This window comes from Xenopus laevis, chromosome 2L (assembly GCF_017654675.1).
Source record: "Xenopus laevis strain J_2021 chromosome 2L, Xenopus_laevis_v10.1, whole genome shotgun sequence".
Taxonomy (NCBI): Eukaryota; Metazoa; Chordata; class Amphibia; order Anura; family Pipidae; genus Xenopus; species Xenopus laevis.
In genome coordinates this window covers 167,986,061-168,106,770 of record NC_054373.1, presented here as the reverse complement: position 1 = coordinate 168,106,770, position 120,710 = coordinate 167,986,061, and the positions used below count along the sequence as shown (strand labels likewise).

The 120,710-nt window shown below is 38.6% G+C and overlaps 2 protein-coding genes across 6 annotated transcripts; one reads left to right on the top strand and one right to left on the bottom strand.

Annotated features, from left to right (window-relative positions):
• The first annotated feature begins 9,916 nt into the window (after nucleotides 1-9,916).
• Nucleotides 9,917-32,361, top strand: mphosph8.L (M-phase phosphoprotein 8 L homeolog). Its single transcript, XM_018247742.2, has 14 exons — nucleotides 9,917-10,285; nucleotides 16,545-16,697; nucleotides 17,128-17,967; nucleotides 18,491-18,587; nucleotides 19,184-19,444; nucleotides 19,655-19,783; nucleotides 19,880-19,968; nucleotides 21,092-21,232; nucleotides 22,743-22,829; nucleotides 24,730-24,884; nucleotides 25,984-26,138; nucleotides 26,526-26,653; nucleotides 28,139-28,222; nucleotides 31,403-32,361. Exons 1-14 carry the CDS (start codon nucleotides 10,103-10,105, stop codon nucleotides 31,442-31,444), a joined length of 2,544 nt encoding a protein of 847 aa, XP_018103231.1. The 5' UTR covers nucleotides 9,917-10,102; the 3' UTR covers nucleotides 31,445-32,361.
• An 8,531-nt stretch (nucleotides 32,362-40,892) lies between these two features.
• On the bottom strand, nucleotides 40,893-111,949 carry pspc1.L (paraspeckle component 1 L homeolog). 5 transcript variants are annotated; one of them, XR_005965519.1, is made up of 11 exons: nucleotides 111,431-111,949; nucleotides 107,140-107,441; nucleotides 100,561-100,656; nucleotides 97,462-97,658; nucleotides 95,524-95,608; nucleotides 93,170-93,272; nucleotides 80,578-80,635; nucleotides 74,174-74,343; nucleotides 46,630-46,733; nucleotides 42,555-42,661; nucleotides 40,893-41,075 (listed from the first exon to the last, which is right to left on the bottom strand). XR_005965519.1 is itself a non-coding variant. In XM_041582670.1 (9 exons), the coding sequence occupies exons 1-9, from the start codon at nucleotides 111,797-111,799 to the stop codon at nucleotides 70,491-70,493; spliced, it is 1,569 nt and encodes a 522-aa protein (XP_041438604.1). In that variant the 5' UTR covers nucleotides 111,800-111,949; the 3' UTR covers nucleotides 70,016-70,490. The 5 variants fall into 5 exon arrangements, 3 of the variants coding, with proteins under 3 accessions (XP_041438604.1, XP_041438605.1, XP_041438606.1); XR_005965520.1 differs by lacking the exons at nucleotides 74,174-74,343; nucleotides 80,578-80,635; XM_041582670.1 differs by lacking the exons at nucleotides 40,893-41,075; nucleotides 42,555-42,661; nucleotides 46,630-46,733 and adding an exon at nucleotides 70,016-70,679.
• Nucleotides 111,950-120,710: the final 8,761 nt, after the last annotated feature.

The following is a 120,710-nucleotide window of genomic DNA, read 5'->3' as shown; positions in this document are numbered from 1 at the left end:
TACACATGGGCTTCTGTATCAGACTTCCTGCCTTTAGCTTAAACCTCCTTGCCTCGGGCGTGAGCATGCTCAGTTTGCTCCACTTCCTCCCTCCTCCCCTACCTGCTGTAATCTGAGCCCAGAGCTATACGTGAGCAGGGAGAGACTCAGGCAGGAAGCGATGTCACACAAGCTAATATGGCAGCTGCTATCCTAAACAAACAGAGAGCTTCTAGAGCTTTTGTTTTTTTTTAGGTATGGTAAAACATTCTACAGAATAAATATAGCATTCTAGTTTGCACTATTGCAGCTAATCTATTGGCAATAAAATGCCTTAGTATCTTTCCTTCCTATGAAGATCCAAATTACAGAAAGATTTATTACCTGGAAAACCGCAGGTCCTGAGCTTTCTGGATAACAGGTCCCATAGCTGTACTGATTCTTATGATGGAGCCTGTGATCTGTTTGGGCTCCATTCTTGTGCTGTTCATTTGCGGATAGACTGTCCCTTCTACAGACCAGACAGGAGTGCTCCTCTTTGGATAGTCAGACTTCTCCTCCTGCCCAAACACCTTTACACAGCACATCCCTACACCAGAATAGGGATTATATTATTAGAAGTTTCCTCTGATTCCTGTGACCTGTATGGAAGCACTTGGATTTTGGTTTCATGCTTATGGACAAGTAACTTCAAATATATTTCCCAGTAGGACATGCAGTATCCCTTGTATAATTATAAGGTGCTACATTGTTAAATAATACACATATAGTATACCTGATTGGACTACATTGCATCTGCTTTGCATGTGGCACTTCATCATATACATCTTATCTACATATCTATATCCTGGCTGCAGAGGATAATAAAGCACTTGAAATGACTTGAATTAATTGTACAGGTATGGGATCTATTATCCAGAATGCTTGGGACCCGGGGTTTTCCAGATAACAGATCTTTCTGTAATTTGGATATTCATACCTTAAGTCTACTAGAACATCATTTCAACATTTAGGGGCTGATTTTCAAAGGTCGAGGTGAATTTTGAATGAAAAAAATTTGAATTTCGAGCTATTTTTTGTGTACTTCGACTAGGGAATAGTCCAAATTCGATTTGAATTTAAAAAATATTCAAAAATTAGATTATCGAAATTTATCATGTACTGTCTTTTTAAAAATTGGACCATTCACCATCTAAAACTTGCCGAATCGCTGTTTTAGCCTATGGGGGACCTCCTAGAACCCAATTGGTGTCAAATGGTGGACTTTGAAAAAATCTAAGTTTTTTTTGGGGAAAAACTTTGAATCGAATTTGATCTTACGATTCGAATTTGGCCAAAAACGGCCCTATTCTACCACAAAAAAAAAACGTTGAATTAATTTCGGGTTGGTCTTTTTGAATTCGAATTTCAAAGTTTTTTTAATTCGACCCTTGATAAATATGCCCCTAAATAAACCCAATAGACTGGTTTCGTTTCCAATAAGGATTAATTATATCTTAGTTGGGATCAAGTACAAGCTACTGTTTTATTATTACAGAGAAAAAATAAATCATTCTTTAAAATTGGATTATTTGGATAAAATTGAGTCTATGGGAGATGGGCATCCCATAATTCAGAGCTTTCTCAATAATGGGTTTTCAGAAAAGGGGTCCAATACCTTTATATGAAGTATAGGAAGTATGTGGCACGGAACCACAACAGACCCGCACTCAAAGAAAAGGGAGAGAGTCATAGCAACTGTTGGAGTGCGACCGGTTTTGTTGCATATAAAAAAATAAAGGTTTTATGTTTTAACATAATCGGCTTTTCATTTGATTTTATCATAACAGCATGTTACATAGTTAAATTGGGTTGAAAAAAGACAAAGTCCATCAAGTCCAACCCCTCCAAATGAAAACCCAGCATCCATACACACACCCCTCCCTACTTTCACATAAATTCTACATACCCATATCTATACTCTGTTATTCTGATAATGTTTTCACTGTTTGTTAGAGTCTCATATACTGTCTGTATAGTGTTCTAATAAATGTATTTGTATGTGAGAATGAAGAATGTATAAATATATTGATACTTTCTTTGTTTGTTTAAGGGGTGGTTCACCTTTAAGTTAACTTTTAGGGGCAGATTTATTAAAGGTTGAGGTGAATTTTCGAATGAAAAAAATTCTAATTTCAAGCTATTTTTTGTGTACTTCGACTAGGAAATAGTCCAAGTTTGATTCGATTTTGAAAAAAATCGTACTGTCTCTTTAAAAATTCGACTTCAACCATTCGCCATCTAAAACCTGCTGTTTGAGCCTATGGGGGGACCTCCTAGAACCTATTTGGAGTCAATTGGTGGACTTTGAAAAATCAAAGTCTTTTTTGGGGGAAACTTCGAATAACAATTCGATCGAATGCGCTATTCCTTCAATTCGTATGATTTGAAGTCGGCCAAATATGAACCTATTCCATCGAAAACATACTTATTCGGCCAAGAAAAACTTTGACTTAATTTCGGTTGGTCTTTTTGAAATTCGAGGTTTTTTCAATTCGAAATTTAACCCTTGATAAATACGCCCCTTAGTATGTTATAGAATGGCCAATTCTAAGCAACTTTTCAACTGGTCTTCATTTTTTCTTTATCTTTTTTGAAATATTTGCCTTTTTCTTCTGACTCTTTCCAGCTTTCACTGACCCCATATAAACACTAATTCTGTGTTCACATTTTTTATGATTGCTACTTTTTATTATTCATCTTTCTATTCATCCCCCCCCCATTCATATTCCAGTCTCTTATTCAAATCAATATATGGTTGTTAGGGTCATTTGGAACCTAGCAACCAGACGGCTGAAATCACAAACTGGAGAGCTGCTGAATAAAAAGATTAATTTAAAATCCACAAATACTAAAAAAAAAAAAAGAAAACCGTTTGCAAATTATCTCAGAATATCACTCTCTACATCACACTTAGGGGCACATTTACCTAGGGTCGAATATCGAGGGTTAATTAACCCTCGATATTCGACTGCCGAATTGAAATCCTTTGACTTCGAATATCGTAGTCGAAGGATTTAGCGCAGTTCGTTTGATCGATTCGAAGGATTTTAATCCATCGATCGAAGGATTATCCTTCGATCAGAAAAACCTTGGAAAGCCTATGGGGACCTTCCCCATAGGCTAACATTGGCCTCGGTAGGTTTTAGGTGGCGAACTAGGGGGTTGAAGTTTTTTTTAAAGAGACAGTACTTCGATTATCGAATGGTCGAATATTCGAGCGATTTTTAGTTCGAATAGTTCGATTCGAAGGTCGTAGTCGAAGGTCGAAGTAGCCAATTCGATGGTCGAAGTAGCCAAAAAAAACATTCGAAATTCGAACTATTTTTCCTCTATTTTCCTCTATTCCTTCACTCGAGCTTAGTGAATGGGCCCCTAAAAGTTAAATTTAAAGGTGAACAATCCCTTTAATATCAATGTGAAAAATGATAAATAAATAGTTGTAGAAAAAAAAGAAAGAAAAAAAAGAATAGGAGGTGATAGTATGCAGGTAGGTCAGCAGGGTGGTCTATAGGTACAGAATGGAAGGCACCAGGCTAAGGGCAGATTTTGTTTCAATTATAACTTCACATTAGCGCCTGCAGGGGGAGCTTCCAACCCTTTTCATCCGCTGATAACCTGAGGTTCATTCATTAACCCCTTCCATACCGGAGCCACAGGCCACTCTTGAAATGAGTTGCTTAGGAACACGTGTTTTTTCTTTCATTTGCAGAATTTCTTTGTGCGCCGGGGCTATGATTGTGTGCGTCTCGGTGTGCAAGAGGGGGTGGAAGGGCTAATGGCTGTGGAGGTGTGAGTGTGACTGCCGCCTGCTAGGAGTAATGGCTGCTGAACAATTTTAACATGACGTAAGACAGCGGTAAACAGCAATCAGTTGTTATTTATGTGGGTTTTTTCAGCTCTCGGGCTTGGAATTTCAGCTGCTGTACAGTTGCTAGGGCTTAATTACCATAGCAACCAGGCATCCGTTTGGAAGCAAGAATGCAACATCAATAAGAGAGGGTCTGAAAAGAAAGATAAGCAATTAAAAATCAGAGTGACGACAAAGCGAGACCCTCAATTGATCTGTTTTTTGGTTGCTGGGATCAGTGACCCTGACAACCAGATATCTGCTGTTTCCCAACAGATGAGGCTTTCAAGAAGCCCTGCATGCCGTACATACCCTCGCTGAGCTCTATAGGAATCGATGCCTTGAAGTGAGCAAAAATATGAAAAACCTTATTCCAACCAAATATAGACTAGAAATTGCTAGGACTGTAATTCTGTAGCCATTTGTAACCATGGTGATTGTCCGTCTCCTACTGTGGAATAAAGGCCGGTAGTTCTGCCCTCCTGCCTTCAGCAACTGATTGGGGTCTAGAGGGTTAATGTTCTCAGGGACTAAAGGCAAAAGAGCATAAAGTACAGGGGGCAACTGTTATTCTGTTCAATTTCCCCAATAAATCTCTGTATATATCCCTCGTCCCTATAAGTATTACACGCTTTGTCATTCTGTAAATTAAAACTCACAAGGTGATACTCGTCTTTGTTCTATACGAGCCCTATGGAATGTAAATGTCTTTAGCTTAAAGGAGAAGGAAACCCCCTGGGCGCAAAACCCCTCCCCCCCTCCCCTGTGTTGCCCCCCTCCCTCCTCCCCCCTGGCCTACCTGTCCCCCTGGGCAAATGCCCCTAACTTGTTACTTACCCTTCTGCGCAGGTCCAGTCTACGGAGTTCACAGTCGCCATCTTCTTCCCACGCGATCTTCTTCCTGCTTCCGGGTCTTCTGGCGCATGCGCAGTAGGAAGAGTTACCCGTACGGATCTACTGCGCATGCGCCGAATGTCACTAAGTTTTCTGATTTCACTTCGTGACATTCGGCGCATGAGCAGTAGATCCGTACCGGTAACTCTTCCTACTGCGCATGCGCCAGAAGACGCCGGTCAAAGCAGGAAGAAGACGTGCGTGGGAGAAGATGGCGACTGTGAACTCCGTGGACAGGACCTGCGCAGAAGGGTAAGTAACAAGTTAGGGGCATTTGCCCAGGGGGACAGGTAGGCCAGGGGGGAGGAGGGAGGGGTTTTGCGTCCAGGGGGGAGGAGGGAGCGGTTTTGCGTCCAGGGGGTTTCCTTCTCCTTTAATGGTTTTTGGTAAAAGGGCAACTAAACCTCACCATAAGGACAGGCTGTTTTATAGTGACATTATAACCCCCTTCAATATTAGTGCAGTGAATGGGGCAGGTGCTCACATACGTTTGTCTAATGTTTTAATTAAGAGATCTATTTGGCCTAAATTGGGCAAAGTGTGAGATTTAAAGTACACATTCTTCTTTCTGGTACAAAAAAAATCTAAACAAAATAGGGATGCAATGAAGTAAACCGAATCCTAATTTGCAAATTAAGGGTAGGAAGGGGAAACCATTTTTTTACTTCCTTGTTTTGTGACAAAAAGTCACTCAATTTCCCTCCCCACCTCTAATTTGCATATGCAAATTAGGATTTGGATTTGGTTCGGCCGGGCAGAAGGATTCAGCCAAATCCGCATCCTGCTGAAAAAGGCCAATCCTGTCTGAATCCCGAACCGAATCCTGGATTCTGTGCATCCCTAAAACAAAAAAAGTCCACTGGGCAGCCATATGCTATAATATAAACATTCATTATCATTTCCACAGCTACATGTACCAACACAGCCCACAATTCATTCCCAGAGACTATTATCCCGCTGTTACTATAGGCACCATCTCTCCCTACTATACCTGCTATCCCACAGTCACACTCCCTTCCCAGAGACTATTATCCCACTGTTACTATAGACACCATCTCTCCCTACTATAACTGCTATCCCACAGTCACACTCCCTTCCCAGAGACTATTATCCCACTGTTACTATAGGCACCATCTCTCCCTACTATACCTGCTATCCCACAGTCACACTCCCTTCCCAGAGACTATTATCCCACTGTTACTATAGGCACCATCTCTCCCTACTATACCTGCTATCCCACAGCCACACTCCCTTCCCAGAGACTATTATCCCACTGTTACTATAGGCACCATCTCTCCCTACTATACCTGCTATCCCACAGCCACACTCCCTTCCCAGAGACTATTATCCCACTGTTACTATAGGCACCGTCTCTCCCTACTATACCTGCTATCCCACAGTCACACTCCCTTCCCAGAGACTATTATCCCACTGCTACTATAGACACCATCTCTCCCTACTATACCTGCTATTATCCACTGCTACTATAGGCACCATCTCTCCCTACTATACCTGCTATCCCACAGTCACACTCCCTTCCCAGAGACTATTATCCCACTGTTACTATAGGCACCATCTCTCCCTACTATACCTGCTATCCCACAGTCACACTCCCTTCCCAGAGACTATTATCCACTGTTACTATAGACACCATCTCTCCCTACTATACCTGCTATCCCACAGTCACACTCCCTTCCCAGAGACTATTATCCCACTGTTACTATAGGCACCATCTCTCCCTACTATACCTGCTATCCCACAGCCACACTCCCTTCCCAGAGACTATTATCCCACTGTTACTATAGACACCATCTCTCCCTACTATACCTGCTATCCCACAGTCACACTCCCTTCCCAGAGACTATTATCCCACTGTTACTATAGGCACCATCTCTCCCTACTATACCTGCTATCCCACAGCCACACTCCCTTCCCAGAGACTATTATCCCACTGTTACTATAGGCACCGTCTCTCCCTACTATACCTGCTATCCCACAGTCACACTCCCTTCCCAGAGACTATTATCCCACTGCTACTATAGACACCATCTCTCCCTACTATACCTGCTATCCCACAGTCACTTTCCCTTCCCAGAGACTACTATCCACTGCTACTATAGGCACCATCTCTCCCTACTATACCTGCTATCCCACAGTCACACTCCCTTCCCAGAAACTATTATCCCACAGTTACTATAGACACCATCTCTCCCTACTATACCTGCTATCCCACAGTCACACTCCCTTCCCAGAGACTATTATCCACTGCTACTATAGGCACCATCTCTCCCTACTATACCTGCTATCCCACAGTCACACTCCCTTCCCAGAGACTATTATCCCACTGTTACTATAGGCACCATCTCTCCCTACTATACCTGCTATCCCACAGTCACACTCCCTTCCCAGAGACTATTATCCCACTGTTACTATAGGCACCATCTCTCCCTACTATACCTGCTATCCCACAGTCACACTCCCTTCCCAGAGACTATTATCCCACTGTTACTATAGACACCATCTCTCCCTACTATAACTGCTATCCCACAGTCACACTCCCTTCCCAGAGACTATTATCCCACTGTTACTATAGGCACCATCTCTCCCTACTATATACCTGCTATCCCACAGTCACACTCCCTTCCCAGAGACTATTATCCCACTGTTACTATAGGCACCATCTCTCCCTACTATACCTGCTATCCCACAGTCACACTCCCTTCCCAGAGACTATTATCCACTGTTACTATAGACACCATCTCTCCCTACTATACCTGCTATCCCACAGTCACACTCCCTTCCCAGAGACTATTATCAAACTGTTACTATAGGCACCATCTCTCCCTACTATACCTGCTATCCCACAGCCACACTCCCTTCCCAGAGACTATTATCCCACTGTTACTATAGACACCATCTCTCCCTACTATACCTGCTATCCCACAGTCACACTCCCTTCCCAGAGACTATTATCCCACTGTTACTATAGGCACCATCTCTCCCTACTATACCTGCTATCCCACAGCCACACTCCCTTCCCAGAGACTATTATCCCACTGTTACTATAGGCACCATCTCTCCCTACTATACCTGCTATCCCAAAGCCACACTCCCTTCCCAGAGACTATTATCCCACTGTTACTATAGGCACCGTCTCTCCCTACTATACCTGCTATCCCACAGTCACACTCCCTTCCCAGAGACTATTATCCCACTGCTACTATAGACACCATCTCTCCCTACTATACCTGCTATCCCACAGTAACACTCCCTTCCCAGAGACTATTATCCACTGTTACTATAGACACCATCTCTCCCTACTATACCTGCTATCCCACAGTCACACTCCCTTCCCAGAGACTATTATCCACTGCTACTATAGGCACCATCTCTCCCTACTATACCTGCTATCCCACAGTCACACTCCCTTCCCAGAGACTATTATCCCACTGTTACTATAGGCACCATCTCTCCCTACTATACCTGCTATCCCACAGTCACACTCCCTTCCCAGAGACTATTATCCACTGTTACTATAGACACCATCTCTCCCTACTATACCTGCTATCCCACAGTCACACTCCCTTCCCAGAGACTATTATCCCACTGTTACTATAGGCACCATCTCTCCCTACTATACCTTCTATCCCACAGCCACACTCCCTTCCCAGAGACTATTATCCCACTGTTACTATAGACACCATCTCTCCCTACTATACCTGCTATCCCACAGTCACACTCCCTTCCCAGAGACTATTATCCCACTGTTACTATAGGCACCATCTCTCCCTACTATACCTGCTATCCCACAGTCACACTCCCTTCCCAGAGACTATTATCCCACTGTTACTATAGGCACCATCTCTCCCTACTATACCTGCTATCCCACAGCCACACTCCCTTCCCAGAGACTATTATCCCACTGTTACTATAGGCACCATCTCTCCCTACTATACCTGCTATCCCACAGTCACACTCCCTTCCCAGAGACTATTATCCACTGTTACTATAGACACCATCTCTCCCTACTATACCTGCTATCCCACAGTCCTTTGCCCGAGTAATGGGAGGCTGCAGGTGACTGTGGGACACAGGGTCACTGACCAGTTACCCTACAGTAGTTTCCCAATAATTTTACCCCTATTAAGTTGTTGAATCAGCTGTGTGCTTTAATAATTGGTTTAGAATAACTTGCAATTAGTATTTTTATTGTAAGAAACATTAGGGGTATGTGAGGTCATTTCAGTAGGGACTGTAGTTTCAACCTCAGCTTTAAAGGGGTTGTTCACTTTTAAATGAACTTTAAGTATGAAGTAGAAAGTCATATATTGAGACAATTTGCTATTGGTTCATTAGTGTTTTTTTGTTATTGAGCTTTTTTAATTCAGCAGCTCTCCAGTTAGCCATTTGAGCAATCTGGTTGCTAGGGTTCAAATTACCCTAGCAACCATGCACTGAAATGAATAAGAGACTGGAATATGAATAGGAGAGGTCTGAATAGAAAGATTTTTAAAAAAGTAGCAATAAAAACACACATGTACCCTTACAGAGCATTTGTTTTTAGATGGGGTCAGCGACCCCCATTGGAAAGCTGGAAAGTCAGAAGGCACGTAGTTTAAAAATTAGAAAAATAGTTAAAAAAATGAAGGCCAGTGGAAAAGTTGCTTCGAATATAAAAGTAGAAATATAAAAGGACTAAGTGCCATGTGACACACACTAGGAAGGACGTCCCTGCCTGCCCTGCAGAGCTTACAATCTAAGTTATGGCTCAGTAGTAATGAATAAAATAATGCCTGGGCCACACATCACCCAGAACTTCAACCAGCAAACGTCAATGAATCCGCCTTTCATTAGGGCTTTATTCCCCCAAGCTCAGCGGCATCATTAGACTGGGACTGACAAACAAGTCTGAACTGAAACCCGTGCCCTAGAGAACTGGGGCCACATGTCAATCCTATTAAACCGCCTCCACAAACCCACACAGACCAACCTGCGCATGCGTATGTGGAGACAGGAAGTCACGCATTGCCTCAATTTACCTTTTACAAAAAAAAAAAAAAATACCTACCGCCCAACTAGAAACTAAAGCTCGGGACTTTCGGATTGGCTTTGCGCTTCTTTTCATTAGACATGCCAACCAATCACAGCTAGCCTATTTGGCGTTCATGAACGCCTTACGCTCAGTGACGTTGATTGGTCGAGAGGAAGTGTCCGGCGCTCGGTGTCTGGTCGGTGATTGGTTGAGGCCCCCATGTCCCCTTAGAGACGTATAATGGAGAGGAGTGTGTGAGTGTGGCGCAGAAGGATTTTCCAGTTGTCGTCAGTCCAGTCCGGGGCATCATGGCGGAGGTCGAGGGGAGCAATGCTGTATTATCTGACGCTGCTGGAGCCAAGGAAGAGCCTCCGGTGGTGGCTGGTGTAGTAGCGGGTGCAACGGCTAAGGCTGAACCAATGGAGAGCGAGCAGGAGGACGAGGAGGATGTGTTTGAAGTGGAGTCTATCCTGGACTCTAAGATAGAAGGGGTGAGTTGTTTGTGTCTCTTGTGCTGTACACCCCCCTAAATACATAGTGTATCCTTCCCATATCTCTGACATTTCTCTCCAGCTTTTGGGGTTTGAATCTGGTTGTAGTTGGACAAGAGCTGAGCTGCACATTGTAAGGTCTGTATGTGTCCAGCATCAGGGGAGTAAGTGCAGAGGAAGCACTGGGCCCATCATTTCAATAAATATTAGTAAAACAGATCTGTAGACATGAAACATTTGCTGTGGGGCCCAGTAATATATAGTTATGCCTCTGTCCAGCATTCTCAGCTTGGGCCTCCCTGCCCTCATCTTAAATCCACTGGCTGCTAAATTGCCAGTTGCTGGGGATGCTGGGAGTTGTAGTAAAGTCACAGTGAATGTGACACAGCAAGTAGTGAGGCAGCATCTCTTATGTCTCTCACAGGCCTCTTGGGTTTATGTCGCAGTCCATAGTCTCACAAGCAGCTGAATCTGTTCACATATAAATCAGAAATGATGATTTGTTTACATTGCTTTGCTTCTGGATCAATGTGTGACCTGCAGGAGGGCTGTACAGTCACAGCACAGATACGTGTGGGGGATCAGTGACGATGCTACTGTCTATGTGGGCTTTACTGTGCCCCAGTGCCAGACAGACTGGCAGCATTCTCTAGTCTATTCTAAGTGCCAGTCATTTCTATAGTGCGCTTCATTAGACAGAAAATCAAACAATGAATGTGCTGTACTATTGCTCTCACAGTGACATGAGCCCTGCCCGCTGCAACTCCCAGTCTGTCTCTCATTCATGTGCTTATGCTGTGCAGTCTCAACGACAAAGAAGAGAACAGAGTACCGGAATTATAGCATTATAGCAAAAACACATCTTTTTTTTCCCTTGTATCTGCAGCATTAAAAAGCTAAAGTGGAACGGACACCGTAGCACTTGTTTAGCCCTTCCATTATTGCTCTCAGATAATTTCCCACAGTGAGAGGCTGCTGATATTGCTGCGCTTCTCTCATGTCGGATCAAAACAAAGATGTGGGTTTGATGCAGTGGGTCCACCCTCGGGAGCCATAAAAAAAGCCGGTGTTATTGGAAATCTATTCAGTGTTTGTCACATTGTCCTGCTGCTATTGAAACAGAGGAGTCAGAAATATATATATATATTTAGATTATATATATATATATATATATATATATATATATATATATGCATAGAATGGACCAGCACACCGTTTTCTTCAATCAAACGTGTTTATTCAATACACACTGATGCACAGTGTGTATTGTGTATTGAATAAACACGTTTGATTGAAGAAAACGGTGTGCTGGTCCATTCTATGCATGTATAAAGACTTTGACCGAGCACCCGGCCTGGAGAAAAAAGTGGACAGAGTGCAGGTGTTTGTACTATAATATATATATATATATATATATATATATATATATATATATATATATATATATATATATATATATATATATATATATATATATATATATATATTTTATATTATTTTTATATATATATATATATATCGCTTCTGTTGATTTCAGATTGTTCACCAGAAATAAAGACTTTTTTCTATTGCTTTTAATTTTCTATTTGCAATCGTTTTTCTAATAATGAATCAAAAAGGTACATTTTTTATCTTCTAAAGCAGCTCTGGGAGGGGGGGGGGTCGTCAACCCTGCAAACTGTTCTAAATTGATATATTTAGTTGATACATTGCTTATCTTTGTCCCCTGCTGAGCAGAACTGAGTTTCATTCAAGGCAGCTGTTAGAATTGATACGATAGTTGCTAATATGCCAAAGATGCAGCTGAGAAATGTATCAATTAAGTTGGTTTCTGATAGATCACCAGTAATAAAGACTTTTTCCATTTACTTTCTATTTTCTATGTGTGACTTTTTTTGCTTATATTGAAGTGTAAAGTATTTTTCATCTTCTAAAGCTGCTCTGGGCGGGTCACCGACCCTGTAAACTGTTCTAAATTGATACATTTAGTTGATACATTTCTTATCTCTGACCCTGCTGGGCAGAATCCCTGGATTTCATTAAGGGTTAGGCCACACTGGGTGTTTTGGGGAGATTTGGTCGCCTGGGGACTAATCGCCTCGTCTTTGCGGCGACCAATCTGCCCAAACGCCTTCCCTCACTCTGCACCGGCTAAAATGAAAAAAAAAAAACGCCGGCGCTAATCACATGCACTGCACGGTGATTTGTTTTCCGAAGTCGCCCAAAGTTTCGGTGCCTTCGGAAAACAAACCGCCGCATGTGATTAGCGCCAGGGTTTTTATTTTAGCCGGCGCAGAGTGAGGGAAGGCGTTTTGGGAGATTGGTCACCGCAAAGACAAGACGATAAGTCACCAGGCGCCCAAATCTTACTCTAAAAGCAGCTGTTAGAACTGATACAATAGTTGCTAATACTCCAGAGATGCTGCTGGGAAATGTATCAACTAAATGTTGCAAAATTGTAACCGCGAGTCTGCGCCGGATTACTGAGCTGCCAGACAAACACCAGACACAAACATTCAACTTTAAACTTAAATTTTGAAACAAATGTTAAAAAATAATAAATGTGAAAATTTAAAAAAAAAAAAAAAAGATTTCTGGGGAACAATCTGAAAACAATTGAACTGAAAAAAGTGTTTGGAAGTTGAACAACCCCTAAGTTTTCTCTCATTTTACAATGTTGTTTTGTGGTCCCACCTATATATTATGCTTAATAGATTTTTTTCTGGTCCACTGAAAAAAGTAAAATGGGGGTTCTACTGCATTTGCCAGTTGTATAAGGTGCAGCTGCATCTGGGCCTCTGCTAGTAGATAGGGAAAGCATTAGCAAGACTGTGTGTGGCCTGTATCTATGGGAACTCACTGGACTTGCCTGTTAATCTTGTGTCCTGAGTTAACCTGATTAGTGCAGAACGCGGATGACAGCCACATGTATCTTACTAAGTATCACCTATGTTCCAACACAGTGAGGTCTGTGCAGAGAATTGCACTTTCAGTTATAAGATTGTGTGTATACGTGTGTTTCTGTACATATTCTGCATTGTTGGTGCCCAGCTGAGAAGGGACACGCTCATTTAGAATCAATTGATAACATGCTGGCAGCAGTCAGGGGCTCTGGCTATATGTCTCTGACTATTTTTCTGTTATAGAAATAGATAGTAACTAACCTAGCATAAATCCAAGTTAATAGAGAAACAATACTTTTCTATTAATGAAATGATTTTAGTAATTTTAAGGCATTGGAGGAACGGCACTTTGCCCAGAAAAACTTGAATAGCAAAGAATTCCTTGCTTTATCCCATATTTGTGTTGGCTATATTGTGCTCCCCTCCCTTTAAAGGCAATGGCATACAGGATTACATAGGGGTGCTAATGAGTAATTAATGCAGAAATCAAGTAAGGGACCTGTTATCCAGAATGCTTGGATAAGAGGCCTTGCCATAATTTGGATCTCCATACCTTAAAGGGGTGGTTCACCTTCAGGTTAACTTTTAGTATGTTACAGAATGGCCATTTCTAAGCAACTTTTCAATTGGTCTTCATTATTTATTTTTTAATAGTTTATGAATGATTTGCCTTATTCTCCTGACTTTTCTAGCTTTCAAAAGGGGGGTTTACACATTTATTGTTATTGCTACTTTTTATTACTCCTCTTTCTGTTCCGACCCTCTCCTATTCATATTCCATATTCTCATTCAAATCGATGCATGGTTGCTACGGTAAATAGGGCCCTAGCAACCAGATTGCTGACACTGCAAACTGGATAGCTGCTGAATAAAAAGTGAAATAACTTAAACTACAAATAATAAAAAATGAAAACCAGTTGCAAATTGTCTCGAATATAACTCTACGTCATACTTAGGGGCCGATTCACTAACTTCGAGTGAAGGATTCGAAGTTAAAAAACTTCGAATTTCGAAGTTTTTTTTGGGCTACTTCGACCATCGAATGGGCTATTTCGACCTACGACTTCGAATCTAAGGATTCGAAGTAAAAATCATTTGACCATTCGATAGTCGAAGTACTGTCTCTTTAAAAAATACTTCGACCCCCTAGTTCGCCATTTAAAAGCTACCGAACTCAATGTTAGCCTATGGGGAAGGTCCCCATAGGCTTGGCTAACTTTTTTTGATCGAAGGATATTCCTTCGATCGTTGGATTTAAATCCTTCGAATCGTTCGATTCGAAGGATTTAATAGTTCGATCAAAGGAATAATCCTTCGATCGAACTATCTGCGCTAAATCCTTCGACTTCGATATTCGAAGTCGAAGGATTTCAATTCCTAGTCAAATATCGACGGTTAATTAACCCTCGATATTCGACCCTTAGTGAATCGGCCCCTAAAAGTTAACTCAAAGGTGAACAACCCCTTTAAGTCTACTAAAAATCATTTGAACATTAGATTAAGCCAATAGGATTTTGCCACCGATAAGGGTTAATATCTTATTTGTGATCAAGTACAAACTACTGTAGTTATTATTATTATTATTATTATAATTATTATAATTATTATTATTATTATTATAGTTAAAAAGGAAATCATTTTTAAAAACTTTTTATCCAAATAATCTATGTGAGACATCCTTCCTGTAACTTGGTGCTTTCTGGATAAGGGATATCAAAGTTTTTTTTCTTGCACCTGCTTTTAAAGGAGATATTTTGTGTAAAAAATAACTACGTACCAATGAGTTATTCTAATTTAGACATAGAAGAATTGTGGTTAAAAAAGTAGTGTTTCAGGCTGATTTATTGAATATTTCTGCAAAAACCCCTAATAATCCCTCCCTTCACTTCCTGCTCCTTGATTTCCCAGGCTGTCAGGGGAGCCAGCAGCTCTTGCCTCACTGCATTGTAGGACAGAAACTAATCAGCAGCTAGCAGGACCTGATAGGGAACTGAAGCTTGTGTGACTGCAGGGCTGTGATTGGCTGTCCCCTCCTACTGTGCTTTTGGCAGGGCCCGTTAGGACACGCCCACCCCTCATTTGAAACACAGACAGGGACCAGTGAACATCTATAGAGAGCTTCAATAAAGGGGTTATTTTTAAAGATAATATTAATTTGTAGCACCATGTAAAAGCAATACCATATATTACTCATAATTGCCTACAAAATTAGGGTTTTTTCATTTATCCTATATGTCTCCTTTCACATAATGTAAAGTATAATAATAATAATAAAAAAAGAGGGCCTTTAAAGGGGTTGTTCACCTTTGCGTTAACTTTGATTATGATGTAGAAGAGTGATATTCCGAGACAATTTGCAACTGGTTTTCATTTTTTATGATTTATATTTTTTTAAGTTATTAAGCTTTATGTTCAGCAGCTCTCCAGTTTGCAGTTACAGCAGTGTGGTTGCTAGAGTCTAGATTATCCTAGCAACCATACACTGATTTGAATTAGAGACTGGAATATGAATAGGAAAGGCTTCAATAGAATGATGAGCAATAAAAATTGGCAATAACAAAATATTTGTAGCCTTACAGAGCATTTGTTTTTTTAGATGGGGTCAGTGACCCCCATTTGAAAGCTGGAAAGAGTCAGAAGAAAAAGAAAAAATAAGACCAATTGAAAAGTTGCTTCGAATTGACCATTATAGAACATGCATAGTTAACTTAAATGTGAACCACCCCTTTAGATCAGTATGAAGATACAAGCAATGATGATCTGTCTGACTACTTTGCTGAGCTGGCTGACTACTGTTACTTTGTATCAACAGCCATCTGTTCTTAGACTGCATCCTCCAAACCCCACAATTCCCTGCACATGTGATTTCAATAAGGAACAGAACATCACTATGCAATGCATTGTTGGTTATGTAGTTCCTGCATGCTGTCTGTAAGCTGTGGAGAAGTTGTTACAATTTGTAACATCAGTGTTTAGTCCCTCCTTCCCTGCCAGGATTTCAAATGATGCAGAAAGAGAAGAACTGTTGAACAGCTGGATTTCAGCATAGAAAATGTGATGGGTATGTTAGGGGTTTCTGTGTTATGTGGCCTCTTTATCAAATTTTGGTTGGCAAGCCGGGATTCTCCTGTAATTATACAGTTGGATTTGCATGGTGTTCATGATTTAGACCTGTTACTAAATAACTAATACATATTATTAGCCTGAACAAATAAAAAGGTGCACACTGTTTTTTTCCCCCACAATGCCAGCATAATAACAGCCTGGAAAACTATGTTTTGCTTTACGTTTCTGCCACCCTCATGTCCACCTGGCAGTTCTTCATTAGATTTCTTTTTTTTTTTTTGGTTTTCCAGAGTGAAGTGTTATACCGTGTGAGGTGGAAGGGATATGATTCCGACGGGGACACATGGGAGCCAGAAGCCCATCTTGATGACTGTAAGGAAGTCCTGCTTGAATTCCGTAGGAAACAGGCAGAAAACCAGAAACCTGTCAAGAATGAAATGCCGGTAATTATAAACGGATGAGAAAACCAAGGCTACTAATGCTTCTTGTATCACTCCTGTCCACCTGTCATGGCTGATAGTGAATGAAGAGTGATTTGAGCTCCGCACTATCCAAATTGGTGACAGGCAGACACTGCTTTTTTTTCCAAAACTCATAGAACAATGATTCTACTTTGACCCTGTCCTATAATTTCCTTTTTACTTCAAATTAACTATTTCCTATTTGTTTAATTTATAAACTTCAGCTTTTATTTTATGTACTTATTTACACTAGAGCATGTCTTTCTGCTCCCCCCTTCCCTTAATTCTCAGTTTTTTCCATTTTGGATCCAAACCAGAACATTTCTAAACTTTGCTGTAACAATTGTGTTACTCATTCCCCTAATCCCAGGCTACAGTGATACTCATCCCCCCTAATCTCTTTTTACTCCAGAAATTATCTCCGAGTGATCTTTTTGAGGCAGATTCCGGGGATGAGCAGAGTGTCCAAAAGGCTGATTCCCCTCCAAAAAAGAAGAAAAAATCCAGAGAGGAAGAAGATGAAGACTTGACACCGGAAGAGATGAAAAAGAAAAAATCCAAGTCTGGTAAATGTAAGGAAAAATCAAAGGCAGAGGCAGAGCTGTCTGATGGCTCATCCCCAGACCTGAAACCAAAGAAGAGAGTATCCGAAAGCAAGGAAGATTTAGGTTACAAAAAGCAAAAGAAGGATGATCTCAAAGACTTAAAGAAGACAAAAAAAGATGATGTAAAAGACCCAAAGGTCAAGGGGAAAGATGAATTAAAAGACAAAAAGCAGAAAAAGGACAAAGTGAAGGAATGTGACCCCCCAGCTTATGCCGTTCAGGCTTCTGAAGACCTTTCCGATTCAGTTAGTGTGAGTTCAGTTGTATTAACTGAGGAGAAAAAACAACCTGCAGAAGAGCAAGAGGAAAAAGAACAAGAGCCTATTCAGGATCTGCCAGAAGACACGCCAAGTGAGTTACACATTATGGAAGAGGAGGACGACGACGAGGATGAGGAGATGAAAGTTAAAAAGAAGAAGAAGAAGAAGCACAAAAAACTAAAGACTGAGAGAGGTGAGGAAACCAAGGCCTTGTCTTACGAGCTGCAGATGGATAAAAAGAGCACTCAGAAAAAGCAAAAATCACTTGAAAAGCTTAAAGAGCTTTCTATATTGGAAAGATTTGCACCTCTTCCTGCGCCAGTTCAGAAGGGCTCGCGAGCAAGTGTGGAAGACAAGGGAAGGAAGTCTGTGGACTCAGTACCTGAGGTATGAGACAAAGTACAAGAGAAAATTAATAAAGGGCATTTACAAATAAATGGCAGCGCCTATTTCATGACAAAGGTGCATGTTAAAGGGAAACTATTTTTAGGGTTGCAGATATATGATGAGTACTTCTGTGATTAACACTTACGGGGTCGTGTATGTATATGTGTGTGTATATATATATATATATATATATATATATGTGTGTATATATATATATATATATATATATATATATATATATATATATATATATGTGTGTGTGTATATATATATATATATATATATATATATATATATATATATATATATATGTATATGTAATTCTCTTCTGCATTACTTTATAATTTCTGTTTCATTTTTGGATGTAAAACACGTCATGTGACCCTAGTTCTGCAGCCTACCTGCAAGAGTGGTGAGACTTTATACTGCATAGGCCTAAGCTATTAATGCCTTTTTAATCTTTTATTTGCAGTAACCTATATATTCTTGTGTACACTTGGTAACTGACTGATTTCACTCCTAGGAAAAAGAAGTTAAAAAAACAGACGCAGGAAAAGAGAAAACCAGGAAGAAACAAGACTTAGAAAAAGAGAGCAGAAAAGAACAGAAGGTGGTAAAGGGTGAGTCTGCTTGAATTTGCTTAAGCATACATTTGGTGTATTGAGTTTGATTTCTTCTGATATTAAAAGCTACAGACGAGGGCTGCGTAAAATCACACTCAGGCTGCCAAAAAAAACCTTCATATAACTTTCCATTGAATAGCATTGTAATTGAAAAATGCAAAATTAACAACTTTAGTTCTGTATATGCCAGCTTGTTTCAGATTTTCTCAGACCCCGTCTCCAGTGGTATGGTGGATTAGAGGAAGACTGATATATGCAGAATTTAAAAATGTCAACTGGCAGTTATAGGCCTGTATTTTTAACATCTGTAGTAAGGAATAGTGTGGGTAGAGTCTTTCCCAACTCGCAACTGCACCCTTCCAACCCTAACCTGGCCTGGCCCACTCCAACCCCTTTATTGACCCCGTGGTGACATGACATGAGAGGGGTGGGTCAGGCACAAGTCTACAAATTGACGGCCGGCAGTGTGAGCGACCCCAAGATTTTTTTGCAGTAGCCAGCTTGCGGGTTTCAGGCAGGCCCACACATCACTAGTGGGGAAGTTATTTGGGAAAAGAAAATGTATATTTATTTCTGCATGTCTATATTTCCAGCTGTAAAGGAGTCCAAGAACATATTTGATGCATTCACAGTAACTCCTGAAGACCGAAATGAATGCACAGAGTCGTCTAGAATAAAAGAGGAGATGCCAATTATAGACTATAGACCAGTGGAAGAATGCAAAACTAAGGAGCTAAAACAGGTTTTCAAAGAAAGACAGAACTCTAGAGATGAGAGTGAACCATGGGCATTTGCAGCTTCAGAAAGGGATCAGGAGGTTGCTGACCCACTGTCTCTAATGCATGATAATACTGGTATGTACGAGTCCCAATAATATCATCTAACATACACGGTGTCTACATTTCATGTTTATGAAGTCATAATATTCTACTGATCTCTCTAATATTCATTTTAACAAAACCATTTACACAGTAACCTAGGGCAGTGAATTTGATGACATACATACCCATCCAATTCCCTCAACTAATATAGAGATTGATTCTTATGTATGGTGTTTATTTCAGCACCTTTGGTGAGTAAAGCACAAGTTAGTTTAGCAATGGATCTACAGCTGGAGTGGATGACTCTGGAAGACTTTCAGAAGCACCTTGATGGAACTGATCTGATTCTTCCATCTGAAGCTATATCGAGTAGTGAGTATCCCTCTTCTAGCAGTTTTTCTTTCTTCCTCTGCCCCTCAGATTTTCATTAAGCTCTAAATCTTTTATTTATTTTTTATTTCTCATTAGGTGCACTGAAAGATGCTGTGAAAAACGGAGATTATGTAACCGTAAAATATGCACTTAACTCAAAAGAAGAATATGATTTAGAACAAGAGGTAATTTTCTGGTTATTCATTTTGTTTTTCACGTCGTGACTCCCTCTCTGCTTTCCATTTACTTCATTAGACTCATGCTAACAATGCACCCGTTATTAAATTAAAGGGGAACTATCGTGAAAATATAATCTAAGCTTCAGCATACTGAAATAATAAGTTTTCTAAATATAATCAATAAAAATGATGTACCATTTCTGAAATAATCAAGTTTATGTTCACTATTCCTCTCTCGGCATCTGTTTCTCTTCATTCTGTTTTCATGCAGCAGTTGGGTGTCAGCTATTTTATTAACAGATCCAATATATCTTATGGGGGGGGAGGGGGCTTTTGCCTAGAAGATGTATTAGAGCTCACTCTATTAAAATCACCATACATAATGGCTCTCTACATGCAGGATTTGTGCAAAAGGCAGTTATTTGTTAGATTTTGTTTGTACTTGAATCCGTTATTTGAGTGAGCTCTAATAAATCTGCTAGGAAAAGGAAGCCCCCCTATAAGATATATTGGATCAATTATCTGACACCCAACTGCTGCATGAAGAGAGAATGAAGAGAAACAGATGCAGAGAGAGGAATAGTGAAGATAAACATGATTATTTCAGAAACAATGCCGAATATTTAATTGATTTTATTTAGAAAGTGTCAGTATGATGAAACTCGTATTCAATTTAAATTTTTGCGATAGTTCCCCTTTAAATGTTAATGATTACTTAGCCCTCAGTGCCTCGCCTCCATATTTGCCACATAATTCTTACATACAGTAGAATAGTGATGTGCGGGTCGAGAAAACCTGAACCTGGACCCACACCAGGCTTCCCCACTCTATTTATAGATTTGCCCCGCCGATGACATCACAAGAGGGGCGGGGCAGGCGCGAGCCTATAAAACAGAAAGCCGTCTAAGGTGTCGGGAGGGGAGAGCAGGGAGAGGAGCTCAACTCAAACCCACCTGCAACCCGCAAGATGAGCAGCGAGGCCGACCCGCACATCAATACTGTAGAAGGTGTTTTATTTTACTGTTTGTGGTAAAGAAATAAGTTGAGGTCAGAAATGGAGGGAAGGTTATTGGACAGTATTCTTCATTGTCGAGTGAGTAAGTGAACAGGCAATGTTTCTTTCCCGTAGGATTCTAGTGGGATGACACTCGTGATGTTGGCCGCAGCAGCAGGGCAGGACGATGTTCTTCGGCTACTGATAAAGAAAGGAGCAAAAATTAATTCTAAACAGAAAAATGGGACAACTGCTTTGATTCATGCTGCTGAAAAAGTGAGTGTCTTTCCTTCGCTTTTCCTGTGTTACTTTTGTTATTGTTGTTATTGCTTGTTAAAGGAGTTGTTCACCTTCCAACACTTTCAGTTGTTTTCAGATTGTTCCCCAGACTTTTTCCAATTACTTTCTATTTTTTATTTTCTACAGTTTTTCCAAAATCTGAGTTAAAGTAGGGTAATTCAGGCGCAGACTCTAATCTTACAATTGTGCAACATTTAGTTGATCCATTTCTCAGCAGCATCTCTGGAGTATTAGCAACTATTGTATCAATTCTAACAGCTGCCTGTGATGAAACTCATGGATTCTGTTCAGCAGGGACAAAGATAAGAAATGTATCAATTAAATTTATCAGTTTAGAACAGTTTACAGGGTCGGCGACCCCCTCCTTCCAGAACTGCTTTAGAAGGTAAGAAATTACACTTTACACTTCGATATTAGAAAAACTGTTACACATAGAAAATAGTGTGATCTATCTGATCCCAACTGAACTGAAAAAAGTGTTGGATGGTGAACAACCCCTTTAACAAGGAAGTGAGTGGTTCCGATTGATAATTGTCTTATCCAGGAAATGGAGAAGCACTTCCAAGCATTTTGTTACTCGCCTGCCCAGCTGCCCCATGTGCCATTGCCCTTAAAGTGTTCCCAGGCAGACAATCTGGCAGTTGTTATACACTACTTTTGTTGGTAAAGTCCCTTTCTTTTAAGGAACAGTAACACCAAAAACTGAAAGTGTATCAAAGTAATTAAAATATCATGTACTGTTGCTCTGCACTGGAAAAACTGGTGTGTTTGTTTTAGAAAAAATACTATAGTTTAAAATAAACAAGCTGCTGTGTAGCAATGGGGGCAGCCATTCAAGCTGAAAAAAGGCTCAGATAACAGACAAAACATCATTCTATTGGACTGTGCTATGTAACCTGTGTCTTTTCTCCTTTTTTCCAGCTTGGATGGCTGCCCCCATGGCTACACAGCAGCTTGTTTATATAAATTATAGTAGTCTTTCTAAAGCAAATCCAAGTGTTTTATCAGTGCAGGGCAACACTGCATTACATTTTTATTACTTTAAAAAACTTTCTTTTTTTTCAGTGTTACTGTTCCTTTAACAAGCATAACCAACACTGAGATTAAAGGAACAGTAACAGTAAAAAAATTTGTGACGAATCCACTCTAAACTGCATCAATAACAGCTCTATTGTGCATAAAGTTTATCATATTCAATGCTTTGCCCAAAAACATATTAAATCTCTGCTTCCGGATGTACACTGTAGAATGGCGAAAGGGCAATTCTGCAAAATCCGAGGTGCGGCGCTCCACATCTCTGCCTAGACTACTGTGAAGGTGCAGTGGGGATAACCTATACTTTCTAAGAATTTTTTAAAAATAGATTTTACGTCTATACATATATCTTTTGAATAAAAATTGAATTGTTAAAAAAAAAAAAAATAGATTTTACATTTGCACGTGTGAAAATGTATAACGCTAACTTTTTATTTTTTTATTTTTAAAGAACTATTTAACAACCGTGGCACTTCTTTTGGAAGCTGGTGCTTATGTGAATGTGCAACAGGCATCTGGTGAAACTGCTCTGATGAAGGTAATATTGTTTTCTGTGTGGGTTTTAGGATTCTGTTAATTGCAGATAAAGTGCAACGAATCATGTTTTGCACTTTCTTCTGTTTGATTTTATGGTTCAGTATGTTAAAATATCTGTTATTATACAGCTTACATTTTCTGTAGGATTATATAGCCAAACTGTATTGCTTTATGCTTCTTCCCATCGTGAAGTTTGTTCTATGTGGGCGCTTGTGGGAATATAGAATATAGTTCTGTACCTACAGCCATTATACCATGTGCAAGTTTACTGTACCTGTGACCTCTGTTCATGTTTATCTATGGTTTCCAATGAATCCTCTCCTAGTGTGAATTAAATCTAGTTCAATGGTTTACACTCCTGATTATTTTCCACACATGCCCGAACAATTAAGTATGATGGGTGCCCTGTAATCTATAAATACTGGACTGATCTGACTACATATATATAACTACTCAAGATTTACTACCCGGAGTCCTAACCCCTGAGTTCTACTTGTTGGGTCTGGTACAACTCTTAGGGTCAGGCCACACAAGCAGATTCGGGGAGATTAGTCGCCCCAATGACAAATCTCCTCTTCGGGGCGACAATCTCCCCGAACTGTCTTCCCCCTGCCCTCCGCCGGCTAAAATGAAAATCGCCTGGGGGAAGGCACGTGCGGTGCTTCGTTTTCCCAAGTCGCCTGAAGTTGCTCACGAAGAAACTTCGAGCGACTTGGGAAAATGAAGTGCCTCGTGTGCCTTCCCCCAGGCGATTTTCATTTTAGCCGGCGGAGGGCAGGGGGAAGACAGTTCGGGGAGATTGTCGTCCCGAAAAAGAGGAGATTCATCGCTGGGGCGGCTAATTCTCCCGAATCTGCTCATGTGGCCTGACCCTAATAAGAACTCTACTTTTCTATTGTAAAAAGCTAATCACAATTAAATGGATGAGCTCTGCTCCTCCTACAGTGAATGGATGGATCACCTTAGTAAACAATAGACTTCCAGAGATAAAACTGACATATATGGTTAGACAATGCCCTCAAAAGTATGAAGCAATCTGGGGCCTCTGGCTGGAAATCTGCCCAGAGACTGATCCCAATGTATGAGCCCTAAGACAAGGTCATTAATCACTCGGAGAACTGATAAGGTAAACCCCACTTGTATTTGGTGGCCCTCTCAAGAACCTGGAGTCTTCTTGGACTATTATGAGCCTCAAACGTGTGCCCCCACTACAGTGTAAACTGTATACTCTAAACCAGGGGTCCCCAACCTTTTTTTACCTGTCAGGCACATTCAAAAATAAAAAGAGTTGGGGAGCAACACAAGCATGCAGTTCTTGGGGTGCAAAATAAGGGCTGTGATTGGCTTTTAGGTAGCCTCCTATGTGGACTGACAGCCTACCGGAGATTCTGTTTGGCAGTACATGTAGTTCTTATACAACCAAAACTTGTCTCCAAGCCTGGAATTGAAAAATAAGCCCCTGCTTTGAGGCCACTTTGAGCAATGTCCAAAAAATATGATGGGTGGCCCTTTCATCCGTTTTGCTGATGATCGCTTATTTACAACAATATTGTCAACGGCAAAATGGATACCAACATGTCCTGATACTGTATGAGGGAGGTTGAAGTCTCACAAGTAGATGTCAGCCATATTAAAAAATGGCCCATGTGTACCCATGTGATTAAGTGCTTTGTTGTGCAGTGAATCTGGTACCTACGTGATGCATTGTGTGCACTGTGATGAGTTTATTAATAAAAATGCAAATATGGTGGTGTCTCGGCAAATGCAGTGAAGCCAATTCTCAGGATTAATCTGAACAACCTGATTTTACTGGACACCCAAAGCCATTCCTAAGCTTCGCCCATTATATAAACATTAATATCCATGTGTAACAAAACCATTGTTCTCTCGTGTTTTTCCAGGCATGTAAAAGGGGAAACTCGGATATGGTGCGGCTCTTGCTAGAATATGGCGTCGACTGTAACGTACTGTCCAAGCACCAGGGCAACGCGTTGCAGTTTGCTAAGCAAAGCAATAATGTGATCTTATATGAGATGATAAAAAACCATTTGGAAACGTAAGTATTTATTTTCCTCGGTGTCTCCATCGCTATCTGGTAAATGTCGTCTTGTTACACCGCAAAATAACTAGGCGCTGTATTCTTCTTCTCATTGTAACACTGACTTGAATTGGCTCAGTTCAACTAAACTGCACAACTGCTTGTCTACACAATAATATTAATAGCAGTAAAAGGTGCCTTTGTTTATCATGAGTTCAATTAAAAGCCCTGTAGGAGTATCCATAATTAGTATCCATAATTAGTATCCATAATCAGTATCCATAATCGTAATTTGACTTTTGGGCTGGACATGTCTGTTGTTATAACCAGAAAACCTAAGGTTTGTTCTCTCTTGAGCTAAAAAGGCCAAATACGGAGATAGATACTAACATTTGTTTGGTCTTTGCACTGTGCCGGTTCACAGCTGATCTCCCTGCATAAAAAACGTCTGCTTGACTTTGCACCAGGAATCTAATCATCAACCTTGCAAGGACCAAACATGGAGTAGCTTGTACCATTAGTATCATTACTCTACTGTGTGCCTGGTATCATTAGTATTATTACTCTACTGTGTGCCTGGTATCATTAGTATCATTACTCTACTGTGTGCCTGGTATCATTACTATACTGTGTGTCTGGTATCATTAGTATCATTACTATACTGTGTGTCTGGTATCATTAGTATCATTACTATACTGTGTGTCTGGTATCATTAGTATCATTACTATACTGTGTGTCTGGTATCATTAGTATCATTACTATACTGTGTGTCTGGTATCATTAGTATCATTACTATACTGTGTGTCTGGTATCATTAGTATCATTACTATACTGTGTGTCTGGTATCATTAGTATCATTACTATACTGTGTGTCTGGTATCATTAGTATCATTACTATACTGTGTGTCTGGTATCATTAGTATCATTACTATACTGTGTGTCTGGTATCATTAGTATCATTACTATACTGTGTGTCTGGTATCATTAGTATCATTACTATACTGTGTGTCTGGTATCATTAGTATCATTACTATACTGTGTGCCTGCATTACTAATGTATGTTTGTCTGTGCTTCTAGGTGGCACAATTATCACTAATCTAATTAATGTCCCATTAGCCTTTCCAGAGTAGTAGAAGATGCAATTAAGGATTACTTTGACACTCGCCTTTCTCTGCTGGAACCAATCTTCCCGCTTGCTTGTCACCGACTCTGCGAGGGACCAGATTTCTCTTTGGATTTTTCCTACAAACCTCCATTTACTAGCCCAGAAGGTAAATCTCTTACTGAAATCACTACCATTAATTTTTGCTTTCTTCTGACTCTCTCTCCAGTTTCAAAATGGGTTGTCACTGACCCCATCGAAAAACAAAAGCTCTGTAAGGCTACATATGTATTGTTATTGCTACTTTTTATTATTCTGGCCTCTCCTATTCATATTCCAGTCTCTTATTCAAATCAATGCATGGTTGCTAGGGTAATTTTGACCCTAGCAACCAGATTGCTGAAACTACAAACTGGAGAGCTGCTGAATTAAAAGCTAAATAACTCAAAAACCACAAATAAAAAATGAAGATCAATTGCAAATTGTCTCAGAATATCACTCTCTCCATCATACCAAAATGTTGATTCATTTTTGTTTATGTTCTTATATTCAATAGGATCTGGGATCCTCCTGTTTGTGTTCCATGCAAACTATTTTGGTAAAGAGGTGGTGGTGCGACTGTGTGGACCATGCAGTGTGCAAGCTGTAGTATTAAATGATAAGTTCCAGCTGCCTGTATTTTTGGTAAGTATTTTCCCCCTATGTGGCTTTGTTAAAGGGATTCTGTCATGATTTTTATGATGTCGTTTTTATTTCTAAATTACACTGTTTACACTGCAAATAATTCACTCTAAAATATAAAGTTTCATTCCTAATCCAACAAATGTATTATTTTTTAGTTGTAATATTGGTGTGTAGGTGCATCTCAGGTCATTTGCCTGGTCATGTGCTTTCAGAAAGAGCCAGCACTTTAGGATGGAACTGCTTTCTGGCAGGCTGTTGTTTCTCCTACTCAATGCAACTGAATGTGTCTCAGTGGGACCTGGATTTTACTAATGAGTGTTGTTCTTAGATCTACCAGGCAGCTGTTTTCTTGTGTTAGGGAGCTGTTATCTGGTGCCCTTTCCATTGTTCTGTTGTTAGGCTGCTGGGGGAAAGGATGATATCACTCCAACTTGCAGTAAAGAGTGACTGAGCACAAGTCACATGACTGGGGGCAGCTGGGAAACTGACAATATGTCTAGCCCCATGTCAGATTTCAAAATTAAATATAAAAAAATCAGTTTGCACTTTTAGGAAACAGATTTCAGTGCAGAATTCTGCTGGAGCAGCACTATTAACTCATGCAGTTTGGAGAAAAAAAACCCCATGTTTTCCCATGACAGTATCGCTTTAAAGAATAGTTTCGGTATCACTGATCCTGACTCTTGCGCTGCCTGCAGCTGTTACAACTCCTGTGTGTGAGCAGCATTCTGTCACTGGCTCAGCATCTGCCCCCTCCATTCACTGAATACAGTCTGAATACAGACATTCTCTTCCCTCAGTGAATGGAGGTGCTGGAGCTGAGCCAGATCGTGATTAAGGCTTCTCTTGTTACACACAATCCTTATCACTGCTGCCAGGGTAGAAATGTGAGCAGCTGCAGTCACGTATCCCCAATGGAAACACTTAGTGGGACTCTATAGGCCTGAGATGCAACTCCATCGTCTGTCCTGTTCTCTCCGTGATCATCAAACGGTTATTTTTAGGCAAATCATTTATATAAATGCAGAAAATTAACTGCCTGGTCCATAGGGAAGTGAAGGCCAGTTTGCTAAATGCATTTTATGGGTTTTGTTTTTGGGGGAAAAGCGTTTTCTTATTTTGTACAGTTATGGACCCATTATCCAAAATGCTCAGGACTAGGGGTTTTTCAGATAACGGATCTTTCTGTAATGTGGATCTTTATACCTTAAGTCTACTAGAAAATCACGTAAACATTAAATAAACCCAATAGGCTGGTTTTGCTTTCAATTAGGATTAATGATATCTTAGTTGGGATCAAGTACAATCTACTGTTTTATTATTACAGAGAAAAAGGAAATCATTTTTTAAAAATTTGGATTATTTGGAGTCTAGGGGAGAAGGCCTTTCCGGAATTCAGAGATTTCTGTATAATGTGCTTCCGGATAACGGATCCCACACCTGTACAAGAATGAGCTGACCATTCTCAATTGTGTTTTCTTCTAGGATGCTCATTTTATTTATTCCTTCAGCCCTGTGGCTGGCCTTAATAAACTCTTTATCCGACTGACAGAAGTTCCAGCTGCAAAGGTTCGTCCTTTTCATAACTGTATTGTTATAAATACATACATGACTATGTGAATATATATAATAGGGATAAACTGAATCTAACATTCAGTTCGGGATTCAGCCTTTTTTAGCAGGATTCGGGCAAATACTTGTGCCTGGCCGAACCAAATCGGAATCCTAATTTGCATATGTAAATTAGTGGAGGGAAGGGAAATCACGTGACAAAATTGTCACAAAACAAGGAAGTAAAAAAAAATCCCTTTCCCGTTCAGTTCGGTAATCTGTCATATCTTTCATGAAGGATTCGGTGAATCCCTAATATACAGTTTGGTCCATAAATATTTGGACAGACAACTTTTTTCCAATTTTGGTTCTGTACATTACCACAATTAATTTTAAATGAAACAACTCAGATGTAGTTGAACTGCAGACTTTCAGCTTTAATTCAGTGGGTTGAACAAAATTGCATAAAAATGTGAGGAACTAAAGCCTTTTTTAACACAATCATTTCATTTCAGGGGCTCAAAAGTAATTGGACAAAATAAAAAACTGAAAATAAACTGTTCATTTCTAATACTTGGTTGAAAACCCTTTGCTGGCAATGACAGACTGAAGTCTTGAACTCATGGACATCACCAGATTCTGGGTTTCCTCCTTTTTAATGCTCTGCCAGGTCTTTACTGCAGCGGCTTTCAGTTGCTGTTTGTTTGTGGGACTTTCTGTCCGAAGTTTAGTCTTCAACAAGTGAAATGCAGCTCAATTGGGTTCAGATCAGGTGACTGACTTGGTCATTCAAGAATATTCCTCTTCTTTGCTTTAATAAACTCCTGGGTTGCTTTGGCTGTATGTTTTGGGTCAATATGAAACACCTCCCAATCGATTTCACTGCATTTAGCTGGTTTTGAGCAGACTGTGTCTCTGAACACCTCAGAATTCATTCTTGTGCTTCTGTCCTGTGTCACATGATGGATAAACACTAGTGTCCCAGTGCCACTGGCAGCCATGCACACCCAAGCCATCACACTGCCTCCCAAATGTTTTATACATGACTAGACATTAAGCCCGTTAAATTAACGGGCGCTAGAACATATGTAGTCAAACATTCGCCAGAGATGGTCCGTGGGGTACATGTGCAGTAGCGCAATCCCACGGACACAGGGACTGGACGCAGAGACACTTCAACTTTATTATATAGGATGTGCTATGCTTTGGATCATGAGCTGTTCCACACCTTCTCTATACTTTTTTCTTGCCATCATTGTGGTAGAGGTTGATCTTGGTTTCAAGAAAAAAGTTGTCTGTCCAAATATTTATGGACCTAACTGTATAATATAACAAAGTACAGCACTTTGTACGTTCATTTGATAACACTAAAGTGTATTTATTGTTTCAAAACCCCAACACTGTCTGGTTTTTGAACCAATAAATACACTTTGGTGTTGTTGAAAAGACCTGCAAAGTACGTTGTAAAATAACTGCATTACTGACACCCAGTTTATTGATTTATTTTTGGGAGTGTGCTCCTGTTTTTTATATATCATCTACACAAACACATACATATATGTGCTCCTGTTTTTTATATATCATCTACACATACATATGTATATATATATATATATATATATATCTATATCTATATCTATATATATATCCTTATGTATACCAGCAGCAGCACTCACGCTTCACTTTCTTTATGTGCGGTGCACGTCCAAACGAGGGTTCCGGCAATTCCTCAATATAAAATGTAAGCCCTCACATCCTAATGCAAAAAGTTGTATTAAAGAGTAAAAAACTTATACATCACCATTTTTGTGCACATTTTACAGCAACATTTCGAGGCCAGACAAGGCCCTTTTTCAAGCCGTGTGAACAATAAAATCAGCAAAGTCCATACAGATTTTTAAAGTCCATCAACTATTCTTTCGATATACCACGTACAGGGTTGTCGCCACAAATGCTGTATAAAGCAAGCAAATGTATATAACGTTATAGCGATATAATAAGCAACATATTTACTGAAGAGCAAATTCCATAAATCACATTAACAAGAATAAATATAAATTAAAATCTTTATTTAGACCAAGTGGATGGAGTGAGTTTGATTTCTTTATCCACCAAACCTCTCTGTTTTAATTTCAACTCACAATCGCCTCCTCTTTTTAAAAGGGACACCATGGTGATGTACCATGTGCGTTTTTTACCCGTTGATACAACTTTTTTGCATTAGGATGTGAGTGCTGTCTGTTCTTTTACAGGTCCGCACTCTTAGGGCTTTTTGATAAGTTAAAAAGATGATTTTATTGTAGTAAGAGACTGAGAAAGGCCTGTGACCAGGCCGAAACGTCAAAGTAACAATTACATCTGCAATATATATACATGAACTGGTGGGAAACAAGCAGTCTTACTGACGTCATGCATGGTTGCTAGGATGTCCTGTATGGTTGCTAGGATGATTTGAACCCTAGCAACTAGATTGCTGAAATTGCAAACTGGAGAGCTGCTGAATTAAAAGCTGAATAACTAAGGACAAGGAAAGGCAAAAAAATAAAATCCAATTTTTACTTTCTTTAATGAAAAAGAAACCTAATATACTTTAATTAAAAAATGTGTACAGTTTTTATTAGAAACCTGACTGTATGCAGTGAAATTCTCCCTTCATTTACTGCTGTGGATAGGAATTGTCAGACGGTCCCTAACTGCTGAGCAGGGAAACAATCATACTTATGAACAGCAGGGGGAGCCCCCGCCTTACTTCCCAGCCATGCAGAACTCAAGCAGCTTTGTTTATGACGATCCCTAAGCAGCCCAGACCACACTGAGCATGTGCACAGTCTTAGTCTTGCAAAGATGTTTAACAAAATTACAAGATGGTGACCCCCTGTAGCCAACTTTGAAAGCATAAATTATTTGTTTGATTAGGCTTGTGGTGCAGTAAGTTCATGTTTATGTTTAGTATACAAAATACAGCATTTCTAGCCTTATTCTATTTTAGACTTTCCTTGTCCTTTAAAAGCTACAAATAATCAAAAATGAAAATCAATTGCGCTTTATCTCAGAATATCTCTCTCTACATCATACTAAACATTTACTCAGAGGCGAACAATCCCTTTAAAGAGTTGCCTCTATGAATTGTGGAGATTATAGACAACTTGACACTGTTATACTTTATTTAAACCACATTTCCCCCATTCTTTGTTCCAGGTAAAGCTGCTAATCTGCGCGTATAGAGTCCAACTGCCGTGAAAACGCCTGGTAATAAAATCACCGTTTTTGGCAACATGACCAGTACACGAGATGTTAATGGATCGGCCTTGCACTGAAGAGACAATAGATAATATCAGATGATGAGGACACGTAGAGCCACTTTATTTTGTCTTTATCCATTCACAACTGGGACTGGGGGTTTTTTTGTTTTTGTTTTCTGGTTATACCAGTCTTTACCCAGAATCAGTGATACCCATTGAGTCTGCCCACACCTCTAATGACCAGTAACACTGCAGAACTGAGGGGGTTAATTGCCCTGAACTGGTAAGAAGTGAGTCTGAAGTTGCTCTAATATCGTTCGTGTAAATAATGGGGGGCGGCCATAGAAACAGCAGAGGTGAATATTCATTCACAAAGACTAATGGTGTTACTCGCCCTATGGAAATATCTGCTTTTATATCCTTGTTATTTTATTATTGGTTATTCAACTCCTCCCACGCAGGACTTTCATTATGCACCTTGTGTCCCGTGTTCAAAGACAGAGACGTTTCTTCTCCTCTAGGGAAACTGCTGCTCTTTGGCTTTAGATGGTGGATCTGTGACCTCTCACGGCTTCCCAGGATAGAAGGGTCATTCATAGACCTGCACTAGATGAAGAGTCCTGGGACTGTGCAGGTGTGTGTGTGTGTTTATACGTAGAGCTGGGGATCTGCTGTTGTGTTGCTTTACATTGGCAGTTGTGTGAGTAGCACATGATGTGGCTTTTATCTTCTTGGCCCTGTAGCCGTATAATGGAGCCCCTTTAGCTGGTCAGAGGTAAGGAAAGGACAGCTATTTCCACAATGTGGAATCGTACGTACACTTGTTTATATATTATGCTTTGTGTAGAGTGATATTTAATGTTAATATGGTACCCGACTAATCACATTGTTTTATTAAATGTGTTGGACAAGGAAGAGCAGTCGAGCCGTGTGTGTATTGAACCCGAACCCCCGAGGAAGTTGTACATTCCCGATCACTTGTCCTACAAGAACTCTATAAAGGGTCCAGTTATCCAGAAACCCATTATCTAGAAAGCTCAGGATTACAAAAAGGGCGTCTCCCACAGAAATGTATGGGATCCCTTATCTGGAAACCCGTTATCCAGGAAATCTTTGAATTATGGGATGCCCACCCCCCATAGACTTCATTTTATCCAAATAATCAGAATTTTTAAAAATGATTTCCCTTTTCTCTGTAATAATAAAACAGTACATTGTACTTGATCCCAGCTAAGATATAATTAATCCTTATTGGAGGCAAAACCAGTCTATTGGGTTTATTTCATGTTTACTTGATTTTCTAGTTGAATTAAAGGGGTTGTTCACCTTTGAGATAACTTTTAGTATGATGTAGAGAGTGATATTCTGAGACAATTTGCAGTAGGTTTTCAGTAATTATTATTGAAGGTTTTTGAGTTATTTAGCTTTTTATGCAGCAGCTCTTCAATTTGCATCTTAAGCAATCTGGTAACTAGGGTCCAAATTACCCTAGCAACCATGCATTGATTTGAATAAGAGACTGGAATATGAATAGGAGAGGCCTGAATAGAAAGATGAGTAATAAAAAGTAGCAATAACAATACATTTGTAGCCTTACAGGGCATTTGTTTTTAGAAGGGAGTCAGAGACCCCATTTAAAAGCTTGAAAGTCAGAAAAGGGCAAATAATTATAAATAATACCAGTTGAAAAGTTGCTTAGAATTGGCCATTCTATAACATAATAAAAGTTACCTTAAAGGTGACCCAGCCCTTTAAAGAACGATTATGGAAAGATCTGTTATTTTGGATAAGAGGTCCCATACCTGTACACGGAAAAGTGAATTGGGCTGCATATGGCAGCTCCCGCCCCACTGCAGGTAACGATGCATTTCACTCCGCACCCCATGATTGTTGCACCCCAGTTTGCAGTTAGTGGGTCAGGTGACTCAGCCTTAGTCTCTTCCCATCGCTTTTCAGAGAAGAAATCGGTGACCGTATTTGCAGTCGATTTGTTCATGTTTTGCCTCCAGGCAAATACCGATCATCCGTGAGAACAGCAATAGTTTCTATTTTTGTATGTCGGTTTATCCGTATAGATTTCCTCTGTTTCAGTACCGTGCTTTAAGAGATGCAAAAATGTAACATACTATAAAAATGGAAAGTAAATGTTTCTGTGAAAGAAAAAAACCTCCAGTTTTCCTTTTGATTTGCTGATCCATTTGTGTATTTTTTGGAACACGCTGATCCACTGTCCAACTCTTGCAACCCAGAGACTTCATCTTCGCGCTAAAGGCCCATTTGTCATTGGCGCTATTATATATCATTTAAGCACTGTCCCTTTAACATGAGATCACATTCTGCATATTGACAGGAATATACAGCTCATTGGCTTCTTCCCTCCAGGAATTTGGGAAGCAGCTCCTTCCCTTTGGCTGTTTACAACTAATGAACAACTAATGATCTCTCCACTGATCCCACGGAGAGCACATGACGGGCCACAAACAGTAACATAGAAACCAACAGAACAGTGGGAAAGTCCTAAGGAGACACAACCTTCACTGCTGGGTTTTTACTTGTTAAGGTTATGGGTTATGCAAAAATCCCAGCTCACCAATCAAATGGGAGTGGCTTCACAGTCCTTGTCATCCCCAAATTCCTCGATAACACTCCGAGGCAAGACGGCAGCACCAACTTCAGCTGAAGTACAGTTATGATCTTTATTGGCTTCATTTTTAAAGGAGAACTAAAGCAGTAGGGCAGATGTATTATACATTGGGGCTCATTTATCAACACTGGGCATGTGTGCCCAATGGAAGTTACCTATAGCAACCAATCAGTGGTTAGCATTTTAAAGATAGCTGAAATTAAAACAATGAATGCAACAATTTGGTTGTCATGGGTTACTGCCTGGGCAAATATTCCCAGTTTTGATTACCTCCACTATGTCTTGTGCTTCTGTACCAGCCAAAGGCAACCACAGCCCTTTAGCAGTAAATATCTGTGTCTCCAAAGATGCCCCAGTAGCTCCTCATATTCTTTTCTGCTGATTCACTGCACATGCTCTGTGCTGCTGTCACTTACTGAGCTTAGGGACCCACTCACAATATACAGTACACATAGAATAGAAATGTCACAATATAAAGCTGATTAGTAATTAATACAGATAATTACTACATGGCAGCACAGAAACCAGTGCAATTAGCATCAGAATTTAATAATCAGCCCTGTAGCATCAGCTTATATTACAGGGGAACCTCGTTTTCTGCTGGATAATTAGTGACGAGCCCTAAGCTTAGCTTCTCAACAGCTGCTCAGAGCCCACTGAGCATGTGAGTGTCACAGACACTTTCCAAGATGGTGACCCCCTGTGACAAGTTTGAAGTCCTGGATCATTGCTGATATTGACAAGCTGAAACTTTAGGCTGCTTCAGTATATAAAATGATATTTCTAGTAGGGATGGGTGAATTTGACCTGTTTTGTTTTGCCAAAAATCCACCGCTGGTGAAATGTAGCCAACACCCATTAAAGTCTATGGGCATCCAAAAAATTTGACGCACAGCGAAATGTTTTTGACGTGCGTCTTTTTATTTTGATGCACGCAATACAAGTCTATGGGCGTCGTTTTTTCGGCAAAACAAGGCGAAAAAATTCGCCCATCCCTAATTTCGAAGGTTTAATTGTCCTTTAAAAAGATGCAGAAGAACCAAGACGTAAGTGTTTTGGGCTCTTATGCCCTTAAATAACAAGTGCATTTCATCAGAACAATAGGAATGTAGCAATGTGTCCCTGGTAGATAAATGAGACTAGCACTTAGGGAATGACAAGCTAGCGCTCCCTCTGCCTAATGAATATTTGAAGTACAGTTTCCACTTGTGTGCAGTTATACAGAGGAAATCTGAGATCTGCCTGAAATACTCAAAAGCGATGTCTTGAAACCGATCACCGCACACAATCGACCTAATTAATATTTATTAGGTGGAGGGAATGCTAGTTTGCCCTTTAAAAGGGATGTAAAGTCATCCAAATAAGTTAAGGCAGTGCTGTCCAACTTCTGTGTTACCGAGGGCTGGAATTATTCTGGGCTACATATTGGAGGGCCGATAATGGAAGCCACACCCATCACACCCATGTTACCACAAGACAAAGTCCACATTAATGGTAAAAACACACCAAAAAAAAAAAACAAGTGGTGCTCATTACAGGGATATCACGTATCACTCATATGTGAAAAAAGCTGTCATATTAAGACATACCCTTAAATCCATACGCCTCCTCCTCCCCTGTGTATAATACAGTACCCCAGCATATGATTAAACACCTTAGGGGCCACTAACAATAATTTTCAAACGCTAACAAACCCCCAGAACAAATACCAAAGTATGACACACAGGGAGGGAAGGCAGAACAGAGCAGGAGACAGGAATCAGGAGCAGTCTAATATGTACTACATACAGTGTGAACAGGTGAACAATGTGGGCAGTTTCAGTCTGGGTCTCAGGTAGAACAGTCAGGATTTTAGGACATAAACAATAGAGGTGTCACAAGTGTGAACAATACAGGGGGATCACAGGTGTGATACAGGGGATTACAGTGTGAATTTGAGGATTAAACAATGCAGGGTGCAGTTTATCTCTACAGTGATACCTTTTAAATTTTACATATGGTAAACAGATACATGCGTCCCGCGGGCCACCAGTTGGACAGCCCTGATTTAAGGGATTCTGATAGAATCCCTAAAAACAAGTACATTTCCAATCTACACCCATTTTTTTCTTACAGTTATAAAGATGAGAAATCCAGTTTCTTGAGCATAACAGGCAGCCTTACCTAAACTATTGAGCAGAGAATACACAGCAATAAGTATTCCTGCTTCCCATTGGTTCCTGCTGCACATGGAGTAACGTGTAAATACAGACCAATCGGATCACAGCAGTATAGAAGCAGGAGCTGCATGAGGCTGTTTGTGGCAAGGAAGGAAACCAGAACATTTATCTTTACAGAGCAAAGCAAAGAAAAAAAACAAAACTATATATGCATATTGGATAGGTACTTGTTTTTAGGGATTCTAACTAGGGATTCACTGAAATTCGGTTCGGGATTCGGCCAAATCCAAGTGCCTGGTCAAACAGAATCCAAAAAATCATGCAAGTCAAAAACATTTTAGCTGCACGCACGGTTCTTTTTCCCTCCCTAATGTACATATGCAAATTAGGTTTCCGATTTATTAGTCCTTCCCTGAATCCTTGCGGAGAGTCTTGTGCGCTGCTTTCAGTTCATCAGCCTGTGTACACTGGCTGCGAGTAAAAAGACTGCGTGCTTAAAGGGAACAGGATTTCAGAGCTCACTGACAAATGGAAGCAAATATGGTGTCCCTGTCTGTGACTGCTGTACCTCGTGTGCCTAAAGCGGATTTCTGCCCTGTAACAAACATCTTACAAGAAACACATTAGGGGCAAATTCACTAAGCGCCGAAGCGCCGAACGCTAGCGTCAATTCGATAGCGTTGGGCATTTTCGTTACTTCGCAAATTCAATAACGAACTCTGGCGTAAATTCGCTAGTGTTACTTCGCACCCTTACGCCTGGCGAATTTTCGCAACGGACGTAACTACGCAAATTCACTAACGCGCGCAGTGTACTGAACGCTACCTTTTACGCTAGACTTCCTTCGCCACCTCAGACCTGGCGAAGCGCAATAGAGTAGATAGGGATTGCTTCAAAAAAAGTTAAAATTTTTTCTAAGTCCCAAAAAACGCTGGCGTTTTTTCTCCATTATGGGTGATAGGCTGAAAAAGATCGAAAACATTTTTGGGGCTCCCCTCCTTCCCCCCTACATTTCCTGACTCATGGCAACTTAACTATACAGTGGGCACATGTGTAGGGCAAAATAACAATTTTATTTGATGTTTTGAAGGTTTCCCAGGCATTTGTAGTGATTCTACGTATTCCTCCATTGAAATTTGAATTTGGCGCCATATGCAAATTAACCATCGCTACCGTAACTTAGTTTCACTTAGCGAATCAACGCTAGCGCAACTTCGCAACCTTACGCTACCCCTGAGCGCAACTTCGGATTTTAGTGAATTTGCGAAGCTCTGGCAAAACTACGCGTGGCGAAGTGCAGCGAAGTTACGCCTGGCGCAACTACGAATCTTAGTGAATTTGCCCCATTGTACATATCCTGCTCCTGCAGCCACCACAGCACAACTGTCAGATTCTCTATTGAATGTAACATACCTCCCAACATTTTGGAAGTAAAAAGAGGGACAAACAATTTTTTCCCGCATGTAGCGCAGCAATTTTTTGACCACACCCCTTCCTGAGGCCACACCCCCTAATTACCATGTTAGTTTTACAAAATTTGGCAGGTTATGAAAGTTTGAAAATATTTCTCCTTATCTAAACTATTTTTGTGTCTCAAAATTGATACAAAGTATCTTATTTGCACCTGTTAGTTGTTCTGGGCTCTCTGCTAAAAGCCAATTAAGTGAGAAACTTTGTTTCTTTTTCTGGCTGTTCAGTGCAGAGAAAAGAGGGACTTTCCAGTACAAATGATGGACTGCGGGTTGAGCTGTCAAAAGAGGGACTGTCCCTCCGAAAAAGGGACAGTTGGGAGGTATGATGTAATACACAGCTGCCCTGCCAGTACCTTACATTGGATCAGTATGGATTCCTTCCCCTGCAGCCCAGTGATGTATCCACATTACTGCTCCCCTCCAGCATCTGCTGCAATAAAATGTCTACCCACAATGCCCTGCACGGATCTTTTTATCTCAACTTCTCCTCCAAATAACAGATCACACAGCTTCTCTATCAAACCATCTATTGGCCACAGCTTTTCTCTCACCCCATGTAATGGGCAATTTGCCTTGTAAAACCCAACTATCACTGCAGTTACTCACACGGCACCCACTGTAATGATCCTGAGACATTTCCTTAAAGGGGTGGTCCACCTTTAAGTTAACTTTTGGTATTTTATAGAAAGAGCAATTCTAATCACTTTTCAATTGGTCTTAATTTTTTATAGTTTTTTTCGTTTGCCATCTTCTTCTGAATCTTTCCAACTTTCCAATGGGGGTCACTGACCCCTGCTCTGTAAGGCTACATATTTATACTTATTACTACTTTATATATCACGCATATATTTATTCAGGTCTTCTATTTATATTCCAGTCTCTTGTTCAAAGCAAAGCATGGTCATTTGAACCCTAGCAACCAGATTGCAGAAATTGCAAACTAAAGAGCTGCTGAAAAAAAGATAAATAACTCAAAAACCACAAATAATAAAAAATGAAAACCAACCGCAAATAGTCTCAGAATATCACTCCCTACATCATACTGAAAGTTAATGTAAAGGTGAACAACTCCTTTAATAGAGCCTACCCCTAACTACATTGTTGGCCCCTTCCCACACAATGGGTACAGCCTTGAGCAGTATGTTTGTGCCAGTGTACTGTGTATTAAAGGGGCAGTTCACCTTTAAGTTAACTTTTAATATGTGATAGAATGTCCAATTTTTTTTTTTCAAAGCATATGTTTTTATTGAATTTCAACAAGGTAAGGGGGTAGGGGTACAAAATAAAAAAAGGAAGGGTGGGTGCAAAAAGAAACAATTTAAATTATATTAAACATATACAGTACTGCCTGTTGCATCATGTATCTTATAGCAATTACACTTCAAATAACCATTAAGAGCATTCAAGTGTCTTAAGAGAAACAGCTCTCTCTCCTTTTCAAGGATCCTGTTCTGGGTGTGAGTCTAACCAGGGGGACCATATTTTCTCAAACTTGGAAGGACATCCTCTCGCTTCATATGTCTATTTGACATTTACCAGAGACTTTCCTACTAGTGACAGCCATTGTTGTACTGTCGGAAGTTGGGGGGCCCCAATTTCAATACCAAAGCCTTTTTAGCATAGAATAGTACAGTTTTGATGAGTATTCTGGACCTGGTTAGGGGGAGTAGGTCTTCCACGATCCCTAGTAGGCAAATCTCAGGAGTACAGGCTCCGGGAAATGGCAATTGCTCATGCAAGTGGTTTATTGCATCAATCCAATACTTTGAGATCTGCGGGCATTCCCATATTAGGTGAGCGAATGTGGCTTCTGGTAGTTTACATTTAGGGCAGCGTGCTTCACTGGCTCTCCCAAATTTCTTAAGCTTGACAGGAGTAAGATAAAGCTGGTGTATGAGTTTAAATTGAATTAGTCGATCTTTGATAGATATTAAAAACCCATACAGGTCATCTGTGACCTCATCCCAATTGTCTGAGTCTAGTGAGGGAATCATGTTCTGCCATTTCTGCTGAGCTTTGAGGAATGGGGCCTGTAGGCAAGTGGTTAATGAATGGTAAAGCCTAGAAATCAGTTTCCCAACTTTGGGGTCCCATAGTATCTCTTCAAATTTTGGAGCATCGTATGTAATCTGGAGTGTAAGGAATTGAGCTCTAAAGGCCTCTCGAAGTTGCAGATATCGAAACCAGTGTATCGTTGGCTGAGCGGTTAGTTGTTTAAGTTGGTCCATAGTAGGGAACTTGGAGTCTACTAGCAGGTCACCTAGGGACCTAATGTGATTTTGCGGCCAGTAAAAGAAGTCCTGCAAAATTTGCAGGTGGGGCAGGTTTGAGTTTCTCCAGAGTGGTAAATGTGGAGATCGTAGGGGGGGGGCAGATATTTTGGAAAGTTTGCACGCCATTGTCCATGCCTTACAGGGAGTAGAGATGGTAGTAGGGAGCAAATCATAGTCACCTAGCCTCCTATAGGGGGCACTGCATATTGCCTTTAATAAACCCACTATGGCTCCCTGAAATGAGCCACTTGGGTTGTCTTCAGTGGGATGGAACCACGCGTGTATATGATATAGCTGCCCTGCTAAGTAGTAGAGATGCAGGTGAGGGAGACCAATACCACCCCTATCAGTGGGGGCTGTTAACGATTCCCACGAAATTCTAGGTGTTTTGTTAGCCCATAAGAACGGGATCAATACGGACATGACTCTTCTAAAGAATGAAAGTGGGATATACACTGGAGAGTTTAAAAAAGCATATAAGAATTTCTGTAAGTATATCATTTTGTATGTTTATCCGTCCCCACATGGTTACAGGAAGAATGTCCAATTCTTAGCAACTATGCTATTGGTCTTAATTTTTTTTTCAAAAATAGCTTTTGCATTCCTTGCTTTTAAAAGGGATGGGGGGGGTCACCGACTCTAGCAGCCCATAGATTGCTCTGAAAGACTACAATGTTATTTTTTTTTTTATTATTACTTACCGTTCTAGTCAGACCCTCTCCTTTTCATTCATAGACTAGTGGACTTGTATTCAACCCACTCCCGGGTTGCCAGGGTAATTTGGATCCTAGAAACCAGATACAGTGTCACGTTCATGTCATATAGTTTCACATTTAGGGGAAGTAGGAAAGGCAAGCTGTGGCTTATACCAGTGGAAGAAATGAGAAGGACACTCTCCTGGTAATAAACGAGTCAAACATTTTATTGAAGTTTTAAACTAGAAAAATATTTTTATAAAAAAGTTTAATTAAGTTAAAAGAAAACAAGTACAAATTTAAAACAGTTAAAAGTTCCATAAAATCAAGTAGAAATCATGTGACATCTGCAGGTCTCCGCTTCCAAATGTTCATGTACAGTATTTCTGAGCAAGAACAGAAAAGCGAGGGTTAATTCAGCTGCCGCAGGACAGTGTTATATGGATAATGCAGATAGAAAAGAAACGGTAGGATTCGGCCTTTTTCAGCAGGATTCGGATTCGACTGAATCCTTCTGCCTGGCCAAAACAAAATCTGAATTTGCAAATGCAAATTAGGGGCGGGGAGGGAAAACCTGTGACTTTTTCTCACGAAAAACGGAACGTTTTCCCCTTATCGCCCCTAATTTGCATATGCAAATTAGGATTCAAATTAGGTTTGGTATTTGCCCAAATCTTTCACGAAGGATTCGGGGGGGGTTCGGCTGAATCTAAAATAGTAGATTTGGTGCATCCCTAATCACATGATATTTATATTAAAGGGGTGGTGCACCTTTAGGTTAACTTTTAAAATGTTATAGAATGGCCAATTCTAAGCAACTTTTCAATTGGTCTTCATTATTTATAGTTTTGTAATTATTTGCCTTTTTTCTTCTGACTCTTTCCAACTTTCAACTGGGCGTCACTGACCCCATTTAAAAAAAAACAAATGCTCTGTAAGGCTACAAATGTATTGTTTTTGTTACTTTTTATTACTCCTCTTTCTATTCAGGCCTCTCCTATTTATATTCCAGTCTTATTCAAATCAATGCATGGTTGCTAGGGGAATTTGGACCCTAGCAACCAGATTGCGGAAATTGCAAACTGCAGAACTGCTGAATAAAAAGCTCAATAACTCAAAAACCACAAATAATAAAAAGTGAAAACCAATTGCAAATTGTCTCAGAATATCACTCCCTACGTCATACTAAAAGTTAATTTAACGTTGAACAACCCCTTAAATTGACGTTTTCTACTAGAACTCTCGTTATAACTGCCATTTTGTGGTGGTTGAGCTGATGCTACGTGTGATCTGGAAGCAGCAAATCTGTAGACACAATGGGGTGAATTATAAACACGTGGGAGAAAAACAGTAATAGTGCTGTTGCCAGTAGCAACCAGCCGTGCCTTTATTTTCTCACATGTTCAAAATGAATTGCTGTCTGGCAGCTGTGTATGTGCAATTTAGCAGTGATCAACCCAACTGCCCATATTACTGACATTGCAGTGATTACACAGGACACACAACTGCCGCTGGCCTCATTTTACCCTCCCACCTCCCTTTTACTCCAATAGGAAATGTCTCAGGGCTGATACTGATTGGGCAGTGCTGGGGCTGCTATGGGGACAATGACCAATCCTGCACCAACTGAGACACAGTCTTCCATTAACAAGTAGTGATAATAGTGATAGAGATATATATATATATATATATATATATATATATATATATATATATATATATATATATATATATATAAATATAGTTTCAGTAAAACTCACAAATGTTGAAGCAACTCGGGAGACTAAATGTAGTGATCAGCCAAGAGTCCAGCTGTCCCACATGTACCTCCATTTAATACCTGGTGATTCTCTTGTTCAACTTACCCAGCAGCACAAGCAACACTGTATGGAACATTCTGTCCTTCACTGACCAATAAACACAATATTTGCCTTTACTCCGAAAACAATCTCACTCAGAGGATTCCAGAAACCTGCAAAGATGAAAATGATGCAAAGATGAATTGAGTGTGGATTAAATGTATTTTAGTTTACCTGTACCTTTATATACCTTTATACACAAGAGCCATCAATATCCTGTAAATTATATCCTTATAAAACGGTGACTAGTGATGCCATCAGTTATAAATGGTGAGTAGTGATGTCACTTTTGTCACATGACTCCTAAAACTTGGGTATTATAATAAATAAAGTTCCCCCAGTTGCAAAATATGAGGATATTAGAAGTAATCTCGGAGTTCCATGAACTTTGGCCTCATGTATTTATATGGTCATGGAACGCCTCAGTGACTTATAATATTCTTATATTTTACAATAAGGGGTAATTTATTCACTATATATACCGATACTCCTATCAGCAGAAAACCCCACAGGGTTATTGCAGTGGGCACCACGGAGAGATCCTCTTCTTTTCTTTTTTCCCGCGGGTGCGCATGTGCAGTAGAGCGAAAACATAATTCTGCCTCTTTATAGGTCCCTGGTGAGGCCTCATCTGGAGTATGCAGTGCAGTTTTGGACTCCAGTCCTTAAGAGGGATATAAATGAGCTGGAGAGAGTGCAGAGACTAAGTGCAACTAAGCTGGTTAGGGGGATGGAAGACTTAAATTATGAGGGTAGACTGTCAAGGTTGGGGTTGTTTTCTTGTGAGGGGCCATAATTACACTTTACAAGTACATTAGAGGACATTATAGACAAATATCAGGGGACCTTTTTACCCATAAAGTGGATCACCGTACCAGAGGCCCCCCCTTTAGACTATAAGAAAAGAACTTTCATTTGAAGCAACGTAGGGGGTTCTTCACAGTCAGGACAGTGAGGTTGTGGAATGCACTGCCGGGTGATGTTCTGATGCTGATTCAGTTAATGACTATAAGAATGGCTTGGATGATTTTTTGGACAGACATAATATCAAAGGCTATTGTGATACTAAGCTCTATAGTTAGTATAGATATGGGTATATAGAATTTTAATTAAAAGTAGGGAGGGGTGTGTGTATGGTTGCTGGGTTTTCATTTGGAGGGGTTGAACTTGATGGACTTTGTCTTTTTTCTTTCAAAACTTTTTTTATCATCCATCAATATTGACAAACCATTTCAATTTTCCTTTATAAAATGTATTCGTTCTCCCACACAGAGGAGAATTATTACATTGCATGAAAACAAATTACATAAAGCTACATTGCCACATTGACATGTAAATAAACATAATGTAATATGCATATCAGGACTTTGTCTTTTTTCAACCCGATTTAACTAAGTAATGCGGAACTTACTTAAAAGTCAGCTATTTCATTCTACTGTGCATGTGTCTGCCCCGGGAAATTTGAAGAAAGAAGAAGCCGGAAGAGGATCGCTCCGTGGTGCTGTCATGTAAGTAAATAGAGTCACTTGGGGGTGCCTAACTTTTGGCACCACCAAGTATAAAATTACTTTCCTTCTCCTCTAGTCCCCTTGTGTAGTAACCTTAATAGTGTGTGCATAAGGCTCTACTGAGATATATATAGTGGATAAAGTAGTAAAATATAAGGATATTATAAGTTACCGAGGAGTTTCATTTAAAAACACGAGGCCGAAGGTCATGGAACTCCAAGGTAACTTCTAATATCCTCATATTTTGCAACTGGGGGCAAAAGTTTCAGTGAGTCATGTGACAGAAATGACATCAGAACTCACCGTTTATAAGGATATAATTTACAAGATATTCATGGCTTTTGTGTATTATAATATAATATACACATATCTACTTACATTTTCTACGAAATACAACATGTGCATGAGTATGAAAGCTCTATTTATCATGCAGCTGCAGGTCCCATTGCCTAATCATAAAGGGCCACTTACAACCACCAGTATCCAGTGAGTGATCGGGGTGCCGGCACCAAGTAGTGATTTGCTGGCAATGGCATTATAGAAGGACAGGCTCATATATGGCAACAGAAAGTAACGGGACACCGCTAAGCAGTGATAAGAGCAGATCACATCTTAAAGGAATTGTTCAGTACAAAAATAAAAACTAGGTAAATAGGCTGTGCAAAATAAAAAATGTTTCTAATGTAGTTATCTAAAAATGTAATGTATAAAGGCTGGAGTGACTGGATGTATAACATAATAGCCAGAACAATACTTCCTGCTTTTCAGCTCTCTTGGTTTCCACTGATTGGTTACCAGGCAGTAACCAATCAGTGACTTGGGGGGGGGGGACATGGGTCATATCTGTTGCTTTTGAATCTGAGCTGAATGCTGAGGATCAATTGCAAACTCACTGAACAGAAATGTACCATGTGGCCCCCCTTACAGTCGCTGACTGAGTTAGAGAGCTTAAAAGCAGGAAGTAGTGTTCTGGCTATTAGGTTACGACATCCAGTCACTACAGCTTTTATACATTACATTTATGGCTAACTATATTAGAAACATTTTAAATTTTGCACAGCCTATTAACCCTGTATTTATTTTTATACTGAACTGTTCCTTTAATAGACAAAAAATAGCAGCACACTGTTGAATTGCAAAAAGTGCTCAAGTGCATAATTTTTATTTTAGCCCACAGCACACAAAGGCCTTTGTATGCTGTGGGCTAAAATAAAAATTATGCACTTGAGCACTTTTTGCAATTCAACAGTGTGCTGCTATTTTTTGTCTATGGATTGATGTGACCCGAGGACTGGATCGGGCCTTGTACTTCAGCACCTGGCACCTCAATGGTGTTCGATTGAGGGGTGAGCGCTCCAAATTTTTTGGAACTGTTCCTTTAAGGCACCAATTAAAAGGCCATATTTTACATGACTATTGTGCACTAAATATGTAACATTTGCACTAATGCCAGGTTGAACTACCCATAAGGAATGGGGTGATCTCGTTGCTGACTATCCCATAAGTTGCCCCCTAGTGGCTAAGGTGGGAAGTGTTCCATCTACATGTAACTCCCAGCACTGTGAAAGGGATTTTGGGTAAAAATTTCTTTGCACGAGAAAAAAGTCTGATATGGTACAGGTATGGGATCAGTCATCCAGAACACTCAGGCTGGGGTTTTTTTTCCAGATAAGAGGTTTTTCCATTATTTGGACTGTCATGCCTTAATTCTACAAAAAATTATTTAAACATTAAATAAACCCCATAGGCAGGCATTGCCTCTAATAAGGATTAATTATATCTTATTTATATACAGTTTTTTTATTACATAAATCATTTTTTATAAAATTAGGAGTTATTTGAGTCTATGGGAGATGGTGATCTTATAATTCTGAGGTTTCTAGATAACAGATCCTATAAAATATGTAAGACCGGCTGAGCTATACGGCTCTATATCCTGCAGCTTCCAGTTCCGTTGTACTGCTACTGAAACACTGCTTTGCTGAAAATGCCCCTTTAAGGTGCAGTCCTTACGTCAGTTTGGGAACATCATTTCTAGTTACTTAGCAACCAGCAGTTATGGGAAATCACCACCGTCTCCCGAGAATGGCACGTGCAGACCTACAGGGACTGAATTATCAAAGCTCAAACTGGGAATCCCGCAATATTCCTGCCAATTTGATTGAGATCAATCACACCGGCCGCAGCCTACTAGACGGATTTAAACAAAATCAGTATTTATAAAGTCTTGTTCAGAATGACTGGTCTGAGATGGAAAATCCCATAGAAGACAATGGACAAGTTTCATTATTTCTCATTGTTTGCTTTAATAATAATAATAATAATAATAATAAGAAAGGTCTTCATTTTTACTTGATTGCCATCAAACGATTCATAATGACCAAAGACAAATGTGCCTCACACATTGTGACCCTACTTGTGCCTGTTTGTTTTGGTCTGAAGAGACAATGTCACTTCCATATTGGAGAGAGGGAGCAACAGAAAACCTAGAGCAATTGCAATGATGTTCAGGAAAGCTCTGTTGCCATTTATTCCTTCTAAGGGCAAAGGAGAGTTATTCATGAGTAACTTACCTGCAGAGAATGCGGAGAAGACTCCTAGCCAATAGGAAATGGAATCACGGGGCTTCCCAATCCAAATTGTTTTCAAATCAGTCACAGCTTCATATCATGTTGTTCTTCAATAAAAACAAATACAGCATGAAAAGAGGTAAATGATTTGTACATTAATGACTACGAAATGTCGCCTCTGCAGTAAACGTTGGGAGCTGTAGTTCTAGAGCAGCAGGTTGGACATCCCTATTCTGCAACAAGTACAACTGTTTAAGGTTGCAGCCAGTGAAAAAGGGCAAAAAAGATATTTGTACAATACAGTGAGTGAGGGTGACTTATTTCAGGCAGAATTTGTACAGATGTTCACTCTCCAGTCAGTTTAAAGGCGAACTAAACCCTAAAAGTGAATAAGGCTAAAAATGCCATCATTTATATACTGAACTTATTGCACCAGTCTAAAGTTTAAACTTCTCAATATCAGCAATGATCCAGGACTTTCGAACTTATCACAGGGGGTCACCATCTTGGAAAGTGTCTGTGACACTCACATGCTCAGTGGGCTCTGAGCAGCTGTTGAGAAGCTAAGCTTAGGGGTCGTCACTAATTATCCAGCAGAAAATGAGGTTGGTCTGTAATATAAGCTGATGCTACAGGGCTGATTATTAAATTCTGATGCTAATTGCACTGGTTTCTGTGCTGCCATGTAGTAATTATCTGTATTAATTACTAATCAGCCTTATATTGTGACATTTCTATTCTATGTGTACTGTATATTGTGAGTGGCTCCCTAAGCTCAGTAAGTGACAGCAGTACAGAACATGTGCAGTGAATCAGCAGAAAAGAAGATGGGGAGCTACTGGGGCATCTTTGGAGTCACAGATCTTTACTACTAAAGGGCTGTGGTTGCCTTGGGCTGGTACAGAAGCACAAAACATAATGTACAACATTTCTAGCTACTTCTTTAGTCAGGGTTTAGTTCTCCTTTAAGACAGGCAAAAATCCTCCATTGGGTTAACAGAGGGTTTCCTGAATATCAGCATTTGACTTTCTATAACAAAGAACCTGATTCAAATGTTCAGATGGGGGGGGGGCAGCAGCGACTCTAGAATGAAATTGACGTGGGGTTCCTATAGGACTGCACATTTAAGCAAGCCAAAATTGTGGTGCCAAAGCTCCAGATACAGCCTCCTTCAGACTTGTATTGAAATAACTTGCTGCCCACATGTCTCTGCAAATGTCGACAGACAAACACTGGCACAGGCAGGCAAATCCGAAGCAATTCAGTGGGTGGTGGTTTCAGGAGTCATGTTTTTGTGCTACATAAAAGTTGCAGTGGTTAGTGCATCCTTGTGCCATTGCCCTCAGTCATCTTACTCACTACTCATTAAATCATGTGCCATGAGCAGCAATGTAAGCTTGTTACAGAAACCATCCCAAGGTGAGCCAATGGGCATATTCTTACATGAATACAGAGGTTTATATGTGCAGTTTGTGTCTCACCTTGCTTCATGGCAAAACAGCCTCCAAATATAGTGTGTGTCTACTGTCTATATTTAAATATGTTTATTAGATATGGTTGCGTGTAGGACAGATATGATTGGAGATGGTTGCTTGTAGGACAGATATTTTACAATTTAGAAGTGTTTTCTACACAGCATGGTGTGGCTATAGATGAACGGATATCATACAAAACTTATTCGGTGGGTGTAAGGTGGGAGCCGAGCGGACCAATATTTGCAGAAGACTTGGATATCAGTCGGCTCGTCGATCGGAGAGGTTCATTTCATCGCCCACTGTTACAACTGAATCGTCAGATATAGGTAGACTTCTATTGTTTCTACCCGTAAACCTGTATATGACAATTCAGCTCCAACATTTCTGTTAGGGATGCACTGAATCCACTATTTTGGATTCGGCCGAACCCCCGAATCCTAATTTTCGTATGCAAATTAGTCTTGGGAAGGGGAAATTTTTTTTACTTCCGGATATCCCTCCCCACCCCTAATTTGCATATGCAAATTAGGATTCAGATTTGGTTCGGCCAGGCAGAAAGATTCAGCCAAATCCAAATCCTGTTAAAAAAGCCTAAAACCCAAACCTAATCCTGGATTTGGTACATCCCTAATGTCTGTATTAAAAACGACCAATGGTTGCAGGAAAGATTGTAATTGCTACGTCTATGGCCACCTTTACTACCTAAAGAACTAACACTTCCAAAGCCAGACAGGACGTATGAGCCGGCGCGCACTGATAGAAGCATCAAGCAGAACTATCAAATACCACCCTGCAATTTGACTGCCATCAAAAGGGTAGGCAACTGTTCAGGTGCCCTTGAGTACCCATATGTAATAAATATGCATACAGTAGAAAATTTGCATTAATATTGACTTAATTAGATACAAATCGATAAACTGCCATTACTCATTGTTAAGGAAAGGGACATAAATGAAACGGGATGTAATTGGCGAGATAAAACACATTAAGTCAAAGTGATAAAGAATTATATTATGAATAAAATATAGACTAAACCAGTTCTGCAGGTGCAAGACTCTTAGACTCCCGGCACACAGGGTGTTTTGTCTGTCACTGCTCTCAGCAGAAAAAGGGGTGTGGCCAAAATGCCCCTCACCGGCCTTTGGGGTAATGGCATACGGTAAGATTTGATGCCCATGGTTAAACCTGAGCTATTGGGGGTAATAAATCTTGCAAAAATGACTTACCATTGGATAGCTTTACGAACGCCGCAAGTAAAAGGTATACTCATGGCAATCTTTTTTTATTGCAGGAAAATGAGAAGAGAAGCAATTTCCCACCATTAAACCAGATCACCACAAGCTTATGTTTTAGTTGTCTATGTTATGTTTTCTGGAGATTTGTTGCCTGCGGTATGGGAGTCAAATCTTACAATGAGTCATTACCCTTATACTGTGAATTATAAGTGCATATCCTGGCAAAATCTTGGTGGTCGGGAACTAAAGTGGCTTGTTAAGGTGGTCCCCTCTCAATGGGCCTGCATAACCACCCATTATGATCTGATCATTGGTCTGGGGGCCAAACAATCCGATCAACTGGTTTGCAACCTTGCCAAATGAGAAGATGTTAACGTGTATGCCCAGCTTTAGACTGGAGGCTACAGACCTGTAAGACTGACATTGCTAACAAGGACTATACTATCTCATTGAGCTTTTCTTATCAGTATAGATCACTGTTTCTGCTCGGCTTTTAATAAATGAGCAGCCTGCAAATAAAAATGGTGGGGTCAAAGAAACCAAAATACAAATTGTTAGGGAGGTTTCAGTTTATTGCTATTCTTATTTTTTATTGCTTATCTTTTTATTTGGACTTTCACTTCTTCATATAACATTCTGACTTCCTAACCGCTTCCAACGTCTTTTAGAAATCTGATTATTAAAATGCCAAGACTTTGCTCATATCATACGGTTCATTTTGGGTGAACAACCCCTTTAACAATTAAAATACAAAGTCCAAATGGTGGGTTTACTAAGTATTATTATGGCCCCCTGCCAACCTCCATCATTTTGAAATAATCCAGCCCATATGTTAACAGTCTGAAGAGTCAGAAATTAAGCAGCGAAGCACGGGGAATAAATACCGGCCTTTAACAATTTTCACTTATAAAAGTAACACAAACTAATTTAAGCAAGTTATGTTTTAAATGGCACAAAGAAGTGTGGAGCAGTTCACACTAGTGAAATGTGAGCATCGGTCATACAGGTTTGGCAGGTGGAGGGGTTCCGGATGCCAGTTTGGATCCAGCTGGTTGTATTGCCAGACCAGCCACCTTGAGCTTCTGAATGTTACCTTAACTAAAATATTAACCAAGCCTTACTCCCTCTCAATGACATCCCCATTTGGGTTGACTTAAAATTAGAGGTCCAAATAGTTTTTGTGGTCAGCTCTTTGCTAGTTGACACCCAGCAGAGATGAGAAAGGAACATCGGCTTCTGTGCCAGTCTGGAGGTAGAGCAGAGCCGCTTATATAAGGTTAATGGTTAGTTAGTGTCACTACAAGGGATACAGATGTTATGAGAAAAGACAATACAGAAGAAGTGTGATTTGTGTGACATACAATAATCAGAGAGCCATTCTATAGGATGCAGGCAATTTACACAGAATGCATATTGTGGTTCTTCTCAGTGTGAAACTGCAGAATTTAGAAATCATCTTGCCCTGAACATATTCACTTTGCAGTGGATCAATGTGGATTTCACACTGAGCTCCCATGTTATTTCATCACTGACTTCTGAATGATGGAAGCCAAAGCAAAGAAAAACAAAAATACAGGTGAAAAAGGATTGTGTGGCTACCTGCAGAGTACAGACTGCCATGAAAAATTGAAGTCCTTGTTTGACCAGAGGAGGGTTTGCAACTTATTGCCCCCATGTTCCACCTGTGTCTCTCTCACTTGCATATAGTGATGCACCGAATCCACTATTTTGGATTCGGCCGAACCCCTGAATAATTCACGAAGGATTCAGCCAAATACAGAACGGAATCCTAATTTGCATATGCAAATTAGGGGTGGGAATGGGACATTTTTTTTACTTCCTTGTTTTGTGATAAAAAGTCACGCGATTTCCCTCTCCGACCCTAATTTGCGTATGCAAATTAGGATTCAGATTCGGTTTGGCCGAATCCAAATCCTGCTGAAAAAGCCCGAATCCCGAACTGAATCCTGGATTCGGTGCATTCCTACTTACATATAGATCTGTATGTACATAGTGCTATTGTATACACCAGCTTATAGGAAAACCTGGCTCTGAAGCATGATATCACTAGTGGGGTTAGCAATATTTGCCAGACCCTAAAGCAAATACTATATGGAGAGGGCCATATATTTAGGCTAGTGCCACACAGGGGCATGCGGGCAGTAGCCTCCTCTTCTGTTTTCATTAGAAACTACTGTGTGTGGAATTTGGATACCAGTAGGGTATGTGGTTTACAGTAGATAAAAGTCACCTTCATGACTTATTATACATAATCTCATATTCTAATCTTGCCACCATTTAATAAACATGTTGAACAAAAGTCAATCTGCAGAATGAGAATAGGAAATCAAAAGAAATAGCTTAGGGGCAATATCAGTATTAAAAAAAAAAAAAGAATTAAACCTTGAGTTATGGCAAATTTATTTAGCTGTGAAAAAAGACAGACTGAAAAATTAAAACACGGAATGCACCAAAGCCATCATTATATTAATTTGGATTAATACCCCTTCTTAACAGGTCAGGTTAAAGAAAAGATTGAATTCATTCCTCCAAATAAACCCCAGTGCACATACTTGCACAACACTTGTGTTCGAGTATTCAGATGTTTATAATCTCATGATTTAAAGGAAAAGTAACACAAAAAAATGAAAGTTTTTTAAAGTAATCATGTAATGTTGACCTGCACTGGTAAAACTGATGTGTTTGCTTCAGAAAAACAACTATAGTTCATATAAACAAGCTGCTGTGTAGCAATGGTGGAAATTGAAACAAGGCTATATGGCACAGGTTAAATAGTGGATAACAGATAACACCATTATGTTCTACAGAGCTTATCTGCTGTGTAACCTGAGCCTTTTCCCCTTTGAATAGCTGCCCCCATTGCTACACAGCAGCTTGTTTATATAAATAATAGTAGTGTTTCTGAAGCAAACACACCAGTTTTACCAGTGCAGGGCAACACTGCATTATATTTTTATTACTTTAAAACAATTGAATTTTTTGATGTTACTGTAGAGAACACTTTGGGGTTTTCACCCCGAATTCACTGATTCAAGTTTTTTCTTAAATCAGAAAGCATTCGAGTTGTGAGTTCATTTAAGTATAAAAAACCTCACAAACTTTTAAAAACTCAACATTTGATAATTAACCCCCATAATGTCCAATTCATATTTTAGCTTGTTATCCAATCCATTGACTGGTTGCTAGAAAGAGCAAAATCCTAGTAACTACATAGGTTACATTCCAAACCGAATAGTTAAGAGAACAAAAAAAATATATCATTTATAAAACAAAATATCTATATAATTTCCTAACCATTTTTCTGAGAATATGAATGATAACACAAAAACTTTTCTTTCACGTTAGTGGTTGGCATTTACTGTCAAACAACTGTGTTTACTCTTTTTAAATCATAATCATAAACTACCCAAATGACCCTGATCAAAAGTTTACCCTGGTGATTTGGCCTGATAACATGCACACAACTCGACACAAAAGGATTAGAATGGCTATTAAAGGTAACCATCTTCACCTGTAATCTGTTTGCTTGTAATTAGTGGGTGTGTATAAAAGGTCAATGACTTTCTGGACTCCTGACAGACTATTGCTTCTTTCATCCAGTGCTGCACTGATGTTTTTTTGGATTCTAAGTCATGGGGAAAGCAAAAGAATTGTCAAAGGATCTGCGGGAAAAGGTAGTCTATAAAACAGGAAAAGGATATAAGAAAATATCAAAGAAATTGAGAATGCCAATCAGCAGTGTTCAAACTATAAGAAGTGGAAAATTAGGGGTTCTGTAGAAACCAAACTACAGTCAGGTAGAACAACTAAAATTTCAGCCACAACTGCCAGAAAAAATCTTCAGGATGCAAGGAAAAACCCACAAATAACTTCAGGTGAAATACAGGACTCTCTGAAAAATGTGGTGTGGCTGTTTCAAGATGCACAATAAGGAGGCACTTGAAGAAAGATGGGCTGCATGGTCGAGTTGCCAGAAGAAATCCATTACTACGCAAATGCCACAAAGTATCCTGCTTACAATATGCCAAACAGCACAGAGACAAGCCTCAAACCTTCTGGCACAAAGTCATTTGGAATGATGAGAATAAAATTGAACTTTTTGACCACAACCATAAACGCTACATTTGGAGAGGAGTCAACAAGGCCTATGATGAAAGGTACACCATCCCTACTGTGAAACATGGTGGCGGATCTCTGGTGTTTTGGGGATGTGTGAGCTACAGAGGCACAGGAAATTTGTTCAGAATTGATAGCAAAATGACTGCAGTAATTTATCAAAAAATACTGGAGGAAAATTTGTACTCATCAGCCCGGAAGCTGCGCATTTGACGTACTTGGGCATTCCAACATGACAATGATCCAAAACACAAGGCCAAGTCGACCCGTCATTGGCTACAGCAAAATAAAGTGAAGGTTCTGGAGTGGCCATCTTAGTCTCCTGACCTCAATATCATTGAGCCACTCTGGGGAGACCTCAAACGTGCAGTTCATGCAAGACAGACCAAGAATTATGGGAACTGGAGGCTTTTTGCTAGGAAGAATGGGCAGCTTTACCGTCTGAGAAGATAAAGAGCCTCAGCCACAACTACCACAAAAGACTTCAAGTGGTCATTGATGTTAAATGGGGCAATACACAGTATTAAGAACTGGGGTATGTAAATTTTGATCAGGGTTATTTGGGTAGTTTGTGTAGTGATTATGATTTAAAAAGAGTAAACACAGTTGTTTGACAATATATGGCTTCAGCCAACCACTAACCATTTGTGCCAGAAGAGCAAATTACAGTTCTTATTAAAAATAACTTTTAACTGATATCACTCTAACTTGCAGTGTAGCAATAAAGAGTGACTGAAGTTTATCAGATCACAAGTCACATGACTGAGGGCACCTGGGAAACAAACAACAAGTTTAACCCCCATGTCAAACTTCAAAATTAAATGTAAAAAATAAAATTGGTTTGCGCTTTCGAAAAATGGATTTTAATGCCAGATTCTGCTGGAGGAGTGCTGTTAAATGATGCATTTTGTAAGAAAATGTGTTTTCCCTTTAAAACTTAAGTTTTTGTGGAGCAATTGTTGTACTTAAAAATAAAGACCATGTGTTTGTTAAATGCTGGAGAGGGTGAGCAACAGGAAAAGTTGACAAAACAGTAAATTAGAAATAACAGATTGTTTAGAGAATGCTCTTCTATAACTTTTTAATTAAAGGAATATTATACTCCCAAATATTGTAGTTCTTTATAAACTTATTGCATAAAACCGCTCATATGTAAAAACCTTCCTAAATCTAAATAAATCATTTTATAACACATTTTTTAGTAACATGTGCCATTGGATAATCGTAAATAGAAAATTGCCATTTTAAGAACTAAGGGCCGCCCCCTGGGATCCTACGATTCACAGTCCAAACAAACAAACCGTACGTATTAGGTCACATTAGCCAATCGATGGACAAAGTTCTGTCTTTTGCTTCCATAATTCTTCCTATTACAGTTAGAGCTGCATTATTTCTGGTCAGGTGATCCCTGAGGCAGCACACAGACCATCACAAAATAGTGGCTCAAAGTAAGAGATGTAAACGGGTAATATTTACTCCAGTTTGGTAAGATTCTTTAATATGCCACTTAATATATGATGTTGCTGATTTATTAATTTTGTGGGTAACGTTTTCCTTTAACTCACACAAAGGATATTTATAGCTAAAATATTTGTTTCCTGTATCATATTTCACATATTAGTCAACACAGTTTAAAATATATCAATTTCTCACATTAATTTTATTTGAACAACATTTGAAAGCCCATTCCGTCAACTCCAGGGCTTTCGGTGTAATCTAAACCTCGAACATCAATTATGACAAATAGTTGGCCCGCTAAAAACATTGTCGAGTATTGCAATTTTCAACTTTAAATTCAAAAAGTTAATATCACAAAGGAAATGCCTATATGCAAATATTTACATATCCAAATATATCTTTATGAATCTTCTTGTGCCAATAGAATGATAATGATACCTGAAATGGTCAGCCCTATTCTAGATTACTTTTTTTTAATGCTGTGAATACAAATGATTTGGCAAACAAACATCTACATCATAAAAGTATTGTAATTTCATCGGAGGCTTTACAGCTGTAAGATTGTTTCATACCCTCCGCAACCCCTCATGGGAGATAGAGAACACTAGCATCACAAGCATAAAACCCAAGGCACAGAACTTTCAGGATACAACTGCAATCCTATTGAAGTAGGATTAGCTGGATCACAGTGGAACTTGATGTCATAGAATCAATACCTGACTGAGTAATATATCCACAGCATTTTTCAATGTTCTTCCTGTGCTCATGTAGGTTTCCTCTGGGTACTCCTGTTTCTTCCCATACTTCCAAAGAAGGTTAAATGGCTCCTGATAAAACTATATTCTATATGAGATAATAAACTTAGATTGTAAGCTCCAATTGGGGACAGACATATGAATGATGTATAATATCAAGAAGGCACAGCTGAATATGATACCAATCAGTGTCGGACTGGGCTAGCGGGACACCAGGAAAATACCCGGTGGGCCCCGACCCTTAATGGGCCCCCACCGGGCCAGACACCTCTCCAGATATCTGTAAAAAAGTTTTCCTCCTGCAGCGCCGATCAGTGCAGCGCCATCTGCGCATGCGCCAGGCGCCTTCACGCTGGTGCGCCGAGAGGCGCCTTTGTGTGTGTGCATTCGGCGCGTCACAGTAGGGGGCGGGGAGGTCGGAAGGGGCCCTGGACAGTAGTCCCGGTGGGCCCCGGCCCCCCCAGTCCGACCCTGATACTAATACATTACTACTAAATTTAAAATATGAAAATCACAGGCTGAGAGCAGGATAACTGCTTATTAATTATCTTTTGTGCAACCACATAATTACTTTACACACAGTGCTGTTGTAATCCATCTCTTAATTCAGGGTTACTTAACGTTTTTTTCTCACGTGGATCAACTTAACTTTTGGTTTCTTGATCTTGATCCAAAACAATGGGTTTTAGAATTATGCAACTTATTTAATGGTTGACTATTTTACAAAACAGGGTCATTGGGGAACCAACTTAGGATCCCAAAGCATAGGTTAAGTATCGCAGTCTTATTTTTTAAGTCTTTAAAATTCCTTTTCTAAATGAGGGTGGTGTCTACCCAAAGAGTTATTGTGACAAATTGTGACAAACAGTGATGCAACCAAATGCTACTGAGACACATAGCAAAATAATTTAAGGACCATCAAAACTCATGCAAGATCATTTTTCCACTGAGTTCATCAGTAGTAATGATAGCTGCATTCCTAATTGTTGCACACATGGTGGCAAAGTACAGCATATATTTTCTTTATAATACAGACATTGCATAGAATATTGGTATGGTATAAACCATTTTTAAATATTATGATGCTCATATGCATGAATGATTATTCAGTCACATTAAAGGGAATGATGTGCTCTTAAATAAAAAATAAACCTAAGCAACATAAGAAATGTGAACTTTGGCATGCTAGCTCACAGAACCTCTGACTGGACTGAGGGAAATAAAAGTAACCTGGTTCTAACTGTAATGTACCATAGGAGTTAAATACATTCCTCTCCTCATTAGTTAGATAACGTAATCTCTATGTGTGCCCTTGTTTAAGAACATTTAGGTTCCAGTCACTGGATGCGACTTAAGTACTTAAAAAAAAAATGGTTCTTTATTTTTTAATTTATCAAATTGCATAAAAAGTATTTAATATATAGGCTGCTTTAAGTGATATACAATGTTAAGGGGTTTATATTCATTTTGAGATCACTATTTTCATCTTTATAATCCAGTTGCATAGTGCATTTCAATTTGCTATTCCCCTTTAACAGCTTTTTTTTTTTTAATTTTTCAAATACATTTTTAAAAAAAAGGGATACAGAAAGCAAAAAGGGTTAAAGAGGGGGGAAAAAAACTTCAAGATACACTCTATTATGCGACAATTTCTGGCAGCTTAATTTAGTCAGACAGTTAGGGGCCGATTCACTAACTTCGAGTGAAGGATTTGAAGTAAAAAAACTTCGAATTTCGAAGTGTTTTTTGGGCTACTTCGACCATCGAATGGGCTACTTTGACCTTCGACTACGACTTCGAATCGAAGGATTCGAACTAAAAATCGTTCGACTATTCCATAATCTAAGTACTGTCTCTTTAAAAAAACCTTCGACCCCCTAGTTCGCCATCTAAGACCTACCGAACTCAATGTTAGCCTATGGGGAAGGTCCCCATAGGCTTTCCTAAAGTTTTTTTGATCGAAGGATATTTCTTCGATTGTTGGATTAAAATCCTTTGAATCGAACGATTCGAAGGATTTAATCGTTCGATCAAAGGAATAATCCTTCGATCGTTCGATCGTACTATCTGCGATAAATCCTTTGACTTCAATATTCGAAGTCGAAGGATTTTAATTCCCAGTCGAATATCGAGGGTTAATTAACCCTCAATATTTGACCCTTAGTGAATCGGCCCCTTAGACTTTACCACTGTATCTCTCTATTCTCCTGTAATTCTTTTATTGCTCATTCTTCTTTACCTGATCTACCCTACTATTCCTTATTCGCTTAAATAAGATTATTTCTTTTTAGTTTCTTTTGCATCCTTAAGAAAGGACAACCAAGGATCCCATATTTTCCAGTACATTTTGCTTGTGTTATGTAATATGTGTGTCATCTCTTCCTTTTTTCACGTTTCTTCTACTAGCTGTTGCCACTCCCTTAATGAGGGGGGGGGGGATATATAACAGCTTATGTAGGACATATACAATTTGCCTTACGCACTCTAATGTTCAATATAATAATCTTCTTCGATGTACTTGACCAAGTTGAGCTGAACCAATCACTAGGCCCTGAAGCCCAATGATCTGATTATACTGCAGGCCCATGGGGAAAATCAAAGGCTGCATCAACATGCCATCTGGTTATCAAACAATGGGATTTTCGAAAACCTGTTGATATCTAGCCAATTTCTGGCCAAATATTACATGGGAAGTCCATCAGAAAGCCAAAATAAACAGGCCAATAAACTGACAACTTCGTTTTTAGAAGCTTTTATCAGCCATGTATTGCCAGCTTAAAGATGATATTGATCAATCATAATTAACTTACGCAGAAAATAAGCACCATCTTACTACTTTATATTTCATTTTGAAATCTGACATGGGGCTAGACATTTTGTCAATTTCCCAGCTGCCCCTGGTCATGTGCCTGCACTTTAGGAGATAAATGCTTTCTGGCAGGCTGCTGTTTTTTCTTCTCAATGTAACTGAATGTGTCTCAGTGGGACATGGGTTTTTACTATTGAGTGTTGTTCTTAGATCTACCAGGCAGCTGTTATCTTGTGTTAGGGAGCTGTTATCTGGTTACCTTCCCATTGTTCTTTTGTTTGGCTGCTGGGGGGGGGGGGAAGGGAGGGGGTGATATCACTCCAAATTGCAGTACAGCAGTAAAGAGTGATTGAAGTTTATCAGAGCACAAGTCACGTGACTTGGTGCAGCTGGGAAATTTACAATATGTCTAGCCCCATGTCAGATTTCAAAATTGAATATAAAAAAATCTGTTTGCTCTTTTGAGAAATGGATTTCAGTGCAGAATTCTGCTGGAGCAGCACTATTAACTGATACATTTTGAAAAAAAAATGTTTTCCCATGATGTTTTGAATATTTAATTGGTGGTATGATAACACACATGCCTTTGAAGTTTTATATAACAAGTGTATACCCAATAGAAAACAAACCTGTAAAACTGCAAACTCGTAAAAGGTCAGAAGGAAGTTTGCCATTCTAGTGAGCAGTAATAATTGCTCCATCTGTCCTTTGGGTCTTGCCAGGTGGCTGCCCGTCTTCAAATGATGAAAGATCATTGACCTCAGTATTATTTTACTAAGTGGAGAATCCTATCACATTAAGGAGACGCCAGATAGACAGACAGGGAACAGGAGAGGGAATCAGAAGAGGGAGATACAAGAAAAAAAGTGAAAGAGTAGGAAAGAGTTCAGAGACATTCGCACAATTTTGTGCAATGGCAGACTACAGAAAAATATTTCTTAAACTAATTAAAAATTAACATTAAATAATTTACACTTACAGTAAAATACATTTGCGCTTCTAACATGCACCTACCTGAAGTGGCAATACAGCTTTCTACAAGACAGTATAACCATTACAAGGGTTCAGCATATATTTCTGATTTACAGTCACCATAAATGAAATGCAGGTAAGTCAGACAATATTTCAGGCAAAACATACAGTAAAGTGAGACCATAGAGATCAGACCATAAATATTTTGCACTTTGATATGTGCTTCAGTTTAAAACAAATCTTTGTTTATTCATACAAAGAAAAGCTCAACATAAATGTTACTATCCTGGTGCATATATACAGCTGAGAGCGGTGCTGAATTTCAATAAAAATAATAATCACAATTTTTCTTTCTCCCGAATGTTATAAATAATAACATGGTTAAATAAGAAATTCTATTAATACACATTTAAATGTTTATATTACTGCAGCATGAGGATGGTTTTACATGGTACTACTGCTGCAAGTATAACGTAACATAGTACATGTATGTAGCTCTTACTACAGCTCATTCAGAAAGTTCCAAATGATGGTAAAGTCAAATCGCAGAGTCTATTTTAAGCAAATAATTCTGTTTTAAAAGATTTCCTTTTTCTCTGTAATAATAAAACAGTACCTTTTACTTAGCTTTGCTGCATGAATCCATTAGTGGCAAAACAATCCTATTAGGTCATTTAATGTTTGTATCAGTAAAAGGTAGTTGGATGTCTAAGTAAATAGGAATAAAATGACTGATTATGGGAGAATACATACACAGGTACCAAGTTAACCACTTATTTTTTTTTTAAAGCAAATCTGTTTTGTACATACATTTACAAAAATGCTTAAATTATGGCGCACTCAGTTTAACAGTAATTCAGTGAATACATTGAGGTTACATTTTCCCCATGGGAAATAGTGCTTATAACAATGAAGGCCCATCTTTTGTATAAATATTAGATGAAAAGATTTTAATCTATTAGCCAAGAAAAATATGGACCAACCAGATTTATCTATTTCTCCAGTATTTGTGCGAGGAGTTCCTCACCTTTAACTCCCGTTATACTCGTGGGTTCCCAGCCATTCCCACTCGACATAAGAGCTTCCTTGTGATTTATTTTCCACTCACAGGCATGGATCAACCGCAGTATAGGTGCAACAGGTCAAATCTTTATTTGTTTAAAAGACCATTAAACAATGGCATTGGGTGCAGAGCGTTTCGTGACCTCTAGGGGTCACTTCCTCATAGCATAATTTGTTTCAACAACAAGGGCAAACTTTATAGATAACATATCCACACTAATTTACATTTAAAGTTATATTTCTTCTTTCATATACATTAGATAAAAACAAAACATTATTCTTAAAAAATGTTCAAATACATAAATGAAAAGATGTGTTGTTCAAGGGACATGCTCTCCCATTTATCACTGATCTACCTCAAAAATCCAAAGAATATTTAATTTCCCAATCTTTATTATTCAACCTGCTGGTTGTTCAGTCTCCAAAGTGAACATCCACCAGGCTTATCTTTTATTTAGAGTATTTTCTATATCTCCTTTTCTCTTTCCTAATTTCACATGTTCAATACCCTGAAAAGAGACATCTTTCATTCCCGTTGTGTTCACTCAAAATGTGGTTCGGTATGGCTGAAGAGACATCTTCCCTTCCTATGCATGCCACATGCTCTAAAACTCTATCTTTCATTCTCCTCAATGTTTTCCCCACATACGGTCGTGCACAAATACATGAAGCCAGATATATAACATTAGTTGTCTTACAGTTCACCTATGTTTTACACATATATTCCTTCCCTGTCGTAGCACTTCTAAATGTCTTGGATACATTTATAAAATCACATGATTTATAGATCCTTGCTCCACATTTATATGTACCATAGTATTTTAACCAATTCGATGCCACCTCTTTATCCGGCAGCATACTTGGAGACATGTAATTTGCTGTAGTCCTACTTCTCCTATATGAAAAACACAAACCACCTACTTTCATTACTGGATCTTTATTTATAAGTTTCCAGTGGTTCAATATAATTTTTCTAATTTCATTGGCTTCAGTGCTGTAATCTGTCACAAAGAGCATATCTGGTCTTTTCTCATATTTCTTTTCTCTATTGCTTCGATATCTATTCATTCTTTTTTCATTCTGTTTCAAAAGATCTTTACGTCCACTCCTGACCGCCCTTGATGATACCAAGTGCATTAAGCTCTCTTAATGCACTTGGTATCATAGCCCCTGGTAGCCAGTCCCATAGTTCCATTGCCCTTTTCTGGAAAGCATCCCAAGTGGAACAAATTGTCTAATCGGATGCCCTCCAGAAGTGGCTCTGGATGGCAACTTTCTCTCAATAGCAAAGAGTTTCTACTGATAGGCTTTCTATATACATCTGTTCCCACTTTTCCTTTATCATGAAAAAATGTAATATCTAGAAATTCCACACTAGATCTCCCAATATTGTGGGTAAATTTAATACCAAAAGGATTTTCATTACAAAAACTCATTGTCTATAAAGCGATAAAATCAAACTAAATTTGATTTCCAGGGCGATCCATCTCCAAAAATGTGGAACCTCTCTACCCACCCCATAAAGAGGTTGGCATATGAGGGCGCGAATTTCGCCCCCATAGCAGTTCCACACATCTGGAGATAGAAATGCCCATCATACACAAAATAAATTTGTTTTAGAAGGTATTCCACAGATTCTAAAATAAATTCATTCTGCTCAGCAGTGTATAACTTAAGAGAGTCTTCCAACCCAAATTTACAGGATCTCAAGCCCAAAGAATGTGCAACAGAAGGGCTGTTACATCTAAAGTGACCCATATATAGTCCTCCCCCCATAACACATCCATTAACTTATTAATGACATCATCTTTTATATAGGATGCTAGGTTTTGAACAATAGGTTGTAGCAATTTATCCACATATTATGCTAGTTTCTCATTTAGAGATCCATTCCCTGCTATTATTGGTCTTCCCTTAGGATTTATAACACTCTTGTGTACATTCGGTAAAGTGTGAAAAATTGGGATCCTAGGTTTTTCACACCATATATATTCAAATTCCTTCACATTAAGAACTCCTATAGATTTAACATATTTCAGAATTTTACGTAGTTTAGTTTGAAACATTCTTGTAGGGTCAGTTGTTTGACACCTATATTGATTTTCATCATTGAGTTGTGAGTGGATATAATTTTCATAGTACTCCCTATCTAGGACCACTATCGATCCACCCTTATCTGATTTCTGTATCATTATATTGGTGTTCTCCTTAAGTGATTACAAAGCTAAATATTTTTTCTTCTTCTGCTTACCTCTATTAGATCTCAATGTCTTTAAATCCTCACAAACAAGTGTATAGAACCTATTTAAAAATGGGCCACTGAGTCCCATTGGATAAAAGGTTGACTTGGGTTCTAAATCTGTATGTATCACTTCACCTTCGCTATACCCCTGTGTTTGTGTTGCTTCATTGGCACTTAAATGTTCCATCACTTGTAAAACATCTTGTGTAGCGAAATTCTCCTCATTTTCTAATGCTTCACTCAAAACTTCACCTATCACTTCCTGCCCCACATCTGCTTCTATTCTTTTATTATTGAAAAATAATACCGCATAAACGCATAAATCTATTCAAGTCCACAATAGTATTGATACCAGATTTATCATTCTGATAAAACCTTTCGTGTGATCCCATCAGTTTGACACTTCAAACAAAATATTGGTGGGACAGACGACCTATTTTATTTGAAAACAGCTGTTCCATGTGTGGACACCTAAATGTTACAGAATCATGAGCAGCTATTTGTCATTTGTGTGCCATTAAGATTTCTGCATTTTGACAAATGTCCAAATGCAGGAAAGGTAAAGCCATCATTTTGTATTCAGGGACCCAATTATAGTCATAAATAGTTTATTCCACATGAGAAATCTGGAAATATCTTCAACATAGCATAAATGTAGCGATCTTCTTGAAGAGAATTTTCAGTTCTGTGTTGACTTTTTATTGAGACACTTCAAGAAGGGCCTGGTCAAATAATGGACCAGAATAATTTCTGTAAACTGTGTTTATGGATACACAAGATATAAAAGCAGCACACAATGACATTTAAAGTACAGATAAGATTTGGTATGCACCCAAAATTCAGTTCTTAAACTACCACTCCCACAACTTTGTGTACAGTTAACTGCTGTGTTAAACAAGACCAGGTGGATTTAATAATCTAAAACATTTGAGCTTTCTGAAGCAAGAAGAATCTTTTTCTTGTGGGTGGTACTCCATATTTAATGGGTTCTAAGACGTTTCTCAAATAGCCACAATAGCAGACCCTTATTAAATTACAAGCCTTAGAATGTTAATTTAAAACGTTGACCGAAAATGCTTTATCTTCCTTTTCTGTAACTCTACTGTTCTTGCAAATTTTAAAAATGCAAAATAAAACCTTCAAAAAGAAAACTTGTAAGCCTTAAATGGAATTTCCTTTTGTCATCAAGATAGCCACTAGCAGTTTACACTAGTTTAACAGTGACACTCAAGAACAGCATCATCTGTATTTTGACACCCAAATATACAGTCATTTATTGCATATTAAATCCATAAGTATATTATGACCATCATAAAATGGTTGTAAATAATAATTTACTGGTATTTGTTAAAAACAAGCACACCTTTTTACCGTGTTATCAATGAACAACACAAATTAAGATAACCCTTCTTTAAACAGAAAAGGGTGTCACCTGACACTTGAGGCTACTTGGCTTCAAAGAAGCTGACTGGAACCATAATTGTCATTATCCCCCAGTCTTATATAATAGAAGTTCTTAAAAGCACATCAAAGTCTTCCAGTTCCAGCTTTCCCCAAATACTCATTTTTTATTCTAATGAACAGTCGTGTTAAGTGGTTGGCATTTCAACATAAGAAATACATAGAAATTACCATTGAGACACAATATATGCATGCCAATCACTACTCCTGCGTACATTTAAAAATAATTATCAGAACACTATTGTGCCTGTTAAGTGAATTAAATTAATTTATGCTTATGTTCATTTTTTCATAAAATTAAGTATTATTGTAATAAAAAAAAGTCATGTCTACGGTCAATATTGGGGACAGGAAATTTGTCTTTTCATCATGGTTCCTCAGTTGCAGCCCTAACTTAGCATTTTACATCATAAATTTACAGAATCAAAGTCTGGTCAACTTACAAACAGTTAACATACACTAGATGCATAGATAAAGTTTTGAAGTGAACCTGAATTACATCCAAAAACCACCACTGAAAACAAGTTGCTATAGAAGTCAGTGGGAAGGCTTTTTTCAGCATTCAAAAAGTTGTTAATCATTTATTATGTATGGGGGGGGGATCCCCAATCAATACTACATGTTTTGAGTATTTCACTGAATACAAATTCCCTCTAATACTTTTCCATATCCACCATGCCCTAACTAAATGTCTTAATACAGATTAACACTAACACACCAACTGTCCATTGAATATTTAAGTTAAATTGTAATAAGGTACAGGATCAGTTATCTGGACAACGGTTTTCCAGAAAGCTCAGAATTACGGGTTGCCAATATCCCACAGACTCAATTTTAATAAAATAAGTCAAATGTTAAAACCAGATTTGTGGTTTCGCTATAATAATAATAAAACAGTACCATGCTAAGATAGAATTAATCATTATCGTTTCAAAAACAATCCAATTGAGTTTCATAGTTTAAATGATTTTTTTTAGCAGACTTAAGGTATGAAGATAAAAATGACATTATGACCTCTTATCCAAAAGAAAAACCCTAGGTCCCGAGCATTCTGGAAAACAGGTCCCATACATGTAACCTTACAGTGCAAATTACCATTTTTATCCACTGGGTCCTTCAGATGAAGTTGAAGCGATATGGCGAAAGCTTGCAACAAAATATATTAAGTATTAAACAGTATAAGGGCAGAGACACACATGGAGATTCATGGAAGAATTAGTCGTCCAGCGACAAATCGCCTCTTCTTTGGGCGACTAATCTCCCCAAACCACCGGCTAGAATCTAAATCGCCGGTGGGATGGCACTCGGAGCACTATTTTTTCCCAAGTTGCCTCACGAGGAAACTTCAGGTGACTTCGGAAAACTTAGAACTCGGAGTGCCATCCCGCCGACAATTTAGATTCTAGCCGACAGGGAGGCAGTTCAGGGAGATTAGTCATTCGAAGAAGAGGCGATTTGTCGCCGGGCGACTAATCTCCCCGAATCTTCTCGTCTGCCTCTGCCCTAAGACACAGGTGTAATATACACAAGCAACCAAAGTGCTCATTTTAAATGGTTAAATGGCAGAAGAAATACAATTAATTTATTACATTTTTGTTTGATAACCAGGTTTGCTTTAAAGAAAATCTGGCATATCGAACTGTAAGCAGTAAAATCTTGCCACAATAAAATGATTTCTGCAGAAGTAAAAAATTCCCCCCCAAAAATCACTAGACCATTGGCAAGTCACGGTTAGCATTTATATAAATTAAAGGAACAGTTTAGTGTAAAAAATAAAAACTGTGCAAAATAAAAAAGGTTTCTAATGTAGTTAGCCAAAAATGTAATGTATAAAGTCTGGAGTGAGCGGATGTCTAAAAGAACACAACTTCATGCTTTTCAGCTCTCTAACGCCGAGTTAGTCAGCGACATGAAGGGGGGGGGCACATGGGACATAACTGATCAGTAAGTTTGCAATTGATCCTTAGCATTCAACTCAGATTCAAAAGCAACAGTTATGACCCATGTGGCCCCCCTCAAGTCACTGATTGGTTACTGCCTGGTAACCAATCAATGGAAACCAAGAGAGCTGCAAAACAGGAAGTAGTGTTCTGTTATGTTAGACATCCAGTCAATCAAGCCTATAGATGACATTTTTGGCTAACTATATTGAAAACATGTTTTATATTGCACAGCCTATTTACCTAGTTTTTATTTTATACTGAACAATTCCTTTAACAGTTTTTAGAATTGCTGCCTTGCAGCACTAGTGTCCTAAAATTGATTTTCACTAGTACAAAATATTTTATGTGCCTGTACCCGATTCCTCCAGGTGTTCGAGTACCTCCCACACTTAAAATGGTTTATTAACTAACTGGCTACTGATGAAAGCAACCCTACTCTGTGTAAAAATTCACTGTAGGAAGGGACAAATTTGAATTGCATTATGAACGATCTTTTAAAATAGCTGTTTGAGATCACAGCAATATAGAGGATAATATGTGTATCATTAAAAAAGAATGCTTTAGAATGGAAGTCGTAGCTATTATGATTTATTTAGATAGCACATAAATGTTACCCATGATTTTACAGACACTGGTCATCATTCATTCCTGTGCTGCAAAGAAGCTTTCGATCTACCATGTCTCTACCATGTTTACCATAAAACACAGGTAAGTTTCATCAGAAGTCAAGTAAATTGTTTTAGCCCAACAATTTCAGTTCCTCCTAATCAATCTCCAGCACCTACTGAGATTTATGGCATCCCTGGTGTTACTTAGCAGAGACACAGAGTGACATAAGTGCCCAACTGTTGCTAAGTGAATACAAGAAGCAGGTATATAGTTTACTGAGCAAACCTTGGTCTACAGAGAGCATAGCCTGCATATAGCACAAATAGAACAAGATGAGGCAGTGTTTAGGGGGATGAAAATACTCATATTAAATCTTTTTCCAGTGTTGTTTCTCTACCTTGATTTGTGGCTGCAGTTTATCACAGAGGTTGTATCTACTACAAGATAAACATATAACAGGATAGTGAGAAAAATAAGTTAAAGGGGTTGTTCACCTTTGAGTTAACTTTTAGTACGATGCGGAGAGTGATATTCTGAGACAATTTGCAATCGGTTTCAATTTTTTATTATTTGTAGTTTTTGAGTTATTTAGCTTTTTATTCAGCAGCTCTCAGGTTTGCAGTGTCAGCAATATGGTTGCTAGGATCCAAATTACCCTAGTAACCATGGATTGATTTGAATGAGAATATGGAATATTAATAGGGGAGGGTGGGAACAGAAAGATTAGTAATACAAAGTAGCAATAACAAAATGTGTAGCTTTAGAGAAGATTTGTTTTTAGAGGGGGTAAGTGACCCCCTTATGAAAGCTTAAAAGAGTCAGGAGAAGAAGGCAAATAATTAAAAAAAACTATATAAAATAAATAATGAAGACCAATTCAAAAGTTGCTTAGAATTGGCCATTCTATAACATACTAAAAGATAACCTGATGGTGAACCATCCCTTTAAATATGGAATGAGAAACGAAAAAAAAAAATGTATTCAACACTCAAATGAGCTATATAGACTCTTATCCCCTATTTATAGATGAACCGAATACACGTTTTTGTATTTGACCAAATACGTAATCCTTCAAAAAGAAATTTGGGAGACTGGCAATATAAGCGACAATTTTCAGTTAATCCATGATGTAATAAGACAATTTTCCCAACCTTCATGCGCATCACTTACCCACTTTCAAATTTAAATTTGAGCACAATAATTTATAAAGCAGTAACATACTCCATTAAAACATCTGTAAAAAAAAAGTTTCATATGGTTTTGGCACATTTGGAAGCACAATGAACTCAACGAATATCTATGTATCGTGGATATCGTCGCTTTGTTATTCAAACAGGTTCCAAAATATCATCTGCTGATGTACCAAGTCAGCAAATGAGAAGTATAGAGGGGCAAGCAGCTTTTCTTCAATTCCTTATTGTTCAAATCGTTTTGGCTGTTGGCCCAAATGAGCAGCATAGTAGAAAAGGCTATACAGTAAATAGCCTCTTGTTCCACCAGTTTAGCCCACAGATCGATGGATGGATATTCTAAGTCTTTATAGCCATTTGTTTGTTGTTTCAGCTCACAAAACATTAAGGGGCAGATTTATCAAGGGTCGAAGTGAATTCGAGGTAATTTTCTAAGTAATAAAACTCAAAGTAATTTTTTTGATACTTCAACCATCGAATAGGATACTACGACTTCGAATTTGATTCAAAGTAAAATAGCTAGAATATTCGATAATCAAAGTACTGTCTCTTTAAAAAAACTTTGACTTCAATACTTTGCCAAATTAAACCTGCTGAAGTGCTATGTTAGCCTATGGGGACCTTTTACAGCATTTTTCAAAGTCTTCACACATCGAAGTAAAATCGTTCGATTAAACTCTAAAATCGTTCGATCGTACGATTTTACTTCGATCGTGCGATGGCCAAATTTGAGGTATTTTACACTTCGAAATTCGACCCTTGATAAAGAGTTTGGTTTAGTGAAAGCAAATTTTGAAATTGTTGTCTAATTTATACAGTAGCACCAATCTGGTGAAAAAATGGTGGGCTGCATTATGATAATTTTATCTCTTTGCCAACAGGTGATAAACCCCCTTCATCACAAAGTTTAATTGTGGAAATAAGTATAGAAAATATAAGACAGAAATTCTACTTGTGTCAAAAGGTGAGCTAAGTCCTCACTTATATTTCATCGTACAAAACAAGTAAAAGAAAAACATTAATAACCAGACAGTTTGGATGCATTCTAACATTGCGTATAGCTGATGTATAATACTGTAGTCTTTCTAATGATGCAATTACTGGTAATTAAGATTGTTAATTGGACACTTGATAGGCAAATATTCAAAATAGTGTATTTTATTGAGACAGGTAATTAGGGAACTCTGTGTAAATACATAATTTTTGGAATGCATCTCTGGTGTGTTTAACAGGAAAACAATACAACCTTTGTAGATGATAGTATAGGAATTGCAGGGCCGAACGTTCGGATTCACCCGATATCGCCCAGCCGTTAGTGAGCATATCGGGTTAAGATCCGCTCGTTTGGCGACCTTGCCAAACAAGCGGATCTTCTAGTGTATGGCCACCTTAAGTCTAGGTGCATTACCTCTGCAAACTAAAGTTGAATGCATTTTTGTTCTGTTTTTGGCCCACAGTGTATTCCAAATAAAGACTATTTATCTCCTACAGGTTTATTCTGTGGTCACATCTTTTTCTGGAATCTGGTAAACACAGAGTAGATACATAAATAAGTGTTTTTTTTTTGTTTTTTTTTAACAAGATACAATGTACAGATCTCAAAGGTCTGCATAATGCAATCCCAAGCTGGAGGCTACACGTTTATATTGTATCGAATAGTTTTGCTTTTTGTGACAGACACCTGTGTCTACATCCAGCTTCATACACTATGGTGCGATGTAGTATTATGCCGTCTAAGTCAATACTAGTATTTTTAAATCAGTGGCTTGGTGGATGGAAAAACACAACACAGCCCTTAATATAACACAAACTCTGCACTCACATTATCAAGCTTTATAGGTAAAAATCCCACACCACCCTTTTCTGAAGAATATAAGAGTTTTAAAAAAAAATAGGTCTTCCTGCCCCCCCCCCCCAAAAAAACATCCCCTGCCTGTGTTAGTATGTAAATGATCATCAATACTCATATTTAGCCCAAATGTAGGGGTTGCACACATAGAACAGCCATTTAAAGTGGTATAAAAGTACTGAATAATGATCTATAAATGCATAGTTTGTTTAATGTTGGACAAATAAATTGGTAGGTTACTACACAAAAGCGGATTTACAGTAAAGACAATTTCGGACACAATAAAATTACTTGTGTGTGATACAGTCCACCCATGCACTCTGTACTTACTTTTTTTGGATCATTAAGTCTATAAGCTTATTCCTACCTTTAAAAAAAAGCTTTATTACACACTGTAACACGTAGCTTACTTTTATTGTGATTATATCTGCATGTGTACAGCACTATTAAAATGTTAATTTAGTCACATTCAGCTTTCATAAGGTTTTATGTTAATTCACATTTTTTTTTTACCAAAACACAAAAATATGAAGCTACATAACACAAAGGTTCTACAAATACTACATATACAGCAAAACAATAGCATCAAATAACACTTAAAAAAAAGTAAAAGGCATTCCACTGGAATTTTTGTTTTCTTAATGTATTATAAGGAATGATGATGTACTAATAACGTCGTCGCTTGTTAGATCCATCAAAGTTTCCCCCTTGATTTCCTCTACCAAAGCCACCTGGTCCTCCACCACCAACTGCATTTACACCACCCATTGCTGGCTGAGCAGCTTCAGTTCCTGCTCTGTTAACCATGGGGGAGACCATCTGTGATGGTGAGGCCTGCGAGAATCTATCAGTGCGCTATACGTGCGTTTGTTCGACACACAGTCCATTAAGTAGAATAAAGTATTGGAAACATAATTGGAAAACATTTCACAAAGCGTAGTGATGAAGTTCAGAAGGCAGTCCAGTAGAGTCGTTTCATACATAGAGGGAAGAGAGGAGCAATCACATTAGTTACTAAACTACAAGAGAAAAAAAAAAACTAATATCCAGCATGGTAATTTCAAATAAGATTAAAATTTTAAAAAAATCAGCTAAAAAAATTTATTCATTTAGAGATTTCTGTACTCTGTGTATCAAGGTACTATTCTGAGATGTAAATTAAAATAGCATAGAAAGTAATATTCTGCAAACATTAAATTTCTGTGAAAAGCAGAGAAAGGCTTCTTTCATACGAAAATATGTGCATTCGCCTTAAGTACATTTGCATAAAAGTTATGCTGACAAGGGGAGGATTTTTTTAAATTCTATTTTGCTTCAGTAAAAACTTCAAATCAAGTTTAATATACTTGGACTAATTAGGCTGCCCTAAACAATAGTTGTAAGAGTTTGCAAAAAAAAGCCGAGATGTTGAGTTACTATTGCTTTTATTACTAGGTCACCATCTTGGAAAGTGTCTGCGACACTCACATGCTCAGTGGGCCCTGAGCAGCTGTTGAGAAGCTAAACTTATGGGTCAACGCTAATTATCCAGCAGAAAATGTGGTTGGTCTGTAATATAAGCTGATGCTACAGGGCTGATTATCAAATTCTGATGCTGGTTGCACTGGTTTCTGTGCTGCCATGTAGTAATTATCTGTATTAATTACTAATCAGCCTTATATTGTGACATTTCTATTCTATGTGTACTGTATATTGTGAGTGGGTCCCTAAGCTCAGTAAGTGACAGCAGCACAAGAGCATGTGCAGTGAATCAGCAGAAAAGAAGATGGGGAGCTACTGGGGCATCTTTGGAGACACAGATCTTTACTGCTAAACGGCTGTGGTTGCTTTGGGCTGGTATGGAAACTTAAAACATAATGTACAACATTTCTACCTACTTCTTTAGTTAAGCTTTAGTTCTCCTTTAAAGCAGAAGTAGAAGCTTTGAAAGGTCTATTGAGTACTATCCTCAGCACATTTGCAGTGCATTATTTTGCTATCAGTCCTTGACATGATTTGAATGCCCCTCGGATTAAATCAATTACAAGCAAACACCTTCCTCCAATCAAGATGTTGCTTGCATGGCTTCAGTTAAAACCTGATATTCCTTAAAAGCATTTAGGGAGTATTCCCAACGTCAAATGCTAAAGTATAGTTTCATTAACTTTGTCTCCCATGTGTCCAACACATATTGGCAACTGATGTAATTGGGATGGTCAGTTGATCACAGTTTGAACAAGGATAATGTATTTGGATGATCTGTCTGATGATTGAAAACTTCTGTTGGCTTGTCTTAAAAGGCTATATGTTGAGGTTTATTTCTGCTAGTTGTAGGAAATCATACAATAAATATCGTACATGACATCTGGCGCTTAATCACATTTCAAGTAATAGTAATATAAAAAAAATGAAAATTCAATGTACTGTTGTCCTGGCAAAACTGGTGTGTTTGCTACAGAAACTCTTCTATAGTTTATATAAACAAGCTGATGTGTAACCATGAGGGCAGCATTAATAATCTCGCTATAATGGAGTCCCTCACTTCTACAAATTGCCCCAAAACACACCTAAGTACGTTTCACTGGACATGCCCACAAGGAAGTACATTAGTTCAGGGAATGTGTCTCGTTCCATGTTCTTAGGTTCTACTTAAACACAGCAGGTAAATTTAGTATCATTGACCTTAAGGCTTATTGTATTTGAGCCAGGGCAGAAATGCCGGACATCACTCTTGCTACATGCCCCTTGACTTGAATGGCAGCCATCTGATACAGCAGCTACAGCTTGAAGGATAGCAAAACCCTAAAAATGAACAGGAATGCCCAGTAACATAACTAGTATACCTGGGTGCAGGCTGAGCCCCTCACCCCTTCCTGGACAAAATGTTTTTGCCAGATTCACGTTGGCGCAAGCCTAAACACCCCCCCCACACACACATCCCCGGTAGTTTCCGCCACTGGGAATGGCATATTTTATATACTGAAATTTTTAAACAAGCCTAAAAGTTCAGCCCCTATATAGTAGCGATGATGCAGGCCTTCAAAATTGTCAGAGGAGTTCCCCACCTTGGCTTTTGTTAGGAGTGTCTGCGACACATCAGTGGGCTCTGAGCAGCTGTTGAGAAGTGAAGTTTAGGGGTTGTCACAAATAAAACAGAAAATTAGGTTTGCCTGTCAAATAAGCTGATGCTACAGGGCTGATATGGGGAGCTACTGGGGCATCTTTGGAGACACAGATCTTTACTGCTATGGTAGGGCTGTGGTTACCTTGGGCTGGTACAGAAGCCCAAAACATAATGTACAGCATTTACGCATCTTCTGTAATTAAGCTTTAATTTTTATTTAAACTGGATAAGTCATAGTACATGTATAAGTGGGAGAGAAACCTTTACATTTGCTCATAGTCTGTAAATTGAGATGGCATAAAACTAGATTTTCCCCTATACTAAGCACATTTCTGAATGATAATCAGGAAAACTTGCACATGCAAAAACAACCCAGAAAAATAAATCACTGCAACCTGCCTAGCCAGACTCAGCATTGTAATGCAAATTAAAAAGACAAAACCAAAGCTTTGTGCACTAATATTTTATGTTGAGTTCAGTTAAATGAGTACTTTTTTTAAAAAAAAAAATCAAACCACCAAAAATTACAGAAATTTAAGCCAACAATCACATCATAGCAATTAAATACTATAAACTATTTGAAGATCTGGAAATGTTAAATGTTCATAAAGCAGTCCCTTAATTTAAGATCAGAATGCAGATTACTATGCAAACTAACCTGCACTTCTGCATATAAGCATGTTGTCTATCCAAACTGCCAGCTCAAACACAGCCCAAGTTTTTGGTTCACAGTTGCATTAGTTAATGTGCAGATTAATTCACATTGTGGGAAGAACACGCCCCCATAATTAAGACTTAGGTTTATCATTATGGGTGAAAAGGTTGTTTTGATTTATCTTTTATATTTATATGAATATTTATATTTGATTTGGATTGACTTTGGTTTATATGAATATCACTATAAATGAAAAATAAAAAGTAAACTACTTTTGATTCGCTGATCCAAAAATGATTAACATAAAGAAAGAGGTTTTGTTGTTAAAATTTCCCTATATAAATACTTGTAGCCCTTACAAATAAAATAAGTTACTTAATATGTTAACTACATAAATACTTGGATTACCATTATATTAAACCTTGTCGGTCTCTAACTTTTAATTAGCACCAAAATGTGTAATAATAGCAAAATAGCATAATGGCTAAAATATTATTCTAAAATGACAATTTATACAGTATGAACTTGCCAAAGAATATTACTAAGAAAGTAAACAAAATGTAAAAAATAAAAATACTATAAATACTTTACCACTGATCCATTATCCGGAATCATTGGTGCTCCCAGACTTGCAGCTCCTTCTGTTCCAATCGCAGAACTAGGACCCAATGTAGGGCCAGGCACAGTTGCTCTGTTGTTCATATTCATCCCCATCATTGGAGGAGGACCTTGGGTACCAGCAGTTGCTGGGCTATAGGTATCTATGCAAAACAATCTGTACTTAGAGCTGTTCTAAAACTACTGCAGTTAACACAACAATTAAGTATTTTACGTTGAACGAGTTGGCAAAAGTAGTACCAAGTTCTACTGGCAAGAACAAGATATTACAGTTACTGCATTTTTTGAGACTGTATGAATTATTTTAATAGGCATTCTGTTGGCATAAATAAATATGACTATTATAAGATATGTCCTGCATATTTCTAAAGGTTGAGATTTCTCAGAAATTCTATGAAAGCAAACCACACACACATTTATGAGCTAAATATCATAGAAATACATGGAAACGGTTATAGAAATACAGTAACTTTTCTAAAGAAAGGAATATTCTCCTTAAAATTACTTCACATTTTAGATCCATAAGCAAGACTTAAAGAACATTACTAATGAAAAAAACATCATGTAAGAAATATTATATCATAACATTGTTGCAGGTACACGTTTGCATTTTAAGGTCCATTTGAATAGCCCCTCATAACACCTCACATAATTTTGTTTTGAGGAACACTGCTATTTCTAAAATATACTTATCAGAACAGGGCAGTTATCGACTGATCCAGGTTTATAAATAAAAGATACAATGAATGTATGAATAAAGGAATTACGGTTTATCAGTGCATACAAATGCAGATATTGTACACAGAGAGTGTACACACTGTAGAGTACATTTTTATATACGACTACATAGTTGTATTTTGCTCTTGCTATCACGTCTGATGGGGAAGACTGGCACAGGTACAGCATTGGTCTTGAATTAGGAGTCTGCCTTAGACTATAAATCAAACGTTTTAGAACACCCAGGGTTTTTATGTTTACATAAAAAGGTAGAATTAGGTAGAATTTAAACCAATTTATCCTTAAATTTCAAAATATAATTTAGCAAAATGAATAAGTCATGTGAGAAACGTTTCAAACTACAAAGTGTAGCGCACTCATAGTAAGTTAGGTTGAAAAAAAGACACACGTCCATCAAGTTCAACACCTGAACCTCTTTTCAATAAGGTTAAGCGAATAGAATCAAGTAGAAACTTTAATTAAATAAAGGCAAGGCAGAGCTGAATTACTGAAAACATAAGAAACTTTGGGAAGCAGAGATGAAGGGTCATTTCGGAGCTCAATAACCTCTGCGAAACTAAGAAGAGTTAAGAGGCTTGCTTTGGCTAAAGATTTTGTTCTACAACCGATCAGCCTGCAAAGCAAATGGTCTGAGAGTATACCAGTGCCTGTACATGCTATGGTCTCCTTTCTATTGATCCAACTTCACTCTCTCACCTGACCATGAACCACTATCTGGTAGTGATGTGCGGGCCGGCCCGAAACCCATGGGTTGGGCGACTTCGGGCTGACTACCCAAAAAAAACAAAAAAAAAAAAAAACAAAAAAAACAACCTCACTCTGCCACACATCACTACTCTCTGACATGGTGCAATGGCAGATACAACTTTTTTTTTTTGTTTTATTTGTCCGTGTATGCTCACTTCAAAAGCACAAGATATGGACCCCTGCAGAATGGAAACAGAATTGTAGACAGAAGTTTCAACATTTTTGGGTCATCACATGAGGTTTTTGTACATGAAAGGATAAAAGAATTAACTCTCCACATTTAAAAGTAACAGTTACATATAAAAGATGTGGTTTTAGGGTTTGGGGGCATTTTACTGACTCTAAAGTTGGAAACCTGCATAGAGTTACTGGAATTCTGAATAAAAAGCTACAACAACATTGTTTAGTACCACGCCATACTCTATGAGACTTGGGCAGCCCTATTTGAGCCCTTGGGCAGAAGAAGATGATGCCTGTGAGCTCCGCTGCGGTCACTATTTCAAGAGGGGACAGAATTCTGGGGTAAGACTTTGCAGGGGGAGGCAGGGAGGGGGGCCAGTGGGGACTTAACATTGTGGGGGATTTAGTTCTCCTTTAAAGCGGACTGGTCATCCAGACATAAAAAGCTGTATAATAAAAGTACTTTTCAAATTAATGAAATCCAAATAATTTTTTTTTTTATTATGCATTCATAGCGGTTGTAAAATCATTTTAAAATCTCAGCTGTCAATCAAATATTGCCTGCCTTTATGCCTTAGGCATAGAGGCGGGCAGGCAATTACTTTCACTTTCCATTCAGCTCTAACTAGATGTCACTGCTCTCCACACATTCCCCCTCTCTCTTTACCATTTAATTGTGTAGCCAGTGCATGGGGCTGGACATCAGGTCCCCCATTCTGGTGCACAAACAAGATTCTGAGATGATGCAAGACTTGCCTTAATAACAGTGTCCACAAAATGGCGCCTGCCTGCTTGCTATAATTATGAATTCCCAGACTGAAGGAAACAAGATTCAAATAATTAAAATATAGTGTAATTAAAGTTTATTTTGCTTGACTAACGTGATTAAATAAGATTTGGAATAATTTTTTCAGGTAACAGATCAGGCCCTTTTGGCAGTGTTAGAATTACATTTCAGACAAAGAGATATTATTAGAATGTCCACAGTTTGTTTTGATGAGATCACTTTAAAAGGTGGCTATTTCGAGAAGTCAAACATTTTGATTGGCTTTGCTTACTAAGGTGAGGTTTGTCATTTGTTTTACACTTATCAGAAATTAACTACCATTCATTGTAGGCAAACTACAATTGTTCAAAAACTTTGTATACATGGAGTTGTTTCCCGATATTTAAAGGAAAACTATAACCCGAACAATGTAGGTCTCTATAAAAATATATTGACTAAAACAGCTCATATATAAAACCCTGCTTCAGGCAAATAAACCATTTTCATAATAATATTATTTTTTAGTAGTATGTGCCATTGGGGAATCCTAAATAGAAAATTGCCATTTTAAAAAAAATAAGGGCCGTCACTTGGGATTCACGGTGCAGACAAACAAACCATACATGTTAGGTCACATGTCTTTTGTTTCCACACTTCTTCTTGTTACAGTTAGAGTTGTAGTATTTCTGGTCAGGTGATCTCTGAGGCAGCACACAGACCATCACAAAATGGTGGCTCAAGGCAAGACATGTAAAAGGACAATATTTACTTAAATATATATTCCAGTTTGGTAAGATTCTTTAATATGCCACTCAGTATAATATAAACTATCTGTTGCTCATTTTGAGGGTCTAGTTTTCCTTTAAGTGACTGTTGATCTTGCCCTTATGTCAACAGCAGCAGTTGTGTCTTTCGTTAAGACAGTATTTTGTTGCATTAAAGGTTCAATTCATGTTACAGAACAAGAGGTGACTTCAATGATACACCATTTGTCCCTGCAATGGCTTCCAATTGAATGGAAATCCCCTGTAGGCAGGCAAGTGTGTTTTGATTATGGTCCTTTCCAAAAGAAGTAGGAAACCCCACTGGTCTACACACAGATAATGATGTGAATTGGCTTAACAACCAGATTGCACCAATGATTTAATTTGAAGGATATGTAACCAAAAGGTAAGCCTCTCTATAGCCACCTACAGATACAGTTATGGGATCTATTATCCGGAATATGGGGGGGGGCACAGTATTTTTCGGAGCCATGCCTAAAATTATTTACAAAAATATTTAAAGAACTTTTAACCAAATACAAATGTTTCCCTTAATATCAACAATCTGAAATGAAAAATCCTGACAATGCATTTAACGTTATTTTGATACTTAGGTTCTGTGCAAGCATCTGCCCAAAGTTTTCTAAAATCTACAGTTTGTCGGGTAAATAAAATATGTATTGTCACAAACACAGACCTATAATTGCTACTATACATAGATGTATAATATGAAATAAACTGAAGTATAGAGGCAATTAATCTATTAATGAAAACCTATACTTTTTCACAGATAGATTTTATTTGTTCAAATAAATCAGTGGTCCCCAACCTTTTTTGGCCCAGGGACCGGTGTAAAGGGTGGCAGCAGCAACAGCAACTAGGCTCGGTGGCCCAGTTCAGGACTGTCCGCGGTCCGGTGGTTGGGGACCCGATATAGATTATTAAAACAGCATGCAGAGTTTACTGTTCAGCCTATGACTAAGTGTCCTTGGTAGACACGAAATGCATCAGGCCTTGGTTCTTAATTTTTGGAAAAATAAAATGTAAGCTTTCTTAACCTTTTACTATCCGACTCTTGCTTTACTACTTCGTGGGTTCCAGGCTTGTGCCAGTCTCCTGGTATTTTGCTCCCCTTGCTGAAGGTCTGGGGCGTGTGCACCCGGGCCTACCATGTACAGTGGTAAGCTCTTTCAACACGTCTAAACACAGCATATATTGGTTATATATTTGTGGCGTTTAAAGGCAGTTGAATAAACAGCTGAAATAATGCATAGGTAGAGATTTACAGTAAAGGAAACCACTGAGATGTGGCTAATAGTTTGCTTTGAAATGGAGCAATAGACATAGCTGCACATGCTTTCTTCCAATAAACTACCTTTGCAACATTTTGGGGGTTATTTACGAGTTGTGTTTTCCACGACAATTCGAGTTTTCGAGGTGATTTTTTTTGGGGTCAAAACTGATTTCGGTTAAAAAAAACAACAACAAAAAAACCTCGAATTCCTCGAGATTTATTATACCCCGACCTTGGAAAATACACCATCTAAGACCTGTCGAGGCCATGTAGGAGTCAATGGCAGAGATCCCTTGAACCATTTGAAGAGGTTAATAGGGCTCATGATGTTCGAGTTTTTTTCGGAGGGTTTGCCTGAAAACTCGATCGATTCGAGGTTTTTTTTTTTGACCTTTGATAAATAACCCCCATAAACACAGGAAGCCATGACATGAGTGAGGGCAAGCATAAAGTGATCATTTATTTTCTGTATGAATAAATAGTAACAAAAAAATATTTGGATATATTAACTTTTTATAAATAAGCCCTTAGTTCCCTTTAAAGGGATATTGTCATCAAAAAGTTTGCCTGAAAATATTAATGATTACTGCAATATTGATACATTGCTTCCAAACCAAAATTTGATGAGGCCCACATAACACAGAAACCCCTCATATACCCACAGTTACCGGTTTCTTCAAAAAGTATGAATAAATGCCATTTTCGATGCTGAAATCCAGCAGTTTAACAGTTTTTCTTTTTCTGCATCATTTGAAATCCTGGCAGGGAAGGAGGGACTAAACACTGATGTTACAAATTGTAACAACTTCTCCACAGCTTACAGACAGCATGCAGGAACTATATATCCCACATGTCCCTTTCCTTATTGCAGGGAATTGTGGGTTTTGGAGGATTCAGGCTGAGGACAGCTGGTGGCTGATACAAAGTAACAGTAGTCAGTCAGCTCAGCAAAGTTGTCAGAAAGATCATGAAAAGTCTGCATATTTTTTAATTGATTTATTTTGCAAAGTTGCTTGAAATTATGTTTACTTTTCAAAAAGCGAGTAAATTCAAAAAAAGAAAATTATTCATTTGTAATAAGGCATCAATTATTTCCGTCCTGTAGAAGTTACATTTTGTAATCTGTGGTCTACACAAAACCCTACCAGGTAAAGAACTGATTTACTTAATAGGATTCTATTGGAATTCTATTCCTGTATTTTGGGGTTGCCTTTATTTAAATGGGTTTCCGGATAATAGATCCCTTTGACACTTGTTTACAGGTTTTCATGTAATGTTTACACTGCTATGTGGTTGCCAGTGTCACAAATGCGAGCTCCCAATCTGAATTACAGTCAAATACCAGTTGTAAAGACAACGCAGACAACATTTAGAATAGGCTAAAAGCTAATTTTTAAGTGAGCATGTCCTATTATCCATCAGTGATAAGATAGCTCAATTTGGTACTCCTGTTTTTTTCAGCACATTAGTACTCTTAATGACCATTGTAGTACTACAACATCTGGGAAAGACATCACTAAAGTGAGGCTGTGACACATCTACTGAGCCAAAAACCTCTTTGGACTTGCTCTCTCGAAAGAAATGTTCAGCTTATATAGATGATGTTATTTATGATACACGAAATATAAAACACTTTAAAACATTGGGTATTCTAAGACCAAAATTCAGTAAGATTCTTGTAGGATTAGAGTTTTATTTGAAGTTCACCTTCATATTTCAACAAGCTAGAATCTCCACCTTATATTGCAGTTCATTTCCCTATCTATATAATAAAAATTCAAGTTTTCATTTATGATCCGTGAAGAAAAAAAATCTGAACAGTCTCAAAGAATGAAGTTTGAGAATGTAGCAAGTTTTTTTTTTTTTTTTTTTAACCAAAGATCCCTACCTCCCATGTTTATTGCTCCACGGACGCCCATATCACCCATTCTCATATCCTGTTCTCTCTGAAAATAAACATAATTTTTATGGTCAACCTAAAATATGTTTAAAAGAAGTTAAATCTGTTATTGATTTAAATGGAAGAAACATTAAGCAAACAGAATAAGACAAGTTTAAGATGCAAATGTTAATTCATAATTATCTGAAGACACTGATAAAAAGTCCTGCAATAAATACATACAATCATTTCCAAAGCTTCACAGCACACAATCAAGTGTATTGAGTATTATCAGTCCATAATTAAGTGAAATATGATATGTTTGCAGACATAAGCACAAAAATAAAGGGTATAGTACTGGTCGACAACTTTAGGTGTTGCTGGTCGTCTGACCTACCAGGCGACATTCATTATCAGCAGTTGTTAAGAGTGCAATCAATGTATTTAACTTATAACAACCTGAAAATAATAGTTGCTTAAACATATCAGTTCGATAAATGATTAAAAACCTGTAAAAAAATAAAATAAATAAATAAAAATTAAAAGGATATATACGGAATAGAAAAACTGAATGTTAAAATTCACATCATGGACCTGTAAATTATTACAAACCTGTAAATAATATTATAGGGAATTATGCCATGAACTGAAAATTAAGTTACCAAATACAGATTACAAAAGAAGCGCAGATCCTACATTTTTGGTAAAAATATTGGAAGAAATATTGTATTGAAAGATATCAACTACTGAAAATAATTTCTCCTTGCACTATTTTCTTAACACAGACTCACATTATATAATGATATGCAATGCGCTAGTTATCAAACATCATATTCAGGTAGGGAAAAGTAAAATATTCAGCACTATAAGAGCAAAGAACACTTATAATAGCCTTGAATGACTAGTACCAAGTCAATGCTCAGATATTCTGGAATACCACAGAAGTGTACTTTATCAAACCTGCAAAGGAAATAACTGCAAATTATAAGGATTATCTGCAAGGAAATCTTATTAACTCACATATCTGAAGCAACCAGAATTTTTAAAACACATATTCGACATCTGGCAACATTTACATGTATCATACCCATTTCTTTTGTAAGCACAGTGTAGGCAATGTTTTTGTCTTTGATAGGACAGTTGGACTTGCTATAAAACGCAGAACTACGGAGGCACTGCAGGAGATGCATGCCTTTTTGTTCTCAAGCCACTGCTTTGTTTTTATTGCCTTATGATGGTATAATAATTCTTAAAAAAGCTGAAATTGTCCCGCTCAGTTTGGCTTTTGAGAAGACTGAAGTATAGAATCTTGCTGTATTTGCCACCACCCAGTCTTCCTTTAGTTAAAAAAAAAATGGCCAATTCCTGCAACCTTACCGCAGAATGTCAACAAGTGTATGACCAGCTTAATGCTGTCCATATTTTAAAGATCTACTCATTTGCCGATCATGACAAATAACGGGATCTCTTTCTGATTTGGCCACCCTTGTGCTGAATCAATGAGATCTGTGGACATACAAGGAGAAGGGGTTGCATCAAATTGCTGATGTTGTCCTTGTTCGGATATATAGTAGGTATAGCATACATTGACCAATACGGAGTTGACTTGGAAATGTAGCAGTATTTAAACCAGTGTATGGCCACCTTTTAGCTCTGACACAGAAACAACACTTTGAATTCTGCCAAAAAATGTCTATTTTGGTATCACCTAGACATAGACCTTTTTAAACTTTGCAACAAGCTCACTTGCATTTGCGAAGATTGGAGCAAATCTGCATTTCTCAGCCAGATTTGTAGGTATATTATGTATTACTCTTAAACATTCCTGTAACAACTGAAAGAATACTGTTAATTTTTTGTCTTAATGGAAGCAATCCAATTAGCTGGCTAGATTGCTCAGCAAGTGATTTACCCCATTGACTTGCATACTGCAACTTTGTACTGTCTGAGTTGACTTACGTTGAAAGATCATCATCTAAATGCATGGTAATGAATAAGAGAATATATTATGCTCACTATTAAACCCAGCCAACTGACCCAACTGAAATCAGTACTACTGAAATCAGATCAAAATAAAGGTGCACAAGTCTTACAACATTCAACTTTTGATGGTTGGCATATTCAATTTCTCTACATAAGGATTCATCACAATTTAAATCTTCTCTCTGCAAGAGAAAGTTCCTATCACTGTGTCAGACTGTGCTTTCACCCACCAGGAACAAGTTTGTCCAACACTAATAAAACTGATTGAATGCATGGACTGTATCTATGAGGCATGGCCACATGTTGCAGAAATATGAGTCCTCTAATAAGTATATGTGGCTTTGCACTGGTATAATTGTTGCTCTCGTGTAGATCATGGGAAGAGAGATAAAATAACATCCCTTTAGGTTTCACATCTCAAGGCAGTGTTTCCAAATTTTTGGTAATCTGCTTTCAGAAAAACATTTGATATTAATCATTTATATATAACTTTTACATATATAATGAACTTTCACATAAATATAATTAAATTATGGTTATGCTCTATTTATCATAACATGTCTTGGCACCCTGCCTGCAATATTATATTACAATCATATTAATATTAGGTAATATAGGTGCCACCTAAAATGTTTAATACAAAGCTTGCTTATAACAAGTCACTGGTTTGATTGACATATTACAATACTAACTGTAGTATCTGCTTGTGGAGAGGGAAAAGACACAACTTGTAAGAACATTCATGAGCACAAAAAATCAACAAGTTAAAGTATAAATATATATATTTTGTACATTTTTAAGTTTAAAAAAATAACTATACCACACTATAGCAGGTTTGAAAGACAGGGAAGAATCAAGTGGCATAGACTGATGATTGTGTTGCTGGTACTACATAGACGTAGATTCGGATCTTTGATAAAGCACGGTTATCAGTGCAAAAATTTGTGCACCATTCTGCTTAAGTAAGAAAATGGCATACATTTATGGATTGATTCTGTGTGCTACAGTGCATCATAATGCTAGTATAAATCTGTATAACCAGACCTTGACATATTAATAATCCTCGTTTTGGTGTGGACATCAACATAGAGGTAATTTACTTCCAAATTACATTAATTCCTTTAACATTATTTACAGGATAATCCGATTATCTGTTATATCTTACAACATGCATGGGACTCCATGTCATAACGACCTGAAATATTTATGCAAAAAGCGACCTTGTTGAAGTGGGATTTTTTTCAATTATTTTATGCTGGTGTTTTCAACATCGACAATTCCATGGAGGTATTTCCCCAACTAAATGCATGGCAATGCAGCTTGCAGGTCATTGTAGACAAAAAGCTCCAACTGTTTAAGGGATAAGACAACAATTAAATTATGTCAAAAAAGCATCTAAATTAGCATCAAAATAATATGTGATCCATTATAGAAAACCAGTTTTTCTGTACCATTCAACCCATGGTGTGGGATTGCCAAAATTGATCTTAAGTGGAAAACAAAGAGTTTCTGCCCACCCAAAATTTCCCTGCCTACAAGAACATGTTAATGGTGTTCAACCACAATTACAATTTTGGTAATTTCTTCCTAAGGTAATGGTATAAGTAATATACAATTGCAAATACAATGTTCCTCACTGACGGAAATTAACATAAAGGCATCCAAATTTGCAAATATTCCTTGATGATTGAAATGTACAATGTAATTTACTATTGCAAATTATTAGACTGAATGCATTTTTAAACCCTTATTCAAGCACTAGTTTGCTCCACTCATAGTGCAGAGTGTCTGTATAAGAGCATTGTCAGTGAAACATTTACAAGTTATTTTAAAAAATTGCATAAAAAGTATTAACATTATATTTTCCAAAAAATATATTAAAGTGCTACATTATGCAGTAATTATTTGATACATTGATTCACACCACCCACCCTTTCCCTATAAAAACAAAAAAATGCATGCTACATGCAAACAGTGAAACACATTTGCTCATTGTACTGATCATGTGACTGTTATTGCTCATTCCATTCAGCAACTGGGATCTTCACCAGCTCTAGGTTTTAGGCAACCAGTCAATGAGCAGACAAACTGAAGGCAAATAAGGGTGCCATAAGAGTGGTTATTTTCATTTTAGATAATAAATCCACGAAAGAAAACAAATATAAAGAAAGCAATATAAAACAAAAAAGAGCTGATGAAATAACTCTACTTTGGGCTGAAAGTTAAAGGAGAAGGAAAGGTTAAAACTAGGTAAGCCTTATCAGAAAGGTCCAGCTAAATATACCAGTAAACCCCCAAAGTAATGTTGCTCTGAGTCCCTGTCAAAAGAAATACTGCATTTCTTTCCTTCTATTGTGTACTCATGGGCTTCTGTATCAGACTTCCTGCCTTCAGCTTAAACCTCATTGCCCTGGGCAAGAGCATGCTCAGTTTGCTCCTCTCCCCCCACCCCTCCCTTCTCTACTGTAATCTGAGCCCAGAGCAGGGAGCGACGCAGGCAGGAAGTGATGTCACACCACATTAATACTGCAGCTCCTATGCTAAACAAACAAAGAGATTCTAGAGCTTTTTACTCAGGTATGGTAAAACATTCTACAGAATAAATATAGCATTCTAGCTTGCACTATTGCAGCTAATCTATTGGCAATAAAATGCCTCTGTAGCTTTCCTTCTCCTTTAAACTGTAATAGTGCCCTTCCTGACTATGTAATAAAACAAACTGAATAAATGGTTAGATTTTTCAGTGTGGCACAAAAGTTGTTGGCAGACCAGTAAAATTTAATTTATATTTATATTATTTAATTTTATACAATTTTGCAACAGAATGTTGTAGTATGGAGGCCCCTGTCGAATCTTCAGCACAACACAATATAAAATAGCAGCAAGGCTTGTACAAGTAAAGGAGAGCAGTGCTGAATACACAATAAGACAAAAGGCTGACCACTTCCTATACATAAGTGACAATTAAATGGAATTGTGAAAAAGAAAGAAAAATAACTTTGTGTGTCAGTTATTCCCCAAAAACATCACTAATATACAGTTAGGTCCACAAATATTTGGACAAAGACCAACATTCTGGAAAAACAGAATGGACAGATGAAACCAAGATCAACATCTACCAGAACGATGGCAAGAAAAAAGTATGGAGAAGGTGTGGAGCAGCTCATGATCCAAAGCATAGCACATCATGTATAAAACATTTGGGAGGCAGTGTGATGGCTTGGGTGTGCATGGCTGCCAGTGGCACTGGGACACTAGTGTTTATCCATGATGTGACACAGGACAGAAGCACAAGAATGAATTCTGAGGTGTTCAGAGACACTGTCTACTTAAATCCAGCTAAATGCAGTGAAATTGATTGGGAGGTGTTTCATAATGACCCAAAACATACAGCCAAAGCAACCCAGGAGTTTATTAAAGCAAAGATGTGGAATATTTTTGAATGACCAAGTCAGTCACCTGATCTGAACCCAATTGAGCTGCATTTCACTTGTTGAAGACTAAACTTCGGACAGAAAGTCCCACAAACAAACAGCAACTGAAAGCCGCTGCAGTAAAGACCTGGCAGAGCATTAAAAAGGAGGAAACCCAGAATCTGGTGATGTCCATAAGTTCAAGACTTCAGTCTGTCATTGTCAGCAAAGGGTTTACAACCAAGTATTAGAAATGAACATTTTATTTTCAGTTTTTTAATTTGTCCAATTACTTTTGAGCCCCTGAAATGAAGCGATTGTGTTTAAAAAAAAAAAAGCTTTAGTTCCTCACATTTTTATGCAAGCTTTTTGTTCAACCCACTGAATTAAAGCTGAAAGTCTGCAGTTCAGTTGTTTCATTTAACATTTATTGTGGTAATGTACAGAACCAAAATGAGAAAAAAGTTGTCTGTCCAAATATTTATGGACCAAACTGTATATGGAGAGCGGCATAAGAATAGACTTGTATACTAAAAGATCTAAAAAATAAAAAAGTTGAAAAAAGAAATTAGTAACATGAAAAAAGTACATTTTTATCACATAATCCACTGCAAAATTGAATTTACTAATAATCAAAAATCAGAGCAATAAATTATAAACAAAATCCAAATATTTAAGAAACTGATAAGCTTCCTAATAAAGATGTAACGGTTTTCACTATTGATTGCTTGAATAATGACTGAAGTATTAAAAGTTAATAGGAAGTACATAAAGGTTACATAAACATATACATTAAAGATCACTAGTGATACCTCACATTTAGTATTGAACGGAGCTTTGAAGGTCTCTTTAAAAGGGCTTCTGTCATGATTTTTATGGTATCGTTTTTACTACTAATTACACAGTGTACATTCCACCATTTAAAATTGTATTCTTGAACCAACAAATGTATTTGTTTTTCAGTTGTATTATTGGGGGTAAGCAGCCATCTCAAGTAATTTTGCCTGGTCATGTGCTTTCAGAAAGAGCCAGCACTTCAAAATGGAACTACTTTCAGACATGCTGTTTCTCCTACTCAAGGTAACTGGAGGAGTTGCAACTTGGGTTAGATGGACTTGGATTTTTGCTACTAAGTGCTGTTCTCTACCAGTAGGTAGGTCATGGGAACATTTTTAGCAATGCAGGTGTCCGCGAGTAATTACAGTATCTGCTTACCTTCCCATTGTTTTGCTGAAGTGCTGCTGGGGGTGGGGTGACATCACTCCAACTTGCAGTACAGCAGGAAAGACTGACTGAAGTTTATCAGAGCACAAGTCACATGACTGGGGGCACCTAGGAAACTAACAACATGGCTATCTCCATGTAAGATTTCAAATTAAAAATGGATTTCAACGCAAGATTCTACTGAAGGAGTGTTATTAACCGACGCATTTTGTAAAACAATCTTTTCCCATGACAGAATCCATTTCAAGACATTAAAAAAACAGAAGGGCCTAAATAAAGAATATCAGGAGAGGCTCCAGACCTTAACATATACTTCTTAAACAGAGATCTGCCCCAGCCCAATTCAGAAATAAAGAGCATCACAGTAGGGTTTGGTATTTTTCATGTTGGCAACATTACTTGTGGTTTAAGCTTTCCTGGCACTCACTGCTGAGTGGAATCATGTGCAATGTAAGGTGATCGTGTCCTGACTTCCAGTTGCTGACCACCACCAGGGGGCATGGGCACAAATGGCATGGCCAAATATGGTGGCCACCATACATGTTGCAAATAGCTATTAAGGAGGCAGATCTCAGGCACAGAGATGCCATTCAGGAGGGGGCAGATGAACTTTACACACAGTTTTTGGCCTGATACCATTTGGACTGGCAGCCAGAAGTCCAACCCCCCCCCCCCATACAGTGACCATTAAATTGGCAATGTGGTATTTTATCAGCCTGTATCACCATAATCTAGTAAAGTAACTATAAAATGCATGGAATACAAAACAGGAAAACTAGCATTAGGTACTCAATGGGCACTCTTGGCGATGCAACTGTATATTTTTCTGCCTAAAATTCCAGGTTTTTAAATGTTGTTAGTTTTAGAAACATCCTTCGATAGCTATTTGCTTCCTGGTGCAAAGCTTATGAAAAGATGAAGCCTGCAGGAAAAAAAGTGGTTACAGTTCTTAACCTATAGCACTGAAAGGAGAACATATTGGTAATGATAAAGAAATGTACTATTTAATAACATCTACAAACGTTCAAAGCACAAACGGGCGATTCATCTATGTTCAGAACACACCAACTGAATAGGGCTTGTACTGAAAATGTATTTTATTATTTTAATGAAAAAAATAATAAAAGTCATTAACAGTCCCTTGTTTGTCTTACTAATTCCTCGTGCTCCACCTGAAATAAGCGGAATTGGTTTCAAGAGCAATAATATGCTCAATATCATACGTCCAATCCTGCTCTTATTGCGGTCTAAATATTAGAAGAAAAGTTAATTATACAATGTCACTGTTTAGTGGAATAAACATATTTTTTGCAGAAAGCAGGTTCAAGACAAGCCTCATGCTGAACATTGACATAAAACTACCCCCTTTTTAAGAGAAGGCCTTTTAGAAGTGCAAATAAATCTTTAGGATTAGAAGAAAACAGACAACAAATAATATGCAATATAGATGAAATATCATTGGTTGTGGATTGTTGTGTTCACTGCAAATGTAATGACTAGGTTGACTCCCATATTGCTGAAGTTAATGGGTTCGTAGAAGATTTATTAAATGATACTGAACACTATAAAGGCAGAGTTCATCTTTTGGGTATGTGGGTTTACCCTACCCCTTTGGGATTGTACACTTGTTTTCGCAGGGACCTCTGGTATTGGCTGTTTTCTGTGTAAATAGGTATGTTTAATGAATATTTTGCGAAAAAATAATTAGGGATGCACCGAACCCACTATTTTAGGCTTCAACCAAATCCTGAACCCTTTGTGAAAGATTAACCCGAATCTCGAACCAAAGCTGAACCCTAATTGGCATATGTAAACCAGGGAAACAAGGAGGAAAGAGAACTGCTCACTTAAAAAAATATGTTTGCCTTCCGTATTTGTGTGGCGAAAAGTCATGTTATTTTTTGGATTCAGTTCTGCCAGACACTTGGATTCAGCCAAATCCTGCTGAAAAAGGCAAAGCTTTGCTGAATCCCGGACAGAATCCTGGATTCCGTGCTTCCGTATAAATTATAATAATATGGGTAAACCAACATACCCAGAACATTGTGCTCTGCTTCATGGCGTCTGGTATCATTTAAATGTTTTACGAATGGGACAGTGAACGAATTAATTGGTCTTGCCGTTTATACTGATTTGGGAAGTAGTGAGTGTGCTGCAATATTGTGCAAATGTGCAGTTAAGAAAGGTACAAAATAAATATTTTACATGGGCCCCAGCTTATCCAAGATCTCCATAGACCACTTTGAATAACATCAATGTTTAAAAATAACCCGCAAATATGTGGATGCTATGCCATGGATCAAGGGTAGCACTGACATAGGCCATAGATCTGTAACAATAAGTAACATGTTTTTTTTAATATTCTTAAGACACTGACTCTACATAAATTAATGAATGAGAAACAAATGCATGAAGATATTTTTCCTGTTATTAATAGAGACAATACAGATGATGAAAAAGACAATGGAATGGAAATTTTTCATTACAACTTTTTTTTGACAGTAGTGAGCACAAAGAACTATAGAAAAGGTATGGAATGTAGACCAGTTCAAGACACCACTTCCATATTTAATACAATGTATCTTTAACTACCTTACTGTTATGGTACATTTTTTGCTTTTGGCTATAGTTATGCCATTATTGCAGGTTATCAGTATAATAAAATTAATATGATGCAGTACAATTGCTAACGAATTAGAATTATATTGCTCAAAAGAAGTTTGACGTTTATGCAGACATAAGCAATATAACATACAACTGAAGAGTACGTCTTATCAGAGGATGAGGTAAATACCCACTTTGGTATATTTAAGAAAACTAAAGATATAATTTAACTAAATAAAATCATTACCAAACTGTTTGGTGACAAGCAATATCTTGGCATGAGCTTAACTTATCCATATGTTCCACTTTTTTTATGCCTGAAAAGAAAACAACTTTATAAGATTATAGAAGATTATTGAATTATAGAATATGTTCAATATAAATCCCTTACATTTAAATAAGGCATGGATTATTCTTTGCACAATGCCATAATACTTGTCACAGTTGGGGAATTCTCAGTAAAAATCAGCAATAGTTGGTTGTTAATGTTGGGGAAACAAGCAAAGTGGCAGCCTATGTATATTTACAGACAAGGGGTTTCTGTAAACGGAGAGAGTCGTCTAAATTAGCATACGATTTTTCATGTTTTATCAGACTTCTTCATTGGTTCCCCAAAAAAGGCATATTTTTGGTAACCAATAAGCAAACTACTGTTTTAACATATTTGTGATCAGCTTTTTACAATGTTCTGAACTAATATCAGTTAGAGTAAGGCTGTTATAGAGAAATTACTAAGGCATATGGTTTGTAACACAGCTAGTAACTGTTCCCTCCTCGCCCCACATTGCACAGAAATCATTTAGTACATTGCAAAGAATGGCACAGCAATTATTACGCATCTACAACAATCCAAAGATTAGGATTCAGTAATAAATTACATCCCTGTGTGCTTTTCTGCTTTAAGACAGACCCATCTCCCTTTACTGTGCTCCGAATATTCCATACAGTGTATTGCAGTCACACTGGATTTCTGTCAGAACATGAGCTTATATGGGAAATATTTACATCACTTTACAGAGACCTTCTAGGCCATCGGCTGATTACCATCAAAGAACAGATATGTTGGTGTGAAAATGCATCCCTTAATTTGATCAAATGTTAAAGGGAGACTTAAAAAAATATGCACTTTTCCTGTTAAAAAATAAAAGCAGTAGGAAGATTTTCCAATATTTTTTAAATTAATTACATGTTAAATTAACTTTGCCTTGCAGAAATTAGCATGACCTAAGCCATATAATAAAACATTAATATTAGTAGTTCCGTACTCGTTTCACATTTACAGTCTTCAGTAGAACAACACATGATGGAACATTTTGTATAAGAACAGTATTAAACTTTTTCAATATATGGATGGTATTAAAAGCTACAGTAAACAAATTAAAATAAGTTTATAATTCAATGCCACTGTGGTCAGGGGTAAAACTTAGAACTTGAATGTGTGCATTACAAAAATGCTGCATTTGCTTTCTACATATAGTAATTCATATTCTGTTTGGGGACTATTCCAGTGTGTTGAAATAAAGAGATCAAAATCCTGATTTGTTATTTTCAACACATCATAATGATTAATAAAACAATACGATATCATATAGATCTTGATATGATGTGTTTTTATAGGCCTCCTCTTAAAGGAGAAGGAAAGCTACTGAAGCAGTTTATTGCCAATAGATTAGCTGCAATAGTGCACGCTATAACGCTATTTATTCTGCAGAATGCTTTACCATACCTGAGTAAATAGATCTAGAAACTCTCCATTTGTTCAGGATAGCAGCTGCCATATTAGCTTGGTGTGACATTGTTTTCTGAACGAGTCTCTCTCTGCTTACTCATAGCTCTGGGCTCAGATTACAGCACAGAGGGGAAGGAGGGAGGGAGAGGGCAACAAACTGAGCATGCTCAAGCCCTAGCCCTGGAGGTTTAACCTGAAAACAGAAAGTCTAATACAGAAGCCCATGTGTACACAATAGATGGAAAGAAATTTAGTGTTTCTTTTGACAGAGGACTCACACCAGTAAACCCTCCAAGTAATGCTGCTCTATTTAAATAGTAGGTCTTTCTGATAAAGTTTACTTATTTTTAGCCTTTCCTTCTCCTTTAAAATTTTCACGGTCATATAAAGAGCCGAATATTTATTTTTCTCCTTTTGCCACTGCAAACTTCTAGTTTCACTGGCTCAATTTGCAATTGTAGTTGCACACAGTATGTGCCTGCCACCTTTACAAGCCAGAGAGGGTGCAAAACCAAGAATCTGAATTATGGCAATGCCTGTTGTCAAGAAAGACAGGGCCAAATGAACTGGACTGTAACCTTTCACAGAAGAGATAAGGCCCTCGGTTTGTTCATAGCTTGAAAAAGGGAAAATATAAATCTATACTATATTAGGGATGCACCAAATCCAGTATTTGTTTCAAAATTTGCCAAATCTAAGTGCCTAGCCAAACCAAATATAAATCAAAAAAAATCTCGACTTTTTGTCACACAAACAAGGAATTCAAAAATGTCTTAACCGTGTGCTGTGCGCGCGGTTATGTTCCCCCTCTTTTCCCTAATTTACATACGCAAATCAGGGTTCAGATTCGATATCGGTATTCAGCCGAATCATTCACTTCAGGAAAGTTTAAGGGTTTGGTGGCCATGGAAAGAATTCTCAATAATGGACAAATGTATACATTAAGAATCATGTTACTGGAGCATATTATATACATAGTGATTGTATGTAGTCTTATTTTATTGACACATTGTTTTATATATGGTATACAGTTCACTGTTTTACCAAAGGCAGATGACGCTGAGACTTGAATCACTTTGTCTAAAGATTGCTACAATTTTAGGCGCAGATATTACCAGTTAAAATAAATACTTGGTATGTAAACTGCTTCCTCTTGTAGTTTTTTTATGTTATTTGCCAAAATAAGAGACTTCAGCGCTGTTTATAGACAAATTCTGTATACAATGGCTATGTACACAATATTCAGGAGCTTAAACTATATACAGTGAACAGTGTACCTTCATAATATGTGCTACTGAAGAACTACAACTCCCAGCATACTTGTGAGTGACAGGAGGAGAACAATGTAATCCAGACATTCGTGAGACCAGAACAGAAACAAATGAAAATTGAATGGTCATCAGTCAATGCATGATATGCAATAAACAAGAATTGTGAAGCACTGCACATTATCCCAAGATCGGTTTGTGTGTGTCAGAAAGAATTTGCACAAATATAGTAAAAAGGCAAGAAAATGTTTTTAAATTGACTTTTTAAAATAGAAAGCCATTCAGGATAATGTGCAATATATTCTTGTAGAGCTTATGCTCAGGGACAACAGCTTCATGATTGAACCGATACTTTAATTAAACATATTTTTTCCACTTACAGTGTCCATGTAGTTAGTCTTGAATCCCTCTTGCCGCCTAAGATCATCCTGGTCACGTTGCCTCATAAGCTCTTCCTCACGACGTCGCTGCTCCTCTTCATGCCTAAAAATGCACTTATTTTAGAAGTCATTTATACTGCCTAGTTAAAGGGGGACCAGTCACCCAAAAAACATTATTCCAAACCTATTTTACCATGTCAAGCAAAATGAACTTTAATTACACTGTATAAATAATTTGAATCTTGTTTCCATCAGTCTGGGAATTCATAATGATAGCAAGCAGGCAGGAGCCATTATGTGGACACTGTTATTAAGACAAGCCTTGTATCATCCCAGAATCTTGTTTGTACACCAGAATGGAGGACCTGATGTCCATCCCCATGTCCTGGCTACACAATTAAATGGTTAAGAGAACTGGGGGAATGTGGGGAGAGCAGTGACATCTAGAAAGTGTTAAATGGAAAGTGAAAGTGATTGCTTGCCCCGCCTCTATGCCTAAGGCATAGAGGAGGGGCAGGCAATATTTGATTGACAGCTGAGATTTTTTAAATGAGTTTACAACAGCTATGAACGCTTTAATAAAAAAAAAAAAAAAAAAATTTGGATTTCATGTTTAATTTGAAAAGGACTTTTATTATACAGCTTTTTATGTCTGGGTAACAGGTCCACTTTAAAGTGGTGGTTCACCTTTAAGTTGATTTGTAATATGTTATAGTATTACCAATTCAAAGCAACTTTTCATTGTTTATTTTTTCTAGTTTTTAAATGATTTGCCATTTTCTTCTGATTCTTTCCAGCTTTAATAATGGGGTCACCATCTAAAAACAAATACTCTGTAAAGCTAAAAATATATTGTTATTGCTACTTTTTATTACACCTCTTTCTATTCAGGCCCGGTCCTATTCATATAACAGTCTCTTATTCAAATCAGTGCATGATTGCTAGGTAAAGTTGGGCCCTAGCAACCAGATTGCTGAACTTGCAAACTGGAGAGCTGCTGAATAAAAAGCTAAATTACTCAAAAACACAAATTATAAAAACCAATTGCTTTAAAAATTACGCTCTGCCTCATACTAATAGTTAATTTAAAGGGATACTGTCATGGGAAAAAAGTTTTCAAAATGAATCAGTTAATAGTGCTGATCCAGCAGAATTCTGCACTGAAATCCATTTCTCAAAAGAGCAAACAGATTTTTTTATATTCAATTTTGAAATCTGACATGGGGCTAGACATATTGTCAATTTCCCAGCTGTCCCAAGTCATATGACTTGTGCTCTGATAAACTTCAATCACTCTTTACTGCTGTACTGCAAGTTGGAGTGATATCACCCCCTCCCCCCCCAGCAGCCAAACAAAAGAACAATGGGAAGGTAACCAGATAGCAGCTCCCTAACACAAGATAACAGCTGCCTGGTAGATCTAAGAACAACACTCAATAGTAAAAACCCATGTCTCACTGAGACACATTCAGTTACATTGAGAAGGAAAAACAGCAGCCTGCCAGAAAGCATTTCTCTCCTAAAGTGCAGGCACAAGTCACATGACCAGGGGCAGCTGGGAAATTAACAAAATGTCTAGTCCCATGTCAGATTTCAAAATTGAATATAAAAAAATCTGTTTGCTCTTTTGAGAAATGGATTTCAGTTCAGAATTCTGCTGGAGTAGCAGTATTAACTGATGTGTTTTGAAAAAAACATGTTTTCCAATGGCAGGATCCCTTTAAAGGTGAACATTCCCTTTGATAGCTAAAAAACTTGGGGTTGCTCTACCATAAAAAGTTTCTGTTTAAACCTTTAACTGTCACAATCTAACAGTGAGTTGAGAAGCAGCTCATGCTTTTCAATAAATTTACCCAAAATCATAGTACTTGTTACTCTGGCATACTGGTATTTTCATGTCATTACTGTAGATTCTACATCATATGACACGGGAGGGGTGTAAGTTACAGTGTTAAAGTACAGTAAATTGATTTACTTCCAAACAGTTATAATCACTTTTTTAACTTAGATGCAAAAAAAGTAATTTCCCAGTACTCTCATAAAAAAGCAGAACTGGTTAAGCAGTTAATCAGATTCTGATTTGAAATACAGACAGGGACCATAGCAGATGTAGAAAATACAAGTTATTTAGTTTAGATACATTAACATATAAAAAATGGTCAAAACTGATCAAAATCTATAGCACTATTACAGCTTGTGTACAAATGAAATTGAATTACAAAATAGGGTTAATAAGGTGACAAAGAAACTTACAAGTCTAAAAGCAATTTAGGACAAATACTAAAATAAATATTGCGGCAAGAACATCAAATATTCTGTTTTACATGTCCATACAAATATATTAAGAATTGTACCTCATCTGAAACTGCTTGCGCTTTTGAAGTTCCTGATTCCTCAACTCCTCCAATCTTCTTAACTCTTCTTGTCGTCTCATTAAATCTGTAGATAGTTGAAGCATAAAGAATTTGTAAACTTTACTGAACTAGGAAACTGAAATTAAAATTATATTGCCATTTGCCAGTACAAAGTTTCAATGATAAAATCTATGAATATTGCCAAGGAACCATCATCTACAGGCTGTTCCTTTGAGGGGTTAAAAAAGAGACGTCGTTCCTGGGTCCCCAAAGATGATGTGAGAGGAAGAGGGGAAGAAAAATACATTAGAATACATTCAAATACAATTTTGTGTATTTCAGGGGACCAGAAAAAAATTGATTTCAAATCGAGAAAAATTTAAAATCAAGCAAATGTGTTGAAGTAACTTCAAGTATTCCAAGGATAAAAGCTCAGGAATTAGTACAATATGTTACTGTGTCAGTGACCAGGTACAAGTAGTGCCATATTAAATTTACACTATGGGACAGCACTCTGACAGAAGCACAACCTTACACACTATATGTGATTTGTGAGTGGCCATAGGAGGTGCAAACTAATTGCAATTAACTTTTAATAGAAGTCCTAGCGCAGAGCATGTATATTCAGCATGTAAAACATTTTACTTTTCCATTTTTAATTTTTTTAGAAAAACAAAGCCAAAATTTTAGTGCAACATGTAGGGAAACAAGTGTAAAATCTTGGAAAAGTACAAAACGAAATGCATTATAAATGGGGTACATTGGGGAAAAACTTAAATGTGGCAATGTATGTATGAAAATAGAGGTTTAACTGTAATTCATTAAAAAGAAAAAATATAAAAGGATCCAATACAAAAATGTAACATGTAAATAACACGCTTGTTAACTAGAACCCATTAAGAAGACATACTTAAAGGGATACTGTCATCGGAAAACATGTTTTTTTCAAAACGCATCAGTTAATAGTGCTAATCCAGTAGAATTCTGCACTGAAATCCATTTCTCAAAAGAGCAAACAGATTTTTTTATATTCAATTTTGAAATCTGACATGGAGCTAGACAGTTTGTGAATTTCCCAGCTGCCCCTGGTCATGTGACTTGTGCCTGCACTTTAAGAGAGAAATGCTTTCTGGCAGGCTGCTGTTTTTCCTTCTCAATGTAACTGAATGTGTCTCAGTGAGACATGGGTTTTTACTATTGAGTGTTGTTCTTAGATCTACCAGGCAGCTGTTATCTTGTGTTAGGGAGCTGCTATCTGGTTACCTTCCCATTGTTCTTTTGTTTGGCTGCTGGGGGGGGGAAGGGAGGGGGTGATATCACTCCAACTTGCAGAACAGCAGTAAAGAGTGATTGGAAGTTTATCAGAGCACAAGTCACATGACTTGGGGCAGCTGGAAAATTGACAATATGTCTAGCCCCATGTCAGATTTCAAAATTGAATATAAAAAAAATCTGTTTGGTCTTTTGAGAAATGGATTTCAGTGCAGAATTCTGCTGGAGCAGCACTATTAACTGATTCATTTTGAAAAAAAATGTTTTCCCATGACAGTATCCCTTTAAGAAGGAAAGAAAATAAATTGGATACAAATGTGAAGTTCCAATTAAATTGATACCGACACTTTTCTATTACTACAAGAAGCGTGTCTGTATTACTCAGGCAGCACTGTTTAATTATTTTGTAAATATTTTTTTTAACAGTATACTTCAGCTTATGGAAATATCATACTGTTCTCCAGTTCATCTAATTATCTACCATGCAAGGAGCAAAAATGGAAGAGCTGTAAAGCTTGAATTGATCTTAGATTGTAAGCATTACGGCACAAGAACCTCGGTCATCCTGTACATCTTAGCACACGGAACTTCATCAAAAAGAGAAAAGTTACCTTATGACAACATGCCTTTAACAGTTTAACCGCAAGTTTACACACCAGTCATTACCTTGCCGCATCAACATCAGCTGATGTTCATGTCTAGCAGCCTCCATTTCAGCCTCTAATTTCTCTTTAGCTTCTCTAATATTTCTATCAACTTGTTCTCTCTGCTGCTTTTCCATCTCATCCAGAGCTTTCCATCTAGAGGAGTATTCAAACTCAAATGTGCCTGGCTGAGCAAAGCGTGGTGGCTCCTCTCTTTCCCTAAAACAAAACATTCAAGATGAAATAAACTGTTAACTTTTAAAGTGAAGTTCACACCCACAACGCAAATGTGGAACCAATGCAATTTTCTACCTAGTTTCATCTAAGTCTGACCAAGTGGGCATTTCCCATGCACATTAAATGTTCACTTTAAAATGATCTTGCACTGTGTTGTTAACATTACAATTTTAAACCATTGTTCTCCCCAGGGCTTTTCTGTCAAGAACATGGTCCAGCATTTTTTCCCTGCAGTGTGGCTCCTTCAGCCCCCCACCAGGCATACAGCATCAGTCTTTTTCTTTCTGGTAGGAAATGCAAAAAGCACTGTAATAGCACTGGAGATGTAGGCAATTAGTTTTTATTTTTCCCCTGCTGGCTCAATTTTTGCCCTGCCCGTCAATTTTTTTCTGGGGAGAACACGGTTTCCCTATTTTCAACTACACCATTTTTTCTTAGTGTTTATTAATATTTTCTGCTCTATATTAAAAAAGTAAACTGCTATTCAGTTTGCAGGTTTTTGCTCAAGTACAACCGGATACCATTTTCAGAAGTAGAAATAACCCTTGAAAAAATGAATAAAGGTCAGTTTAGATGTGGGCTGGAATTGGTCAACATTTATGTTTTCAATTTAAAGGAGAAGTAAACCCTAACAATGAATATGGCTAACCATATCCTATTTACATACTGAATTTATTGCACCAGCCTTAAGTTTCAGCTTGTCAATAGCAGCAATGATCCAGCACTTCAAACTTGTCACAGGGGGTCACCATCTTGGAAAGTGTCTGTGACACTCACATGCTCAGCAGACTCAGAGCAGCTGCTGTTGAGAAGCTAAGCTTAGGGGTCATGGCAAATTATCCAGCAGAAAATGAGGTTGGCCTGTAATATAATCTGATGCTACAGGGCTGATGATTAAATGCTGATGCTAGCTGCACTGGTTTCTGTGCTGCCATGTAGTAATTATCTGTATTAATTACTAATCAGCCTTATATTGTGACATTTCTATTCTATGTGTACTGTATATTGTGAGTGGGTCCCTAAGCTCAGTAAGTGACAGCAGCACAGAGCATGTGCAGTGAATCAGCAGAAAAGAAGATGGGGAGCTACTGGGCATCTTTGGAGACACGTATCTTTACTGCTAAATGGCTATGGTTCAACATTTGAGTCGGATCTCATGTATAGATTTAATAACTTTTGAAATCCAAGAACAGTGCTGGATAAGTGTATTTAGAAAAGCAAACTGGCATTCTCTCTAAACCTCAACCTAAATGGCACCCACCTCTAGCCACTGCCTTGACCTTCCCAATGACAGTTAGACCCATAGTTATAAAACCACTGATCTAGTAGATAGTAACATTTAATTTAAGGAAGTAAACTACAAAAGAGAAGTCACCAGGGGTGTAAGTACAGAGGAAGCAGACACTGCAGCTGCAGGGGGCACAAGAGATATAGGGGCCCTTTGAGGCCTTAACTCATATTTTCAATAAATATTGGTAAAAAAAAGGTCAAACTCTACTTTTTGGGGCCTAAAAAATTATTTGCTGTGGGGCCCAGTAATATATAGTTGTGCCAATGTAAGTCACCATCATAAAAATTACACTGAGATATGATAGATACTTATAATTTATTTGCAAATAAGCTTTGGCATCTAGTTTTTGAGCATTAATGATTTTTTCTGTTTGTTTGTGTCTCGGCAAACAAGTGCCAGTTGCACAAAACCCAGCCATGCTGTGTCAGTAGAGCTTTGCATATTCACACTGCAATCAGCAAATTTGAGCAGGTGAAATCAGCGTCTCACAGTATCACGGTGTTGCTTGCAACTGGTAAAGAGAAATTAATTATGTGACCAACTGTAAGGAAAAAAAAAACCCAATGAAACCTATTTGTGAAACATGCAAATGCTTGGTGCCAAGTCTAAAGGTGGCCATACACGGGCCGATAAAAGCTGCCGACAGACCGTGTCGGCAGCTTATTGGCCCGTGTATGGGGGCCCCCGACGGGCTTCCCCGATCGAGATCTGGCCGAAAGTCGGCCAGATCTCGATCGGATGGGATTAAAAATCCCGTCGGATCGCGGCCGCATCTGATCGTTGATGCGGTCCCGCGATCCGACCGCCCGTTTGGCGAACGCTAGGATCCGATTGTTGGGCCCTAGGACCCACGATCGGATCAGCCCGATATTGCCCACCTCAAGGTGGGCATATCGGAGGGAGATCCGCTCGTTTGGCGACATCGCCAAACGAGCGGATCTATCCGTGTATGGCCACCTTAAGCCAGTGATCCCCAACCATTGACTCATGACCAACATGTTCTCCAACCCCTTGGATGTTGCTCCCAGTGGTCTCAAAGCAAGTGCTTATTTTTCAATGTCCGTTGCCTAAAACCCAAGTGTTCTGCCAAACAGAACCTCCTGTAGGAGGACAATCCACATAGAGGCTAATAAATGGCCAATCACAGCACTTATTTTGCACCACCTAAGAACAATTTTCATGCTTGTTTTGCTACCTACTCTTTTTGTATCTCAATGTGGTTTAGAGGTAAAAAAAAAAAAGTTTGGAACCCCCGGTCTAAGCCATCCATTCTGTGCCCTCATCCTGTACCACAAACACTCTGGGCAGTTTTCAATACATTCACACCCTTTAGGTTGATTACTTTCTAATAGACAGAGCTCAAAGTCATTTAAAGTGGATTTGGATACTTGCAATCCTAAAAAAAAAATTTCAAAATGTGTCTTATATTACACTTGACAGACAATTATAATTGTATTTAAATAAAGAAAAAAGGAGATAATGTCTTTGGCATGCAATTTAAGCTGCATTGCATAAGGAAATAAAAATTAAAAACGAAATATAACTAAAGTGAAGATATTACTAAAACTGAAGTGAAGATATTACTTGACATACTTAAGATATTGCTGAGTTTTCTGCATGAATTTCTCAGGTAAACCATCTTCATCATCAAATTGTTCCATTGGTTCTACTATAACTGGTCGAGGCGTCCTAAAAGAAAAGAAAAAAAACATTTTATTTCAAACATAATGTCCATAGAAAAGGGTCATACCTCTAGAGAAGGACACATCTAGAAAAGGATTTGAGTTCTAGAAATCTCGAAACTATATCTCCCACAGATTTTATTTCCCCTTGGCCAAGTCTCAACCAAGACAACACCAAATATATATTGTGTAATTTTTAGAATTAAACCAAACTTTCCACAGTCTCCTTTTCACCAGCATTTTCTTGACAAACAAAATAATATGTAACATGTTCATCAGCAGCAGCATTATAAAATAGCATCCTGTTGTGATTTACACGTGATATTCTCGCTCAAGAGGAATCTTCCAAGCATATGAAAATATTACAGATTCACCGAATCCACTATTTATGATTCAGCCGAATCTGAAAATCCTTCATGAAAGATTCAGCTGAATACCAAACCGAATCCTGTCCCTAAAAACATTTTATTTTTACTTCATTGTTTTGTGACAAAAAAAGTTATGCGATTTCCCTTTCCGCCCCCAATTTGAATTAGGATTCAAACACGGTTCAGGCAAGAGGATTTGACGAGTTTGAATCATGCTGAAAGAGGCCAAACTGAATCCTGGATTCGGTGCATCCCAAGAAAATATAAAGATCATGTGATACCCACAAAAATAGCTGGAAATTAAAATGTATGCTGCTAAAAGTACAGCTTTCTAAATGGGATGTTTGCCTTTGGACAAGTGTTGGAATGTGGGTAATTCACTAAATACATTTTTCCATCTTCATTTCATTTCCCAGCTTTGACATGAGAAAAAACTACTGAAGCAACACTTAAAGAGATCCTGTCATCAGAAAACGCATCAGTAAATAGTGCTACTCCAGCAGAATTCTGCACTGAAATCTATTTCTCAAAAGAGCAAACATATTTTTTTTATAATCAATAATCTGACATGGGTCTAGACATTTTGTCAATTTCCCAGCTGCCCCTGGTCATGTGACTTGTGCCTGCACGTTAGGAGAGAAATGCTTTCTGGCGGGCTGCTGTTTTTCCTTCTCAATGTAACTGAATGTGTCTCAGTGGGACATGGGTTTTTACTATTGAGTGTAGCATAAAGGAGCAATAAGATTCCATGAGTAGCCTTACAGAGCATGTTTTTTAGATGGGGTCTGACCGGAAAGAGTAAGAAGGCAAATAATTACATGTAAAAAAAAAAAAAAGAAGTATGGGCAGAGATATGCAAATTATGTGTGTGTGGCCAGCTATGCATCCTGAACAGCTGGTTTAATTGCACAAATACTAATAATAATTCAGAGCTATATACCCTAACCTACAGACAGCCTGTTTCAATCTCCTTATATCACACATCTGTGCAACATATTGGAGCATGGCTTTTGAGGGGGCCTAAATAAACTTATCTTTAGTAATTGGAATGATCAGTTTATTTATGTGTGGCCAACTAACACCAGGTCTGCTTTGGTTTTCTCCATAGCAAATGAGGGGATGACATGGATCTCTGGCTACTTATATTCAACTAAGGGTAACTAAATGGTTATAGAAGGTCTTTTTAACCGCCCAGCAGCTTTTCTATTTCTAAGCATTCAACAAGGTACTTAACTCTAGATCCGTCATGGAGAGCAACAAAAAGGCACTGAAATGACACCACTTTGTGAACTATTCTGTATAAATGATTCCGTACCTGTTGTGAACCGTTCAAAGCTTTGAAAATAAATATATTGTGGAATAAATATGTATTTTATATATGGATAAAAAAAAATGTGAAAAAAGATCAACAGCTTGCCTGGGTGCAGTTAATGTTTGTTTGGAAACAAACCCCACAGGAATCTGTTCTTACAGGACTTCTAAATCTAATAGGTGATATATTTTATCTGTTGATTCCTGTTGCAACCCTATTTTTAAAGAAGTTAGGGCACTATTTGGGATTTAGCCGAATCCGCAATCCTTCATGAACGATTAGGCCAAATAATTTAACGATTACAAATCCTAATTTACATATGCAAATTAGGATTAGTTTTGACCAGGCAAAAGTATTCGGACAAATTCAAATCCTGCTGAAAAAGGCTGAATCCTGAACCGAACCTTGGATTCAGTGCATCCCTATCGTATACATAATATCATTAAATGATTCCGAAAATCCAGAAGAGATAAGGCCAAAAGTTGAATTCAATTAAAAACAGACACGATTCTGCAGTGCAAATCCCTGCATGGGCTCAGGAATACTTCAGAAAAACCATTGCCTGTGAACAGCTCATCTCTGCATCAACAAATGCAAGTTACAACTCTAGCAAACACAGAAAACACCAGATATAAACATGATCCAAATACACTGCTGCATTTTCTGGGCCCAAGTTCATTCAAAGGACAAGAAAAGACTTCTTTTCAAAGTCACATTATATAAAAGAGGCCCCTTGTGTGTACCTAACTGCTGATCTGTTTATTTAAAATTATTTTTCCCCATGGTGTCCTCTCTAACTTAACTCTCTCTCCTCTTCGACGCAGCCGCCATTTTGTTTTTGATGATGAAATGAAGGTGACGCCTGCAAACTAAATGCACTTGTGCCACTACCTTTCTTCCTCCTGAACTAGAGGTGCGCTACCAAAGATTTGAAATACGCATGCACCAGCACGTACTGTTCTGCACATGACCAAAAGTCTTGGGTGAATATTTATCAAAGAGTGAAGTTAGAGATCGCCACAGTCCTCTAGAGTAAAACTCCGCCACTCTCCATTCATTTCCATGGGATTTTAAAATGCGTATTTATCAAAGAATGAACATTCACTTTGACGCAGTGATAAATACTCTTTTAAAAATCCCATAGAAATGAGTGGAGAGTGCCGGAATTTCACTGTAGAGTATTGTGGTGATCTATAATTTCACTCTTTGATAAATATACCCTTGGTCTTGCTGCAGTAGAGATGCATAATGGGACTTTTGTTAATGTAGTTTGTGGTTTTGCCAAGATTGCAGGGATTGAACTGCAAATGAGCCTATTAAAGAGGGGAACGGCAAGGGCAGATGGCATCACTATAGGTAGGCCTTTTAAAGGAGAAGGAAAGGTTTAAACTAAGTAAGCCTTTCAGAAAGGTCCACCTAAATATACCTGTAAACCCTCAAAGTAATGCTGCTCTGAGTCCTCTGTCAAAAGAAACACAGCATTTCTTTCCTTCTATTGTGTACACATGGGCTTCTGTATCAGACTTCCTGCCTGCAGCTTAAACCTCCTTGCCCCAGGCTTGAGCATGCTCAGTTTGCTCCTCTCCCCCCCCCTCTCTGCTGTAATCTGAGTCCAGAGCTATAAGTGAGCAGGGAGAGACTCAGACAGGAAGTGATGTCACACCAAGCTAATACTGCAGCTGCTATCTTAAACGAACAGAGAGCTTCTAGAGCTTTTTACTCAGGTATGGTAAAACATTCTGCAGAATAAATATAGCATTCTAGCTTGCACTAGTGCAGCTAATCTATTGGCAATAAAATGCCTCCAAAGCTTTCCTTTAATAGAACTTCAATTTTGCATTCAGATGGGCTGAAGCGAAGTGCAAAACTGTCCTGTTATCTGACAAATCAAAATTTGAAATTCTTTTTGGAAATCATGAATGCTGCTGGGCTAAAGAGAAGGGCCACCTCTGCTTGTTATCAGCACACAATACATTGTAAAATGTACAGTGCTGGTGTTTTTTTGCAATGTAAACATATCAATTTCACCTCCTTCTTTCATAAAGGTTTAAAGGGCAACCACCATTAACACACTCATAAACAACAGATGTTTGGCCATGGCACTGAATCAATTTTAATGAACAAGTAACACGCTGAAAGTCTGTCATCTGTGATATTTTAATGCATCAAAAATAAATCAAACCTTTTTTGATGTGCCTGTTTTATTCTGAAAAAAATATGTTAACTGCACTTCAGAGATTTTTTAATGGAGGACTTGTTATTCAGTAAAATCAGAGAATTGATCAAAGGTCTGAGTTTGGACATAGAAATAGATAAAGAAATAGATGTCAAAGAACCTGCAACTGTAATGAAAATATTAGAAGTCATACAAAATTCCAGTTACCATATGTTAGCACAAAGCCAAAGGATGATTTAAAAGAGACATACTATGTAAAAAAAGAAGAATGTACCAGTGCTTTAAACTCTTAGTGATGGAAGAAATGTGCTTTAAAAAGTAGTGTTTCTGGTTACTTTATTGGAAATTTCTGTAAAAACCGTACTTTGTGAAGACAATATTAATTTACAGCTAAAAGTAAAACCAGTACCATATAGTATATATTATTGCCTACTTGTATCCTATATGTCTCCTTTTAAGGAGCCGTTCATTCACCTTCCAAACACTTTTTTCAGTTAAGATATTTTCAGATTGTTCTCCAGAAATAAAGACTTTTTTTCAGTTAATTTCCATTTTTTACCCTTCTTCCAAAATGGAAGTTTCAGTCTGGCAGCTCAGTGATCCAGGTGCAGATTCTGAGGCTGAGCCGTTACAATTTGCTACATTAGTCGACACATTTCTCAGTAGCAAATATTAGCAACTATTGTATTAATTCTAACAGCTGCCTTGATTGAAACTCAGGGATTCAGACAAAGATAAGAAATGTATCAACTAATATATCATTTAGAACAGTTTACAGGGTCGGCAACCCCCCCCCCCCACCTCACACACACACTCCCTGAACTGCTTTAGAAAATAATAAAAAGGTGAAAAATGAGATTATGCCTCAGTATTAGAAAAACGGTAACAAATAGAAAAAATTATTTCTGGTAAACTACTTGAAAACAAAGTAGTTGAGAGTGTTGAAAGGTGAAAAGTTTAGTAAAAGCTTCATATTCCAATATGTGCATATTGCATGAGAATAAGCTTTTACTAAATCTTTGTATTTTAAATAAAGTTAAAAAAAATCTAAACGGACATCCTTTAGCTTAACAGTTTATGACACACAACCTCTAAAAACCCATTTGGAATTCACCAGTCCATACGACTCACTCCACTATAGCAAAGCAGAAATAAATCCACAGGTTGTCAAATTCCACTTACAGTAATTTAAAGGTCAACGTTTAGCGTGTTATATAATTGCCTATACTTAGCAACTTTTCCATTGGTCTTCATTATTTTGTTTTTAAGTATTTGCCTTCTTTTGACTCTTAAGGTGGCCATAGATGCAAAGATCGGCTCGTTTGGCGATGTTGCCAAACGAGCGGATCTTTCCCTGATATGCCATTAACGAGCATGGCTATATTGGGGGTAATCTGATTGTTCGGCCGTATGGCCGAACGATCAGATTACGATGTGCCATGAGCTCGGACGGGATCGGTCGGGTCAAAATCAAACCTGACCGATCGACCAAACGACCGATCTCCGCCGGGCGAAAGATGTCGGCACTCTCCACACACGATCCGAAAATCATACGAATCCTCGATTCGTACGATCGGATCTGTGTGTCTATGGCCACCTTTACTTAACTTTTAGTATGATGCAGAGGGTGATATTTTGAGACAATTTGCAATTGGTTTTAGTTTTTGATTTGTGGGTTTTGGGTTATTTAGCTTTTTATACAGCAGCTCTCCAGTTTCCGCAATCTGGTTGCTAGGGTCCAAATTACCCTAGCAACCATAAATTGATTTGAATAAAAGACTGGAATGTGAATAAGAGAGGGCTGAATAGAAAGATGAGTGATAAAAAGTAGCAATAACAATAAATGTGAAGCCTTACAGAGCATTTGTTTTTTAGAAGGCGTCAATGGCCCCCCATTTGGAAGCTGGAAAGGCAGCAAACCATTACAAAAAACAAATAATGAAGACCAATTGAAATGTTGCTTAGAAGCAACCATTCTATAACATACTAAAAGTTAATTTAAAGGTGAACCACGCCTTTAACCTATGGGTCACCAGCCAGATAAAAATGGATCCACCTAAATGTATTAACACTACCCCTACCTAAATGTATTGCTTGCAGTGCAAAAAAACTGCTTATTTTACCTCTCAACGGTGCTTGCGAGATCTGATTCAGCCCAGATGAGCAACACAACACTAAGGGGCAGATTTATCAAGGGTGGAATTGAACATTTTTTTATGGTCAAAACTGTCAAATTCGACTTGGGAGTTATTCAAATTTGATTAGAGTTTTAAACAAAATTTGTATTAGATTTTCGAGATTTACCATACACTGGCCCTTTAAGAACTCTAATTTGACTATTCACCACCTAAAACCTGCTGTTTAAGTCAACGGGAGACGTCCAGGGATCAATTTGGAGTTGTTTGCAGTCTTCCTGACATTCATCGAATCAAGTTTTTAAATTTGAATTGAGTTTTCAGGTCGATTTAATTCATCCGAGTCTGAAAAGTTCGATTTTTTTTTTTTAAATAAATTTTGATTGGTTGAATTTCAAATTTATGGAAGTTTTTAAAAACTCATATGAATTCAAAATTTGACCTTTGATAAATGTGCCTCTAACAATCATAAGTACATTACACAAGAAGCCATACTTACGTTGTCAATATGAAAGCCCCTTCGGTACATCTCTCCAAAGCCTTTCTTGCTGCTGGTTTTGCCGCAAATTCAACAAAGCCTTTGCCGGTGGGCCTTCCACGGTCATCCACTATGACAACAGCTCGTTCCACTGGGCCAAACATGGAGAAAGCTTCTTCCAGCAACTCGTTGGAAACGACAGGAGCAAGGTTTTTCACAGTAAGTGCAGCTCCATGGGTAGCAAACCGAATTCTCAGAGGTCTGTTTTTAAGAATCATTCCATCCAGTTCAGCTTTGGCTATTTCTGCTAGGGTTCTTGATTCCTGGGGGGGGGGGGGGGGGGAGATTAAGAAAAAAAGAATAATAAATGATTGAAAGTTTTTTTTGTTTTGTTTACGTCTGATGTAGAAACTAGCAGCCAGCAAAAATTCTGGAATGCTGAGCAATATGTATGATTGGTAAGAGTATGAGAAAGTCACTTTAGAATTTACTATTTTACACAGACAATGAGTTTTACACGAAGAACTGAGGCTGACCATTTAACAAAATTGACCAAAATCTATACTCTCATTTTTTTGTAATTAATCTACGAAATGTATAAAAAAAAACACCAAGGTCTATGGCACATAGCAATGTTTGACTGTGGAAGCAATGCCTCAGCTGAATGGGAAGTTGGGGAATGGAATTTGCATTGTCACAGAGGATAGATGTCAAAATGAACCATGTGCTTTACCACTGCATGTCAATGTTTTCTACAGGGACTTTTAGGCAGACATGCAAGTAAGTACTGTATTTACTGATGCATCACAAAATCTGCCGTATCCTCACCCTGCCGTAATAACTTTTTACAAAAGCCATGCAACTGTAGTAGTAATGTGCGGGCCGGCCTGAAACTCGTGGGAACTGGGAGCCAGTCTGGTTCGGAATGGCTTCCACATCAAATCTTCAGGTCGCGGATGGGTTCTAGTTCATTGGTTCCTTCCGCTCTCCCCGCCCATGACCTAACACCGCCGGCTTCTCAGTTTATAGATTTGTGCCTTCCCCGCCCCTTTCGTGAAGTCACTGCAGGGGGGTCAGGCGCAGGTCTTCAAATGGAAGAGCCGAGCCAGGTCAGGCTGGGTGAGGGCAGGTGAGGGAGGGTTAGGATCAGGCGCAGGTCCTAGGTTTATCTGTACAGCCAGTATAGTAACCTTATATACCAGTATCCCTTTTGTTTACAGTAATTGGCAAACATTGTAGCAGATATTTACATGAATAAACCTCCTTTAGAGTCTGGCCACACAAGCAGATTCGGGGAGATTAGTCGCCCCTCGTGAGGCAACTTCCGGCGACTTCAGAAAACGAAGTGCCGTGTGTGCCTTCACCCAGACGCTTTTCATTTTAGCCAGAAGAGGGCAGGGGGAAGGCAATTTGGGGAGATTGTCGGCCCGAAGAAGAGGAGATTTGTCGCTGGGGCAACTAATCTCCCCGAATCTGCTCGTGTGGACAGACCCTCAACTGAAAGGTGGACCACCGCTTTAAAAATGGCCCCTCTGTTTGAGCTCCCAATAGATCTGATTAGGTACCTGTTCATGTTTCAAATCAGAATCTGATTAACTGCTTAACGAGATCTGCTTTTTTAAATTTGAACCATAGGCGTGTACTGGTCTATGCTAGATTAAGGTGGCCATACACGGAGAGATCCACTCGTTTGGATCTCTCCCCTGGCAGCAGGTATATACCAATAATTACTGCCTGACCTTTGTGTCCATGAAGCTGCCAAAGAAATGAACTGCCATTCAAGCTGCAAATTATGGGGCTGTATACCCAGAATGCCTTATATGCTACTGCCTTAGATCTATGCACCCATTCCTATTAGAAGAAAGGAGGTCCCTCCTAAATGTTCAGACGGGGTTTTTTTTACATTGAGAGCTGTGAAGATGTGGAATTCTCTCCCTGAATCAGTTGTACAGGCTGATACATTATATAGCTTTAAAGGAGAACTAAACCCCCAAACTAATGAAACCCCTACCCTCCATAGTGCCTCCTTCCCGCACAGGTGTTAATTTCTATAAATGCCCCAAAGTCTTTAATTACCCCTCAATGCAGAGTCAGCGCACCGGAGCTCACGGGTGCCATCTTCATCGCTTCAGAAATCTTCAGGTACCTTCAGTAATTTCCGTGGCTGTCGGCACATGCGCAGTTGTTAGTAGCGGAAAATTGCAACAACTGCACATGCGCCTATATGTTACTTACTGAAGACTCCTCAAGTGGTTAAGTTGGTGCCCGTGAGTTCTGCTACGCTGACTTAGCATCGAGGGGTAATTAAAGACTTAGGGGCATTTACTGGGCGGGGGGAAACAGAGAGGGGGGACTATGGAGGGTAGGGGTTTTCATTAGTTTGGAGGTTTAGTTCTCCTTTAAGGGCAAAGACACACGTGGAGATTTAGTCGTCCGGCAACAAATCGTCTCTTCTTTGTGCGACTAATCTCCCCGAACTGCCTTCCCGCCAGCTAGACTCTAAATCCCGGCGGTATGACACTGCGAGTGATTCGTTTTCCCAAGTCGCCTTACGAGGAAACTTCGGGGCGACTTCGGAAAACGAAGCGCTCCAAGTGCCATCCCGTCCGCGATTTCAATTCGGGGAGATTAGTCGCCCGAAGAGGCGAATTGTCACAGGGCCACTAAATCTCCCTGAATCGCCATGTGTGTCTCTGCCCTAAGAAGAGGTTGGATGGTGTTTAGCAAGTGAGGGAATACAGGGATATGGGAGATAGCTCATAGTACAAGTTGGTGCTGGGACTGGTCTGATTGACATTTTGGAGTCAGGAAGGAATTTCCCCCTCTGAGGCAAATTGGAGAGGCTTCAAATGGGGTTTTCTGCCTTCCTCTGGATCAACTGGCAGTTAGGCAGGTTATATATAGACATAAAAGGTTGAACTTGATGGATGTATCTTTTTTCAACCTAACTTACTATGGAATTATATTTATGCAGTAGCGCACCTGAGTATATGTGTGGGTAAAAGATGCATCTTTGTAGCACAGCTGAGACAGGCTAAGGGTGAGGTCAGACGTGGCGTTATGTTGCGTTTTTAAAAAAGAACAGCCAGGTGTAAATACGCTACTGAAACCACATGCGGCCGTCAACATGCGTCTTTCAGCGCTTAGGATTCTTTTCCCAACATGCACTTCTAATTGTTCTCATTGAATTTGGACGCCATATTTAAAATACGCTGCGTATTTACGTAGTGTAGGGTTTCAAACGTGCAGATCCCATAGAGTCTATCGATTTGGTAGTTTCTTTACATATTTGCGTTTCTGCTAAAAAACGCCAATACTGGTCTCCTGTGGCGGATTTCAGCTTGCAAGCGCCCTGTGTGAATTGCCATAGTGCGTTTTCCATTAGTTTCAGTGGTAGTGCGGTTTATGCGTATTTACGCCTGGCTGTTCTTTTTTAAAAACGCAAAGTAAAAACGCCTGGGGCTGGACAGATATTTGGGAATAATTAGGCAGATTTTATGGAGTTATTAGGCAGATATTGGGCAGATATTATGGAATTATTAAGGAGTTATTAGTCAGATATTATAGTTATTAGGCAGATATTGGGCAGATATTATGGAGTTATTAGTCAGATATAGTTATTAGGCAGATATTGGGCAGATATTATGGAGTTATTAAGGAGTTATTAGTCAGATATTATAATTATTAGGCAGATATTGGGCAGATATTATGGAGTTATTAAGGAGTTATTAGTCAGATATTATAATTATTAGGCAGATATTGGGCAGATATTATGGAGTTATTAGGCAGATATTGGGCCAATATTTTAGCGTTATTAGGCAGATATTATGGAGTTATTAAGGAGTTATTAGGCAGATATTGGGCAGATATTTGGGAATAATTAGGCAGATATTATGGAGTTATTAAGGAGTTATTAGGTAGAAATTAGGGAGTTATTGGGCAGATATTAGGGAGATATTAGGCAGATATTAAGGAGTTATTAAGGCATTATTAGGCAGATATTGGGCAGATATTTGGGAATAGTTAGGCAGATATTAGGGAGTTATTAGGCAAATATTGGGAAGATATTAGGGAGTTATTAAGGCGTTATTAGGCAGATATTGAGCAGATATTAGGGTGTTATTAGGCAGATATTAGGGAGTTATTAAGGCGTTATTAGGCAGATATTGTGCATATATTATGGCGTTATTAGGCAGATACTAGGGAGTTATTAGGCAGATATTAGGGAGTTATTAGGCAGACATTAGACTGCGAGAGTATAAATATCTAGTGTATGATCCGCAGTACAGCAGCGGTGTCCCTTATGACTTACCAGGCGAATGAAGCCGAAGCCCCGGTCCCGGTTGATAAAAACCTCGCTGGGTTCCCCGAATTTCTCAAAGAGCTTCTTGAATTCCTCCTCCGTGATGTCGGTGGGCAGGTTCCCCACAAAGAGGCGGCAGCGCTGCGTGTAGCTCTTCTCCCCGGGCTTCAGAAAGCTCTTGATATCGACGGTGACCCCTCTCTCCTCCTCTCCATCCTCCATCTTGGGAGGCATCAGAGACGGGTCCCCCTCGGACAGCTCAAAACTGCGCTTGTTGCCTTTCCCGGGCGGAAGCATCTGCTGCTGAGGCGGAGAAACCATTTCGCCTCCGCCATTGTTTTTTTCGATGCGAACCTGCTTCAAGTTACGGTTAGCCATTCGCCTCTCTTGTTTTGTTTTTTTATCCCCGCAGCTGCCGTAGCCGTGAAAGACGCACGCAGTCTCCTGCACCGCAGTTCAAAATGGCGTCTGGAAAAATTTCCAACGCGCTTCACAGGTCTCTGCCTCCTTCCAGCCCTCCCTCTCGCATTGTGAGACAAGCTTTTCCCAAATAATTGGAGGTTTCCAGCGACACCTGCTGGTTATGTTCCAATAGGCTTCTCACTGCTTACAAACTCACTCATAATATTTTATTATACGTATATTAGCTTGTAAATTAGAGGATAAGTCAACCTTTAAAGTAAGTGAATGTAAAATGTATGAGGGGGCTATTCTAAAGCCCCATTGTAATTTATATTATGTAGGGGTTAAATGTGCCCCTATGGTTTTAAATCTCTACCCTTCCTCTTTTTCTCTAGTTGCTGGGGAAAAAGCCCATAAAGCTGGAAAAATGTCAGGAAACACTCCATACATCGTAAGGATTCGTATAATCAGATCTTTGCGTCTTTGGCCAGATCGTTTGTTTCAATACAGAAGTGTAGAGCTGAATCGTCAGATATACAGGTAGATATATAGGTAGAAACAATAGAATTCTACCTGTATGTGATGATTCAGCACTAACTATGGACTATGTTTTGGTGCCTTCAAAGGCACCCAATCACGATTTTGCGTCTTCTGCCAATATATTTCGGCTCTTTTCCCACCACACACACACAGAATATCATTCGAAAATTTGTTTTGTACAATATTATCTGTGTGTCTATGGCCAAGAGGTGTAATGACCACTTCCTACTAAACTTCCATATAGTGTTTGGAAAGGGGTGGATCTTGCTGGTGTCCTTACCTACTGGATGTACTCATTGAGCCCGGGTGCACCAAGGCCCAGTAAAGCCATTGCCCTAGAGGGACCAGTACCTCTAGTGTCTGAGTCCGGGACCAGGGAACACGTGAATGAGGTTAACTGAAAACAGAGTTATATCTAGGAGAGTAAGTTAGAGAGTACAGATAGCAAGAGCAGCTTTGTGCTCCATTATGGATTGTAGCAGGGAGTAGCTGCCCAAGGCTCCTAGTTTGCCTTTAGTGAAGGGACAACAGTGGATTGGGCGTCGGGCTTAGACTTCTTCTCCCTGACCACTCCACTGGGTGGGATCCAGAGCACTTCAAGTACATCTGCCTGGGATTCCTATTACTACTTGACTACAATGCCTATGGGAGTCACATTCCTCAGCTGTATCATCCTTTGCCTTTCTCAGCACTGCTAATACTACTTGCATATACCTCATATGACTGTAAGTAAACCTGGGGATATTTGTCTTGAACAAATAAACTGTTACTCTTTTGTTTCACCATAAGAATCTCCTGGCGTCCATCTGTTCCTATTTTATTGCACAGTAGCCTGAGAGTTGTAGTTAAACTACATTCCTGAAATCTTCCACTTATCGAAGGCCCTAGCCTGAAGTGTTTGAGTCACATGTAACCCATGCTCCTCTCACTAGCTGGACATTAACTCCTTTTGGTCTGTATAGCCCAAGTTAGCGTTACAATTCATTATTTATTTTTTTATTAGAAAAGATTAGTATTAAAGAAACATGAATTATGAAAGATAGAGTTATAAAAAGTAGCAATAACAATACTTTTGTAACCTCACAGAGCATTTGGTTTTTAGATGGGGTCAGTGATCCCCCCCCCCCCATTTGAGGGTGGTGGGACACAAGGAGATTAGTCAACTGCGCCTCACAAAGAAGCTTCTGGCAAATTCAGAAAACCAAAGCCATCCCACTCCGATTCACAGTCTTGCCAGCGGGAATGCATTCGGGAAGATTAGTTGCCCAGAGTAGCGAAGATTTATTGCTTGACAACTAATCTTCCTGTATGCCATCCTGAGAGCTGGAAACATTCAGAATAAGAAGGCAAATAATTTAAAAACTATAAAAAAAAGAAAAGAAAGGCCAATGGAAAAGTTGCTTAGAATTAGCCATTCTATAACTTTCTAAAAGTTCATGTAAAGGTGAACCACCCCTTTAACTGAAGATTTAGGGGGGTCAACGTGGCTCTGTGCACTAATTTGGCACATTGTCATGTGGCCTATCAGCTCCCAGCGGAAAAAGTCCGGGCCAAGGAGGAAGCTTCGGGTAAAAGTTCAGTGGTATCCAAAAGGGGTCAGACAAAAGCCTAGTCAAATTCAGGCAAAAGTTCAAAAGACAGGCAGCAAGAATCAGAATAAGGGCCAAAGCAGAAGTCAGGAATCCAGTAAACAACGATTTAGGAATTTAGGGAGCCCAGGAACACAAAACATCAAACGCCTAAACAGTCTAGTGATTCACTTGTAAAAGGCTAGTCTTTCTTCACCAATGATTATCTCAAGGAAATATATTTTCGAGCACAGACAATCGCCTCTCAAGAAAGTCCACCAGCACTATTTAGGCTGGGAAGCATTTTGACCCCCCAGAGGGCTAAAGGCCTCAGTGTCTGTCCCATCAGCAAATAAACCATGCATGCACTCGAACTGATCAATACTTTTGGGACATCTCCAATGTCTTACAAATGAAGTAGCATAGGGGAAGAAATACTATGTCATTACAAACCTGCAAAATGCTACATTTACACAAGTAAAGTTTTTGTGGAACTACTAGTAAACCTACAGATTGGAAACAAGTTATGCCAAAGAGAATGTTTGCATTCCGAGTAAGTTGTTTCTCGCTAGTGGCAAACAAGCAGACGCAGGTCATAAGCGAAGAACAAACACAATCAAAATATTAGGCTATAGTTTACATTTACAATTATTTAAACACGGAACACCAGCAGACTTTAAAATCCGTAATTTATTAGGTCTACATTTAAAAATTAGAGCAGGACATACATTCCCGAGCACGCTTGACGCGTTTTGTGGGCTAAGCCACTTTCTCGAAATGCTTCTTGTTTCTTCAAATTTCCTGGGGCAAATGCATGTGCAGTAGAACGAAATAGCCAACTTTTTAGTTAAAGTTTTGATTTTCGTTCTACTGCAGCCGCGCAAAGAAAGAGGAAGCAGGAAGAAGATCTCTCCTTGGTGCTCACTGGGCCCCGGACCGGTGCAGTTTTCTGCCGATAGGCGCACCAGCCCAGGGTTTCAGGTAAGTCAATACAATCACTTGTGAGTGCCGAACATTTGGCACCCCCAAGTGCAAACAGACTTTCCTTCTCCTTTAAGTATATGGTCATGTTATTTGGACTCTGTAATGCTCCTGCTGCTTTTCAGTATTTTATAAATTAATATTTATGTGAAGACTTCTTGACCACTATCTCATTATTTATCTTGATAACATTTTGGTTTTTAAAAATTCTATTAAAGAACATTGAAAGCATATGAATAAAATCTTCATCAGATTGTGGACCTAAAAGTTATATTGCAAATTTTTAAAAATGCAGGTTTTGAGTTTTTTGTCTTTGTCTTTTCCACTAATGACAGTTAGAGCTAATACAGTATATATCTTTAGAGGGGGCCATCCTTTCCTAGCTGATGTACTAGAGCAAACTCAAATAACTGATACAGGAACAAATCGTGCACGTAGAGAGACAGAATTTCTGTCAAGGTTGGTTATTTTGAACTAATAAATTTTATAGGCAAAGAGAGCAACCCCCAAAGGCTGCATTAGATCTAAGACCTAACCTTGTTTAATGAAAATGTTATTTACAGAGAACATTTCCCAAGAACCTGCAATCAATATTTATGCCCCTTGTTTGGTAAAACTATTCCCCTAGGACAGCCCCCTCAGCTACCCTGTCCCTAGGCTACAAGCAGACTGGGGAATCAAGTGGCCCCAAGGGTGAGATCAATTAAGACAACAACAGACTGGTGGAAGTGACACGTGATGGCAACCTGACACGTTGCATTTGTTGTAATGAATACCATTTTTTATTTTCTTGTATTAGCTTACTGTTAGGGGGACTTTTACCACACACGAATAGCAGGCAGCTTTCCAATAGCTGAACTAGCAGCAATGAGGATTTGTATACATTATTTTCATTTTGGGGTCTCTATCTGCCCAAAATATTGAACCAAAAAACAGAATTCCTATGCAACATTTTTCCAGTACACTTGTGGCATGTACTCAGGGTCGGACTGGGTCAACGGTACACCGGGAGCAAAACCCAGTGGGCCCAGGCTCTTTTGGGCCCCATCAGCCCAGACCTGCTCCTGCACTCCCTCTTCTGCACTAAAAACTTGCAGGGGGTACAGGAGGTATCGGCGGTATTCAATAGTTTGCGGCTGGGGGAAAAAACTCACCAGCGCGCGTGTGCATGTGGAGGGGGTGTCGTAGGTATCGGCGGTGATCAATAATTTGCACTCCTTCTTCTGCTTACCAGCGTGCAGGAGGAGGTATCGGTGGCATAGAATAGTTTGCGGCTGAGGGGCCCGGGGGCTGGTGTGGGGGCCCCTGAGGCTGCAGGCCCCCTAGTCCGACACTGGGTATGTTTAAACCCTTCTTAATGTGCCACGATACAGGTCAAAATAGTTAAAAGTCAAAATAGTTGTTTATTGTTCATGTAAAAATCTGTATGATATTAATTTGAAATATTAAACTGCATATTTATTTACATGCTGTAAAATGGTCACATTGTTTTATTGTAAGATTCAATGGAAAGAATTTGAAAAGAAAAAAATTTATATATATTTATTCTTTATTCAAATTTCCAGGGCCCAACTCATGTGAAAAGGCAGGCTTTTTGTTAAAATGTATCTTTTTACTTTACTGTGCATGAGCATCCATGTTAAGAAAGAAGCAGCAGGAAGAGTATAGCTCTGTGGTGCTCAATGGTAGAAACCAGAGGCGGGCCAGGCCGGCCAGGCGCCCTAGGCAACCAAGCCGGCCAGCTCGCCCCCCTTATTCCCCTTTAGATTGCGCGTGGTGAAGCGATCTGATGTAAGCGCGCATGCGTAGTGAATCGATCTGATATATGCGAGCATGCGTGGTGAAGCGCTCTGACGTATCCGCTCGCCCCCCTCCTTCCCCTGTAGATTGCGCGTGGTGAAGAGCTCTGATGTCAGCGGCATGCGTGGGGAAGTGCTCTGACGTATGCGCACATGCGTGGTGATGATTTTTTTGCACGTACATTCTCCTAGAGGAGCATGGTCCGGTCTAGGGGTAGGCAAAAGAGGTAGCTGCCCAGCGCCCCCCAATCGTTGCGCCCTAGGCAGCTGCCTCTTCTGCCTACCCCTAGTTCCGGCCCTGGTAGAAACCATGGAAAGGGGCATTTTCTGCTGATAAGAGCAATCATATGATACGAATTTTTGATAAAAATTCTTGGTAAATGATTTCAATTTGTGGAAGGGAGTTTGGTCCACTTTGTTTTCATAAAAACTGAGATTAATTTGAGTTTTAGTAAATAAGCCCCTTAATGTCACCCTTTTTTTATCCTTGTTTTGACTATACTTGTTGTCTGCCTCACATATTGTCTGCCGCAGGGGAATTAATAGAACCCCTTTGGATGTACAATTAGCATAAAACTGCAACAACAATTTTGTACAGTGTTGGATCATTGATGAATTCACCTTTTATAATGTTGGTACAGCATATACAGATATAACATATACTCCTCCCTTTTGTGTAATTGAACAACAAAGGTTCTACAAACATTCTACATTTAATTCAGTTTAAAATTTCTAAAAATCTGTTTTCTTAAACCTGACAATATGCCATAGAAGTTCTTGGGAAATATATCTTCAAGTTTTTTTTTAGATTTAGTCATTTTTGTGCGACTGCAAAAAACTGCAAAAAAAAAAAAATAACTTGAATAATCACAACTAAACACAATTGCAGGTTTTTGACCTTATTGAGGGCCTGCCTGGCATCATTTGAGGTGTATCTGCCATCTTTTCAGGGATGTCTGTATGTAGTTTTTTTATAGCAATACTATGATACTATGGTGATATGTACGGTATTCCCATGTTTCTGTAGTCGAAGGGTTATAGTCTGTATAATGGGGATAAATAACTTTTAGGGACTTTTACTACACATAAGATGCGGCCTGCATCAAACAATGCAGTCAAAGAATTGGATGTACACATCTATGTCATGCTAAACGCCAAACAGATTTGCGCAATTAGATTAGGCACATCCCCCAACCACAATTATGCTGGAATAATGGGAATAAATGCCGTATTGTGTGTAAACAAACACAACAATTACATCAGATATTTGCATTTTGCTCACTGTGTTGTTGAGGTAATTGGCCACTACAGTGTGACATACTTTGGGTACCTTAGGAATGTGTGTAATTAACATTTAGAATATTTTGCCTATTCACCCAAGAACTAGTAGGAGATAAGATGCTGTAAAATGCAGTTTGTACTTAGGTTTTTAAAATTTTGTAAAAAAAAAACAAAAAAAACCCTTCATGAACAAAGCTACTTTTGTAGCAATATGATATAGTTACCCTTTTTGAATTCTAAGAATATGAACTTTCCAAACATTTATGATTTAATGGGGTCCACTTATTTGTGGAAGCATTTACACACAAAACTGGTAGTCTGTTATTCTAGCAGTAGCTGAAATGCTAGCCATTAGGGATGTAGCGAACGTCGGAAAAAAAGTTCGCGAACATATTCGCGAACTTGCGCAAAAACGCGAGCGGTTCGCGAACCCCATAGACTTCAATGGGAAGGCGAACTTTAACATCTAGAAAAGACATTTCTGGCCAGAAAAATGATTTTAAAGTTGTTTAAAGGGTGCAACGACCTGGACAGTGGCATGCCAGAGGGGGATCAAGGGCAAAAATGTATCTGAAAAATCTGCCTGTGTGTGCTTGGAAGAGATAGTGTAGGGGGAGAGCTGTTAGTGATTTCAGGGACAGATGATAGTAAGTTTGCTGGCTAGTAATCTGCTTGATACTGCTCTGTATTGGAGGGACAGAAGTCTGCAGGGATTTGAGGGACATTTTATCTTAGGTAGCTTTGCTGGCTAGTAATCTACTGTTCTCTTTAAACAACTGCCATACGTTGACCTTGTAGGCATTGTTTGCCCAGTTTTTTTGGACGCAGCCACTGAAGCACAGTTGCCAGAAAAAATATGCCATATAAATGCTGAAAATAGTCATTTTTCGCCATACGTTGACCTTGTAGACATTGTTTGCCCAGTTTTTTTGGACGCAGCCACTGAAGCACAGTTGCCAGAAAAATTATGCCATATAAATGCTGAAAATATAAATTTTTTTGGTTGCAGCCACTGAAGCACAGAGGCCAGAAAAATTACGCCATATAAATGCAGAAAATATGCATTTTTTTGGTCGCAGCCACTGAAGCACAGTTGACAGAAAAATTATGCCATATAAATGCTGAAAATATAAACTTTTTTGGTTGCAGCCACTGAAGCACAGAGGCCAGAAAAATTATGCCATATAAATGCAGAAAACATGCATTTTTTTGGTCGCAGCCACTGAAGCACAGTTGACAGAAAAATTATGCCATATAAATGCTGAAAATATAAATTTTTTTGGTTGCAGCCACTGAAGCACAGAGGCCAGAAAAATTATGCCATATAAATGCAGAAAATATGCATTTTTTTGGTCGCAGCCACTGAAGCACAGTTGCCAGAAAAAATATGCCATATAAATGCTGAAAATAGTCATTTTTTGCCATATACGTTGAGTCAACGTATGGCAAAAAATGACTATTTTCAGCATTTATATGGCATATTTTTTCTGGCCTCTGTGCTTCAGTGGCTGCGGCCAAAAAAACTGGGCAAACAATGCCTACAAGGTCAACGTCGTTGACCTTGTAGGCATTGTTTGCCCAGTTTTTTTGGCCGCAGCCACTGAAGCACAGAGGCCAGAAAAAATATGCCATATAAATGCTGAAAATAGTCATTTTTTTGGTCGCAGCCACTGAAGCACAGTTGCCAGAAAAATTATGCCATATAAATGCTGAAAATATAAATTTTTTTGGTTGCAGCCACTGAAGCACAGAGGCCAGAAAAATTATGCCATATAAATGCAGAAAATATGCATTTTTTTGGTTGCAGCCACTGAAGCACAGAGGCCAGAAAAATTATGCCATATAAATGCAGAAAATATGCATTTTTTTGGATGCAGCCACTGAAGCACAGTTGCCAGAAAAAATATGCCATATAAATGCTGAAAATAGTCATTTTTTGCCATACGTTGACCTTGTAGACATTGTTTGCCCAGTTTTTTGGTTGCAGCCACTGAAGCACAGAGGCCAGAAAAAATTAAACCAGTAGGGTTTGCACCCTAGTTTGTAACGGTGGCGGAGGGAGGAGGAGGACGCTAAAGGACAGCTGTGTGTGGAGTCATGAGGCTTGAAGAGAAGGACAGCTGCATAGAAGTCAGAACAAGTCTTCCGGCGTGCAGTAACCCTCCGAGATCCACCCCTCATTCATTTTAATAAAGGTCAGGTAATCGACACTTTTGTGACCTAGGCGAGTTCTCTTCTCAGTTACAATCCCTCCTGCTGCACTGAAGGTCCTTTCTGAGAGCACACTTGAGGCTGGGCAAGACAAGAGGTTCATGGCAAATTGTGACAGCTCTGGCCACAGATCAAGCCTGCGCACCCAGTAGTCCAGGGGTTCATCGCTCCTCAGAGTGTCGATATCTGCAGTTAATGCCAGGTAGTCCGCTACCTGCCGGTCGAGGCGTTCTTTGAGGGTGGATCCAGAAGGGTTGTGGCGCTGCCTTGGACAGAAAAACATTTGCATGTCTGACGTTACAGACTGGCCAAAGGGCTTTGTCCTTGCAGGTGTGCTCGTGGCAGGATTACTGGCACCTCTGCCCCTGGAATGTTGATGAGTTCCTGAAGTGACATCACCCTTAAAAGCATTGTACAACATGTTTTGCAGGCTGGTTTGTAAATGCCGCATCTTTTCGGACTTGTGGTATGTTGGTAACATTTCTGACACTTTATGCTTGTACCGAA

Coding starts and splice junctions, on each gene's coding strand:
- mphosph8.L (XM_018247742.2), top strand. CDS start 10,103: ATGGCGGAGGTCGAGGGGAGCAATGCTGTATTATCTGACGCTGCTGGA. Junction 26,654..28,138: donor TCCAGCTGCCTGTATTTTTG/GTAAGTATTTTC, acceptor GTTTTCTTCTAG/GATGCTCATTTTATTTATTC. Junction 28,223..31,402: donor CAGAAGTTCCAGCTGCAAAG/GTTCGTCCTTTT, acceptor TCTTTGTTCCAG/GTAAAGCTGCTAATCTGCGC.
- pspc1.L (XM_041582670.1), bottom strand. CDS start 111,799: ATGGCTAACCGTAACTTGAAGCAGGTTCGCATCGAAAAAAACAATGGC. Junction 93,273..95,523: donor CGCAAGCAGTTTCAGATGAG/GTACAATTCTTA, acceptor GTGCATTTTTAG/GCATGAAGAGGAGCAGCGAC. Junction 70,680..74,173: donor TTCCGGATAATGGATCAGTG/GTAAAGTATTTA, acceptor ACGCACGTATAG/CGCACTGATAGATTCTCGCA.